A 129,334-nucleotide genomic window follows, 5' to 3' on the forward strand; every position below is an offset into this window, starting at 1 on the left:
ATTTGGGAACTAATTTGGGAAATGATTTGGGGAGAAGATTGGGAGTTTGGGAATAAATTTGGAAATTAATTTGGGAAATAATTTGGGGAGAAATTTGGAAATTAATTTGGGAAGAAAATTGGGAATTGTGAATTAATTTGGGAAGAAAATTGGGAAATAATTTGGGAAGCAATTTGGGAAATTAATTAAAACACACACAGAGTTTTAATTCCTGCTCAGGGAAGGGGCACCAGGCTGCTGGTGCATCTCTGTAGCCCCGAATCCCAAATTGGGGTGCTTTCATGTTTTTTTTTGCCCAGAAAAGCCCCCAAATCCCAAATATTTTTTTAGGAACTCCCCGGCGCTGTGCGGGTACCGGGATCACCCCGGGTGCACCAAATGAGGCACGAAGGGGAATCTTTGGGTGCTGGGGGGTCGAATTTTGGGGTGCTGGGCGGGTTCCCTCCTGCGTTTCCCCCCCAAAGTTCCCCAAATGCTCGCCTTGGGGTTCTGCACCCCCCGCCCTCTTTCCTTGCCCAAATTTCTCCTAATTAGCCCCAAAACAGCTCAGACAAGCAGCAGGAGGGGGCACAGGACCCCATTGCTTGGGGGGCGCCGCCAGCCCCAAAAGAATTTGGGGAGGCGAAGGCGATCCTGACAACCCCGGACCCTCATCCCCCAGGTCCCTGCCATCATGGCCCCATAACACCCGCACCCCTCGTTTGTGGGGTCTCTCCCATTTCCCTTCCCGGGATCGCGTCCCCGTGGCCGGGGGGAGCACAATGGGGCCGTGTTTTGGGGCCGAGAGCGGGGCTTGCCGTTCGGGCACGGGGGGAGGCCATAATTCTGGGGAAAGGGGTTGGGACCCACATGGGGGAAGCCAAACCGGCCCCACTAGGACAAGCAAAGGTTATGGGACTGGGACACAGACAGGTATGGGGCTGGAGCGGGGTGTAGGATTGGGGCCAGAGCAGGTTATGGGGCCAGGACACTAACGGGTATGAGGCAGGCACGGTGCATGGGACAGATTATGGGGTCAGAGCAGTGTGTGGGATCAGGACAGGCAGAGGTATGGGACCTGGGCAGGTTACAGGGCCGGTGTAGTGTTTGGGACTGGGATGGGTTATGGGGTCGGAGCAGTGTATGGGACCAGGACAGGTTACAGAGCTGGTGCAGTGTATGGGACCAGGTTATGGGCTCACAGCAGTGTCGGGACTGGGTTATGGGATCAGAGTAGTATATGGGACTGGGGCACGTTATGGGATCACAGCAGTGTATGGGACTGGGACAGGTTACAGGGCTGGTGCAGTGTATGGGACTGGGGCACATTATGGGGTCAGATAGTGTATGGGGCCAGGGCAGGTTACAGGGCTGGTGCAGTGTATGGGACCAGGTTATGGGGTCGCAGCAGTGTATGGGACTGGGTTATGGGATCAGAGCAGTGTATGGGACCAGGACAGGTTATGGAGCTGGTGCAGTGCATGGGACCGGGTTATGGGGTCACAGCAGTGTACGGGACTGGATTATAGGATCAGAGCAGTGTATGGGACCAGGGCACGTTATGGGGTCGGAGCCGTGTATGGGACTGGGACATATTATGGGGTCAGAGCACTGTACGGGACTGGGACACGTTATGGGACCAGGACCTGCACAGGTACAGGAGCGGGGCAGGTTTTGGGGCCGGTGCCCGTGTCCCCACACCGCCCCGTGCCTCTCGCCCTGCCCAAGGCCCCGGGCGCGGCCCCGCGTCCATTTTCCCCGTGCCCCGCTCAGCAAATGGCTGCACCGGGGGGGGGGGGGGGGGCACCGGGCCCGGGGCCTCGCCGTGACAACGGCCCCAAGATGGCGGCGGCGGGCGGGCCGCGGGGCACGCTGGGAGTTGTAGTCCCCGCTCGAGCCGCCCTCACTCTGCTGCGCGGCCTGGGGGTATGGGGGCGGCGCGGGGGCTGCTGGGAGTTGTAGTCCGGAGGGGGGGGGGTGGGCACGAGGCACGGGGAGGGGAGAGCGGAGCCCGCTGGGCCTCGACGGGGAGGCCTCGAGGGGGAGGCCCCGAGGCCTTTTCTCCCCGCTCGGCCTCACCACGCGGCCTCCAGGCGGCCCCCGGCCTCCCCGCGCAGCCGCCATGTCAGCTCCTTCCCCCCCTCCCATCCCCACCTCCCGCCCTTACTCGCGGACTCCATCTCCCATGATGCCCCGCGGCGGGGCCCGCTGGGAAGCGGGCGGTGGGCGGCGCGCGGGGCCTGCTGGGAGTTGTAGTTCGGCGGCCGGGCAACGGCGGCGGCAGAGGCGGAGGGGAAGAAGGAGGAGGAGGGGGGGGGGGGATCGAGCGCGGCCGGCGGCCATTATCTGCGAGCGCTGAGGCCGCGGAGGCTGCTGCGGGGCCGGGGGGGGGTCTCCATGGGGGCTTAACCTCGCCCCCCCCTTCCCTCGTTCGTCCCCGGTAGGCCGCGGCCTAGGCGGGCGGGGCGGATCCCCGGCCTCGCGTAGCGCCTGGCCGGGGGGGGGCCATGTCCCTGGTGGCCTACGCCAGCAGCGAGGAGGACAGCGACGCGGAGGGGGCCGCGGGGGAGGAGGAGGAGGAGGAGGAGGAAGGGGATGAAGATGATGATGATGAGGGGGGGGGGGAGGAGGCCGCCGCCCTGCCTCGGCCTCGGGGCCTTTTCGCCGCTTTGCCCCCCCCCAAAACCTCCCGGCCCCCTCCTGGCGGCTTCCCCCCCCCCTCCTCCTCCTCCCCTTCCCCTCCTCCTCCTCCTCCGCCGCCTCCTCCTCTCCTCACGGCCCCCCCGGGGCCCCTCAAGGCCTTTGGGACCCCCTCGGCCTCTTCATCTGGGGGGCCCGAGGAGCAGCGACCCAGGCCCGGGGGGCGGCTGCTGCTGCTGCCCCCCCCCAGGAACACCCCCCACGGGGTTGGGGGGGATCTGAGCCTCCCCAGGGCCAAGAAGAGGACGGAGCCGGTGAGGATCGTGGTGCCCGAGCTGCAGGAGGGAGATGTGAGTATGGAGCCGGCCCCCCCCCCATTGTGGTGGTGGGGGTGGCAGGGAGCCCTGGGCCAGCTGCCGGCCCTGATCCTAAAGCTCTTTGGGGAGTTAAACTGGAGCAAAAACCTTATTTACTGCAGCAAAAACCTTATTTACTGGAGCAAAAACCTTATTTACAACCACAATGCCCCCAAACCCTGATCATTTGCACCCCGCTTTATCCCCCACGCTTTGCAGCCGCGGGGCCGGGCTTGGGGTGTCCCCAAAATCCGCTCCAGGTGTCCTCCAGACCTCGAGGGAATCGTTTCTCTCTCCCCTTTTCCTTCTTTTTTTTAGGGTTGCCCCGTGTTTTATGGGGTTCCGCAGCACCCACACCCAGTGGAGCCCCCATTTCCCTTTTCCCCTTTTATTTTTCTGTCTGTGTCCCCGCTGAGCGCCACAACCACGCTGGGACCTGGCAGCGACGCGGCTCTTCCCATCCCACGGCCCACGTGGGACTTTGTCCGTCTGCCCTGCTGGGGTTGTGGATTTAGGGTCGGCGTTTTGGGGACACGGGGGAGCTGCCCCCATCGCTCGGGGTGGCACCTCTGGCTTTACAGGGGCAAGAAGGGGTGAGAGGGACTCCCTCCCCCTCTTTTCCCCACCCCTTAGCTCTGACAGAAGCGCTGCAGGTCCTCGTGGTGGCGAAGAGAAACACCTTCAAAACCCCAAATTCCCCAAATCCCGCTGCCTTCCTCGCCCCATCCTCCTCCTCCTGCTTTTTAGGTTGCCCCTTCGGGGCGGTTCCTGGGCTGGCTCCTGTCTCCGAATGGCAGCCACGAGGTTTGCCTGCGGCTCCCGACTCTTTTCTTTACGCGTGGCCTCCTTCCTGGGCCTGTTCTATAATTCAGGCAGCGAGCTGGCAGAGCTCCTCGGTTCCTGTAATCCCTGCAAAGTGCTCTGCCGAGCCAGAAAATGATCGAGGCTGCTCAGCACTAAAAAAAAACACCTTGAAAATTCAGGAATTTGGTTTACAAATCCCCTTTTTGCTCCCCAATTTGGATAACCGAGCTCAGGCTGGAGCTCAGCCTTTAATTCTTGCTCCGAGGAGGCTGCACGAGGTGATGCTGCAAATCTTTTTTCTTTTTTTGCTAAAAAAAAAAAAAAAAAGAAAAGCTTTGCAAAGCTTTTTTCTTTTTTTTCCCCCCCCTTGTTTTATTTTTTGCCCCTGCCCTGACCACAGCAGACGCAGCTGCCTCTAAATAACACCAGGTCTCGTGGCTGTGTGTGCTGTGGGCAGCACATTTACCTTTTTTCTCTCTTTTTCTGCCTCCGATGCCTCAGCAGGAGCGTGGTGGCGCCTGACCACAGCCCCGCTGTTGCTTTTTAGCCACGTTCCTCACAGCTCCTGAGCCCAGAGCCGTGCTGCTGCGACTCTCTGCTCTTCAAAGCAAAAACTGACAAGCTGTTAATGGCTGAAAGTTGTTTTTTTTGACATCTCAGGTTGTGCTAAGCTCTGTTTCTCTTTCTCAGTCAGATTCGGAGGAAGATGAACCAGCAAGGAAGAAAAATACCCCCCAGGTGAGTGCCGGGGACGCTGGGTTCAGTGAATTTCTCAGGAAATAAGCACTCGGCTGAGCATCTCGGGCTTCCTCCTTTATAAATTAGTCACTCTGATTAGTGCAGAGCAGTCTGGGGATAAAATTCCTGGGGTGGCAAGGCCGTTTTGGGGGAAATTTCCTAAATGCAGGTGTCAGATGAAGGATGCCTTCACCTGGGGAGCGGGCAGATAGCGGCAAGCCCTGCTTTTCCTTTCAAGCCCTGCTGCTGGAAGTTGTGCTGAGCCGTTAACGTCGTTAGGAGCGGGGGGATAATTAGCAGGGAGTCGTTTGAGTGGAACGGTGTCGCTCACCTCTGATTTCTGTCATCCCTTCGCCCCGTGTGGGGCTCAGCAGGGGCGCGGCGAGGGCTCCGGCTTGTCCGCTCTGCTTCCTCAGCCCAAGAACTTGACGGTGAAAGAGCCCAACCGGTTACTTGTGCCCCACGCCGTCTCGAGGAAAGCACCCGACAGCGCCAGCGAGGCAAAACCCGCCAAGACCCCCTCCTCCTCCTCCTCCTCCTCCTCCAAACCCAAACCTCCGTCCAAGCCGGCGGTGCCCACCACTCCCTCCCCCTCTGCCATCAAAGCCGCCGCCAAGAGCGCTGCCCTGCAGGTAACCAAGCAGATCACGCAGGAGGAGGACGACAGCGACGACGAGCTCGAGCCAGAGAACTACTTCTCCTTGTCTGACAGGAGCCAGCCCGGCCTCGTGGCCTCCGAGCCCTACTCGTACCCCGGCGCGGCGCTGGCGGAGGAGCCGCCGCCCGGGACGGAGCCCGAGCCTCAATTCCAGGACGCTGCTGCCAACGCCCCGCTGGAATTCAAGACGGGCGCGGGTTCCAGCGGTGCTCAGCACGGCTGGCTGCCCAAAGCTGGGGAGGAGTACAGCAGCCAGCCCTACGGCCACTTCCCTGCTTATGGGGACGCTGGCGTGCCGGGGGCTTATTACCAGGTGGGTTAATTGCCCCTCGGGGGGAGCTGGATGGGGCTTTTGTGGGGTTTTTGGGGTTTTTGGGGTTCTCCCCCAGCTGAGCTCGCAGGGATGAGGAGCGGGGATCCGCAGCACTTAGAGCAGGGCTCCTCTGGCAGCGCAGCCACGGATGCTCTTTGCTGGATAAATGTTTAATGGGCGTGCTGGCGTTAAAATGCCCCCGGCAGAGCTGCCCCTGCTGCTGGCTGGGTGCAGAACCCGGGCCGATGGCTGCAGCCAGCTGGTTTCGAGCAATTCAGCAGGGCCTTTGCTCTGACAAAATAAAAAAAAAAACAGGAATGAGAAGCAACGACCGCCTCTGCCACGGGAGGAGGCACACGTGTAACGTGCTGCCCTCCCCAGAGCATGCACAAAATCCTCGCTGAGAAGCCAGCAGCTCATCGGGGAGGGGGAACGAGGCTTGGGGCTGCCTCTCAGAGCCCCCCGTGGGTGCTGTGCTCCGGGATCAGTCTCGTTTTTGCTGTGGTGACCGACTGCTTTCCCTCTGCCGACAGGATTATTACAGCAGCGGCTACTACCAGGAGGCAGAAGCAGCCCAGGGCGCGCCGCAGGAGATGAGCACCGACTCCTCCTTCCTCGACGACGAAGCGGTTGGCATTTTGCTCTCTATCCCCCCGAGGAGTTTGTGTTTAAGCTCTGTTAGGATTGTAGGACCTGAAGGATCCCGGTCCTGAGCTGTGCTCCGTGCCTGGCCGGACCCCATCACTGCTCCGTGGGGTTTAGGGGTGTGTTGTGGGCACTCTGAGCCCCTCCAGCACTGCGTGGGGCTGCTGCAGGTGGATTTCCTTGCTTTCTAAGCTGGTGACTTTGTTATTTCCACCTAGCCCAGTGCTCTTCTCACTGGGGATGTGTAGGGCAGCCGAGGTGTGAGGAGCTGCGTTCAGGTACCTTCGTGGTTCCTCTAGCGCAGCCGTGGACTCCCCACAGCCTTCAAACCCTCAAGAACTCGAGCTCAGAAACCCATTTAAGAGAAAAAAAAACACAAACAGCACGCCACCTCTCATTGTTGATCTAATCTAGAAGCTGCCAGCCCCGGTAGCAGAAGCAGTGAGTGCTGCAGAAGACAGCCCGTCTGCTGCTCGCTTCCTCTGAGGGGCCTCTGCGCTTTTGAGGTGGATTTGAGCGAGGCAGGGTCTGTCTGGCAGCAGCCTGAGGTGCTCCTCTTGCACTAAAACAAGGGGCTTGAGAGGCTGAGGGGCTTCTCCTGAGCACGAGTCAAAGCCAGGGTCAACGTTTTCCATTCTGCATGGAAAAATGGGGTTATAACCTTGAGGTTGAATAGTTCAGGAGAGTTCTGCTTTGTTACAGATCAGAACATCTTAGAGAAAAAATCCCTCCTTGGGAAAATGCGTGGTGATGGGACCTGCCCCATGCTCAGGGAGCAGAGGGTTGGGCTCCAGCTACCTCCGCTTGCTTTGGGTTGTTTTTGGTGGCGGTGACGTGTGTTTAACTTCAATTTTTTCTGTTCTTCTTTCAGTTCAAACGCCTGCAAGGGAAGCGAAATCGGGGGAGAGAAGAGATCAACTTTGTGGATATCAAGGGTGACGACCAGCTGAGTGGAGCCCAGCAGTGGTTGACCAAATCCTTAACAGAGGAGAAAACCATGAAATCATTCAGCAAGGTGCGGGAAGAGAGGCAGAAGTGCTGCCTGGGCTTTTGGGGATCTTTTTTGGTTCCTGTTTTGGCCACAGCCGGAGCTGTATTGGGCTCTGTGCGGTCAGCAGAGTGGGGAGGGATGGGGGAGCCTCGTCTTGTGAGCTGTGTAAATAATTCAGGGAACTGCAGGGCTTCCCAAAGCCCTGAATGTGAAACCAAAACCTGAAGTGCCTCCGTGCAGGCTCTCGTCTCGTGTCGGTGCCTCCCCAGGCTCAGGTTCTTTGCTCTTGCTTTCTAGAAAAAAGGAGACCAGCCCACGGGGCAGCAGAGGAGGAAACACCAGATCACCTACCTGATCCACCAGGTGAGCGGCCTGGGAACCGACGGGGACAGAATTAGGGGGCTGGGGACGTGCTGCGGGTCCGAGCTGAGCGCCTGCCTGCTTTTTTTTTTGCTTTGCTTCACCTTCCCCCTTCCCCTCCCTGCCTGGGCGCATGCGCGGCCGCGTTCGGTTACGAGACTCCTTCCTTCCTGCCTTCACTCCGCACGGCAGCCCAGAGCCTCCCTCAAAAGCAGCTGCATTTCAGCACGGCCGGGCTGGATTCGTGCTGCTCAGGATGATTTTTGCTGGCTCCTGGAAGCAGCAGGGGCAGCGCCGCTGAGTCAGCGCGCGGCGCCTCGCTGCTAACCCGCTGCTAACCCTGCTCCCTTTCTGCAGGCCAAGGAGAGAGAACTGGAACTGAAAAACACGTGGTCCGAAAACAAGCTCAGCCGACGGCAGACTCAAGCCAAGTACGGATTTTAACGCCTCCAGCCCCACTTTTTGGCTGCTGGCCCGGGTGACCCACGGTGCCAGACCTTCGCAGACCGCCCAGGCCGTGCAGGACGCTGTCCGCTGGGGGCAGGAGGAAGAAGGTTGAAGGCAAACCATTCCCAAAACTCCACCTGGAACCTTTCCCCTCGTCCTCACAAGCAGCACCGTGGAAGGTTGGCCCCGGCTCTGTTGGGTGCAGCTGGCGGCAGCCCCGAGGCGGCTGCGGGGACCTGGTGCGAGGCTCGGAGCTCTGGTCCTGGAGGTGCAGGGGCTGCGCCTCCTCCGAAGCAGCCTCGCCGCTGGAACCCGAGGCAGAGTCTCAATAAACTTCCATTGCCCGCTCTGCTCCTTTTTTTTTGGGCTCGCTGTGCGTTGAGAGTGTAATTTTTCTTCCTGGAGGGCGCCGAGTTTCGAGAGCAAGCCTGGTTTTTGTGTTTTTTTTGTTTTGTTTTTATTTTTTGTCATTTGATTTGAACCATCCTCGTGGCTGTTTAATTTTGTCTGAGTAAATCCCATGCTCCTCTCGTGGGTGATTTATTCTCTGTGTGTGTCTGTGTGGCTGAGTTTGTGTTTTTTGGGCTTGGCTGCACCGACCTGGCTGTCCCACCGCGTGCTGGGAGGAAGCTCACGTTCCTGCTGCAGAGGAGAAGCAGAGACAGCTCGGAGCCCGGACCAGAAGTGAAAAGTGGAAGATGCAGCGAGCAGCGCGGATCTCCGCCAGCTCCAGACAGCTTTTGGCTGTCCGTGCTTGGTGTGTGTGTGTCATTTTGTCATTTCCTTTTTTTTTCTTTCCCCTTTTTTCTCCTCCCCCTGACCCAAGGCCTCCAGTGCTGTACCGAGCCGCTCTCCACGCTTCTTGAACCGACTGGCAGGGAGCTCTGAGCGAGGCAGCGTTTCCTGCAGCAGGCACAGCCGAAAGCTGCCTCCTGTACATTTATTTTTCAGCTCTTCAGCTCGTTTGTATCAATTCCCTTCCCCCTAAAGGCCTCGTATCTGATTAAGTGTTACCCCGACCCCGCTGGCTGGGAAGAGGAGAGCGTGGCCAGCCCGAACTTTTTAAAACAAAATCTTTAATTTAAGGTATTGGAGCTCGGTGGAATGACTGCAAATCGTGCAGCCGTGCCCAAATCTCTTTGGCCTCTGGTTTTGTTGTGCACCAGAGCGTGCGGGGCGGTTAAATATTTGTTATTCCACTTAGAAGAATTCCAGCAGCTTGTTTTTTTTTTTTCCCCTCCCACGTTACCTGTTAAAAACAAGCAAACAAAAACCGAACCCCGCTGAGCGAATTCTTTTCTTAGGCTGTTTGCAGATGACCCCGATTTCTAGTTTAGCTCCCTGGATGTTTTAGGACTTTGCAGAGCCCCTTTGGAGTATCTGAACGAGCGGAATAAAGTTCCTGTCCGGTAATTTATTCGTTTCTTCTCTGTACACCGAAAATCCTCTGCAAAGAGATTTGATAAAGGAATAAACTTTGAACTGAACCGACCCCCGCCTGTTTCCAGCACGGGGGGCTCGAGGCGGTGCTTCCCCAGGTGTTTTGGGGCAGAACTGGTCCAAAACCGCTCATTTTGGTGCCTTTGCCAAACGCGGTGGTCCTGAGCAGCAGCTCCGTGGCTTTTGCTCTCTGCTCTGTTATTTTTTTTGGTAAAAAATCCAGGTTTCGCCCACCTTGTCCTGGTGGCCTGGGGGCGAGGGCAGCTCGCAGAGACTCGAATTTTTCCCGTTTCCTCGTGTAATTGCCCATTTTTAACACCAGAGGGGAGCTGCGCGGAGGGCGATGGCAGCGGCCGCCTCTTGCTCTGCTTTCGGCCGGGCGACAGCAACCGAGGAAAGGCTCCGGGGGGGGGGAAAACAGCGGCGATTTTCCCAGAGGTAACCCCCGGCCTCCCTTCCCCTCATCACTTTGAGGCTCCAACACGTCCGAGCTCGGGTTTTTGCCTCCCTTGTGCCCGCACCAGGACCCCGCTGGAGCCCCGCAGCCGCTGGCACCGCGGCCAGGGCGAGGAGCTCGGGGTTCAGGGGGTGCAGGGAACACCACGGGGCAGCTCTGGGTTTTGTGGCTTTTTTTTTCTGTCTTTTCGTGGCTTTTTTCCTGGCTTTTTGTGGCTTTTTTTTGTGTCTTTTTGTGGCTGAGCCTGGAGACACCTGCGGGCAGTTTTGGCCTCGCGGCACCTCTCCGGCTCGCGGCCAGCTCGGTGTCAGGCTCCGGAGGCAGCAGCCCTGCTTGGAAGCCGCCTGTTTTTCCTAGAGCAGCCTCCTCCTCCTCCGCCCTGCTTCTATTCCGAGCCTCCTCCTTCTGCGAAGATGAATTCGGCGCCTCCTTCCTGCCCCCTCGGAGCCCTCTCGCTCCCGTGGGAAGGGCGCTCGGATCCCGTTGCGGAGCCCTCGGGTGCTGCCCATGGGTTTGGGGCTGCCGAGGGGCCGGTTTCTGCTTTGGGGGGGCTGCTCCTTCCGTGGGGCTGTGCCCCACAACCAGGGGCTCGTTGGGGTGCAGAGGAGGGGGATGTGTTTTGGGCAGGCGGTTGAGGTTTTTCCCGTGGACCTTTCAGGGTCGCTCCTCTCCGGAAAGCTGCTCGTAAATGTTCTCCTGCCCCTCCTGCCCCGGGGGGGCTGCAGTTCTCGTGGCGCTGCTCTTCCTCTGCCCGTAAATGGGGTCGTCAAACTCCATGGAGGGGTTCCTTGGGGTCTGGGGGTGGGACGGGGAGGGAAAACCCCCCTGAGATGGTGCCTTAGCCTTAGCCAGAGAGCCCGGCACCGCGCCACCGCACCTGGAGCTTGGCTCCCAGCACCTCGGTGGTGGGACGAGGGGGGGGACACGCACCTCCAGGGGTGGGCTGGGGGCTCCTCTCAGCCCCCCACCCACGCTGGGGGCCGCTGGGGGCTGCCTCCTCCTGGAAGCTTGGCTGGAGAAGCTGCGGAACAGGCGGCGGTGCGCAGGCTTGGTGGGCGCCCTTGCCTTGGGGGGGGGCAGCGTGGAGAGGGGACCCCGCGCCCCCCTGGGGAGCAGGGGGGGCAGCTCCCTCTGGGCTGGGGCCACCTCGGAGTAGACGTTCTCCTCGGGGGGGGGCTCGCAGCCCCGGCCCATGGCGTAGAAGGGGATGGGCTCCTCCGGCTCCGTGCGCTCGCGGGGCTCGGCGTAGGTGTGGAAGCGCACGAGCTGCTGGTACTTGGCCTCGGGGGGCTCGGGGGGGACGGCTTCACGCTGGCTGGAGGGACCCTCGGGGGCTGCCCCTCCGCTCCCAGCCCGGATTAGTAGCCCCTGGGGGGCTGACGAGGAGCCCACCTTGGCCGGGAGCGGCGGAGGGGTGCTGGGAGCCTGGGGGAGAGGGAAAAAAGGAGCGAAAAGGAAGGCTGGGGGCAGCCCGGGGGGGCTGTGCCGTCCCCACCCCAACACCATCCCCATGGATCGGAGCCGTCCTCGCCCCAACCACATCCCTGCACCCTGCAGCTGCTCTGGAAGCGCCCCCGTCCCCCCCCCAGCCTTGCCTTTACCTCCCCGGAGCCCCCATCGGTGCCGTCCGTGGCCACCTGCCTGGCTCCTGGTGGCCCCTTGGCCACGGTGCTGTATGCTGGGGTCGCTGGCGATGGGGAGGTGCTGCTGGGGGGCTGCACCCCCCCGGGGGGCTTCTCCTGCTGCGGTGAGAGGATTGGGGTGAGCACAGGGCAGGGCGCAGACCGGGGGGCACCAAGCCCAGGTTTGGTTTTACCTGGTTGCCCCGTGGCCTCGGCACCCCTCGAGAAGCAGGAACGCCTCCGCGGGCGGCGGGGGGCTAACGAAGGGGGTTAATTACAGCAATAAAAGGGAGGGGGGGGGGAGATCCTCAGATCCTCACCCGTGGGCACGGCACGGTCAGGAGCTCTCGGTAGGGCGCGATGGGGGCGGTGGCATGGTGCCGCAGCAGCGCGCCCAGCTCGGCGTGGGCGCTGCACTCCCCCAGGATCACGTAGCGCCCGTCGGGCAGCTGGTCCAGCACAAAGTGCCTGCAGCGCTCCCTGCCCCTGCGGGGACGGGGACGGGGGGGGGGGTTAACAGCGGCGAAACGAGGGGCCGAGCCCCCCCGGCTGGGGTCCCTCACCTGTAGGACAGGACGAAGCCCACGGTGCTCTCGCTGAAGCGCACCAAGAAGCAGCCCGGCGGCCGGTCCCGCAGCAGCAGCTCCGTGTCCCTGCGGGGTGGGGTGGGTGAAGGAAGCTCCCCCATCCCCCTGTGCCCCCCCCTTACGTTGCGGGGTCGCCCCCCTGCTCACCTGCGGCTGAGGAAGCCGTGGAACCAGGCTGGGAGCTCGCCCTCGGCTCCCAACCTCCCCGCCTGCGTCTGCTCGAACCACAGCCTGGTGCGCGCCCAAAGGGCCACCAGCTCCGGCTGCGCACCCCCCCCGGCCGGGGGCCACCCCGGCAGCGCCTGGGAGGAAGCAAAAAGGGGCTGGGGCTCGGGGGATGCGGGGCAGAGGGTGCCTGAGGATGCCCTGCTGCCCCCCCCGGGGTGGTGGGTGGCTGGTGCCAGCCCCCCAGTCCCAGTCCCCAGCCGTGGGGGGAGTGGGATGGGATTGGGGCCGGGTCGCTGCGCGGTGCTGGACGGTCCCTGCGGGGCTTTTGGGGTGGGGGCACGGTACCTGCGGGTGGCTGAGAGTGCTGGGGTGGGGAGCTGGGGGGCCGGACCCTTCACTGCCCCTCGTCCTACCCTGCCCTGAGCATCTGGGGGCTGCTCCGGGGGCTGCTCCGCTCTCGGGGCTGCGCCAGGCCCCGGCTGGGCGCTGGCTGCGTTGTCCTCGGGTCTGAAGGTGACGAAGAGGGGACGCTCGTGGTCCATGGGGCCGCCGGTCCCTGGCACGCGGAGAGGAAGAGGCTGAGGTGAAGCCTTCACGGGGGTCCCACGCTCCCCCCGTGCTGCCCCATAAGCTCCTCGCCTCCCTCCTCCCCAGGAACCCGCTCGGTGCTGGGGACCAGGAGAAAAACCCCAGGAGGGACCCCAAGAACCTCCAAAACTCGGTGAGGGGAGAGGGAGGGGATGGGGAAACGCAAAACTGTGCCCGGAGGGGACGGGGACCCCGGGCACGTGCGTGTGAGCTCGGGCTCTGCGTGCGCCCAGCGCCCGGGCTCGGCCGGGTGCCGCCAACGCTCGGCAAAACAAAATTAATCCCGACCAGATGCTGGAGGGGGTGGAAGCGGCCGGGGCCGTTTGGGTTACGGGAGGCATCTCTGAGTCACGGGGCTTATCCAGGAGCGGGGTCCCGGTGGGTCCCGGAGCCGTGGGACCGGGAGCTCGGCTCTGCCTCCGCGCAGCACCGAGGGGACCGGCGGCTGCGGCGCGCCCGGCCCTGAATTGCACCCGAAAACGCACGGAAGGGGGCAGGGAAGAAGCTGACAAAGCAAAAGGGCACGGCCCCAACCTGAGCAAACAGCAGCCGGGCTGGTGCTGGGCTCCAGGGCAGGGCTGGGGCTGCTCCAGGGCTGGGAAGGGCCCGAAGTGGCCTCGAGAAGAGCCAAAGCTCGGCCTCGCCACGTGCCCCTCTCCGTGCCGCGCGCGGGCGGCTCCGTGCAGGGCTGGGGGGGTGCCGTGGGGCGCGCAGGAGCTGCGCCGTGCTCCCTTCTCCCCTCACCTCCTTTATCCTCAGCCCCTCTCCCCCACAGCCCCTTCCCCCGGGGACAAACGGTGACCAGCTCCGTGTCACCGTGCTGCTGCACCTCCCCGTGCTCGGGGCGCGCTTCCCACCCTTTCTGCCCCAAACCCCGCCACGAACCTCCCCGGGAAGACCCCAGCCCCTCTCCCCCATCCCTCGCACCTACCTCCGCCGGCCGGGACCCCCAAACCCGGGGCGGGAGCCGGGGTCCGTGTGGGGTTTGGGGGTGCTGGCGGTGGGGCAATGCTGCCGCCTCGCCCGCGGTTGCGCCGCCGCCGAGGGCAGGAAGCGGCGAGCGAAGGCGCTGCACCGCGGGGCCAGGAGGGGCCGACGTCACGGAAAGGCGGCGTGGGGCTGCGGGTGGCACCGGCGCCGGCGGGGGCACTTGGGGGGGGGCGGCTCCTCGCCCCTCTCCCTCTCTGCCCCGAGCACCTTCGGGTGCCGGTTCCCTGCTGCGAAAGCCTTGAGGGGTCCCCAGGGGGGCGCGGGTTGCGCCCGGTGGTGGCCGTGCCGATGGGGGCAAGCTGCAGCCCCTTGGCCGCCCACCCCGCAGCACGTCTGCACCCCCAAAAAGCTCTTTATTTGTCCCAGCTCTGCCTTGTTTTCTCCCCGCAGGGCTCTGCCCTGCAGCTGGGCAGGACTTTGGGGCTGGAGCTGGCTTCCAGCCCTCGCACCGGGGCTTTGCGCAGAGCCCACGGCGCGACCCCAGCCCCACGGCCGCGGTGGGGGGGCGCGATGCCCCCCGGCGCTCTCCACCTTAAGAAAGCCGTCCCTCCTCTCTCTACCTTCACACCCTCAGCTCTGTTTCCCCTCCGGGCAGTTGGGTTACAATATTTTTATCGGCCGGGCAGGTTTCCTGTTTGCAATCCTCGCGCTCACGGGTGCGGACGGAGCGACCGCGGCGCTGGGTGCCCGGCACCGGCCCCGATCCTGCCGGCTCCCGGCCACCCCTCGAGGGGCCGAGGCGCGGAAACGCCGAGCGCTGTGACCCTACAAGGCCTCTCCCAGCTCCTCTCCGCAGCTGGCCGGGCGGGGACAGCGTGGGGGGGTTCCTCCAGGGACCGTGGGAGCAGAGGCGCGCGGAGCTTTGCGCTTCCTGCTGCTTTTCCTCAGCCTCTCCCCAGCGGCAGCCGGATTCCGGGAAAAAAAAGGGGATTTGGGGGAAAAAAAAATCCCCCGCACGGTTGGGTTGCAGGAGGAAGGCTGGAGCTGCGCAGGGAGGTGGTGAGGAGCACAGCGTGGTCTCGTCCCACGGGGGGACGTCGCCCCCGGAGCTGGGCAGAGGTAAGGGGTCCCGGTGAGGTGGGGTCCCGGTGAGGTTGGGGTCCCGGTGAGGTTGGGGTCTCGGTGAGTTTGGGTCCCTCTTGCGCATGGGTGGCTCCGTCCAGCCCCCGTGGTGCAAATCTCAGCTGTGCCCCGCAGAGTGCAGGGGGGTTTTGGGGTCCTGGGGGGCTCTCATTGTCCCTGGGGGGCTTTGGGAGTCCCTTGGGGGGGGCTTTGTGGCTGGAGTCCTTGCATCCTGACCTATATTTGGAGAGCTTTCTTGGGAACCCCCCCGGGCGGTGCCGCGCAGCCGCCCAGCTCCGCTCGTCTCCATCAGCTGCGTCTCCCTTTGGAGAGCTGCGCCACCCCGGGATGCACCCAGGGTGCACGCTCTGCCCCCGGGACCCCCCCTTGCCCCCTTCGCAGCCCCCCACCCGGGGCTGTTCTCACGGCTGGGCTCAGCCTGCGGTGCGCTCGCTGCGGCATCCTCCCGGGGGGCTGGAAGGAAACTGCCAAAGTGCCCCAAATCCTGGGGACATCTGGGCTGCTGTGACCATGGATGGCAGCCGGACCCCCCCTCGGCCCCCCCCCAGCACTGTCACATGCTGGGGACGGTCACCCGGCTCCAGCCGCTGCCAGCAGCCGCCCCCACGCGCGTCCCAGCACGTGGGTCAGGGACCGAGCGGCGCCTGGCCGGGTGCCCCCCCCCCCCGGGGAGGGTGGCACCACGGGGTTGTCACCGCAGGGTGCCACCGTCCCCCTGTCCCTGCAGCGAGGAAGAGCGCAGTGGGGTGAGGAGGAAGGCTCGGGGGGGTGTGGGTCCCCCCCCTTGACCCTGCGCCCTGCCTCGGTTTCCCCTCTTGGCTTGGGCGCAGTGAGGAGCGGTGCCAAAAGCCATCGGTGCGAGGAGCTGGGGGGGGCTCTGCCAGCTCCGCTGCCCCCCCCCCAGTGCCCCCCTTTCTCTTTTTGTCTTTTCAGTGATGGCTGAGGATGGGGGGGCCGGGGGGGCGGCCTCCAACAGCACCCAGGTGAGCGGCAGCCAGGAGGAACTGGGGTGGGGGCTCCTGGAGGTGATTTTTGTGCAAGGCAGGGTGGGGGCCAGGAGGGCGTGGGATGTGCACCGGAGAACCCCCTCCTGCATGCACCTGGGGGGGGGCGCACAGTGCCCTATGGGGGGGTCCTGGGCTGGGTGCAGCCCCCCGGAGGCATTCGGCTGAGCCGGGACCCCCTGCGCCCCCCCGGCAGGATGAAACCTCAGCAGCTCTCACCCTGCACCCGGGCAGCGTGGAGGAGCTCTACGAGCTGCTGGAGACGCTGGGCAGGTGAGGGGGGACCCGGTGGGGTGGGAGCAGCCCCCCCCCTTTTTTTTTTTTTATTTTTTTGCCAGCCTGGATTTTGGGGCTCTCTCCGCAGCGGGCATTTCGGCGTGGTTCGGCGGTGTCGGCGGCGCAGCACCGGCGTTTTCTACGCCGCCAAATTCGTGAAGACGCGGAGGGGCCGGGGCAGCCGGAGGGGTCTGGAGAGGGCGCAGGTGGAGAGGGAGGTGGGCATCCTGCGGGACCTGCAGCACCCCAACATCATGCGGCTCCACGACCTCTTCGCCAGCAAAAGCGAGATGGTGCTGGTGCTGGAGCTGTGAGTCGGGGACGGGGGGGGGGTCCTGGGTGGGGAGGGGGGTGGCTGAGCCCCTTCTGAGCCCCCCCAAATCGCCGTGCCCGTGCAGGATGCGCGGTGGGGAGCTCTTTGATTTCATCGCCGAGAAGGAGATGCTGTCGGAGGAGGAGGCCATCGGGTTCCTGGCGCAGATCCTGCGGGGGGTGCAGTACCTGCACGCCCGCCACATCGCCCACTTCGACCTCAAGGTGCCCCCCCCAACCCCCCCCCCCCCGCGTCCCCTCCTCCTCCTCCTCTTCATCGCGGTGCCACCCACACCACGGCACCTCCGTGGCCGCATCCTGCCCAGGGTGTGTGGGTTGGGGGGGGGTGGGGGTGGTTTTGGGGGTGCTGCCCGGCCCCGTTTGCCACCCCCTCATCCTGCCCCCCCCCGGCACAGCCCGAGAACATCATGCTGCAGGACAAGGACGTCCCCGAGCCCCAAATCAAGATCATCGATTTCGGGCTGGCCCAGAAGCTGGAGGACGGCGTCGCCTTCAAGAGCCTCTGCGGGACCCCCCAGTACATCGGTACCGAGCCCCCCCCCCGGCCGACTTTGGGTGGGGGGGGGGGCAGTGGGACCCCAAAAATCCTGTCTCTGTGGGAGCAGAGCAGGAGTGGGGGGCAGCAGGGGCAGGGCGCCCACCCTGGGGGTCCCAGCCCCTCTGATGTGCGCCCCCCCCCCCCCGGCTCTGCCTTCGCCCCCCAGCCCCCGAAGTGATCAACTACGAGCCGCTGAGCTCCGCGACCGACATGTGGTGAGGAGCAGGGGCTGGGGGGGGGGCTGGGGGGCTGCTGGGGGTGCAGCCCCCCCCTGGGTGCCATGGAGACCCCCGGAGGGCAGCACCTGACCCCCCCCGCCCCCTCCCACCCTCCCCTTCTGTCTTTCAGGAGCATCGGGGTCATCACCTACATCCTGTGAGTAGGGGCTGGGGGGGGGGAGATATTGAGGCAGGGGGGGCTGTGTGCCATAAGGGGGGGGTGGTGGCCGAGCCGGTGCCGTCCCGGTGCTCAGCGTCCCCGCCGTGTCCCCGCAGGCTCAGCGGCTTGTCCCCCTTCCAGGGCGAGACGGACGCCGAGACCCTCTCCAACGTCCTGGAGGGCGCCTACGAGTTCGAGGAGCATCACTTCAGCCAGACCTCCGAGATGGCCAAGGACTTCATCCGGCAGCTGCTGGTGAAGGAACCGAGGTGAGTCCTTGTCCTTGTCCCCGTCCCTGTCCCCGACCCCGTTTCTGTCCCCGTCCCCGTCCCCAGGGTGCCCCCCGTCCCCAGCGCCCCATCCCCTCGTGTTTCAGGGAGCGCATGACGGCGTCCGAGTGCCTCGTCCACCCCTGGATCAAGGTGAGAGGGAGCTGGGGCGGGAGCAGGGCTGGGGCTGGGGGGCTGGGGGGCCGGGGGGCTGGGTCCCCCCCCCATCCCCGGGCACCGTGTACCAGGGGAGGGGGCGTGGGGACGATGCCCGGCTTGGCCCCCGCAGCCCCTGAGCAGGAAGCAGGCGGCGAAGCGGAGCCGTTCCTCCATCAACATGAAAAACTTCCGCAAGTTCAACGCCCGGAGGAAGTGGAAGGTGAAAGGAAAAAGGGGGGGGGACACCCTGGTGCCGTGGGGGGGGGACACCGTGGTGCCGGGGGGGGGGGGCACCGTGGTGCCGTGGGGGGGACACACCGCGGTGCTTGGTGCCACCACCCTAGGGTGCTCAGGGCGCCGCGCTCCGCTCCTGGGTGGGCGCATTTGGGGAGGGGGCTGTGTTGGGGTCGGCACCGTAACGCTGCTGTCTGGGGGTGGGAGAGGAGGGGATGAGCCCCCCCCCGGACCCCCACCTTGCTGCCCCCCCCTCCCCAGCTCTCCTACAACATGGTGTCCGCCTGCAACCGGCTGTGCCGCATGCGGCTGCTCTGCGGCCCACGCACGGAGGACGAGGAGCTGGTGAGAGGCTGGGGAGGGGGGCAATGGGTATTTGGGGGGGGGTCGTGCAATGGGGTGCCCCCTGCTTGGGGTGCCCGGGGGTCCTCCCCGTGCCCTCCAGCCCCTCTGTGCCCCCCCAGCGCGGCTGCGAGAGCGAGCAGGAGGACGAGGGCAGCCACCCCGCCACGCTGCTGCGCCGGCGGAGAAGCAGCTGCTCCTGAGCCCCCCCCTTGGGGAGGGGACCCCAAAACGGGGCCACACCACAAGAGGGGCCTCGGGGGGGCCCCCCCATTCCGGTGGGACCCCCCCATTCCGGTGGCTTCGAGCACCTGGGAGCTGGGGCTGCTGCCCAGCCCCAGTGCTCCCAGTCCTGCGGTGCTGGAGGGGCGCTGGGGCAGTGCCCCCGGACCGGGCTCTGCTGCTGGACCCCCCCCCCCGGGGGGCTCTGCCCCCCATTTCCCCGGAGCTGTCTCACGAAATAAACGTCCCCCCCATCCTCGTGTCCTGCATCCACGCCGGCTTCCTCCTGCTCCTCCTCCTCCTCCTCCCTGCAGCCGGCACCTTGGGGACCCCCACGGGGCGCAGACCCCATGCCCAAAGGAGCCCCATGGGGAAACTGAGGCACGGCGCATTTTCCTGTGTCCCCCCCCCCCACCCAGTTTTCCCGGCCCCCTCCGGGCTGTCCGCGCTCGGGGGCCGCCCTGTTTTCTCCCCTCTTTATTTCCCAAACAAGCCCTGGCCCCGTCCCCGCGCAGTTGTCAGGTTAAATATTTGGTGTGCCGCAGCCGAAAACAAAAGTGAAGGGGCCGCGGGGGCCGGGCCGAGAGGGTTGGCGGGTGCAGGGGGGGCCACCCCTGTCCCCGTGTCCCTTGGGTGCTGCCCGGGAGTGCGGGTGCCGTGCGGTGCCCGCCTGCAGCAGCGCCCCAGGCCGGAGGGAACCGCGGCCCCCCCCCGGGGATGGGGGCGAAGGGGGCGAGGGCGCTGGGTGCCCTGCGCCTGGCGCTGGCCCTGCTGCTCCTCGGCCCCCTCCCGCTGCCCCCCGTGAGGGCCCCGTCCGAAAGTAAGTGGCTGGGAGGGGGGCGGTGGGGATGGGGTGCCCGGGGGGGGGTGCGGGTTTGGGTTTGGGTTTGGGGTGGTTTGGCTGCTCCCTAAGAGCTGAGGTCGTGCCTCGGTTTCCCCCCCCCCTTGCCTCGGTTTCCCCCTGTGGCACGGCCACGTCCTTTGGGGTTTGGGGTGGGGAGCTCTTTGGGGAGCTGGGGTGGGGGCATCCTGGGGGAAAAATTGGGGAGGGGGCCCCGTGGTGGGGTCGGGGGCCCTGTGGTGGGGTTGGGGGTGTTGCTTTCTTGTCCTCGTGGGGGTCGGGGGGGTGGAAGTGGCAGCTGAGCTCAGCGCCCTGGGTGCGTGACCCTAAGTGCTGGGGTCTGGCCAGGGGAAAAGCCCCAAAGGGCTCATATGGGGACCCCCCCCAGCTGCCATCCCAGTTTGGGATTGGTTTGGATGGGTTTGTCACTGGTGTAGCGGCGCGTCCTGCACCCCCCTCTGCCCCGTGCCTCAGTTTCCCCAGCGGGGTTGGGGACGGTGGAGGGGAAAAGCCAAAATCCGTGCCGAGAGACGCCCTGGGGATGCTCCTTGCCCCATCCTCACGAGGGCACGGGGGACCCCAGCCCCCTTTTTGCACCCGGGGGTCCGCAGTCCCCTTTCCCCTCCGGTTGGTGCCACTCAGCCGAGGGGTCCAGTCCCTTTGCCAAGGTCACGGCGGTGGCAGCTCGGGGCTGGATCCCCTTGGGGCCGGCACCCTCAGCCCCACGGCACGATGGAGACCCCCATGTCCCGGGGGGCACCCTAGGGTGCTGGGGGGGGCTCTGCTGAACCCTGCCATGCTGGGCAGCTGCTGGGCCATGGAGCTCGGTGTGGCAGCCGGTGGCACCGCGTTGGCCGTGCCGTGGTGCCCGGTGTTTAGGGGACGCGCTGCGCCGGCCGTGTTTGCCCGGGGTGTTTACTGTAAATCCCTCTCCGGGTGTCTCCGCGCGATAACTCGGCGTCAGGTTTCAGCTCTGGGGACGCTGCCAGAGGGGAGCTGGCAGCTTCGGGAGCGGGGAGCGGGTGATGCTCAGCACCGGGTTGCCCCCCACCCACGATGCTCCCGCTCCCTATGGGGTATCCTACTGGGAAACCCATCGCCCCATCCCCGTGGGGCCGGCACGGCACGGCGCCAAGGGGTCAACGTGGGGGTGAGCTGGCATTAGGATGCCGTGCGGTTACCCCGAGCTGCCCCCAGGGCTCGGAGCCTCCCGTGGGGTGGGCAGGGGGCTCGGGCGTGCTTTTGGGGTGGGCGAGGAGCTCCCGGGGAGCCAGACCTCGTTAGCATCACCGCGGCCGTGCCGTGCCCCGAGGAGCTGCGGCGCGCCGGCTGCTTGTCACAGCCACTCGCGTCTGCCCCAGCTGCCCACGGGGACCGCAGGCAGATGCGCCAAGCGGGGGGGCGAGGACGTCAGCTACCCCCTGGGTGACACAGCCCCGGGGAGGGGGGGTCCCTTGGGTGGCGAGGCCGTCTGCCCGGGCCCCCCCGCTGCCCCCGGGTCCCCCTCTCGCCACCCCAGTCTGCGGCAGCATGGACATCCGCAACGACGTGTCCCAGCTGCAGAAGCTGGAGAACTGCTCCATCATCGAGGGCAACCTGCAGATCCTGCTGATGTTCACCACGGGCGCCGAGGATTTTCGGGGCTTCAGCTTCCCCCGCCTGCTGATGATCACCGAGTACCTGCTCCTCTTCCGCGTCTACGGGCTGGAGAGCCTGCGGGACCTCTTCCCCAACCTCTCGGTCATCCGCGGCACCAACCTCTTCTTCAACTATGCCCTGGTCATTTTTGAGATGCCGCACCTGCGGGACATCGGGCTGCACAGCCTCGGCCACGTCCTGCGCGGCTCGGTGCGCATCGAGCGCAACCAGGAGCTCTGCCACCTCTCCACCATCGACTGGGGGCTGCTGCTGCCCGACGCCGTGGACACCAGTTACATCGTGGGCAACAAACTGGCCGAGGAGTGCGCCGACGTCTGCCCGGGCATCCTGGACGTGGAGAAGCCGTGCGCTCAGACCAGCGTCAACGGGCAGCTGGATTACCGCTGCTGGACCTCCAGCTACTGCCAGAAAGGTGGGTACCTTGCTGGGAGCAAACGGGGGGGTCACTGGGAGGCACTGGGGAGGGCTGGGGGAGCTGCTGGGGATGGCGGGGCCGGGCACGTGGTTGTCCCTGCCCCGTCCCTGCCCCGGCGCAGCAGCGGCAGCGTGGCGGGGTAATCGGATCCGCGCTGTATCATCCTCCGGAGGCGAGGCCAGCTCCCAGCTGCGGTGTTTTCTCAGCGGCGAGGTAAATACGGGCCCCTCCCGGGCTCGTTTGCAGTAAACAGGAGGCCTGGTAATGAAATATGCACTATAAACACAGATCCTTATCGGGGCCCTAACCCCGGCCACGGCCCCGGCTGCGCCACGCGGCCCCAGGCTCGGCACGGTTTGAGCCCCCCCCCATCCATCCACCTGTCCGTCTGTCCGTCCGGGCAGCCCTCCCTCTGTCCATCCACCCACAAATTTGGCCATCCCTCCCTCCATCTCTCCATCTCTCCCTCCCTCTGCCCACCCTTCCCACCTCTACCCACCCATCCCTCCACCCCTCTCTCCTCGTGCCCCCGTGCCAGGAGGACGCCGGCAGCCCCCACCCCTCCCTACCCACCGCTTTCCCCCCTTTCCCCGTGCCACCCCCAAACCCTCTCCCCCTCCACGTTACCCCGGCTAACGTCCTCTCCCCGTGTCCCCTGCCCGCGGCGCCTTTCTCCCGCAGTGTGCCCGTGCGGCGTGGGCTCGGCGTGCACGGCGGGGGGCGAATGCTGCCACGCCGAGTGCCTGGGGGGCTGCGGGCGGCCCCGCGACAGCCGCTCGTGCGTGGCCTGCCGCCACTTCCACTTCAACGGGCACTGCCTGCCCTCCTGCCCCCCCCGCACCTACGAGTACGAGGGCTGGCGCTGCGTCACCGCCGAGTACTGCGCCAGCCTCCGCAAGGTGTCCGACAACCCCCGCGACGCCTCCAAGTTCGTCATCCACCAGCAGCAGTGCCTCTCCGAGTGCCCCCCCGGCTACACCAGGAATGAGAGCAGGTGGGGTGGGACCCCCCGGGATGGGAGACTTTGGGGTGGGAACCCACGGGATGGGAACCCATGAGATGGGAATCCTTGGGATGGGACCCCCTGGGATGGGACCCTTCGGGATGGGACCCCTCAGGATGTGACCCCCCGGGATGGGAACCCATGGGATGGGATCCCTTGGGATGGGACCCATTGGGGTTGGGACCCCCTGGGATGGGACCCCCCGGGATGTGAGACTTTGGGATGGGACCCCCTGGGATGGAAACCCTTGGGATGGGAACCCACGGGATGGGACCCATTGGGATTGGAACCATTGGGATGGGGACCCCCTGGGATGGGAACCCATGAGATGGGACCCCCTGGGATGGGAACTCATGGGATGGGAACCCACGGGATGGGACCCATCGAGATTGGAACCACTGGGATGGGACCCCCCAGGATGGGACCCCCCCAGGATGGGAACCTTTGGGATGGGAACCCCTGGGCTCAGAACCCCTGCAATGGGACCCCTTGGGATGGGACCCATCAGGATTGGAACCATTGGGATGAAAACCCCTCAGGATGGGGACCCCCTTGGATGGGAACCCATGAGATGGGACCCCTTGGGATGGGACCCTTCAGGATGAGACCCCCTGGGATGGGAGCCCCTGGGATGGGAGCCCTTGGGATGTGACCCCCCGGGATGGGAACCCATGAGATGGGACCCCTTGGGATGGGACCCATCAAGATTGGAACCATTGGGATGGGACCCCCCAGGATGGGAACCCATGAGATGGGACCCATCGGGATCGGAACCACTGGGATGGGACCCCCTGCGATGGGACCCCCCAGGATGGGAACCCTTGGGATGGGAACCCCTGGGCTCGGAACCCCTGTGATGGGACCCCCCAGAATGGGAACCCATGAGATGGGACCCCTCAGGATGCAACCCCCTGGGATGGGAACCCCCAGGATGGGAACCCATGAGATGGGACCCCTTGGGATGGGACCCATTGGGGTTGGGACCCCCTGGGATTGGAACCACCGGGATGGGACCCCCCCTTCCCGCCCAACCTGGGGTTGGTGATGGAGGGAGGTGGCTCCGTCCCCAGCCCATGTCCCCGTCCCCATCCCCGCAGCATCTTCTGCCACAAGTGCGAGGGGCTGTGCCCCAAGGAGTGCAAGGTGGGCACCAAGACCATCGACTCGACGCGGGCGGCGCAGGAGCTGGCGGGATGCACCCTGGTGGAGGGCAACCTCATCGTCAACATCCGCCGGGGCTGTGAGTGCCGGGTTTGGCCCCGAGCAGTCGGCTCGCTGTGCGGGAGCGCCGCCCGGCTCACAGCCGTGGGTTATCCCCAGATAATTTGGCCTCGGAGCTGCAGAACAGCCTGGGCCTCATCGAGACCATCACGGGCTTCCTGAAGATCAAGCACTCCTTCGCCCTCGTCTCCTTGTCCTTCTTCAAGAACCTCAAGCTGATCCGCGGGGACTCCATGGTGGACGGGTGAGGACGGGGCGCGGTGGGGACGCTTTGGGGGCTTTGGGGGTGCCCGTGCCCATTGCCTCCGCCCACGTCTCCCCCCAGAAATTACACCCTGTACGTCCTGGACAACCAGAACCTGCAGCAGCTGTGGGATTGGAGCCACCACGTCCTCTCCATCCCGGTGGGCAAGATGTACTTCGCCTTCAACCCCAAGCTCTGCCTGGCTGAGATTTACCGCATGGAGGAGGTGACGGGCACCAAGGGGCGGCAGAACAAAGCCGAGATCAACCCGCGCACCAACGGGGACCGGGCGTCCTGTGAGTGCAGGACTGGGGCTGGGGGGGGCCCAGCGGCACCGTGAGCCCACCCCCGAGCCCTGTGCCCCACCACCACCCCGCAGGCAAGACCCAGACCCTGCGCTTCATCTCCAACGTCACCGAGGCCGACCGCATCTTCCTCAAGTGGGAGCGCTACCGGCCCCCCGAGTACCGCGACCTCCTCAGCTTCATCGTTTACTACAAGGAGTCGTAAGTGGCCCCCGGCCCTGGTGCTTGGGGTGGGGGCGAACCCCTTCCCCGCATCCCCCACCCCGCGGCACCCTCACGGCACGGGGCTGCCCCATCCCGGGGAGGGGCTTGGCGAGGCCAGGGGGGTGCTCCGGGGACCCCCGCGTTGATACCCAGGGTTGGGTGGGGGCCAGACCCTTCCAGAACGTCTCGGAGTACGTGGGGCAGGACGCCTGTGGGGCGCAGAGCTGGAACGTGCTGGACGTGGAGCTGCCTCTCAGCAGCGACCAGGAGCCCGGGGTGACCCTGCTCAACCTGCGCCCGTGGACGCAGTATGCCATCTTCGTCCGCGCCATCACCCTCACCACCGCCGAGGAAGGGCGCAACTACGGGGCGCAGAGCGAGGTGGTTTACATCCGCACCATGCCCGCGGGTAAGGGGCACCCGGGGAGGGCACGTCGTGGGGTGCCCAGGTGGGGTCTCCGAGGGAGATGCTGACACCCCGCTGCGTGCCCAGCCCCGACGGTGCCCCGGGACGTCATCTCCATGTCCAACTCCTCGTCCCACATCGTGGTGCGCTGGAAGCCGCCCACGCAGCGCAACGGCAACATCACCTACTACCTGGTGCTGTGGCAGCAGCTGGCCGAGGACATGGAGCTCTACGTCAACGACTACTGCCACAAAGGTGCGGGAGGGTGGCTGGGGACGGGGATGGCACCGTTTGGACGGGGTTGTCCCGGTGCTTCCAGCCCTGCCCGTCCCTGCCCGCAGGCTTGAAGCTGCCCACCAGCAGCGCCGACACGCGCTTCAGCGACGGGGACGACCCCGAGGTGGAGCAGGACGCCGAGGAGCGGTGCTGCCCCTGCCGCCCCGCCGACGGGCAGCTCCGCATGGAGGGCGAGGCTGAATCCTTCCAGAAGAAGTTCGAGAACTTCCTCCACAACTCCATCATCATCCCCAGGTGACGGGTCTGGGGGGAAAAGCTGGTGTCTGGGGGGAGATCCCGGTGTCCGGGGGGTCTCCTGGTGTCAGGGGGCTCTCCAAGCAACAAGCTGCCCCAGAGAGGGCGTCCCTTAAACAAGGGGCTGCTTCCTTAACCTATTTTCCGCTGCCTCAGGCCACCCTGGAAGGTGACGTCCATCAACAAGAGGTGAGCTGGGAAATGGCCTCAAAACCCCTGAGGGTCTCCCCTACCCCACCACCTTCGGGGAGGTGCCCCAGGTGCCCCAGCCCCAACCTGCCTCCCGTTCCCGTCCCCATCTCCCCGCTCCGCAGGACCCCGAAGCGCCGCAGGGACGTGGTGGCCGTCACCTCCCCAACCAACACCTCCTCGGCGGAGCCGCCGGCCCCGAGCCGTGCTGGGAGCGAGCCCAAACCTGATTTCCAGATCTTTGAGGACAAGGTGGTGCGGGACCGGGCGGTGCTGTCGCGGCTGCGGCACTTCACCGAGTACCGCATCGACATCCACGCCTGCAACCACGCCGCGCACACCGTGGGCTGCAGCGCCGCCACCTTCGTCTTCGCCAGGACCATGCCCGAACGTAGGTCCTGTAGGGCAGCCTGCGGGGTTGGGGCGAGGGCAGCCCCCCCTGCTCGGTGATATCAGGGCTTGGTGCGCGGTGCTGCGCTCCCGGCTATGGATTGGGATGGTTTTGGGTGCTGGTGGCACCGGGATGGGGGTCCCGAGCCCCTTGGTGCCCCTCTGCAGTGCAAGCTGACAACATTCCCGGCAACGTGACGTGGGAGCCGGCCAGCAAGAACAGCGTCCTGCTGCGCTGGCAGGAACCCCGCAACCCCAACGGGCTCATCCTCAAGTACGAGATCAAGTACAGCCGCGAGAGCGAGGTGAGGACCCGGCTCCGCCATCGGGTGGGGAGCTCAGTGTCCCCCTGCCCGGTGCCATGAGGGTTGGGGGATGTCCCCCCCGCTGCCACCATCCCCTCACCAACCTGCCCACCCCCAGGAGGTCACCACCGTCGTCTGCGTGTCCCGGCACCGCTACGCCAAGTACGGCGGCGTCCACCTGGCCCTGCTGCAGCCGGGGAATTATTCGGCCAAGGTCCGGGCCACCTCGCTGGCCGGCAACGGCTCCTGGACGGGGCTCGTCAAGTTTTACATCCTGGGGCCAGGTATCCTCAGGGTGGGGGCTGGGGGGGACTCAGGAGGGGCTGGGGGGACGCCAGCGGGACCCCCGGCTGTGGGGCAGGCAGCTGGGGGGCTACTGAGCTGGGGGCTGGGGGTGCTACTGGGCTGGGGAACTGGGGAGTGCTGGTGGGATGAGGGGATTCTGCACCCAGGGGATCAAAGGTTGGGGGTCTGGGGGCTTTGGGGGTGCGAGCACCGGGGATCAGGGGGTGCTGAGGCTCTGGGGAGGGATGAAACGCGTGGACCCTGCCCCATGGGCGCATGCCCCCCGGTAGCCGAGGAGGAGTCTGGAAGCTTCTACGTGCTGCTGACCGTCACGCCTGTGGTGCTGATGCTGCTCATCTCCTGCCTCGCCATCTTCGTCTTCTTCTACAACAAGAAGAGGTAGCGACCCCCCCCGAACCCCCCGGGGCTGGACCCGGCTGATCTGGGACTGGGGGGAGGCGACGTCGCTCACCCTGTCCCATGTCCCCCCCCTTTTTTCCCCTCCGCCCTCGCAGGAACAACGACGGCTACCCCAGCGGGACGCTCTACGCCTCGGTCAACCCCGAGTACTTCAGCGCCTCGGACAGTACGTAGGGACGGGGGCGTCCCCGTGGGCACCGCGTCCCCAACACCGTCCCCAACCGGTGACGGGTGTCCCCCCCCTGCTCAGTGTACGTCCCCGACGAGTGGGAGGTGTCGCGGGAGAAGATCACGGTGATTCGGGAGCTGGGGCAGGGCTCCTTCGGGATGGTGTACGAGGGGCTGGCGCTGGGGCTGGTGGCCGAGGGCGAGGAGACCAAGGTGGCCCTGAAGACGGTCAACGAGCTGGCCACCATGCGGGAGCGCATCGAGTTCCTCAACGAAGCCTCGGTGATGAAGGCCTTCAAGTGCCACCACGTGGTAGGTGGGCGGCGAGGGGACGGCGCGGGACACGGGGGAGGGATAAGGGATAAGGGGGGGCTGCTCACGGAGCTGTGCGCCCCCCGTCCCGTCCCCAGGTCCGTCTGCTTGGCGTCGTGTCCCAAGGCCAGCCAGCCTTGGTCATCATGGAGCTGATGACCCGCGGGGACCTGAAGAGCTACCTGCGCTCGCTGCGCCCCGACGCCGAGGTGAGGGGCTCGGGGGGTCCCACAAAGGAAGGGGCACGGCCCCCACCCCCAAACCCTGACAGCCTCCCCTTTTTGGGCAGAACAACCCCGGGCTGCCGCCGCCCTCACTGCGGGACATGATCCAGATGGCGGGCGAGATCGCCGACGGCATGGCTTACCTCAACGCCAAGAAATTCGTGCACCGCGACCTCGCCGCCCGCAACTGCATGGTGTCCGAGGACTTCACCGTCAAGATCGGAGGTGGGCAACCAGCGCCGCCAGGGCTCGGACCCCCCTGTCCGGGTGCTCCTGGCCTTCCTCCTCCTCTTCCTCCTCCTCCTCTTCTTCCTCCTCTTCCTCCTCGCCCAGATTTCGGCATGACGCGGGACATCTACGAGACGGATTACTACCGCAAAGGGGGCAAGGGGCTGCTCCCCGTCCGCTGGATGTCCCCCGAAGCCCTCAAGGACGGCATCTTCAACACCCAGTCCGACGTCTGGTAGGGGACGGAGCGGGTGGGGGGGGGCCGTGCTGAGTGCCCCCCCCCAGCCCCCTTGGCTGACCGTGGGGTGCCGCAGGTCCTTCGGGGTGGTGCTGTGGGAGATCGCCACGCTGGCCGAGCAGCCCTACCAGGGCATGTCCAACGAGCAGGTCCTGCGCTTCGTCATGGACAACGGCGTCCTGGAGAAACCGGAGAATTGCCCCGACCAACTGTGAGCTGGGGGGGGGCACGGGGGGCACGGGGACGGGGTTTGGGGGGGGGATAAAGGGGGCACCGAGCCCATCACCACCCCAATTTCTGGTCCCTACGGGGCACGGGCACGGTGACCCTGCTCCTACGGGGCATGGGCACGGTGACCCATCTCCCACGGGGATGTCCGGAGGAGGGGAAGGGGATGCCAAGGACCCCCCCCCCCGGACCCCCCCGGACCCACCGTGCCCCCTCTGTCCCGCAGCCACGAGCTGATGTGCCTGTGCTGGCAGCAGAACCCCCGGCAGCGCCCGTCCTTCGTGCAGCTCCTGGAGGGCATCAAGGAGCACATGGCCCCCTCCTTCCGCACCCTCTCCTTCTTCTACAGCCCTGAAAACCGCCGGCGCGGCTCGGGGGAACCCTCGGACCCCGAAACGGAGCAGCCCCCCGAGGAAGACGAGCCCCCCGCTCCCCCCTTGCCCACCCGCAGGGGCCGGGCTCGGCTCCCCAACGGGACGGGTTGCCTCTGAGCAAATGGGGGGGGGCCCGACCCGCTCTGGACTTTTCCCCCCCCCCCCCCCGGTCCCATCCATGGGGCCCTTTTTCGGGTTATTTATTGCTTTTAAGGGATTTTTTTTTTTTTTTTCTTGGGGGGGGGGGGGGCCTGGCTGGCTCGCGGATGCGTTCTGGGGGGGTTGGGGGGGGGGGGTTGGGGAATAAAAGGCTGCCCCGTGGGGTCGCGTTTCTGGGAATAAAGCGGGGTGCCCCCCCCCCCCCTTTTTCAGGTGGGGAAACTGAGGCACGGCGCTGCCTTCCTGCCCCCCCCCCAGCACCAGCATCGGGGGCATGAGGGCAAATAAAGGGGGATGGGGCTCTCTCCAGGGCTGCCTGCTGTGTGTGTGTGTGTGTGGGGGGGACACAGCTCGGGGATTTTTTTTCCGCTCCCCCCCCCCGCCCCCCCCATGTCCCATCTGCTTCCCGTGCGCCCCAGCTGTGGCTTTGCCCGACCCGGGGGCGTTTCTGGGGAAAAAAACGTCAAAACCGCGGAATTCGGGAGGAGGTGGCGCGGCGGGGTGCTGGGGGGGGGATAAACCCGGGAGGGGGGGGGAGATTTTGGAAGGGGGGGGGGTCCTGCAAGGGCTCTGCTCAGCCCCGGGGCGCCTCAGGTTGGGGGCTGAGCATGGAGGGGGGGGGCTAAAATTGGGCTGAGGACGTGCCAAACTCAGCGCATGTGTGAGCCCTGCTGCCGTGATGGGGGGGGGGCAGAATTGGGGTGGTGATGCCGGGGGGGTGCCCCCCCCCCCCCCCCACGAGGAGGGGACCCCGGGGGTGACATTTGGGGACGGGACCGTGCGCCCCCCCCCTGCCTGCGCCCCGGTGGGGTCTCGGTGCGCCGCGAGGTTTTGGGGGGCACCTGGGGGGGGGTGTTGGGGGGGGTCTTGGTGGCCTTGCGGGGAGGGGTTGGGGGGGTCTGGGGGCTGTGCTGCCCCCCCCCGGGGCACGGGAAGGGCCGGCCGGCCGGATGGACGGGGGGTGCTTTAGGGGCTGGGGGCTGCGGGTGCGCTTTGAAAGCGGGGAGGGGGCCAAGGGGGGGGGGGAATTTTGGAGATGAGGGGTCCGGGGGGGGGTACGGGACCCCCGGGGGGCAAGGGGGGGCAAGACCACGACCCCCCCACACCCACCCAGGGGCTGCGTGGGGAGCGTCGGGGGGTTCCCGGCCACCCCCTGCGCCACTTTGAGGGGGGGGGCTCGGCGATCCCCGTCCCCCCCCAAATTCCCCCGCGGGGTTGCGGGCAGGGTCGGGGCGGGGGGAGCCGCCGGCCCCTCCCCGGGAGGCCGGGCCACGCGGGGTGGCTTTAAAGCCGCCGGTCCCACGCCTCGCCGTGCCCGTGGGTTGCAAGGGGGGGGGGGTGGGGGGGCTCGGTTTGCCACCCCTTGGAGCTGCCCCCCCGGCCCCGGGTCGCGATGCTGCCCTCCTGGCTCTGCCTGGCCGCCCTCCTGCCCCTGCTGCCCCCCCCGACCCCCGCTGCCCCCCCCGACCCCCCCTTTTGCCCCCCGCCCTGCCCCTGCCCCACGTCCCGCAGCCTCCTCTGCAGGGAGCCCGGCACCGTCAGCAGCCTGGGGGGGGTCCTGCCTGGGGGGGGGGCGTCCCGCCTCCTCGTCGAGATGTGAGTGGGGCTGGGGGTAAGGGGATGGGGCTGGGGGAGAGGGGAGAGGGGCTGGGGACGGGGATAAGGGGCTGGGGGCGAGGGGCTGGGGACGGGGATAAGGGGCTGGGGGTAAGGGGATGGGGACAGGGATGGGGCTGGGGGCGAGGGGATGGGGCTGGGATGGGGCTGGGGGCGAGGGTATGGGGACGGGGATGGGGCTGGGGGTAAGGGGCTGGGGCTGGGATGCAGATGGGGACGGGGCTGGGGCTGCGGATAAGGGGATGGGGATGGGGACAAGAGGATGGGGCTGGAGGCAAGGGGATGGGGACAGGGATGGGGCTGGGGGTGAGGGGATGGGGACGGGGATGGGGCTGGGGGCGAGGGGCTGGGGCTGGGGCTGGGGATAAGGGGATGGGGACGGGGATAAGGGACTGGGAATGGGGCTGGGGCTGGGGACGGGGACGGGGACAGGGATAAGGGGCTGGAGGACGGGGATGGGGTTGGGGATGGGCTGGGGCTGGGGGTGAGGGGCTGGGGCTGGGGATAAGGGGATGGGGACGGGGATAAGGGACTGGGAATGGGGCTGGGGACGGGGACAGGGTGGTGCAGGGGATGGGGATGGGGATGGGGACAGGCATAAGGGGCTGGGGCTGGGGATGAGGCTTGGGGCGAGGGAATGGGGCTGGGATGCAGATGGGGACAGGGCTGGGGGTGAGGACAAGGGGCTGGGGACGGGGATAAGGGACTGGGGACAGGGATGGGGCTGGGATGCAGGAATGGGACCGGGGATGGGGCTGGGATGCGGTGGTGGGGATGGGGACGGGGACAGGGATAAGGGGCTGGGGCTGGGGCTGGGATGTGATGATGGGGACGGGGACAAGGTGGTGAGGAAGGGACTGGGATGCGATGATGGGGATGGGGACAAGGCGATGGGATGGGGTTATAGGGCTGGGAGACTATTGTGGGGACAGGGCTGGGGCTGGGGACCAGGGGCTGGGGCTGGGACACGATGACGGGGACGGGGACACGGCAGTGGGGTGGGGGGGGGACATTGGGGTACGATTATGGGGCTGGGGGGATGACATTGGGATAGGATTATAGGGCTGGGGTCGAGGCGAGGCTGCAGGGGCTGGGACACGACGATGGGGACAGGGACAGGACGGGGGGGGCCCTGCTGTGACCCCCCAGGGGCTGGGGGCAGCTCCTTGCCCCCTACCACGGGGGTGCCAGTGGAGAGGGGGGGCGCAAAGGGCTGGGGCGCAGCGGGGTCCGTGGCGAGCAGGGGGGGGGAACGGGGGGGGGCGTGGGTGGCACCGGGGTGCCCGGGCTGGGTCCTCGCCCTGCCGCATTGCCGCACGCCCCCCCCCACATTGCCTCAGTTTCCCCCCCCCCGGCTCTTTGTTCGCCTCTTCCCAGGGTGGGGTGGGTGGCGGGGGGGGGTGGTGGTCCCGGGTGCAGAGAGCGGTGCCCCCCCCCCAACCATAGCAGCTCCTGACAGCAAATTGGGGGAACGAGGGGGAGGCTCAGGGCTGCTCCCCCACCCCCGGGAGGTGCTGCCCCCGTGGGGGGGGGGGACACACCTGACCCCCCCCCCCCGTGGCCCCGTTGCCTTCCAGCACCATCCAGAACCAGCCGCTGCTCACCGCCCTGACCCGCGCTGACACCAGGATGCTGCGGGACCTCCGGAACCTGTGAGCACCCTGGGGTGCCGGGGGGGTGCAGGAGGGGGGGGGACAGAGGACAAGGTCCTGGGGGGGGGGTCTCGGACCCCGCTGTGCGTGCTGAGCCCTCTCCCCCCCCAGCACCATCACCGGCTCGGGGCTGCAGCACGTCTCCGACGATGCTTTCCAGGACACCCCCAGGCTGAGCCACGTGTGAGTGCCCCCCCCCATGGCTCCGGGGCTCCGATCCCTGTCCCTACAATTCCATGTCCCCCCCCCCCGGCATGGGGACACTCATCCCTGGTGCAGTGTGGCTCATCCCCATGCCCGGGGGGGGGATCGATGCCATCCCGCCGCAGCCAGGCTTTGGAGAGGTGGGGGGGGGACACACACGTGGGGCCGTGCTGCTGAGTGGGAAACCATCGATCGGGGCAGGAGCCCCCCCCGGGAGCGAGGGGGATGCGGGATGAGGGGGATGCGGGATGGGGGTGGTCCCGGGGTTATGGGGGGGGGCTGATGGGTGCTGTGCTGGCAGGAACCTCTCCTTCAACGCCCTGCGCAGCCTCTCCTGGAAACCCTTCCAGAATCTGCCCCTGCAGGAGCTGTGAGTGCCCGGGGAGGGGGCGCAGCGGGGGTGGCCCCCCCCCGGGGTGGTGGTGGTGGTGGGGGGGATGTGGGTACGGGTGGTGCGGGAGAAGGGGCTGGGGGGCTGGGGGCACGGAATGGGTGGTGCCCTGCGGTGAGATGGAGGGGATGGGAGTCATGGGGGGGGGACGGGGAGGGGATGGGGATGGTAATGGGGATGGGGAGGGGATGGGGATGGGGAGGGGATGGGGACGGTAATAGGGTCAGGGATGGGTTGGGGATGGGGATGGGGATAGGATGGGGATGGTAATAGGGACAGGGGTGGGTCAGGAATGGGGACAGTAGTAGGGTCAGGGATGGGGACGGGGAGGGGATGGTAATAGGGACAGGGATGCGTCAGGAATGGGGACGGGGATGGTAATAGGGTCAGGGATGAGTCAGAGACTCAGGGATGGGAATGGGGATGGGGATGGGGATGGGGACGGGGACGGGGATGGGCATGGAGAAGAGGACCGGGATGGAAATGGGGTTGGCAATGGGGTACAGCACACGTGGCACACCCCCGCGTGAAACCATCCCCCCGGGGCGCCCCGTCCAGAAGCAGCGCAGCTGGGGGGGGCCGCCCACTTGGCCCCCCCCGGGCACCCCGCTGCAGCACACGTCCTCTCGCCCCCTTTACCCCCAGCATCCTGGTGGGAAACCCCCTCAAATGCTCCTGCGGGGTCCGCTGGCTGCAGCTGTGGCAGGACGGGAGCCGCGCCGAACTGGGCAACCAGTCGCTGGGCTGCTGGGAGGGCGGTGTACTGGTGCCACTGGGCAGCCAGCCCCTGAGCGGCTGCGGTAGGTGGCAGGGACGCGGTGCCCCCGGTTTTGGGGGGTGCTGGCGTGTGTCCCCCCTCCTGGAGAAATTGGGGACAGCGCGGGGACCTCTCGCACCCCGTTGTCCCCGGCAGAGCCCCCCACGGTCCGCATCGAGCACCCCGAGGTGGCGCTGCGCCAAGGGGACAGCGTCAACATCACCTGTCACATCGCCGGAGAGCCACCGGCCACCGGGGACTGGCTGGTGCCCGACGTGGGCTCGGAGCCACCCGGGGTCACCAAGGCAAGCACAACGCCCCGGGGCTGGGGGCACGGCGGGGGGGGTGGGTTTGGGGATGCCAGGTTTTGGGGACGCAGGTTTGGAGACACCGGTTTTGGAGCCACTGGTTTGGGGACTCCAGGTTTTGGGGGCGCTGGTTTTGGGGCCACTGGTTTGGGGATGGAGGCTTTGGGCGTGCCGGTTTTGGGGCTGCCAGTTTGAGGACACCAGTTTTTGGGGATGCCAGTTTTTGGGGATGCCACCTGGGGTCACCAAGGCGAGCGCAACGCCCCGAGGCTGGGAGCACGGCGGGGAGGGGGGTTTTGGGGACACCAGGTTTTGGGGACGCAGGTTTGGAGACACCGTTTTTGGGGCGACTGGTTTGGGGATGGAGGCTTTGGGCGTGCCGGTTTTGGGGCTGCCGGTTTGAGGACACCAGTTTTTGGGGACGCCAGTTTTTGGGGATGCCACCCGGGGTCACCAAGGCGAGCGCAACGCCCCGGGGACTGGGGGCACGGTGGGGTGGCGAGGGGGGTGCGCAGTAGGGTGCGTTGGCTCACTGCGTCCCGCTGTGCCCCGCAGGTCTCGGAGGGGGAGCTCGTCCTGGAGATCACCAACGTCTCCTCCAGCCTCAACCACAAGGAGCTCACCTGCCGGGCAGAGAACGCGGCGGGGCCGGCGGAGGACAGCGTGGTGCTGAACGTCACCTGTGAGCCGCACGGGGAGGGGACGCGGGGACCGGAGAGGGACAAAGGGGCTATGGGGCTGCAGGTTTGGGGACGGAGGGTTTGGGGACGGAGGGTTTGGGGACACCAGGTTTGGGGATGCCAGTTTGGGGACACCAGGTTTGGGGATGCCAGTTTGGGGATGCTGGTTTGGGGCTGCAGGTTTTGGGGAGGCCAGGTTTTGGGGACGCTGGTTTGGGGATGGAGGTTTTGGGGGACCCCAAGTTTTGGGGGACGTCAGTTTTGGGGGATGCCAGTTTTGAGGATGCAGGTTTGGGGCCGCCGGTTTTGGGGCTGCTGGTTTTGGGGACACTGGTTTGGGGATGGAGGTTTTGGAGCCACCGGTTTGGGGACGCCAGGTTTTGGAGACGCCAGGTTTGGGAACGGAGGGTTTTGGGGAGGGAGGTTTTGGGGATGCCAGGTTTTGGAGACGCCAGGTTTGTGAACGGACGGTTTTGGGGACGGAGGTTTTGGGACACAGGTTTGGGGCCACAGGTTTTGGGGCCGCTGGTTTGGGGATGGAGGTTTTGGGGATGCTGGTTTGGGGCTGCTGGTTTGAGGACACAGGTTTTGGGGCTGCCGGGTTTGGGACTGCCGGTTTGGGGGCTTCAGGTTTGGGGACGCAGGCGGCTGTGCCTCCCCAGTCCCTCCGGTGATCCTGCTCCTGCACGAGGCCATCCCGCAGCACTTCTGGTGCATCCCCTTCTCGGTGGACGGCAACCCGGCGCCCAGCATCCGCTGGCTCTTCAACGGCACGGCGCTGGCCGAGGGGCCCTACATCCACACCCGCATCGTGGAGTACGAGCACAACTCCACCGTGCTGCACGGCTGCCTCCAGCTCAACCGCCCCACGCACGTCAACAACGGCAACTACACCCTCCTGGTGCGCAACCCCCTGGGCGCCGCTGCCCGCAGCGTGCGGGGGCGCTTCATGGACAACCCCTTCAGCTTCAGCCCCGAGGAACCCATCCCTGGTACGTCTTGGAGGGGCTGGGGGCTTCCTGGGGGGCTCCCCCCCCAGATGGTGGAGGTGCCCCGCAACCTCTCCGTGCGCCGACACCGCGGTCTCCGTCTCCGTCTCGCTGCCTCGTGGCTCCGTGCCTCAGTTTCCCCAATTTTTTTGGGGGTGTTCTCTTTTTGGGGGAATAACGCGTGGTTTTTTTTCCTTTCTCCATGCTGTGCCAGTGTCTCTGTCTCCGCTGGGTGAGTGCTGGGCACGCTGCTCCCCCTGCCCCAAATCCCCCCCGAGCCGTGCTGACCCGGGGTCCCCCCCCCAGTGCGGGTGCAGCGCTCATGGAGGAGCGTGGCTGTCCTTGTCCCCGCTGCATCCCCAAACCCCACGCTCACCCTGCGCCCCTCTCCCCGCCCCAGGCACCAGGAACAGCTCGCTGGAGGGGCCCGTGGAGACGATGGACGAGCGCACCTTTGGGGTGAGGGCTCGGCCGGCACGGGGGGCCCTGTGATTTGGGGTGGGGGGACCAGGGCACCCAGGGGAACGCAGGATAAATCCGTAAAGCACAGCCAAACCCGAAGCCAAACGGGTTGGGAAGGTGATGGGGATGACGGCAGCCCCCTGCCCTCCCCCTGCCTCAGTTTCCCCAACGGGCTCGCGGCCACCTCCACCCCAAGGGCTGGGAGAAGGGACCCGGCTCCGCAGCCGGACCCCGAGCCCCCTCCCCGCTGTCCCCAGGTGTCCGTGGCCGTGGCCCTGGCCGTGTTCGCCTGCCTCTTCCTCTCCGTCATGCTCCTCGTGCTCAACAAGTGCGGGCACCGCTCCAAATTCGGCATCAACCGTGAGTCCCCCCCTCGCCCCGCTCCCCGTGCCCGGCCGCAGGGTGACTGTCCCCACGGGACCCCATCGCCCTGAACCCCCTGGGGGGGGGGACACACCGGGTGGCGATGGGGGGCCCCCGCTGGGGCCAGGCAGCGCGGGCAGCAGCTGCTAATTCACTCCTGGAATGGATTCAGCCTCTAAATGGGTTTGATCGGGCTGGCTCCCCCCGGGGCCGGCCGGGGCGGGGGGATGCTCGGCAGCGCCTGGCATCGCTGTGCAAACCCCCCCCCTTTGCTCCCGTCCTCCTCCCCGTGATGTCCCCGTCCCTGTCCCCCTGCAGGCTCGGCCGTGCTGGCCCAGGAGGACGACCTGGCCATGTCCCTGCACTTCATGAACCTGGGCAGCAGCCCCGTGTCCTCCACCGAGAGCAAGCTGGAGGGGCTGAAGAGCAACTTCATCGAGAACCCGCAGTACTTCTGCAATGCCTGTAAGGCTGGGGGGGACCCCCGAGCACCCCCTGTAGCCCCCTTGCACCTAACTGGGGTGGGGGGAACCGGGGGCTGACGCCTGGGTGCCCCCCCAAGGCGTGCACCACGTGCAGCGCCGGGACATCGTGCTCAAGTGGGAGCTGGGCGAAGGCGCCTTCGGGAAGGTTTTCCTGGCCGAGTGCTCCAACCTCCTCCCGGAGCAGGAGAAGATGCTGGTGGCCGTCAAGGTGAGGAGGGGGGAACGGTGATGGGGGTCCGGGGTGGGGGGTCCCGGGTCCCGGGCTGAGCCCGTGTGCCATCGGCAGGCGCTGAAGGAGGTGACGGAGAGCGCGCGGCTGGACTTCCAGCGGGAAGCCGAGCTGCTGACGGTGCTGCAGCACGAGCACATCGTCAAATTCTACGGCGTCTGCACCGAGGGCGAGCCCCTCATCATGGTCTTCGAGTACATGAAGCACGGCGACCTCAACCGCTTCCTCAGGTGGGCCCGGGGGGCGCGCGGCCCCCTCCCCGCGCGCGCGCGTGTGCGCTCCATCAGCGGGGCTCAGCCAGCCCGCCCCGCGCTCCCTGCTAATGCAGCCCTCCTTGCAATATTGATTAGATTAGCTGTCTGAGAGGCTTAAATAGAGAGAGATTGGCCATCAGCTGGAATAAGCAGAGACTTTTCGATTGGCCCCCCAGGTATTGCTGCTAGACGGGGGGGGGGGGTTGGTGCGGAGAGGCGGGGGGGGGGGGAGGCTGCCAGAGGCATCGCTTTAGTGGCCAGGCGATGAGCTCTGAGACGTGGCTTTTATGATTATTGTTATGGGACTTGGCAGTAATGGTTCTGCCGAGCAGAGCCCCCCGCTCGCGGCCGCGGCCTCCCCGGCCGGGCTGTCAGCAGCGCTCGCCATCAAAGGCAGCGTGCCCCTGCCTCGCCTGCTGCCCCCCCCCACCCCCCGGCCGGCTCCGTGCCCTCCCCGTGCCCACCCAGCTGCGTGTGCACGTGCACGAGTGTGCACAGCCCTCCTCGGCACGCAGCCGGGCTTCCCTGGCGTGGGTGTGCGCACACGGGCGTGCACCACGCCTCCAGGCACGTGTGTGTGTGTGTGTGTGTGCGTGGTTTTCTTGCACATGTGTGCAGCTTCCCTGGTGTGCATGCACACGTGTGTGTGCCCGCCTGCCCTCTGTGCGTGTGGGGTGTGGATGCTGCTTCGGCTGTGTGTGCATGTGTGTGGCTCTCCCTGGTGTGGCTGCACGTGTGTGTGCACGCTCCCCGGCACGTGCGCATGCATGTGCACGGCCCTCTCTGGCTTGAGTGCACACACACGTGCATGCCTTCCTGCGTGCATGCACACACACAAACGTGCACTCCTTCCTGTGTGCATGCACAAACACACGTGCACCCCTTTCTGCATGCATGCACACACACGTGCATGCCTTCTTGCTTGCATGCACACACACACCTTCCTGTGTGCATGCACATGCACACACACGTGCACATCTTCCTGCGTGCAAGCACAAACACATATGCACCCCTTTCTTCATGCACACACACATGTGCACCACTTGCTGTGCGCATGCACAATCACACGCGCACCCCTTCCTGTGTGCATGCACACATAGGTGCACGCCTTCTTGCTTGCACACACGTGCACACCTTCCTGTGTGCATGCACAATCACACGTGCACCCCTTTCTGCATACATGCACACAGACGTGCACGCCTTTTTACTTGCATGCACACGCACCCGTTCCTGTGTGCAAGCATACAAGTGCACCCCTTCCTGTGTGCATACACAAACACATGTGCACCCCTTTCTGTGTGCATGCACAATCACACGTGCATGCCTTCTTGCTTGCATGTACACATACACCTTCCTGTGTGCATGCACAAACACAAGTGCACCCCTTTCTGCATGCATGCACACAAATGTGCATGCCTTCTTGCTTGCATGCACACACCCTTTCCTGTGTGCAAGCACACACACATTCACACCTTTTTGTGTGCATTCACACACACGCACATGTGCACTGCTTCCTGTGTGCAAGCACACACCCATGCACACCTTCCTGTGTGCATGCACAAACACACGTGCACCCCTTTCTGTGTGCATGCACACACATGCACACGTGCACCCCTTTTTGTGTGCATGTACAAACACACGTGCACACCTTCCTGTGTGCATTCACACACACGCACAGTGCACTGCTTCCTGTGTGCATGCACAAACACACGTGCACCCCTTCCTGCGTGCATTCACACCCACGTGCACACCCCCCCAACCCAACCTGCACCCCCACCCCCACCCCTACGTGTCCCCCCCCGGCTCCGAGCACCCCCTCTGCCCCTCCAGGTCCCACGGGCCGGACGCCAAAATCCTGGAGCAGGGCCAGGGGCAGCCCCGCGGGCAGCTGAGGCTGAGCCACATGCTGCAGATCGCCACGCAGATCGCCTCGGGCATGGTGTACCTCGCCTCCCTCCACTTCGTGCACCGCGACCTGGCCACCCGCAACTGCCTGGTGGGCCACGAGCTGGTGGTGAAGATCGGCGATTTCGGCATGTCCCGCGACATCTACAGCACCGACTACTACCGGGTGAGCAGCCGTGCCCCCCCCGTCCCCGTCCCCGTCCCCCCCCCAAGCCTCGATTTTTCCATTTTAGCTGCTGCCCCCTACCCCGAGCCCATTTAATATTTAATGGTGCCGCAGAGCACTTAGCGGAAAGGGGTTGGGGGTCCGGCGGCAGCATGGTGGGGAAGGGCTATGGGGGGGGGTCCCTAGCTGATGGCCCCCCCCTTTTTGGGCAGGTGGGAGGCCGGACCATGCTGCCCATCCGCTGGATGCCCCCCGAGAGCATCCTTTACCGCAAGTTCACCACCGAGAGCGATATCTGGAGCTTCGGCGTGGTGCTCTGGGAGATCTTCACCTACGGGAAGCAGCCCTGGTACCAGCTCTCCAACACCGAGGTGAGCTTGTGGGGGGGGGGCAACACCTGCTGAGAGCCCCCCCACCATTAATTTTGGGGTCGGCCTCAAGCAAGGAGCTGAACCCCTGCGTCCCCCTCCGCTCTCCGGATGGGGCGTGGAGAGGACCCCAAAGTCCTGGGGGTACCTGGTGGTGGTGGGGGGGGGGGCGAGCTCTTTCCCCCCCCCAAATTTTGACCTCCCGCAGGCCATCGAGTGCATCACGCAGGGCCGGGAGCTGGAGAGACCCCGCACGTGCCCCTCGGAGGTGTACGACATCATGCAGAGCTGCTGGCAGCGCGAGCCCCAGCAGCGCCAGCGCATCAAGGACATCCACAGCCGCCTCCAGGCTCTGGTCAAGAGCCCCCCCATCTACCTGGACATCCTGGGCTGAGCGGGGACCCCCCCAAACCCAGCCCCAAAAAACCCCCCTACAACCTGGAGGGGTTGGCTGTCACCCCCCAGGCTGGTTGGAGGGGTTTGGACCCTCTCTCCGTGTGTCCCCCCCCGACGTACCCAAAAGGGTGCCTCGAGGGCTCAAACCCCATGGGAAGTGTCCTGGGGGGGGGCTGTGGGGCTGGTTGGGGGTCCCATTTGGGCTGTGCCACATGGGGTTGGGGTCGCAGCATCCACCCGATGTGGGTTTGCTCCTGGGGGGCAGAACCGGGGGTCCCCCAGCCCCACGTTGGTGGCTCAGCTGCTCCGGGGGGGGGTGCGGGGGGTCTGGGCGAGGGTCCCCCGTGGCTTGGTTGCTCCTTTCCCCCCCCCCCCGGCCCGGCAGCGAGCCCGGCCCATAATAAAACATCCACTTCTCTGCCATGCTGGGACCTGGCTGCCTCGGGGGGGCTTTTTGGGGAGAAAGGGGCTTTTTGGGGGGTAAGAGGGGCTTTTTGGGGGAGGAAGGGGGGCTTTGGGGGGAAATAAGGACTTTTTAGGGGGTAAGAGGGGCTTTTGGGGGCTAAGAGGGGCTGTAGGGGGTGAAAGAAGGGCTTTTGGGGGGGGTAAAAGGGGCTTTTTGGGGAGAAAGAGGCTTTTGAGGGGAAAGAAGGGCTTTTTGGGGAGAAAGAGGGGCTGTAGGAAGAGAAAGAGGGGCTTTTGGAGAGGGAAAGAGGGGCTTTTTTGAGAGAAATGGGCTTTTGGGGGAGAAAGGGGCTTTTGAGGGGAAACAAGGGCTTTTTGGGAAGAAAGAGGGACTTTTTGGGAGGAAAGAGGGGCTTTTTGGAGAGAAAGAGGGGCTTTTTGGTGGGGGAAAGAGGGTCTTTTGGGGGAGAAAGAGGGACTTTGGGGAGAAAGAGGAGCTTTTTGGGGAAAGAAGGGCATTTTGGAGCAGGGCACGAGGATCTGGTGGGGTCGCGGTGGCACGGCGCCGTCTCGGTGCCCGGCACGGGGCGAGGTTTGGGCGGCATCACCAAGGGGCGAAGACCCCAAAACTCAGAACAAAGGGAGGCGCCCCCCGTCCATCCGTCCCCCCCAAGACCCCCCCCTCCCCGCGCACCGTCACCGGAGCCATGGGGTTATCGGATGCCCTGGAGCGGCCACTTCATCATCATCCTTCCCAGGGCTCTCCGGCCGCCTTGGTAATGTTGGAGCCCTGGATCTGGCTGTAATGGAGCCGAATTGATTTCATCTGGCTAATTAGGGCTGCGCCCTGCCAGCTCCTTGCTTACCCACCGCGACCCGAGATAAGGGGAAGGGGAGCTGGGGGGGGAAACTGAGGCACGGTGCGAGGCCTCGGGGTGAATTTGGGGTGAATTTGGCACAGCAGCAAACCAGAGCTGCCCCCACGGTGCGCCCCAAATGCGATCTGTCCCCAGTTGTCACCCCAAAGCGGGGTCACCGTGTCCGGGTCACCAACCTGGGGCTGGGTGGGGAAACTGAGGCAGGGGGTTGGGAGCCGAACCCCTGCATCCAGCCGGTGGCTCCTGGCCCCTTGTCCCACCCCAAAGTTTTTCTGGGGGGATTTGGGGAGGGGTTTGGAGAGGTGCCCCCCCCTTATCCATGGCACCGGTGAGCCCCCCGCTTCCTTGGGGTTTCTCTAATCGCTGCCTGCGCTGATTGATGGCCTTTTCCCTCTGATTTAATTTGAGGAAGGAACAAGATTACAACTTTGAGCTTTTCCAGCGCTGCAGATTGCCTCCCCCCTCCTCCCCCCCCCCCGGTCAATACCGCGGCGGCCGCGCGCCACCTGGGCGCTGAAAAAGGAGCAAAACGCCCCAAAAAGTGGGACCGCACATGGCACAGGGCACCGGGTTCGGTGGAAAAACCTCCCCATGGCTGTGCCTCAGTTTCCCCCCGTGGGGCAGCTGGGGAAGGGTTAAGCCCCCCCCCCCAACCCCCCCCTCCCCATGGCAGCCCCGCTCCCAGAAGTGTTCAGCCCTGATTGATTTTCTCCCCCCCCCCCCCCAGCAGTTTCTCCATTTCAGCTGCTCCGGGGGGAGCGGTAATGGACTCTGGCAATGAGGTAATTAACGGCTCTGCTCCTTGGAAGAGGGTCCCCCCTCCCCAAAACCCCCCCCCAGAAGCACTGGGGACGGGGCTAAGGAGGGTTAAAGAGGGCTCGGGGTCCTGGGCCCCATCCCACATCCCACAGGAGGAGATTTTTTATGCTGGGGGGGCGCATCCTGCAGGGTGGGGAGCTCCTGGTGCTGCTGGCCCCGCTCCATGGGATGCGCCGTGGGGCACCCCATAGCGCTATGGGGCGGGGGGAGCCCCCCGGGTGCTGCTCGGTTGTGGGTTGGGTGCGTGGAGGTCCCCCCTTTTTGGGGCTGGATGTTTTTTTGGGGCTTGTGGTGGGTGCAGGGATGCAGCTGCGTCCTGGCACCGTGGGTCTCGGGGGGGGGGTGAGTGGTGGCCAGACCCCACACAGCCCCTAAGTGCACTTGTGGGGCCTCGATCCCCCGGCCCCAGAGGTCTCGGGGGGGGGGCTGCGGAGGCATCTCGGCGCTAACGAGGCGCAGCTGAAGTGCTGCTGAAGTGTCCCCGAGCAACATTTCCCCGTGACCCCGGGGATGCCTTATTGAAGAGCAATGTGTGCGTTGTGGGGGGGGCACTTCCAGGGGGTCCCAGCCCAGATGTCCCCACCCCGCAGCCCCCCCAGCCCCTACAGCCTCGGTGCCCACCCCTGCTCCGTTTTGGGGTGGCCGTGGCAAACCCCGGGGCCACGGGTGGGCTTGATCCTAATGGAGCCCATCGGTGGGCTGGGGGGGCTGGGGGGGGGGGGCAGCGGTTGAGCCACACTGGGACGTGAAAATCGTTAGGAGTGATTAGAGCTATTACTGTAACGAGGAGAGGCAATTAACGGCGCCTTGACATCAGTTGAGGCCGGCTAATGCACGCGCTTGGGGAGGGGGCGGCTGGGCGTGGGGAGGGGGCGACGCGTGGTGCTGAGCCCCCTGGCCGGGGCGAGCCCCCCAGGGGGGAATTTTTTTTTTTTTTTGGGGGGGGAGCCTGGGGTGTAGGGGGGTGCGTGCTGGTGCTGCTGGCCCTGCTCCTTGGGATGCGCCGTGGGGCACCCCACAGCACTGTGGGGCTGGGGGAGCCCCCGGGGTGCTGTTCGGTTGTGGGTTTGGTGCGTGGGGGTCACCCCATTTTGGGGCTGGATGGTTTTTTGGGGCTGCTACGGCCCCCTGGGGCTGGGGTCCTGCACGTGGGGACGCTGCGTGCTCGGGGTGCGGGGCTGCAGGGACAAAATGCTCACGGGGTGCAGGGGGGGGTCCCGGAGTTATCAGGGTTGGGGACGCTCTCTGGGGTCACCTGGTGCAACCACCCCCTGCCACCAGTGTCACCGAGGAGCCGTGTCCCCAACACCACCTCTGAGCTCTTCTTGAGCACCCCCAGGGACGGGGACCCCACCACCTCCCTGGGTGACCCCACCCCTGCGCCCCCTCTTCCCCAGCCCAAACCCCCCCAGGTCCCTCAGCCGCCCCTCTCAGGACTCGTGTCCCAGCCCCCCCCCAGCTTCGTCGCCCTTCTCCGGACTCCCTCGAGCACCTCCCTGTCCTTCTGGTCCCAAAAATGAACCCAGCACCAGAGCTGAGCGCAGCGGGACGCTCACCTCCCTGGTGGCCACACTGCCCCTGACACAAGCCAGGACCCCGCTGGCCTTCTTGGCCACCTGGGCACACTGGGGGCTCGTGCACCTGGGCACTGTGCCCCCAGCCTGTGCGCTGTGTGGGGTTGGGGTGGGAAAAGGGGTGGGAAAAGGATCCAGCGCTTGGCTGTGGTGGGAGGTGTGTGGGGTGTGGGGTGGCGAGGACAAAATGTGAGGGGATGTGGGGCTGGTGTGTGCAGGGGGTGCATGGATAAAATGTGTGTGGGATGCAGGGATGGTGTATATGGGATGCAGGGATGGTGTATATGGGATACCAGGCTGCAAGGACAAATTGTGCCCAGGATGCAGGGATGATGTGTTTGGGATGCGGGGATGATGTGTGGGATTATAGGGCTGATATGTGCACGGGATGCAGGGCTGCAAGGACAAAATACGCACGGGATGCAGGGTGGCAAGGACGAATTGTGCCTGGGGTGCAGGGACGATGCGTGTGGGATGCAAGGTGTTGTATGGGGATGTGGAGATGATGCATGCATGGGATGTAGGGCTGCAAGGACAAATTGTGCCCGGGGGTGCCGCCGCCTCCCGTATGTACCCCCCGTCCCCCAAAAAATGGGGTGATTTGGGGTTTTCGGGGGGATTCGGGGCTGCGCTCGTGTCCCCAGAGCCATCGGGGGCCGGGACCCTCCTGGGGGTGTCCCACGAAGGTGCTGCGGGGCCGCCCCCCCCCGCCCCGAGCCCCGGCGCTGTTGTTGTTCCAAACCTGCTGGTTTCTGGCCAGAAAAGGCGAGGAAAAAAAAAAAACACCACCCAACTCTAGGATTTTTTTTTTTCCCTTTTCCGTAGTTGTCTCCGCGTCCAAACTTCCTGAGAGCGGCTCCGGGCCCTCCCTCTGCTTCCGACGGCCGCGCTGCGCCTCCCGGCCCGCTGGGGGTCCGGGTCCCGACCCGCTGGGGGTCCCGGTCCCAGCCCGGAGGGGGTCCCGGTCCCGTCCCGGTGAGTGTCCCACGCTGCGTCCCCCCAGGGATGGCCCCGAGGGGACGGTCCCCAACTTTGCGCCCACGGTTCTGGGGTCCCCCATTGGCGGGGGAGGGTGTGGGATGGGGCTGCGACCCCCCGTGGTGACCCCAGCGCTGACCCTGACCCTAAGAGGGACCCATCCCCATCTCCACCCCCTCCCCACCCCGTCCCCATTCCCAGTCCCGTCCCCATTCCCATTCCCAGTCCCAACCCCATTCCCAGCCCCGGCCCCATCTCCATGCCTATCCCCGTCCCCATTCTCACCCCAATCCCGATCCCTATCCCGATCCCCGTCCCCATCCCCGTCCCCATCCCTTTCCCCATCCCAATACCCGCGCCCTGTCCCCGTCCCCGCGGTGTCCCCGCGATGCTCGCAGCCCCCGGAGGAAACGCGTCAGCCCGCGGCAGAGGAAGCACCGGGGCACAGATAACAGCTCCGGGGGCCCCGGCGCCTTCCCGGGCTCCGTGTCCCTAATGGGGACGGGGCAGAATCCCCCATCCCCTGCCCTCACCCCGGCTGCAGACCCCCCCTCCACCCCCCCCACCCCCAGCTTCCCACGCTGCACAATTTGGCTTCGCTCCCCAGCACCCGCGGGCGATGCTCCCCGACCCCGCGTCACCCCTGGGAGGGAGCGGGGGGGGAGCTTCATGGGGTGTGGGGGGGGATGAAATCCACCCCCCACCCCTTTGGGATGTCCCCTTTCCTCCGGTGTCGTTTGCAAAAGGAGCAGGCAGGTGGCTCCCTGGGGGAGCGGCCACCCAGGGGTGAAGGTGCCGGAGCTCTGGGTGCTGGTGACCCCCCCCCACCAGTGCCCGAGCACCCCATTCCTGTCCCCAAATAGGATCGGGGCCCCCCCCACAACAGGGGCGCATTGCTCCCTGCTCCGGAGGTGGTTTGGGGAGGTCTGTAGGGCCGGGTAATGCTGGCATTTGGGGGTCCCTATTGCCGTGCGCCCCCCGACACAACCCTGGGGGGCTCAGCCGGCCGCCCCCGCTCCCCAATTAGGACCAGCTGGGCCCCGATTTTTGATGACTCCTCGCTTTTCCTGCCAGCATCTCCGAGCGGTTCCTGTTGTTCGCAGCGGCGCTGGGGCCCCCCAGCCCCTGGCGCGGGGTTTTGCTGGAGCGGGGCCGGGGCCGGGGCGCTTTGGGGCCGTGGGGAGGGCTCGGGGGGGGGGTCCCGTCCCAGGGAGGAGAGGCTCAGGGCGGGGGGCTCGGAAGCGGGCGAGCAATTACTCACCCTGGAAACGGCCGCCGGGAGCCGAAGGGAAACGGGGAGAAACTTTCTGACTAAACGCTTTTTCCACTAGAAAAACGTCGCCGCTTTGGGACCGGGAGGGCTCAGCCCCGGGGAAATTATGGGGGGGGCTGCGGGGCCACCCCAAACCCCCCTCTCCCGCTGCCTGGGTTCGCACCGAGCCAGCGGGGAGGAGGAGGATGGTGCCGGATGGGGGGTGGTGGTGGTGGTGGCACCTCTGGGGTGTCCCCAAGCGGGCTGGTGGCTGGTGGCTGGCCCCAGGCTGGCTGGAGCAGCGAGGAAGCGGCCGTAAATCCAGCTGCGTGCTCAGGAAACCTCTGTTTCCTCTCGTGGCACACGTGCGCTCACCGGAGCGCCGCACAACGGCCCCGTAAACACCGCGCCGCGTGCTCGGGGCCACCCGGGGCTGGCTCGGGGTCACCGGGATGGGGTCCCGGCATCCCCAACGGGGTCCGGACCCTCGCCCTTCCCTCCTGCTCGGTGTTGCCAAAGCCCCCATGGGGGGGATTCTTTGCGCCCCCTGAATTCGGCCCCGTCCGCCGACCCCGCTCCGAGCTGGCCGCGCTCCCAGCGCCGCCCCGGCGAGCCCGGTCCCTCGCTCGGTTGAGCAAGAGCGCGGCGGATCCAGGAAACACAACTGCAAATAAATGGGAAAAGCGTTGAAACGGGGCCACGAGGGGCGGCTGCCAGGGGGGGGTTAACTCCTTCCCGTCCCCACACCCCGCAGACGGGTCCCCGGCACCCTGGGGACACCCGGGTGTCCCTGGCAGGGCCCCGCGCTGCTCTGGGACAAGGGGGAGAGGCTGGAGCTGAGGGTCTGAGGGTGAGGAAATGCCAGGATGGGGCTTGGGGCATCCCAGGGGATGTCCTCGGTGCCGTGGTGGCGGTTGACAAAACCCAACCCCGGGCTGGGACATTTGGGGCCCCCCCCTGGCATTTGGGGCCGGGACGTTTCTGGCTGCTTGTGGGGTCGGCGCGGTGCTGGGGCCACCCGTGCGGCCGTGCCTCAGTTTCCCCTTAACGCCTGGCTGGGGCCGGGGCCAGGAGCGTTCCTCCGCAGGCAGGAATGCGAACAAAGCCCCCCCCGGGAACCCAAAATGAGGCGGGGGCGGTGGGTGGGGAGCGGGAACGCGGCTGTGCGAGCCCGGTTCCCAGCTCAGCGCCGCGTCCCCGTGCAGGATGGCGCTGCGGGCCGCGGCGCTGGCGGTGCACGCCTGCCTCCTGGCCGCCCTCCAGCCCGGAGACCCCAACGTCTGCAGCTACTGGGAGAGGTAGGAGCTGTACTGGGGGGGAACTGGGCGGCGGGGGCCCCGCGGGACGTGCTGCCACCCCCCCCTCCTCTCCGGCAGCTTCACGGCGGCGGTGAAGGAGTCGTACGCCAAGCCCCACGTCGTGGCCTCTGCTGAGCCCTGCGCCAGGGTGCTGGGCTCGTCCCAGCCCTGCCTGCAGCAAAGGTGAGAGCAGCCCCCCCCCCAAAAAAAAAACAAACAAAAAAACCCCCTCACCCAGCCCCCTTGGAGAGGGGGCCTCACCAGACCCCCCCTTGGTGCTTGGAGAGGGTCTGGGGGGTCCCCGCTCTCCCCTCCCACCGCGGCGCATCCTCAGCGCTGCCCCCCTGGGTGCTGCCCGGTGGCCAACGGGGTTGGAAGGGGGGGGTCGGGCAGGGTGTCCCCCCCCCCGAGACCCCCATCCTCAGGGCGCTGTTTTGGGCGCAGGATCGCGTACCGCACCGAGTACCGGCAGGCGGTGCGCACCGACTACCGCCGGCGCTACCAGTGCTGCCAGGGCTACTACGAGAGCAGGGACGTCTGCGTCCGTGAGTGGGGCGAGGGGGTGAGGGGGGGGGCTTCAGGATGTGCCCCCCACCCTCTCCTTAACCCCCCGGCCGTGTCCCTGCAGCGCGTTGTACCCAGGAGTGCGTCCACGGCCGGTGCGTGGCTCCCGAGCGCTGCCAGTGCGAGCCGGGCTGGCGCGGCACCGACTGCTCCAGCGGTGAGGGGGGGGCACGGGGAGGGGGGCACGGGGACGGGGACCCCCGGGGGTGGGGGGTGGGAGGGGGGTTGTGGGGTTGGGGGGGGGATGGGGGGTGTGTGGAGGATGTTGGAGGGTAGTGGGGGTGGGGATGGGGAGGGGAAATGGGTGGGAGGGGGTGGGAATAGGGGATAGGGGATGGGGTTGGGATTGGGATGGGGATGGGAGGGGAGGGGAGGGGAGGGGATAGGGGATGGGGTGGGGATGGGGAGGGATTGGGGATGGGAATGGGATTAGGATGAGGATGGAGATGGGGATGAGGTGGGCATGGCAATGGGGATTGGGATGGGATGGGGATGGGAGGGGAGGGGAGGGGATAGGGGATGGGGTGGGGTTGGGGTTGGGATGGGGTTGGGATTAGGATGGGGATGGGATGGGGATGGAGATGGGATTAGGATGGGGATGGGGAGGGATTGGGGATGGGGATTGGGATGGGGATGAGGTGGGCATGGCAATGGGGATGGGATGGGATGGGGACTGGGAAGGGGATGGGAAAGGGGGTGGAGATGAGGTAGGGACAGAGATGTGGAAGGAGAAGGGAAAAGAGATGGGATGGGGATTGGAATAGGGTCTGGGAGGGAGATGGGGACGGGGAAGGGAAAAGGAACGAGTGGGGATGGGAATGGGATGGGGATGGGGATGAGACGGGGTTGGGAATGGGGACTGGGAGCGAGATGGGGATGAACTGGGAATAGGGACGGGGATGGGGACAAAATGGGGCTGGGACTGGGGCCGGGTGTGGGGTGGCAGCGGTGGTGTCCCCGGGGTGGCAGCGCTGGTGTCCCGTCCCCGTGCAGAGTGTGATGAGCGCTCGTGGGGCCGGGACTGCGGGCACCGCTGCGCCTGCCACCACGGGGCCCCCTGCGACCCCCTGAGTGGGGTCTGCTCCTGCCCCCCCGGCTTCGCCGACCCCCAGTGCCACCAGCCCTGTCCCCCTGGCACCTACGGCCAGGGCTGTCACCTCCGCTGCCCCTGCCACCACGGAGCCCCCTGCAACGCCTCCACCGGCGCCTGCCTCTGCCCCCCGGGGCTCGCCGGCCCCCTGTGAGTGCGGGGGTCCCACGGGGGGGGGGTGTTGTCCCTTTGGGGAGGGGGTCCCCCAGCCGCCCGCTCACCCCTCGCCTTCCCACCGCAGCTGTGATGTCCCCTGCCCCGAGGGGACGCCGTGTGACAACCACTGCCCCTGCCAAAACGGGGGCATCTGCCACCCCTCCGGCTCCACCACCTGCGTGTGCCCCCACGGATGGATGGTAGGTGGGCTGCGGACCCCCCCCCTCGAGGCACGAGGCACGGGGGTGTCCCCGTTTGCTCCTCCAGCCCCGCTGACCCCGCTGTGTCCCCTCCCCGGGCAGGGGGACATCTGCTCCACGCCGTGCCCCCCCGGGCGCTTCGGCCCCGGCTGCCAGGGCGAGTGCCGCTGCCACAACGGGGGGCACTGCGACCCCCTGGGGGGGCAGTGCCAGTGCGCCCCCGGCTTCACCGGAGAGCAGTGAGTGGGGACAGGGACGGGGGCATCGGGATGGGGGGCAGGGGGATGGGGGCACACAGGGGGGGCGCAAGGAGGGGGTCACCAAACCCGGGCGCTGCCGGAGCCAAACCTCCAAGAACCGCGGCGCGCAGCGGGCTCAGCTTGGAGCATGGAGTTGGGGGGTCCCGGGGAACCCCAATTTGGGGGCCGTGCCCCCCTCCCCGTCCCTGTACAGGTGCCAGGAGCGGTGCCCGGTGGGGCGCTACGGGCAGGACTGCCGGGAGAGCTGCGACTGCGCCCACGGGGGCCGCTGCTTCCACGTGGACGGCGCCTGCCTGTGCGAGGCCGGCTACCAGGGCAGCCGCTGCGAGGAGCCGCGCTGCCTGCCCGGCCTCTACGGCCTCCAGTGCCAGAGCCGCTGCCTCTGCCACCCCCAGCACAGCCTCAGGTAAAGCCCAGCCTCGCTGCTCGGGATGGAGAGGTTTTATTTTGGGGAGGTCGTTTTGGGTAAGGGATGGCTCTCCCCGCCACTGCTCCCCTCTTGGCGCACTGCGGTGCGCCCAAACTGGGAGCACTGGGGAGCCGAGCGGGTGCGCACCCCGGTGCCCCCAAACTGGGAGTACTGGGGTGCTGAGCGGGTGCCCCCCAGCTGCCACCCGCTGCTTGGGGAGTGCTCCTGCCGCCCCGGCTGGGCCGGGCTTTACTGCAACGAGAGCTGCCCCCCCGGCTCCTTCGGGGCCGGCTGCCTGCAGTCCTGCCTCTGCCTCAACGGGGGCACCTGCGACGGGACCACCGGCCGCTGCCACTGCCCCCCCGGCTACACGGTGCGTCCCTGAGCCGCCACTGCCATGGGGTGGGTATGGGAGGGTGTGGGGACCACCGGGGATGGGGGGGGCAAGGACATGGGGGGAGGTCTGGGTGGCCCTTTTTGGGGGGACACCGGGCAGCCTTGGGGTGGGCTTGGGGGTCTGGTTGTGTTTGGGGGCTGTTTGGGGTCGAGGGAGGTCGAGGCAACCTTGGGGGGTCCGTTGGGATTTTGGGGGCTGTTTGGGGTCGAGGGAGGTCGAGGTAACCTTGGGGGGTCCTTTGGGAGGTCAGGATTTTGGGGGTCACCCGCTCTGCTTCCAGCACCGGTGCGCCAAGAGGGGGGAGCAGGGTGGTCCCTGGGTTCCCATCTCCTCTGGGGGGGGTCTCCCCTTCTCATGCCCCCTCCCCCTGTCCCTGCCACCCCCAGGACGAGCACTGCTCCTCCCTGTGCCCCCCTGACACTTTTGGGGTGAACTGCTCGGGGCGCTGCTCCTGCCAGCACGCCGTCGCCTGCTCCCCCATCGACGGCTCCTGCTCCTGCAAGGAAGGTGGGTGCGAGATGGGGGCCTCAGCGGGGACATGGGGGGGGGGTCACATCCCCATCCCAACACCTCCCCCCGCTTCCTCACACCCCACAGGCTGGCACGGCCCCAACTGCTCAGCGCCGTGCCCCCCCGGCACTTGGGGTCCCGGCTGCAACCGGAGCTGTGACTGCGCCCACGGAGCCACCTGCAGCGCCCAGAGCGGGACCTGCAGCTGCTCCCCAGGCTGGCACGGCCCCCGCTGCCACCAGCCCTGCCCGGTGAGTGCCCCGTCCCCAACGGCACCAGGAGGGGGTCTCGGTGCCACCGTCCCACGTTCTGACCCCGTCCCCGTGCCCCCAGAACGGGACTTTCGGTGCCGGCTGCGGGCAGCGCTGCGACTGCGCCCACGCGGACGGCTGCGACGCCGTCACCGGGGAGTGCCACTGCCTGCCCGGCTGGACAGGTGAGGAGGGGGTCTTTTGGGGAGGGGGACACCCCGCTGTGCACCCCGTCCTTGTCCTTTATGGCGTCTCCCCCAACCCTTTTTAGGGCCGCAGTGCAAGCGGGGCTGCCTGCAAGGATTTTGGGGTCGGGGCTGCGGCCAGCCCTGCTCCTGCCGCAACGGCGCGTCCTGCTCGCCCGAGGACGGCTCCTGCACGTGCGCCCCGGGCTACCGCGGCCCCAACTGCCAGCGCTGTGAGTGTCCCCAAAGAGGAGCGGGGTTATTTTATCCCAGCACCCCCCCAGTGAGCCCCCCCTTGGCTCACCGCACCCCTGCCGCCCGCAGCTTGCCCCCCCGGCCGCTATGGCAAGAGGTGCTCGCTGAGCTGCTCCTGCTCCAACCTCTCCTCCTGCCACCCCGCCACCGGCGCCTGCCTCTGCGCCGCGGGCTGGACGGGGACGCGCTGCGAAGAAGGTGGGGACCCCCCCCCCAACAGCCCTGTGCCCCCCCCCCCACCCCTCAGGGTTCAGCCTTAGGGGGTCCTGGGGGGGGTCCCGGGTGGTAGGGAGCCACCGGCTGGCTCCATCCTGGGCACCCCCCGTACCCTGCAGAGTGCCCCCCCGGGACTTTCGGGCTGCAGTGCGAGCAGCTGTGCCGCTGTCCCCAAAATGCCACTTGTCACCCCGTCACCGGCGTGTGCCCGTGCGCCCCCGGCAGGAGCGGACCCCACTGTGAGGCCGGTGAGTGGGCATGGAGAGGGGATGGGGGATCCAGGGGGGGTCCGTGCCCATCCTAAGCACTTATCCCTGTGTGTCCCTCCCCTTCCCCCGAATTGCAGCGACCCCCGACCAGCCCTACACCATCGTGCCCACCCCTCCGCTGGCTTACAGCACCCTGGGGGTGGTGGTCAGCTTGGTGGCCCTGGTGGCTTTGCTGGTGGCCGCGGTGGCCGCGGGGCTGTGCTACCGCCAGCGGCAGAAGGGGAAGGAGAACCGGCACCTGGCCGTGGCGTACACGGCGGGACGGACGGACACCTCCGAGTACGTGGTGCCAGGTGAGCGGCGCGCGGGACCGCGGCTCCAGGACCCCAGGCGGGGGTCCCGTGGCACCCCCCTGGGGCTGACGCTTGTCCCCCAGACGTGCCACCGGGTCCCGCGCACTACTACTCCAACCCCAGCTACCACACGCTGTCCCAGTGCACGCTGCCTGCCCCCGGCACCCAGGATAGAGCCAGTTCCCTAAAGGTACGGCACGGCACCGGGCACGGCACCGGGCACGGCACCGGGCACGGCACCGGGAGCCCCGTGCCCGACCTGGCTCCGTTTTTTGGCCCCAGGTACCCGGCCCCCAGCTCTTCCCCAGCGCAGAGAGACCCTACGGCCCCGAAGGCAACGCCACGCTGCCCCCCGACTGGAAGCACCTCGGGGCGCCCCCGCTGGGACCCAGGGGTGAGAGGGGGTACAGGGAAGGTGCTGGGTGCCCCAGGGTTTGGGGGAGTAGATTATGGGGTGCAGAGGGGGGTCCCAAAGGTGTTCCCATTCCCGGCCGCTGCTTTTTCATGGTCCTTGGTTTCCAGGTGGGGGGCACCTGGACCGGAGCTACAGCTACAGCTACAGCTGCAGCCTGGGGAAGTACTACGGCAAGGGTACCCCTGGGGAAGGGCTGGGGTGGGGAGGGGAAGGGAAGGGGAAGGGAAAGGAATGGGGATGGGGTGGGATGGGATGGGGATGGGGATAGGGATGGGTTGGAGAGGGGAAAGGGGAAGGGGAAGGGATGGGGAGGGGGAGGGAATGGGATGGGATGGAGAGAGGAAAGGGGAAGGGATGGGGATGGGATAGGGAAGGGGAAGGGGGAAAGGAAGAGGATGGGATGGGGATGGGATGGGATGGGGAAGGGGGAAGGGGATGGGAAAAGGGGAAGGGAATGGGATGGGGATGGGGATAGGGAGAAGGGATGGGGATGGAAATTGGGATGGGGATGGAAATGGGGAAGAGGATGGGGAAGAGAATGGGGATGGGGATGGAGAGGAGAAGGGCTGGGAGAAGGGATAAAAAGGTGATAACACCGAGGGTGCTGTGCAGTGAGGGGGGGGAACGGCTGGGACACGGCTGGTGCAGGGCTGCTCCCTGGCCCCTGTGATGGGACCCCCCCCCAACCTCCTCCCGCAGAGCACCCCCAGGAGGGGCTGGGGGCCAGCGCCAGCTCGCTGGCCAGCGAGAATCCCTACGCCACCATCAAGGACCTGCCCCCCCCCCTGGCCAAGACCCCCGAGGGCAGCTACATGGAGATGAAGGCCCCGGTGCAGCGGGAGATGTCCTACGCCGAGATCGGGCTCCTCGAGGAGCCTCCTGCCAGCCCCGACGAGGGTACGGACAAGGGGGGGACAAGCAGGGGGGGGGCAGACCCCAGCCCTGGTGCCAGCTGCCCCCAGCCGCCCCCTCTTCTCCCCCCAGAGAGCAGCCCGGGGGGGGCAGAGGGTGCGGAACCAGCCCCGAGCCCCCCCAGCCTCTACGACTCCCCCAAGAACAGCCACATCCCCAGCCACTACGACATGCCCCCCGTCCGCCACTACCCGCCGTCCCCCCCGCTGCGCAGGAAGGACCGCTGAGCCCCCCCCCACGCTGTCCCCCCCCCCCAAAAAAAAAGCCCCCCTTGCCTTGGGGACAAGGACGAGGGCCCCCGCCCTGGCTCCAGGACGCTCTGGGGACAAGGACAGGGGACACGGGGGGTCCGTCCCAGGGTCCCTGTGGGGGCTGAGCGCCCCCCCCGGAGCCCCCGTCCCTGTCCCCCAGCCCTGGGGGGCGCAGCCTGTAAATAAAGCCGGGTTGTTGGAAGCGGGGCTCCAGGCTGTCTGCGGCCGCATCCTTGTGTCAGGGGTGGGGGGAGCACAGAGGGGACCCGGGGGGGCGCAGCCCCGGGATGGGGCCGGGAAGGGGCCCCCAGAGCCCCCCCCCCGTGTGCCCAGGGGGCTGCAGCAGGGCGCGGGGATGGCGCAGCAAAGCGCCCAGGCCGGATCCAGAACGCGCCCCGTGATTGGTCACGTCGGACCGGACTCTGCTCGCTGATTGGTCCAGCCAATGCCCAACGCCAGCCAAGGGCCGGTGATTGGCCCAGGGGCGATCCGCGGGGACTGCGGCGAAGTCCGAGCGTGGCCCGGAGCTGGGCCAAGGGACGGGGGGGCTGGGGGGGGCCGGAGGGCTGCAGGAAAGGCCCCATCTTCGGCCCCGCAATGCTTCCTCAGGGCACCAACAAAATGCCGGTGATTGGCCCAGTACGACCCGCAGGCCAGCACCAGTAAATCCCAGTCCGTGTCCCAGTGCTGGGAGAGGCCCCGCAGGGCAGGCTCGGGGACAGCTCGAGCCCAGCAACGCTCCCGGAGCGGATCCAAAGCGCGCCCTGTGATTGGTCCCCGAGTGTCCAGCACCGGCCCCGTGATTGGCCCAGCTCCGATCCAGCGACACAGCCCAGCCAGGCCCAGAAGTGCCCAGAGGGCTCCAGGAAGGGCCGCCCTTCGGCCCAGCTCCGGTCCTAGTGATGGTCCAGTACCTGCTCCAGGAAAGGCTCAGTAATCAGCACGGTAATAATCCAAATACGGCTGCAGGTTATGCCTAGGAATTGTCCCTGTAATGGTTGAATGAGGGCTGCAGAAGAAGCCCAGTGCCTGGCCTGGGGTGCAAGGGCAGCTCTAGGAAGGGCCCAGTGCTGGGCCCAGTTGTGGTACAGTGACAAACCCGAACCAGGCCAAGTGACTGGCCCAGAGACCGTCCAGTGAGGGCTCCAGTAAAGGCCAATTTTTGGCCCTGAAATCCAAATGCAGCAGCAGAATATGCCCAGAGATTGCCCCTATGATGGTCTGGTGAGGGCTGCAGGAAAGGCCCAGCAATGCTGGGCCTTTCCTGCAAAAATGCCGGTGATTGGCCCAGCGGAACTCAGAGAAAAACACCAGGAAAGGCCCCAAAACTGTCCCGGTGCTGCCCAAGAGGACCCCGCAGGGCGCCCGCTGCCGGCTCAGGGCAGCTCCAGCCCCTGGAACTGGCCCAGCAACGCTCCCGGAGAGGATCCAAAGCGCGCCCCGTGATTGGCCCAAATATCATCCAATCAGCGCTGCAGCACGGCCCCACCCTTACCCTTCCACCTTCCCCATCGGCCCCGCCCCTCCCGCCCTGACCCCGCCCCCTCCCACCATGACCCCGCCCCCCTTCCCGCTGGCCCCGCCCCCTCGTTGCCATGGGGACGCCCCGAGGCCTCCGAGCGAGGTGGGGCCCGGCCTGGGCCCCCCCCGGCCCCATGGGGACCCCCGAGGACCTCCCCAGGACCCCCCCCGGCACCGGGACCCCCCTGCTCCATGGGGGGACCCCCACAGCTCCCCCCTCCTGCAGTGGAAGCCCCCAGGGACCCCCCCCCACCCCCTAAGCAAACTTCTATAGGGCCCCCCCGCTCTAGGACCCCCCCTTTCCCCTTTTGGGGACCCCCCCAGTGCCCCCCCTTGACACCCGGGACCCTCCTTGGACCCCTATAGAGCCCTCCAGGGGCACCCCCCAGCCTTGGGAACCCCCCCACCCCTTCTGGAGCCCTCCATGGGAACCCCCATGCAGCCCCCCCCATCCCTGCACCCCCCCTTGCTCCCTGTGGCAACCCCCATTGCCCCCCACCCCCCCCATTAACCCCCCTACATCCCCTATGGAGACCCCCATAGCCCCCCCTGCACCTCTGGGACCCCCCCCTGAGTCCCCCACCACCCCTGCGACCCCCCACCCCCACTGGGTCCCACCCACCTCTGGGACCCCCCCCCCCGGTCCCCCACCACCCCTGGGATCCCCCCTGCGTCCCCCACCACCCCTGGGACCCCCCCGGGGCCCCCCACCCCTGGGATCCCCCCTGAGTCCCCCCCCACCACTGGGACCCCCCGGGTCCCCCCCTACCCCCGGCACCCCCACCAGATCCCCTTTCGAGGGGCCTCCCCCTACCCCAGGGATCCTTTGGGTGCCAGCCCCAGGTCCGGAGAGGGGGGGGGGATGCTGGGGATGGGGTGGGGGGGCTCTGAGCCCCCCCCCACCCCCGGGACCCTCCCCAGCTCCCAGCCATGAGACGGCGCCGGGAGCGAACCCCCCGGGAGAAGGCGGCGGCGGCGGCTGCCCCCGAGGAGGAGGTGAAGAAGGGCGAGCAGGGGGCAGGTGAGGCCGGGTTGTGTTTTTTTTTTGGGGGGGGGGACACAGCAGAGCCCCCCCCCCAACACCTCAAACCCCCCCCAAAGAGGAGTACCAGTGCAGCGGGGTCCTGGAGCAGGACCTGGCCGAGCTGTGCGCCCCGCGCCGGCATCGCCGCCGTCCCCACGGTCACCCCCCGGGGGTCCCCCGCTGGCCCCACAGATGGTGAGTGGGGTGGGGGGGACCCGGGGGGGTTATTTTGGGGGTTGGGGGTCCTGAGGCCCCCACCCCTGTGCAGCGGAGGGGCTGGGGACCCCCGGTGAGCAGCGGCACGGCCAGCGCTGCGTCCAGGTGGAGACGGAGCACGAAGACCCCCGGAGCGTGCGCGAGGTCTTCGTGCGAGGTCAGCCCCAAAAATCCCCCAAAATGTCCCTAAGGGGGACGGGGGCGAGCAGCTCCCCCCCCTCCCAGGAGGCTCGAGGCCACTTTTGGGGCCTTTTCCCCCTTCCCACCCCATTTTTTCACCCTCGTCCCCCCCCCAGACTGGAGCATCGAGGAGGAGATGCTGGGGGTCCTCGCCAAGTGCCTGCCCGCCCTCCCCCACCTGCGGGCCCTGCAGTGAGTGTGGGGCTGGGGAGGGGGCTTGGGGGTGACCCCCCCAGGTGCTGCCACGTCCCCCCCCCGGTGACGTGCCGCCTGATGCCCCCTGTCCCCCCCCCACAGCTTTTGGAGGGCCGGGCTCACCGACCGCCTGCTCCCCGCGCTGACCGCGCTGCTGGCGCGCTGCCCCGGCCTCGGGTACGCATAGAGGGAGGGGAGTATTTTTTTTTGGGGGGGGGGGCAGCTTGATTAGCGTCTCGTTATCTTTAATTAAGACAATTTTGGAGACTTTTTGCCCCCCCAGCACGCTCAGCCTGGAGGCGAACCCCTTGCCGGAGCCCTCCTTCCACCTGCTGCTGGGACCCGGCAGCACGTGAGTCCGGAGGGGGGCACACAACGGGGGGGGCAAAATCCCACTTGGGACCCCCGGGACCCCCCCAAACTGTGTGTCCCCCCCCCCCCCCGTGTCCCCGCAGGCTGTCCCACCTCTCGCTGCGCAATAATGGCCTCGGTGACGAGGCGGCGCGGCTGCTGGGGCTGAGCCTCTCCACCCTCGGCTCCTCCAACCGCAGCCTGGTCTCGCTGGTGCTCAGCTTCAACCACATCTCGGATTTGGGAGCGGGGCACATCGCCCAGGTGGGGGCTATGGGGTGGGCGAGGGGGGGCCCCGCTGTCTGTGTGCCCCCCCCCCTTCCCCTCTCAGCTTTTTCTGTGCGCCCCCCATCCCCAAGGGTTTGCGCTGGAACCGCTCGCTGCTGTCGCTGTCCCTGGCGCACAATGACATTGGGGATGAGGGGGCTCTGCGGCTGGCTCAGGTGGGTTTGGGCCCCCCGGGTCCGTGTAGGGGAGCGGGATGGGGTCGGAGCGGGATGGGATCAGAGCGGGATGGGGCTGGGAGTGTGATGGGGTCGGAGCAAGTTGGGGCCGGAGCAGGTTGGGCTCGGAGCGGGATGGGGTCGGAGCAGGACAGGGTTGGAGAGGGATGAGGCTGGAGTGGGATGGGGTCGGAGATGGATGGGGCCAGAGCGGGATGGAGCTGGAGTGGGATGGGGTTGGAGTAGGATGGGGTTGGAGTAGGATGAGATCAGAGCAGGATGGGGTCAGAGTGGGACAGGGTTGGAGAGGGATAGGGTTGGAGTGGAATGGGGTCAGAGCAGGATGGGGCTGGGAGCGGGATGGGGCCGGAGCAGGATGGGGATGGAGCAGGATCAGATCAGGGGAGAACGGGATCAGAGCAGGATGGGGATGGAGAGGGATGGGGTTGGAGTGGATTGGGGTCAGAGCAGGATGCGGTTGGAGCAGGACAGGGCCAGAGCGGTATGGGGTTGGAGCGGGATGGGATCAGAGCAGGATGGGGTCGGAGCATGACAGGGCTGGAGATGGATGGGGTCGGAGTGGGATGGGATCAGAGCAGGATGGGGCTGGGAAGGGGATGGGGTCAGAGCAGAATGGGGTCGGAGCAGGATGGGGTTGGAGCGGGTTGCACTCGGAGTGGGATGGGGTCAGAATGGGATGGGGTTGGAGAGGGATGGAGCCAGAGCGGGTTGGGGGCAGAGCAGGACAGGGCTGGAGTGGGATGGGGCTGGAGGAGAGCAGGACGGGATCGGAGCAGGACGGGGCCGGCCCCATAACCACATCCCCGACCCCGCTGGTGCCAGGTGCTGGCTCCTTTCGCTCTGACGCACGCCGAGGTGGTGGAACGGCGGCGGCTGCTGCTGGCGGAGGCCATGGAGAAGCCCCAGGCGGTGAGCGTTGTGTGTGCAGGGGATTTTTTTTTTGGGGGGGGGGAAGGCTCGTGGGGACCCCCCCTTGCAGCTCTGTGCGGCTCCCCCCAAGCAGCCCGAGGGCAGGAGCGAGCGCGCCCCGAGCCTGCAGAGCGGCGCGGCCACCGAGAGGCTGCTCCCGGCCAAGCACAGCAAGAGCACGGCCAAAAAGAAGGTGAGGAGGTGGGGGGGGGGGGGGATTTTGGGGTGCCAGATGGAAAAAAAAAAAAAAACTATTGGTTTTATATGGGGACGGGGGGGGGGGGCTGTGGCCGTGCCTCAGTTTCCCCAAACACGAGGCGGGGGTCCCCAAAGTGCTGCCCACGGGGTGCTGTCCCTCGCAGGAGCTGCCGCGGAAGGACGAGCTGAAACAGCCCAAAAAATGTGAGTGAGGGGCTGGGGGGGGGGCACGGGGGGGGGCCGTGCCTGGCTCAGCTCCCCCCTCCTCTGCGCCCCCCCCCCAGCTGTGACAGCCCCTGCAGACCCCCGGCCCCCCCGAAGCCGCAGTGCCAAAGCCACCAGCAAGGAGAAGCGCAGCTCGGAGGCGAGTGGGGTGAGGAGGGGGGGGGCTGGGGGACACGGCCCTATTTTTTGGGCCCCCCCTCACCCTCAGCACCCCCCCATCGCCCCCTCCCCAGGCGCAGGATGCGGCCGAGCCCTCGCACCCGCTGCTGGAGCCGGCGTGGCACCGCCAGGGCCAGGTCGTGGTGCCGGGGAACCGAGCGCTGCTCAACCTCAACCTGTGCCGTGAGTGTTGGGGGGGGGGGGTCCGGGGGGGTCCCATTCCCACCGTTATGCCCAATTTGTGCCCCCCCCCCTTGCAGATAACCGCATCACGGAGCGGGGGCTGGCTGCTTTCCTGGCTGTGCTGCAGGAGGAGCAGCCGGGGGGGGGGCACGGGGAGGCCGGGGCTGCTGCGCCTCTCGCTGCAGGTGAGCTGGGGGGGGGACACATGGGGGGGGACACAAGGGGGGGGACACGGCCACATCCCCGCTGTCCCCGCAGAGGAACCGCTTCAATCCCACCTGCGAGGCTTTCGCCCAGCTCCAGGAGCTGCTGCAGCGGCGCGACCCCGTCCCCAAACCGCGGGAGGAGCAGGCGCCGGGTCCTTAAAGCAGGATTCGGGGCTCTTTTTTGGGGTGAAAAACCCCAAAAAAAGGCAAAACCGAAAAATCTTGACTGTGGGGAGGAAGGAAATAAAGCACCGTGCACAGGATTGAACAGCAACCGGTCGGGCTTGGCTCTATTATATATAATATATATACCACACCCAGCGCCGCGCGGGGGGGGGGCACAGGCGCCCCCCCCCCCGACCCTCGCCAGGGCCCCCCCCCCCGGGGGCTGGCTGCCTCCGATTGTCGCCGGCTGTCCCCCCCCCCCCCTCGGCGGGTGGTGACAAGGGGCCCCCCCCTGCCTGGCTGTGGGGTGCTGGGGGGGGGGGGACACAGACGGGGGGGCCGCGGGGTTATTTACACGGCGGGGGGGGGCACGTACGTACATATTTATAGGCAGCTGGGGGCTGGGGGGGGCGCGGGGGGGGCCGCAGCACGGAGAGGAACGAAACAAAGTGCATTTATACAGACTAGATCCAGCTCTCGCGGCCGGGGGGGGGCGCAGGGGGGGGGGCTGCCATGCGGGGGGGGGGGGGGGCGGGGGTCCCGCGCTCCGTCCTTCCAGTGGGAGCCCCCCCCCGGCAGCCTGGGGCTCGAGGGTCCTCGCGCTCGCTGCCGACCCCCAGGGGGTGTGTGTGGGGGGGGGGGCTGGCAGGCAGCTTCACACCCCCCCCCCACGGTTTTTGAGTGATTTTTGGGGGGAGATTCCCCCCCCCCCCCACACCCCGCAGAGGGGCTAAAGGTCGGCGGTGTGAGCGGGGTCCTCGGCCAGGGGGGCTCGGCAGCCTAAAAGAGGGGGGGGGAAAAAGGGGGGTGAGAGGGAGGGGGGGCGACGAGGGAGGGGGGGCGACGAGGGAGGGGGGTTAAGGGGCGGGGGGGGGCAGTGGGAAGAGGGTGGGGGGCGAGGGGAGGGGGAGAAGGGGATGAGAAGTGGGGGGGGCACGGGAAAGGGGTGAGAAGGGGGTGGGGGGGGTGGAGAGAAGGGTAAAAAAAGGGTAAAAAGGGGGATAACGGGGGGGGGGGGGGAAAAAGGGGCTGGGGGGGGTTGGGGGGGGGTCCAGGCACCGCGACTCACCCGGTGTGTTGGCTCTGGGGCCCTGCAGGCTCCGTAGGGTCAGGGGGCTGCCGCCCTCGGGGCTGGGGGGCCGCTGGAGCCACCCCCCCACCCCCGGGACCCCCCCGGGGGGGGCGTCGGGCGAGGGGCCGTGGCCCAGGGAGCGCAGCAGCTCCCGGTGGGCTCGTTCCAGGCCCTGGGGGGGGGCACAAAGAGAAAAGGCACGGAGTTAGGGGGGGGGCAGGGGTTTGGGGGTGGCCCCCCCGTCCCCAAAAAGCCCCCCCCACCGCGATGGGGGGGCTCACCTTCAGCCTGTTGAGCTTCAGGGTGAGCTGCTCGATGGTGCGGAAGATGAGGTCGACGTCGCGGGGGGGGCCGAGGGGCTCCGGGGGGGGCTCGGAGGTGCTGAGGCAGGAGGGGGGGTCCTGGAAGGGGGAGCCCCGGGGGGGGCTGGGGGGCGGCGCAGGCTTGGGGGGTCCCAGGGGCATGCTGACATAGAAGTAGTTGCCTGGAGAGGGGGGGGGGGAAGCAGTGTTGGGGTGATGGGGGGGGGGGGGAGCATTGGGGGGGGGCCCAGTGGCCCCATGGAGTTGGGGGGGGGGATTTATGGCAGGATCCAGCTATGGGATTGGGGGGGCGGCGGGGATGTGGGGGGGCTCGGTGGCATCCACTGGGGGGGTGCGGTGCTTAGGGACACGGCCCCCCCTCCCTGGGGATGTGCCCCCCCCCCCAAGCAGGGATGTGCCCCCCCCCCTCTGTATCCCCTGTGGGGGGCTCCCAGGGACTCGGGGGTGTCCCCCCCATCACGGGGCCACGCGTCCCTGCTGGGGACACGGGGACAGCTCCTGGGACATGGGGACCCCCCCCCCGGGGCTGGGAATTTTTTTTTGGGGGGGGGGCACGGGGGGGGTCCCTTTACCATCTACACGAGCTCCGCCTCCTTCCTGCAGCTCGGGGTCTGCCTGGCTGCTGCCTGCAGAGGGTGGGGCCTCCGGGACCCCCTCCTGAGCCCGGGCTGCGCACCCCGAAAAGAGAGGGGGGGGTGGGAGGGGGGGGGTGAGCGGGACCCACCACCGGCACCCACCACCAGCACCCAGCACCCACCACCAGTACACCCAGCAGCACCCCAGCACCCCCAAAAGTGGCACCCATCAGCACCCCACCACCAGCACCAGCACCCACCAGTAGCACCCAGCAGCACCCCAGCACCCCAATCCTGGCACCCATCAGCGTCCCACCACCAGCACCCCACCAGCACCAGCACCCCAATACTGGCACCCAGCAGCTCCCCAGCACCAGCACCCACCACCAGCACCCATCAGCTCCCCAGCATCCCACCACCAGCACCCCAGCACCGGCACCCCAGCACCAGCACCCAGAAGCTCCCCACCAGTAGCACCCCCAAAAGTGGCACCCATCAGCACCCCACCACCAGCACCCCATCATCAGCACCCCAGCACCAGCACCCAGCAGCTCCCCACCAGTAGCACCCAGCAGCACCCCAGCACCAGCACCCATCTGTGTCCCACCACCAGCACCCAGCACCAGCACCCCAATCCTGGCACCCATCAGCGTCCCACCAGCAGCACCCCATCATCAGCACCCCACCAGCAGCACCCATCAGCACCCCAGCACCCCAATACTGGCACCCATCAGCGTCCCACCACCAGCATCAGCACCCACCAGCAGCACCCACCAGCACCCCAGCACCAGCACCCATCGGTGTCCCAGCACCAGCACCCAGCACCAGCAGCTCCCCAGCACCAGCACCCCAATCCTGGCACCCACCAGCACCCCACCACCAGCATCAGCAGGCACCAGCACCCACCAGTAGCACCCAGCAGCACCCCAGCACCCCAATTCTGGCACCCATCAGCGTCCCACCACCAGCATCAGCACCCACCAGCACCCACCAGCAGCACCCCAATCCTGGCACCTGGCAGCTCCCCATCACCAGCACCCATCAGCTCCCCAGCACCCACCACCAGCACCCCAATCCTGGCACCCATCAGCATCCCACCACCAGCACCCCAGCACCAGCACCCACCAGCACCCAGTAGCACCCCAATCCTGGCACCCATCAGCATCCCACCACCAGCACCCACCAGCACCCAGTAGCACCCCAATCCTGGCACCCATCAGCGTCCCACCACCAGCATCAGCACCCACCAGCAGCACCCACCAGCACCAGCACCCCAATACTGGCACCCATCAGCATCCCACCACCAGCACCCACCACCAGCACCCAGTAGCACCCCAGCACCCCCAAAAGTGGCACCCATCAGCATCCCAGCAACCACCACCAGCACCCCAAACCTGGCACCACCAGCACCCACCACCAGCACCACCAGCACCCACCAGACCTCACGCAAGCAGGGAGCGAGCACCCAAATCGCATCCAGGGGCAGGTACAGGAGAAAGGGGGGGGGGTCCCCAGGTGCCTGCACCCCTACCCGGTGCTGGGGGGGGGGTGAGGGGGGGGGCAGGCGGCAGCCCCCTACCTTTCCGGACCACCTTGTAGCCGCCGGGTTCCTCCGGTGCCGGACCCGTCTCGCTCGTGTCCCCCCCCCAGCTGGCTCGGGATTTGGGCTCCTGGGGGGGCGCGGGGGGCTCGGCCAGCAGCTCCTGGGAAGCCGAATCCTGGCTGGAGAGCACCGAGTCCCAGCCGTGGCCCCCCCCGCTGACGGACGGCGTTGGGGTCAGGTCGTCCTCGGGTTCGGCGTCGCGGCCGGGCAGGAGCCTCCGCAGGAGCAGGAGCCGCAGGTTCTCCACTGGGATAAGGATTTTGGGGGAAAAAAGGCGGTTTTTGGGTGCCGGGTCCAGCACCTGCTCCCTTAGGGACCCCCCCAGCTCCTCCCCATGGGTGCTCACCGTCCTCCAGGGCCGCCTCTGCCAGCCCCTCGGCTGAGAGCGGGGTGGGCTGCGGGAGGGCTCCGGCCCCCCCCTCGGGCTCTTCCTCCCCTTCCTCCTCCTCCTCCTCCTCCTCTACCTCGCTGCTGTGCGGCTCCTGGGGGAGCACCGGGGGCTTCTCCTGGCCCAGCAGCTCGGCGGGATTGTCGTCTGCTGCGGGGACACGGGGACATGGGGGGGGCTCGGAGCTGCGCCCCCCACCCTGGGGATGGGGCAGTTGGGGGGGGGTGTGGGGGGGCTCACCTGAGGAGCTCTCCTCCGCCTCCGCCGCGGAGCTGGAGCCTCGGGACAGGATGGGGGAGACGTCGGAATCCGGCAACACCAGGCTACGAGGGTGGAAACAGGGGGTTAGGCGGGGGGGGCAGCAGTGATAAGGGGCTGGGGGCCATGGTGGCCACCCCCAGGTCCCCAGCGAGCCGCTTTTGGAGCAGGGGGGTGCCACATCCCCAGCCCCCAGGGTCTGAGGGACCCCGCAGCCTCGCTCCCCCAGTGCCAACCAGCACAGACTGGGCTCCCAGTAAGCCCCCCCCGTGTGCTCACCTGGAGGGGGTCGCGCGGGTGGGCTCGGGGGTCCGGCGCTTGGGGGGGAAGGTGGCGTTCCTGGTGGAGCTCTGCACCGCATCCTCCAGCACCTCCATCCACCTGGGTGCCCCAGAGCAGCACCCTCAGCTCCTGGGGCTGGGGTGTGGGGGGGAAGCACCCAGAGGAGCCCCCCCACCACGTCCCCAGCGCCCGTCCCCGCTCCTCCTTACGTGTTTTTTTCGGAGGACGTCAGCGCCACCAGCTCGTAGATCTGGGGGCCCAGCTCCGACGTGCAGATGATGAAGAGGGCTCGCTTGTCTGCGCCGGGCGAAAAGAGGAGGAGGAGGAAGAGGAGGAGGAGGAGGAGGAAGAAGTGGGGGGTGCTCGAGGACACGGCGGTCCCCCCGCCACCCGCCTCGGGTCCCCAAAGCCCTACCTGTGGCCACGGAGCGGATGAGCACCGAGTTGAGCTTGAGGACGGGGCTGAAGCTCTGCTTGTTGTCCGAGGAGCCCAGCGCCGTTTTGCTGTGGCACTTGAGCACCAGCTTCTCGTCCTGCTTCTGCAGCAGCACCAGCAGGTCCTCCAGGAGCAGCACATGCAGGTCTGCGGACCAGGAGGGATGGTGACCCCGTGGGCATGCCCACCAGCCTCACAGGGTCCCCAAAATGCCACCAGGGGGGTGAAAGGTTTGGGGTTCCCTGTCCCTCTCCAAAAAGCTCCGTACCCACGGTCTTGTCCTTGCTGATGCGCCAAGTGAGCGGCCCCTCGTGGATCATGCGCCGGGAGGTGAGGTCCAGGCTCTGAGAGGGGGGGGAGCAGAGGGTGGTGGTGAGCGTGGCCGGCACCGGGTGACCCCCCCCCGGGTCCCCCCAGGAGCTGGGGGCTACCTTGAACTCGGCAGCCAGGGGGTTGCTGGTCCTCTCCAGCGAGGTGGCGTCCAGGCGTTTTTGGTAACCCTCCAGGCGGTGCCGGTTCTCCGCTTGCTTCACGGCCTCGTTCACGTACTTGAGGATGTCCCGGCACTGGTCCCGGGCTCGGCACAGCTTGTCGTGCTCCGAGGTGCCCGCTGCGACGGCGGAGAGCAGGTCAGGAGGAGATGGATTCCCCCCAGTTCCCCCAGTTTCCCCCCAGTTTCCCTCCAGTGCCCTCCCAGCCTGGCCGAAAAGCAGCTCGCCCTCCCCACAGCCCCCAGTTTTGGCTCCGGGTGACAAGGGACAGGCATGAGCCCCACGGCCCAAAGCTGCCTGAGGTGTGCACAGCCCCCGGTGCCCCCCCAGTGCCCCCCCCGGTGCCCCCAGCCCCTACCCTCGGTGTGCTTGAGGATATTCTCCAGCAGCAGCGGGTACTTGGTCAGGCGCTGCATTTCGGAGATGATCAAGTCCTTGAGCTGCAGGCGCCGGCACTGCGGGTTGCTTTCTGCTTCCTAGGGCGGGAGGAAGAGGATGAAGGCTCCGAGGTGCCATGGGGGCGAGCCGGGAGAGCCCCGGGGCGAGGAGAGACCCAGGAGAGGAGCCAACCTGCATGAAGATCTGGAAGCGGGTCTCCTTGCGCTGCTTGGTTTTGATCAGCTCCAGGGCGATGGACTGGTACGAGCAGAAGTCCGCGGTCACCTGCTGGATTTCCTCCTTGGCCAGGCCATCAAACTGGGGGGGGGGAGCACAGGGGGGGGGGCTCAGTCACCACCAGGCTTGGCCCTCCCCTCCCTGACCCCATCTGTGCTCTCCCAGAGCTCGTCCACCCCCAGTGCCCTGGCTCCACGGAGCCCCCTCTACCCCTCCCTGTCCATCCCCAGCAGCCGTCCCTCCTTACCCGAGACAGCATGAGATCCCCGATTTCCTTGATGATTGGTCCTTCTTCCCGGAGCTTCTTCATGGATTCGGAGAGAGAATCTGGGTGAGGATGTGAAAAAACGAGAAATGAGCTTGGATGCTCGAAGGAAACCTGCCAAGGAGCGCGGCACTGACGCCCACCCTTCAACCACGCCACGCAAAGGTTGGCGACGCTCGGGCATCCCGGAGGTGGGCACCGGCAGATCCCCGAATTTAACGGGCTCTGGAGAGCCACCAGGAGAGGGAAACGAGAGGGCAGGGACGGGATGGTGCTGCCAGGTTTACAGGGGAGAGAGAGGAGGAGGAGGCTCACTGTGGATTTCGATCACGTCGGGGAGGTTGGGGAAGAGCAGCGCCAGCTCCTCGCGGGACAGCAGGCTCTCCTTCCTCATCCGCTGGTAGAAGAGGAGGTCGAGGACCCTCAGGATGCGGAGGTGAGACCCTTCCGTGGCAAAGAGCTCTGCGCGAGAGGCAGGCGGGCTTGGGGACGTCCCCCGGGGGTCCCCCCGAGGTGGCGATGGGGGCGGGAGACCCCCGGCTCCTTACCGTTGATCACCTCCTGCCGGTCGATCTCCTTCTGCGGCAGGCTGGCCAGCACCTCCCGGCCCACCGTGTGCTGCCAGTTCTGCGAGTCCAGCTCGGGCTCCAGGTCCGAGAGCTGGCCCTGCTCGTCCTCCAGGAGGTGAGGAAGGAAGGGGTCGACGCCGAAGCCCAGGCTGGGCGACTCGATGCTCCTGGGAGGGTGAAAGGCGGCGGTGGGAGTACGCCACGGCCGCGGCAGCCAGCGAGCCCGCCCGCCTGCAGCACTCCCGGCACAGCCAATATCTACCTGGGCCCTATTTCGGCTTGAACCCGGGACCTTCAGCACAAGAAGCACAAGCCTCTGACTCTCGAGCTAACAGACTAGGTCCCCCAGCAGCCATCTACATAGGTCCATTAAGCTCCTGCGTGAGACACAAGGGAACAGAGGTGCCCCCTACCCCCCGAGGACGGGGAGCTGACCTTTACGCAGCGGCACTGCGCCAAGCCGGAGGCATCTCCGGGGACTCCCTCCCGGGGGCAGCCCTGGGCGTCGCTTCCCCTTGTGCTCTGGCCAAGGCCCCGGGGGTGTGGGAAGGGAGAAGAAGCTAGGCAGAGCCCCTCTGACCCCCCCCCAGGTCCCCCCTACAGTGACCCCTCCTGCTCTGTAGGGAACCGGCGCGGTAGAGGCGATGGCAGCGTTGGCCGGGCCACTCACCTGCGTCCCATCTTGGGCGTGTAGGGGGGCGTGGGGTTTTCCAGCGACCTGAGAAAGGGACAGGAGCATCACCCGCGAGCCCCCTCTGCCCACCCTGCAGCGTTTCCATGAGATTAAACCCAATTTCCCCCCCCGTTTCCCATGACAAACGTCAGCCCCGGAGCTCTGCGGGCAGCCGGGTGCTGCAGCCACCATCCCATTCGCTTGGCCTCGACCCACGGAGCCTGCCCAGGAGGCTTTTTCTCAGCCCAAGGGGAAGTTTCAAGCCCCTGAGCATCCCAAATCCCTCCTGAAGGCCATGGGGAACCCAGGTCCCCCCCCAGCTTGTGCTCCAGCAGCGGCTCCCACCTGGTGGACAGGCTGGAGGCAGAGGACGACGCCGACTGGTGAAGCCTGGTGGCCTCGGCTGCGGCGTCCATGTCCACGTCGCTGCGGGAGCGGGGCACGTTTTCTGCTTTCCGAGATTTCTTCATCTCCTCGCGGCCTTTCAAGCTCTCCGAGCGGCCCAGCTTCACCTCGGCGCGGGAGCTGCAGCGGGGAGACAAAGCCGGGGGCGGTCAGGCCGAGCCCGGAGAGGCACCAGGGGCACAAACGTGCAAGAAAACTCAGGGTCCTGGCCAAAAAGAGCCCCCGGGACCACCGAGGGCACCCGGCAGCCTCCACCCTACCCGTCAGCCTCCAGCAGGTCCTCGGGGAAGCTGCCGGTGGAGAGGCGCTGCGTGCCGGGCTCCTGGCTCTCGTAATGCTGGTTGTTCTCAAAGTGCTGGATAATGTTCCTCACATTGCCGGGTTTGACTGCTGGGGCGAAGGCGAGGAAGGGACCTTGGTGAGGAGGGGCAGGAGGAGCCGCAGGAGCTCAGCACGGGGGTGTCCCCAAGGCCAGCGGGGAGCACCGGGGAGACGTCCCGAGCGCGCGCGTGCGCCCCCCTCCCGCCCCAACGCTGGGTGCCTCGGGGGGGGGGATAAACCAAAACCAAGCGCATGAGGTGAATGGCAAATAAAAGAAGAGGCCTTTTACCTTCGACAGGGGACAAAGGGACATGAAATGCTGAAAGGAAAAACAAAAATGAGATGTCAAATCAATCCTGCGTTTCAGCGGCGAAGGAGGCAGGGAGGGAGCGAGTGAGCTGACGGCATGAGAACTGAAAGCAGAAGGGGAGGAAGGGGAACACACACGGCTGGGGGCACACGTGCGGAGGCTCTCCACCACCCCAGCAGCTCCTGGGCCGGGGCAGCCCGCAGGATGGGGTTATTTCGGATGAATTTTGGGGAGAGCTCAGCTCAGATCCCTTCCTGCTCCCCTCAAAGCCAGGTGGGAGCACGGACGGTCCAGATAACGGGATCCCAGCGGGCGGCTGGAGGAGGAGAGCGCAGGGGAGCTGCTGAGAGGTGCCTGCTGCTGGCTAAGGGGGAGCCAAGGGCAGGCGGGTGGCTGCAGGTCTCCTCCGGCAGCAGGGCGGTGGTGAAACGGAGTCCCAGAAGGTGCCGGTACTCACTGCTCTGGGAGGAGATTTTGGGCTTCCCGATGTACTTGAGGATGGGGTTGCGCTTCTTGTCTTCCATGGCATCCTTCTCCTTCTTCGCGCTGCTGCTCTGTTGGGACACCCGAGAGGAATGTTGGTGTCACCCTGACCTCAGGAGGGGGCAGCACCAGCCCCGAGGGCTGCCAGCCAGCCAGCCAGCCCCCCCCCCACCTTTTTGGCTTTGGGGAAGAAGGGCAGCCACTTGTCCTTGTCCGGGAGGGCTTGCGCCTTCTCGCTGGCGCTGGCCACGCGCGGCTCCCGGCTGCGGATGCCCGTGTGGTTCATGTACGTGCTGAGGGCAAAGGCCATGGGGGAGCTGGAAGAGAGCAGAGCGTGAGCTGGGGGGGAGGCACCGGGACGCAGCGGTGCGGGGTGGAAGGGGTGAACGAGGCCAGGACGGGTGTGGGGTGCCCGGAGGTGACGGCTGAGAAGGGAGGAGAAGGGCAGGAAACCTTCGAGAGGGTGAGCTGGGGAACCCCGAGGTGAGCGCTCACCCTGCTCCTTCCCCAGGGTCACCCCGAGAGCCCCCGGGGGCGCACGGCACTGGGAGAGGGTGCCCTGGGCCAGCACGGGGAGGGGGTGCCCCTACACCTCCTGTCTGAGCCCCCCCCTTTTGCCTCCTGAGCTACCGCCCGCAGCGCAGCCGCATCTGGGCGCACGCCTGCCACGTGCTCACTCACCTCCTGTCCTCTTCATATTTGGACCTGGAAAAACAGACAGGGAGGGATGAAAGAGCTTCTTGGGAAGGGGTCCCTCTGCTCAGCCCCCAGTGGGGTGCTCCCAGCTCCGAGCCCTTCCTCCCCCCCGTGTCCCCCCGATGCCAGCGCGCCCAGCTCCCGCTCCAAAATCCCTTTCCCAGTCTCCCCCAGTAAGGCCGGGGAGGTGGCAGGGCACTCACAGGATGTCACCCAGCTGGGCCAGCTGCTTCTCGGCCACTTGCCGCTCCTTCTGGGGGTCCCCGTCCAGGTCGAGGAGGTCGTTCTCCCCGTACAGGCTCCCCAAGCCCATGGTGCGCTTCGTCCTGCGGACACACGCGGGGCTCAGCGCCACGAGCCCGGGGCACCGGGTGCTGGAACGGGGAGGGGGGAGCACGAGGAGCTCCGTGCCGCTGGGCCACCTGTAATCCTGGATCTGCTCCTGGATCTCGGGCATCACCATCTCCTGAGCCTCAAAGAGGGCGGCTCGGACATCGTCCCCGTTCCGCAGGCGAGTCTCTGGGGGACAAGAGGGCAGTCGGTGGCACCGCAGCACAAAGGGAAGGGCTCAGAGGATCCCCCGGCTGCCCCCCGGGGCAGGCTGTGAGAGCTTCGCCCTCCTCACTCACCGATCTCAGCCAGGAGCTGCTCCGACACTTTCACTCGGAGAGGCTGGGGAGGGAAGGTGACAGGAGAGCAGCTCAGCACCGCTTCTGCCACGCAGCGAGCGGGGCAGGAAGGGGCTGGGGGTGCTGAAACCACGCTCACACCAGCACCGAGCTGCTGGGGAAGGTGCCCGTGCTCCTGCAGCACCACCCGGCGCTGCTGCAGCCACGAGCTGAGAGCCTCAAAGCTCCCAAACACACAAACACCCGGCACTCAGCACCCAAAATACAAAATCCTCCGGAGCAGCGGGAGTGAAACCTGCTCCCTCCAAGCAGCAGGTGCCCCAGGAGGGCGAACGGCAGAGCCCCGAGCCCCATCCTCGCTGCCAGGAGGATGCTCCTGCTGCTTCTCCTGCCCCTCCTGCCCCGAGCTGTCGGGTGCTGAGGCTGCTCCCGTTGTGCAACGCTGGGGCACGCTCCTTACGCAACCAGAGGAACCAGCAAAGCGACGGCAGCGGCGAAAACGCCGTTACAAAAAGGGCCCTTGTGCAAGGGACGTGACACCGACGTGCGAGGCTGGCTCTGCAGCCGAATCCCCTCCCCACGCAGGCTCGCAGCCCCGCTTCCTCACCGCGTTCCTCTCCAAGAAGATGTTCCAGATTTCCTTTCCCAAGCCCCGGGAATCCTTCGCGGCCGCCTGCTGGCACACGTCTGCGCATAAGTAGAAGAGCTGCGAGGAGGGGAGAGCGGAGGTGGTCAGCGGGGAGGGAGGGGAGGGAGGGTTCGAGGCAGGAAGGTGAAAACGCTACAGCCGTAAAACAGGAAACGATGGCGGGGGTCCGGGGAGGGCAGCACCCTCCCCGTGCCACGCCTGGGAGGAAGGGGAGGCCGTGTAACCCTACACTGGGCTTTCCCCTCGCCGCAGGCACAGCTGGGGACGCGGCAGGAGCCGGCTGCCGGAGCTCTGCGCCGAGCCTGCGCCTCGCCAGGGCGCTCTGCAAAACATCAGCGCCCTGCGGGACCCCGAACGCGCTGCCCCATGGATGTTTCCCCCCCCAATTTTGTGTCTGTAAGGTCTTACCAGGGGGCTGGGGTCAGCCTGGGAGAAGATGTAGCGCAGGAAGACCCCCAAGTGCGCCGGCCGCGACTTCAGCTTGGCCAGGTCCTGGAAGAGGGAGTCGCACTGCAGGACCCGGGGGGAGAAAGCAGCGGTTAGGCAGGGAAGGAACCGAATTCTCCAAATTATCCCCACCCCGCAGCTCAGCGCTGCCTTCAACCCCATCTCCCACCCCGATGGGACCACCGGCCGACCCTGGAGCAGCACCGCCGGCTCCACTGGGGACATCCCCATCCCCAAAGTGGGAGAGGTGACAGCAGGGGCTGGGTGATGGGGGCAGCACGGCTGAAACCCCCCTTGGGTGGATTTCTAAATGCCACCGCTTCCCGGGCACTGGTGACACAGGGAAGGCTGTGGGAGGGGTGCCAGCCCCGTCCCCTGAACCCATCCCGCCACCCCAATGAAATGGGGTGAAGCCAAGAGGAATTTGGCCGCTGCTACCTCGTTGTTGAAGTACCCCGGGTCGTAATCCTCCTCCGGCCCGATGATGAGGGGGCGTCCTGTGCGCTCCGATCCCTGCAGGGGACGGGGGACGGTGCTGGGAGCCAGGCACCGGATTTGGGGAGCGCAGGGACGCCCGCAGGGTCCTTCCCAGCACCCAGCACCCAGCCCACCCCCAGGGCAGGATCGTCCCCGTTCTACCTGCTCGGCGGTGGGGGCGAAGGGGGTGTCGGAGCCCTGGCGGCGGTGGTGCTGGTAGAGCCGGGAGGTGATGACCGGGGAGGTGCGCGGGCTGTCCAGGCCGTGGTCGGAGAGGACGGAGTTGCGGTTCAGGGACATCTGCTGGGGATGACGGCGAGGTGACGGAGGGGACGGGGCTGGGGGCGGCTCTCGCCCACCCGGCTGAGATTTTTGGGGCTGTCTCGGGGGCAGTTTCCAGCTCAGAGACCCCCAGACCCTGATCACAATGGGTCCGGGGTAACTTGGACACCACATCCATGCTCCGGGGCGACTGGGAGGGATTTAAGATTGGGACCACAAGCCCGGGTACGCCGCATTTCATTTGGGCCTTGCATAGCCCAAAAATTCAGAGCTGAGACTGCGTTTCGAGGAATTCAGCTGGCTCAGAAGGTGAAGAAGCAATCACAACCACAAAGCCAGGTCCTCGGTGCGCAGCGCCCTCCATCCGAGCCTCGCCGCTGTCCTCAGCCCCCCCGGGTGAGGGGCAGTGGGTTTCCAACCCCATTTATCCCCCCCCCGGCAGCAGTTGGGGCTCGCTCTCACCTCGCTGACGGAGGGGAACCGCTCGGTGCCCGACTCCAAGCCGCTGTCACCGTCCTGAGAATCCAGCGAGAGGCGGCCTGGGAACGGAGACGAGGCTGAGCCCCGCGTTTGGGACTGCCCCACGCAGCGGGACGGGGAAGGGCCGAGCTGCCGGCACCGCTCACCTTCTGCTGCTCTGAAAGCGGCCAAGCCGGGGTCCCCGCAGAGCCGCCCCGAATCCTGCAAGGAGAGGAGGTGCTGGGATGCCACCAAGCGCGGGGGGACACCCGGGGATGGAGCGAGGGGACGCCCAGCTGCAGCAGCTCCCACCCACAGCAGAAAATTTGGGGAAGCGCAAACATCTCCGCCACCATGCCCGGCCACCTGCAGCCCCAGGACACCCGAATCTTAACCAGGATGTCCCAATTCTGTTAATTCCCCCCAAAACTCCTGTGTATCTTCCCTTACCACGGAGCCGCCGGTCTCCTGGAGGATTTTGAGCTGCAGCTGGCTGACCCGCCGGCGCGCCCCCTCGATCTGCTCCTCCACCACGGTGGCGGGGTTGCGGCTGTACGCCTCGTAAAAGCGCTGAGAGGAGAGAAGAGGATGCTCAGCAGGGCCCCGAGCCCCTCAGCTCATCCCAAAACCCGAGAGAAAAGGAAAAAGGAGCAGCTGAAGGGGTCAGCGGGCTGAGAGGGCACCTGCGTGCTGTGGGTCAGCACCCAAATATCCTCCCTCTCCCCAAACGCCAGTGCAGCCTGCGGACTTTGGGATGCTGCGAGCTGGGATGAGGGGCTGAGAGAGGCGAGGTGCCCCCCAGGGGAGGAAAAACCCACCCCGGGAGGAGGATTTCCTTGGAGGAAAAGCGCCGTACCTGCAGCTCTGCCTCCTCCTGCCGCAGCATGTTGCGGAGAATCTGCGTGGCGTGCTTCTGGACCTCGGGGTCCTGCAAGGGAGGGAGGGGGGGCACGAGAGAGAGGGGCTGAGCTCTGCACATCTCGCCCCCCCTGGCCACGCAGGGGGGGAGGCAGGCAGGGAGGGAGGCAGCAATGGGGAGGGTGCCCGACCTGCAGGGGTTTGGGGCCGGTGATGCGCTGCGGCGGTGGGAGCGGAGGGGGTGGAGGTGGCGGGGGGCAAGCGGGGGCGAGGCGGGGAGCCCCCGGCGTGCTGACGTCTTGCTGCGAGTTGGAGAGCCCCACCGACGGCGGGGGGGAGCCCAGGAGGGTCAGAGCCACGTAGGCACCAGCTGGAAGGAGCCGGGAGCAGGAGGGGAAAGGAAGGGAGAGAAAAAGAAGTGTTATTCACTCCCTGGACCCCCAAAATTTGGCAAGCGTCACGGCACCGCGGTGGTGGCGTCCCCGTCCCCGTGAGCCTGTGCAGGAAGGACCAGGACGGGTTTTCTCCTCTTTTCCCCAAGAACCCCATCTTTATGCCCCACAGCTGGGGATTTACGATGAGCCTCGACCCCCCAGGAGCAAAAAGGGATGGAAAACTCTGGGCTCGAGGCACCCCGGTGCCCTCCACCCAGGGGGAAAACCACAGCAGCACGGGCAGGACGGAGAAGCTGCTGGTTCTGCCTGGCTTCTCTTTTTTTTTAGGGCCCCGTTTTCCCTGCCGTGGGGCAGACCGTGCCCATCAGGGGCTGAGCCGCCCCCGTTGTGCCCATGCGCCCCCCCACCTCCTCCTCCTCCAGGGCCCCCAGCCATACTCACACTTGATCAGCTTGACCACCTCGAGGTGGGAGCTGTTGGTCACCATCATGCCGTTCACCTGGCGGGGAGAGGAGAAAAGAGGAGAGGAGGAAAGGAACGGCGTCAGGCTGGGGCGTGGGGGGCGGCAGCGGCCAAGGGGGGGTCGGGGGTGCTCACCTTGACGATGCGGTCGCCCTCCTGCACCCCGGCTCTCATGGCTGCTCCTCCTGCCGCACAGTGGGGACACGGGGACGTCACCCAGGGCAGTGGCACGAAGCCCTGCACAGCCCCCCAGCCCCAGATTTTTCCAGCCCTGGCTGAAGCTGGGACCCCCCCACCCCCAAATCTGGGCTACCCCCATCCCCAGGGCCCCCTGCCTGTCCCCAGAGCCGCCTCCATCCAAAGGCAGGAGCGGGATCCAGGAGGAGCAGCGCTGCTCTGCCTCCTCTCCCCCCCCCCCCCAGGATCTGTAACAAAGCCGTGGAGGTTAAAAGACGCGAAAAATGCTCTTTTCTCCCCAGCCAAAACCGAGAGGAAATGTTTCCATCAGCTCCCGACTCCGGGCCAAGGACCCGAGACACGGCAGCGAGCTCGGGGAGTGGAAACTCCATGGGATTGCCGGGATTCCTCCGGCTTCAGCGCTCGCCTTGCTGGCAGCTGGAGGAGCCTGGGGGGTCTGGGAGTCCCCCCCATCCTCACCGGGGCACCCACGCACCCCTGGCCATGCACCGAGGGTCCCCATCCCCATCCCCATGGGGACGAGGGGGGGTCTCTCCACTCAGCTCCCGGTGCAGGAGAGAGGAGCCGCGGCGCTCCCCAGCTCTCCAAACTCGCAGCGTTTTCCCTTCCCTATATTCTCATTTTTCCTGGCTTTCGGGCTAGAAAGCGAAGGGGGGGGTTAAGGGGGGGAGGAGGTGGGAACATCCGCTGTAAAATAAGCAGCTCATTGTCTGTCTAAATTGCTGCTCCCAGCCCCGCCACCCCGCAAAGTCATTATACAGCAGAAGCGGCAACGTCGCCAAAAGCCGCGGGGCTGCTGGGGCTGTGTTTACCCAGGGCTCGCCGAAGGGAATTCCCCAGCCACCCACCCGCCGGCTGCACTGGGGGGGATTCGGGGGGGGCCTGACCTTAATTTGGCGCTGTCCCTGGGTAGTCTTACCCCAAAATCTCCTCCCTTCTCTGGGGGAACCTCACCTGGCCGCACGGACTGCACCAGGACGATGCGGTCGCCGCTGACGGTGAAGCCGAAGCCATGCTGGTCCTTCTGGATGATGACGCAGCGCTGGACCAGGCCTGGGGAGGGACGGGAGGGGAATAAAAAGTGAGGCTCCGAGCTTCGGACCCCCTGGTGCACCCGGTTTCGGGGGCCACAGCCCCTCCTGGGCCCCCTGGCAGCAGCAGCAGCAGGAGCAGCAGGAGCCACCCCCTCTCCTGCAGCCCCCCAGAGGTCTTTTGGCACCCCGTTTCCCTCCCCAGCCATGCCCCAGAGGTGGATGAGAGGCACAACCAGTGCTGGGTGCAGGCAGGGCGCTCAGCACCCCCCTGGAGAAGCCGCCGAGGGGCAGCGCAGCCCACCTGTGGTTTCGGAGGAGTCAGAGGGCTGGCGGCGGTGCCCAGGAGACCTCCGCTCCGAAGACGAATCGCCCAGGGAAGACAGGCTGCTCAACCTGCGGAGGAGGAGAGCGGGGTCGGGTGGATGGAGCAACCCCATGGCACCGCCAGGACCCCAGGACCTGTTCCCTTCTCGGCAATAACCAATGCCCGGCGCTGGAAAGCATCAGCAGCTGGCACCCATCCATCCCCCTGGCCTCAGGAAAATGTTTCTCCCAGCCCAGCCCCACCACCAGGCTCGGGGATGCTCAAGGTGTCTGGTGGAAAGAGGAGACGAACGGATCAAGAGGAGGGACACGCGACGCAGCCGCTCACGGGACCCCAAAACCACCTCCCAAAACCACCTCCCCGCGTCCTGCGCTCCCTCCGGGGCTTCTCCTCCTGCCTGGCACAGCCTCGGAGACTCGGACGCCGCCTGCACGAGTCCTCCCGGCCTTGGGAAGGAGCAGGGACGGGGGGCAGGAGGCTGAGGGGCTGCGGGAAGCCTGGGGAGGGAGCGAGCAGCCCTTGGGAACGCACGGCACCCCCGGTGCTCCATCTCCTGTAGCTCCAGCTCGTGCCAAGCTGCCCCGTTCTGGCACCAAAACCCAGGCTGCGGGAGGTGGGGGGCACCCAGCAGGGTCCCCGCGCAGCCCCAAACCTCCCCCAGGGGAAGGAAAGTTGGAGTCCACGACAGCGCCAGCCCCGGAGCCTCGCTGCCGCTTTCCAAGACGCAACGGCTCCCGAAACCACAATTACAGGCGCGCTGGGGTAATTGCGCCCCTTTCCGTGGGATCAGCACTCTCCTGCGCGGCCCCTCCCTGCCTGGCACCCCCCGGCCGAGCCGGAGAGCCAGCGGGGTGCAGCCTCTGATCTCCTCGGTCCCGTTTTCAGCAGGTCCCCCGGCCTCGCTTGCTGAAAAGGGGACGAAATCAGGCCTGGGGACGCACCCGTGGCCTGGGAGATTTGGCGAGGGTTTAGAGGAGATGGGAAAAAACGGGACAGGGCCCTGCTTCGAAGGCTTTGGGAGCAGACCTGCAAGCAAACCCTAAGCCCCCCAGCCTCGAGATGAGCCCTGAGGCAGCTTTCCCTCCTGGCACACGGGGGGCACGGTGATCCCGCTGAGATTACCCGCGGGATTACCCGGCCGGTCAGGCGGCGCCGTTTATCCAGGCCAAGGAAGGATCGGGCTCCTCTTTTGGCATCGCCCCGGATGCGAGGACTTAAGAGGGGAGGTGCTGACGAACAAGGCTGGGGCCCGAGCAGCCTTTTAGGGCTGGCTTTAGGGCGAGCTCCCCAGTGCCCAAAGGTGCCCAAAGGTGCCCAAAGGTGCCCAAAGGTGTCCGCGTGCGCTCAGAGCCCCCAGCCCTGCCCCAGCACGATGTGGGGTGACACCAACGCCACGCTTCCAGCGGGATCCCCTTCCCACACGACCCGTGGCAGCCAGGCCAGCGCCAGCTTATTTCTGTCTCCGAGAGTCGTTTAATTCGGCTTTGCGTAAGCTTCTTCCTAATTGACTTATGGGGAGCCAAAACGGGGCCGTTTTTAACCAAAGGCTGCGCGGGCGCTCGTGCCGGCCCGACTCGGGTCCCAAACCAGCACCCGCAGGGGGATCGGCGCTCAGGTTTTGCTACAAACTTTAGCTCCACGGCCCTTCAGGCTCCTCTGGGGCCCAAAATTCCTCGGGAATTGCCGGCTGACTCACGCCAGCGCCCCTGACTCATCGGGTCCCGGCACAGCAGGAGCAGGGCCAGGCTCCGGCCGCTCGCCCTTGGAGCGTCCCCGTCCCCCCCCAACCTCTCGGGTGTCCCACGCTCCGCTGGGCCCAGGGCACGTCACACTACTAGGCTGAGGTTATTTGCTCCGATTCTGGCTATTTTTAGCTCAATTATCATCTCTGGTCGGGATCTCCCCCCTGGCAGCACGCTGGGGGTGCTGAGGTCCCCACGGCGAGGCACGAGGACAGCCCAGCACCTGGCAGGGTCGTGGTGGGCACCGCCAGCTCTGCCCAGCTCCTTTCCCTCTTTGTCTCCTTGGGGACAGGGCGCTCTGGCCAATTCAACTCAAAAAAGGGGGAAAAAAAATAATAAAAAGGGAGAAAAATCAGCACCCACGCTCCGGAGCAAGCACCTAGGGCCCGGCCCGCGCTGCCACCTGAGGAGCCCACGCAGAGCGAACGGCACAATTAAAAAATTAAGAGGGGAACGGAATCAAACCCGCAAAGTGGGTCAGCCTCCAGCTCTTTTTTTCCTTCCAGGGCTCCAAATGGCTGCTGCCTGCAGTCCCCCCCCCCGGGGACACGACGCTCGGACACGGGCGCGCCGGCACGGGCCTCGCCGGTGGGGCGAAAGCTGCGGGAAAAAGCGACAAATCGGGGCAAACAACGGCAAAACCACAACTTGGGGAGGGAAATGCGTGTCCCGGGGGGGTGCCCAACTCGCTGCCCGGCGGGCACGGCGTCGGGATGCGGCGGTGGAGGCAGCGCCGCGCCGATGCGCCGCTCCCCGCTGCAAGCCCGCAGCCCTGCCCAGCCGCAGCCCTTCCCGTGCCGGCCGCCTCCCGATATTTGGGGACAGGAAGGAAGGAAGGAAGGAATTTCAGCTAAAAATGATTCAACTTCCTCCCCTTCCCCCCCCCTCCATCCCCAGGGCGCTGCAGAAGGAGACGGCGTTTGCCCGGCCGCATCCAGCCCCGGCGCACGTGCAGCGCCCGGCGGCTTCCTCGTCCCTGCCCACGCGGGTGCAGGCTTCAGTCCCAAAAATGCCCCCCTGCTCCCGCGGCGGGGCCCGGCCGCTCGGCTGCTGAGCGATGACGCACGGGGGAAGCTCGTAATGATGGGTCTGCTCCCAAGTTTGTGCGCAGAGCCACATCGCAGCCTCGCCAGGGTGCTGCCGGCGGAGCGAAGCGCAGGGCGCGCGGCCCCGTCCGCACCGGGGTCCCCCCCAAGACTGCCAAAAAAAAAAACCCGCAGTGCCAGGAGGCTGCGGTCCAACCTTGCTCATTTGGGGGCTTTTCTGCAGCAAATCTCCCCCTGTTTATTTATTTTTTAGTTTTTATTTTCGAAGGAGAGCGGCGGAGCGAAGCCTCGGCCCGTGGGTACCGATTTCCATTTTGCAAATCAGATGCAAAGCCCCCCCCCCCCCCCCCAGCCCCGTCCACGCTGCAGCTAACCAAATTCAAATCCCTGGGTTCCTGCAGCAGCAACCTCGCTGCAGCAGGCAGGGGATTCTGCGAGAGCTTTGTTTAAATTAAGGATTTTAATTAAAAGGAGGAAAAAGGGAAAAAAAAAATAAAAAATACAAAATTAAGCCGGCGAGCGCAGCAGCCCTGCTCGTTTATTGGCAGAGCAGGCGCCGTTCCCCGCGTCTCTAATTGTCTGCGTGCTGCAAATTTTGGTAATGCCAGGTCCCTACGGGGAGGCTGCACCTTGGGTTTTGTAAAATGTGCCCACGGAGGGGACACGAGGGTCCGGCCACGGCCCTCGCTTGGGTCCCCGGTCCCATTCGCTTGGGTCCCCGGACCCGCAGCGCGCCACGGGGCCCCTCGGAGCGCCCCGGTTGTGCCAAGCAGGGCAAGGGCCCGGAGTTGTGCCCCGGGAGCGTGTCCAGAAGGCTCCCGTTGCTCAAGAGCCACGAGCCGTGCCCGTGGGGACCGGCGGCAGCAGCACGAGGGGCCACGAAAAGCGAGGAGGGGGCAGCGCCCCGCTTGGAGCCCCGTTGCCGAATGCCACCGGTTGGTACTGGGACCGGCGGGGGTCACCGAGCACCAGCAGCAGCCCCGCGTGCCGGGAGCCCTCTCCTCACACCCGATTTGGTCTGAAAAAGCGCCCGTGTCATCCTTCCCCTCCCTGCCCGCGAGGGAAGCGCGCCGTGGGAGCGAGGAGGGAGCCAGACGGGGCCGGGATCCCGAGCCCCCGCGAAGGAAACGCGGTTCCCACGCGGCGCAGGGCCTGGATCCACCACGAACGGGGCCGGAGGCTGCGGGGAAAGGCAGCGAGCGGCTTGGGATGGAGCACGAGCACCAAACCCTACCCAAAAACTCCCCGCCTGCGCCGCCGGGGCCGATCAGCCCCGGATAAACCCGGCCCGGCTGAGCTGGATGCGCCAGCGGCCGCCGAGAGCGCTTTGGGGTGCGAGACGTGGGTACGGTGGCGAGATAGGGAACACCCGGCCCCACAGCGGGGCGAGGTGTGGGTATGGGGTGAGATAGGGAATAACCCGCCCCGTGGGGTGGCGAGGTGTGGGTATAGGGTGAGATAAGGAATAACCTGCCCCGAGGGGACGTCTTCTCCCCAAAACGCCCTGGTGGAGCCGAGCCGTGCGCCCCGCGGCGGGGCAGCTCGCGGCTCCGAACAACGAGGACTCGGGGAACGCCTCCTGTGGGGTCGTCCCCGGGCCAAAAACTCCCCCAGGAGGGAGGCCGAGCCCAAGTGGGAACCCCCCCGGGCCCCGGCTGCCCCCCTGCTCTCCATAAAAGCACCCCGAGGAGCCCCATGGGGGGGTAGCAGGGGGAGAAATCCCTCGCCTCGCCCCCTTTCCACGGCGCCTGCGGCTTCGAGAAGCGGCTCCGGGGCCCTTGGGGCACCTGACCCTAAGGAGCGGCACCCCCCAGGGCTTTTATTTCCCCTGCTCCCCCAACCAACAGACCCCAAAAGCGAACCCCCTGGTTTTGGGGTGGTTTGGAAGGCCCCACTCCACCCCGAGTTTATCCCACGGGCATGGCCAGCCCAGCACCCAACGGGGGCACCGTGCCCCCAGCGGGGCTCCCCGCGCCCCCCCAGGGTGCTCGGGGCGAGCACCGTCCCCCCCCTAAACCCCAAACCCTGCCCCACGCTTGGGGCCGTCACACGAGTGGGGTCGCAGCCCCATCCTACAGCGCCGTGTCCCCACAGGGGGATGCCTGACGGGGGTCCCAAAATTGAGCCTTGGCCATTTGGGGACCCCCGGCGCAGCCCCCCTGCCCCTCGCCCTCCTGCCTCCGGCCCTGCATCCCCCACAGCAGCCATGGGGTTTTTTTTTGGGGTACGACGCGCAAATTCGTGGCCCTCTTCCTCACCCTGCCTGCCCAGGAACAAAAATACCCGTTTCCAACCCAAAAACCCCCCCGGTGTGGGCAGTGCCCGGTGCCACGCTGCCCACACCGGGACGGGACGCAAGCGGCGAGTACGGGGTCGGTGCCACTCACCCCGGCCATATAACAACCCCGTCCCCATCCCAGGGCCAGGAGTGCCCGTTTCTTGCAGATTTCACCCCAAAAACAGCCCCAGCCCCCCATTCTGCCCTTTCTTTGCCCACTGTGGGGCTGAGAGCCACAGGAGGGGTGGGGGGGCAGAGGGGCACCGGCCCCGACCCCATAACCTGGCAGTCACCCGGTCACCCCTACCCTGGGACATTTGGGGAGCTGCACGCACCTCGTTTGTGCTAATTACAATTAACCCCCCCATGGGGCTGGTGGGCTCTCAGTGTCCCCCCCGGCGGTCTGCGTTGTGCTGGGGGGGGCAGGAGCCACGGCGGGACCCCGATATCCCCAAATCCCCGGCGGTTTTACCCTGACCCCGCTCCCTGATGTTGGACCCCAACCCCATTTTATAGGGCCCCCACTGAAGCCCCCCTCCGGCCCCCCAAGCACAACAAGAGCCAAATTCACTACGGGGACACTGGGGGGTCCTCACCGGGACCCCCCCCCCTTTGGTAGGAACCTCCCCTTTTATAGGACCCCCCCTTTTCATAGGGATCCCCCCCTTTCGGAGCAACCCCACCGAAGCCCCCCCCCAAACAACACCAGGATCCAAACCCACTACGGGGACACGGGGGGGTGTGTGGGGGGGCGTCCTCACTGGGGACCCCCCTTTGGTAGAAACCCCAATTTAATAGGGCCCCCCCTTTTAATAGCCCCCCCCTTTCATAACAACCCCACTGAACCCCCCCCAAGCACACCAGGAGCCAAACCCAGGACACACACACGGGGGGGGGCGTCCTCACCAGGGACCCCCCCCCACTTTCATAGCGACCCCCCCCTTTTGTGGCAACCCCCCCTTTTCACAGCAACCCCACCGCCCCCCCCCACCCCCTATAGGACCCCCCCCCCACCCCACGGGGGGCATCCTTACAGCACCCCCCCATTTCCCTACCCCCCCCCACCCCCTACACCCCCCAGTTTTTCCCTACACCCCCCCTTCCCCCAAAAAAAACCCCAATCCCCCCCAAACCCCCCTACAACCCCCCGCCACCCCCACTGCTCGGAGACGCCCCCCCCCCCCGCACCCCTCCCCCTCGCTCCCCTAAACCCCCCCCCCCCCCTCCCCCACACCCCCCCACCCTCCCCACCCCCAAAACCCCGTCTCTACCCCCAAACCCCTTCCCCCAACCCCCAAACCCCCCCAACCCCCCAACACCCCCCCATAAAAACCCCACAAACCCCCCCAACCCCCCCCTCACCCCTTACCCCCTCCCTCCCCCTCCGGCCCCCCCCCCACCCCCTAACCCCTCCCCCCCCCCTGAAATCCTTTCTCAAAACCCCCCCAAAATCCCGTCCCCCGCCCCCCCCCCCCCCACATTTTACCTGTCCCAGGGCTGCTTGGAGGCGGCCCCAGGCTCACGGCGCCCCCCCCCCGCGCCCCCCCCCTACCCCACCCCGGCGCCTTTGGGGGGCTCCGCTCTCAGGGCTCCGGGAGCCGCTGCCGCCTCCTCCCCGTTTCCATCCTCGGGGTGGTGGGGTGTCCCCGTGGCCCCCCCACCCCCCAAAAAAAAAAAAAGAAACAAACCCCCGGCCGCTGCCCCCCCCCCTCGCGCCGCGGGGGCCGGGCCGAGGGAGAGGCCGCGGGGCCGCTCCCAATCCCCGCGCGCGGCCGCGGCGGCTGCGGGGCGGGGGGAGGGGAAAGGGAAAAGGGGGGGGGGTTAAAGGGAGGGGGGGGGTTAAAGGAGGGGGTTTGGGGGGTTATGGGGGGGTTAAAGGGGGGTTTGGGGGGGTATAGGGGAAATAGGGGGGGGGTTGGGGGCATCAGGGGTGGGGGGGGGTTGGGAGATGAGGGGGCCGGGGGCGGGGGGGTTTTATAGGGAAAAAGGGGGGGGGTTAAGGGAGGGGGGGGGGTTAAAGGAGGGGGTTTTGGGGGGTTATGGGGGGGTTAAAGGGGGTTTTGGGGGGATATAGGGGAAACGGGGGGGGTTGGTGGATTAGGGGGCGGGGGGGGGGGTTGGGAGATCTAGGGGGCCGGGGGGGCGGGGGGGGTTTTATAGGGGAAAGGGGGGGGGTTTGGGGGGTTAAGGGGGCGGTTAGAGGGGGTTAGGGGGGGGTTTGGGGGGTTGTAGTGGGGGAAATAGGGGGGGGTTCGGGGGGGTATAGGGGAAAGTGGGGGGGGTTTGGGGGCGTTTAGGGGGCGGGGGGGGGTTGGGACGAGGGGGCCGGGGGCGGTTGGATTTATAGGGGAAAAGGGGGGGGGTCAAGGGAGGGGGGGGGGTTAAGGACAGGGTTTTGGGGGTTATGGGGGGGGTTAAGGGGGGTTTTGGGGGGGATATAGGGGGGAAACGGGGGGGTTGGGATCAGGGGCGGGGGGGGTTGGAGACTGAGGGGGCCGGGGGCGGTTGGGGTTTTGACACAGGGAAAAAAGGGGGGGGTTGGGGTTAAGGGGGGGGTTCAGGGGGTTATGGGGGGGGTTAGGGGGTTATAGGGGAAAATAGGGGGGGTTTGGGGGGGGTTATAGGGAAAGGGGGCGGGGGTGGGGGCGTTTAGGGGGCGGGGGGGGGTTGGGGGACTAGGGGGCCGGGGGCGGTTGGGTTTATAGGGGAAAAGGGGGGGTTTGGGGGGGTTATAGGGGAAAGGGGGGGGTTGGGGGGTGTTTAGGGGGCGGGGGGGTTGGGGAGATGAAGGGGGCCGGGGGGCTGGTTGGGTCTATAGGGGAAAAAGGGGGGGTTTGGGGGGTTATAGGGGAAAGGGGGGGGATTGGGGGACACTTGGGGGGCGGGGGAGTTGGGGGGTTATAGGGGGTTGGGGACATTTGGGGGGCGGGGGGGTTGGGGACGCTTAGGGGCGGGGGGGGTTAGGGGGTGAGGGGGTGGTTGGGGTTTTATAGGGGAAAGGGGGGGGGCGTTGGGGACACTTGGGGAGGGGGGGTTGGGGTTTTATAGGGGAAAAGGGGGGTTGGGGGCGTTTAGGGGGCAGGGGGGGGTTGGGAGATGAGGGGGCCGGGGAGGGTGGTTGGGTCTTATAGGGGAAAAGGGGGGGTTTAGGGGGTTATAGGGGAAAAGGGGGGGATTGGGGGACACTTGGGGGGCGGGGGGGGTTGGGGGACAAGGGGAGTGGGGGGTGGTTGGGGTCTTGTAGGGGAAAGAGGGGGGGTTGGGGTATTAAAGGGGAAAGAGGGGGGGATTTGGGGACACTTGGGGGGCAGGGGGGTTGGGGTTTTATAGGGGAAAGAGGGGAGTTTGGGGTCCTGTAGGGGCAGCAGGAGGCTGGGGTCCTATAGGGGCAGTGGGGTTTTGGGGTGCTTTGGGGGTGGTGGGGTTTGGGGTCCTATAGGGGCAGCAAGGATTTGGGGACCCTCAGGGCCACATGGGGGTGGGGGGGTCAGAGGCACCGATTTGGGGAGCCTCGGGGGACAGCGGGGATTTAGGGTCCTTTGGGGGACAGCAGGGATTTGGGGGGCCTTTATGGACAGCATAGGGGGGGCAGAGGCACAGCGCTGATTTGGGGATCTAGAGGGCCAGCAGGGATTTGGGGAACCCACAGGGACATCAGGGATTTGGGGGACCATTGGGGTCAGCAGTGATTTGGGGGAACCTTTAGGGCCAGCAGGGATTTGGGGGACCCACAGGAACAGCAGTGATTTGGGGAACCTATGGGGTCAGCAGGGATTTGGGGGACCTGTAGGGACAGCAGTGATTTGGGGGACCCACAGGGACATCAGGGATTTGGGGGACCATTGGGGTGAGCAGGGGGAACCTATGGGGTCAGCTGGGATTTGGGGGACCCACAGGGCCAGCAGTGATTTGGGGACTCTAGTGGGAAGCACAGATTTAGGCACCCACACAGATACCAAGAGGGGGGGACACAGAGGATATGGGGGATATTTGGGGGACCCTCGGGGACACCCAGATGTGGGGACAGCACCGATTTGGGGGGCTCCAGGGGGACACCGGGGGTTTTGGGTCCACAGCGGGATCCCAATGGCTGGGGGGGGGGGGCAACCAGAAGGACATCGGGGATTTGGGGCCCCACAGGGACATCACGGATTTGGGGCCCACAGACGCATCCTGGGCATGGGGGGCACCGTGGTGGGGGGGGGTGGGGGTCACCCCAATTTCCCCTATTTCCCCCCCCCCCCCCGCAGAATTCCCAGCAGGAAACCCAAGGCAAAGTGAAAATGAAAACGAGCGGGGGCCCTGTCTCGGGACCCCTGGGAGCGAGCGGTGGCCGCCGGGATCGCGCCCCCCCCCCAAACCCCACAGGCCTCCCAGCACCCCCCCCAGCACCCCCCCCCCACCCCCAAAAAATCCCTTTTTGGCAGCCGGGGTCCCTGGTTTGGGGTGCGGAGGTTTTTGGGGGCTTCTAGGGAGACGCCGAGCCCCTCGCTGCACAACGCTTTATTTGGGAGCCATGCGGGGGGCAAAGTTTGGGGTTTTTTGTATTTTTTTTTTTTGGGGGGGGGGTCATGGGGGAGGCGCGGGGCCTCGCTGCTTGCTCTGCCCCCCGGCTGCTCACCCTAGGGGGCTGCAGAGCCCAGCTGGGGGGCTGGGGGGCACGGCTGGGTGCTGCGAGGGAGTTCTGTCCCTCCCTCCTGCTGGGGACCCCCCTTTTTGCCCTGTGGGCAGCTGCGGGCTGTGGCGCCCGTGCGGCCTTCTTCTTCATCCTCCTCCTCCTCTTCCTCCTCCTCTTCATCCTCCTCATCCTCATCCTCCTTCTCCACGTGGGGGTTCCGGTCACGGCGGAGCCCCCGAGGAGCCCGGGAAGGTTTGGGGGGCAGTGAGGACCCAACGGAAGGGTTCGGTTTGGGGAGCCCCCCGGGGTTGGGGGCTCCCAGCTGGGGTGGGGGCAGCAGCGGCAGGGGGCGGGGGGGGTGCAGGACGTGGCTGGGAAGGGGGCCCAGTCTCGTAGGGGTCAGCAGAGGGTGGGAAAGCGGCCAGGGGAACTCCTCGGGGTGGCAGCAGGAGCCCCCCAGGCACGGGGGGATGTGAGCGCAGCCCTGCCAGCAGCCAGAGGGACGGGGGCACCCTGAGAGCCTGGGTGCCGGCAACCCCAGGTGCTCCCCCCCCACCTCCCCCCCACCCCACCAACCCCCCCCCCCCCGTCCCCTTCTTTCCTTGCGCCTCGCCTGGGCCCCTGCACCCTGCGCCCCCCCCCCCGTGTCCCCGCCCCACGCTGGTAGTGCTGCTGTGGGACCGGCAACGGCACCGCCGGCACCCGGCCCTGCTGAGAGCACCCGGGGGGCAGAACCACTGCACCCAACACACAGCACCCAGAGACACAGCACCCACTGCACCCAGCACCCAGCGACCCTGGACACAGCGACCCGGCACCCACCGCCCCTGGCACCCACCACACCCGGCACCACCTCCACTGGCACCCACCGACCCAACACCCACTAACCCAGCACCCACTGACCCAGCACCCACCGACCCCAGCACCCACTAACATCACACCCACCAACCCCAGCACCCACCAACCCCTGGACCCACTGACCCAGCACCCATCTGCCCTGGCACCTACCAGCCGCCGGCACCCACCTCCGCCAGCACTCACAGACTCCAGCACCCACCAGCCCCGGCACCCATCAACCCAGCACCAACCTCCCCTGGCACCCACCGACCCCAGCACCCACTGCCCCTGGCACCCACCACCCCCGGCACCCACCAACCCAGCATCCACCTCCACCACCACCCACCAGCACCCATCTACCCCAGCACCCACCAACCCCAGCACCCAGCAACCCCATCACCCATGAACCCAGCACCAACCTTCCCTGGCACCCACCAAACCAGCACCCACTCCACTGGCACCCACTGACCCCAGCACCCACCAACCCAGCACCCACCTCCCCCAGCACCCACCAACCCCAGCACCCACCAACTCAGTACCCACCTTCACCAGCACCCAGCGACCCAGCACCCAGCGACCTGGCACCCACAGACTCCAGCACCCACCAACCCGGCACCCACTGACCCCGGCACCCATCTCCACCGGCACCCACCCACCCTAGCACCCATATACCCTGGCACCCACCTCCCCCAGCACCCACCGGCACCCATCTACCCTGGCACCTACTGACCCTAACACCTACTTACCCTATCACCCACCTCCCCCAGCACCCACCGCCCCCCACCCCAGGTACCTCCTTGGGTCCCTCCCCCGGCTGGGTGGAGCAGCAGCGTGCGCAACGTTGGCACGGGCTGGGTGCACGAGGTGGGCCCACCCCAGCCGTGCCCACCCTGAGCTGTGCCCACCTTGAGCCATGCCCCCCCCGGCTGGTGCCCCCCCATGCCCCCCCCAAAAAAACTTACGGCTCTTCTCCAGCACCTCAGGGTGCAGTGGGTGCCGGTGGACCCCGTGCCCACACCAACGGCTCCACCAGCGCGCGCTGGCTCAGCACCACGTTCTGCACGAACTGCGGGGACCAACGGGGCCGTGACAGCTCCGGGGACAGGGACCGTGCCCCCCCCTGGGGTCTGAGCTCCCACACCTGGTGGGCAGGGTGGGGGGCGCCAGTAGGGGGGGGCAGCGTGCGTCCCACAGCGGGCAGTTGACGAAGATGAGCTTGCTGAAGTTGAACCTGTAGGTGAAGCGCTTGCCCTTGGTCTTGTGCAGGATGCGCTTGTTGTAGTAGTACCTGGGGGGAATTGGGGGGGGGGCGACGCACTCCGGGGGGTCGGTGGGCACGTAGATGGATGGGTGGGGGGGTTTAATGGGTCTCTGGGGATGTGGAGAGCTGTAGGGACCCCCTGTTGTGTTCCTGCTGTCCCCATCCAGGGGCTGTGCGCATGGGGCCGGGACTTTGCGCTCCTGTGGCCACCGCGTCCCCGAGGGCTCTCGGTGTCCCCAATGGCTCACGGAGTCCCCAGGGCTCTTGGTGTCCCCAGGGGATCTTGGTGTCCCCCAGGGCACTCAGTGCCCACCCCCCCAGGGTTTTCAGTGTTCCCCAGAGCTCTCAGTGTCCCCAAGGGCTCTTGGTGTCCCTGAGGGCACTCGGTGTCCCCGAGGGCTCTTGGTATCCCTGAGGGCACTCGGTGTCCCCAAGAACTCTCTTGGTGTCCCCAAGGGCTCTCAGTGTCCCCAAGGTCTCTTGGTGTCCCCAGGGGTCTCAGTGTCCCCCAGGGCTCTCGGTGTCCCCCAGGGCTCTCGGTGTCCCCAAGAACTCTCTAGGGATCCCCAGGGCACTCAGTGTCCCTGAGGGCACTTGGTGCCCCCAAGAACTCTCTTGGTGACCCCGAGGGCTCTCAGTGTCCCCCAGGGCTCTGGGTATCCCCAAGGCCTCTCGGTGTCCCCAAGAAATCCCTCGGTTGTCCCCAAGGTCTCTCAGTGTCCCCAAGGGCTCTTGGTGTCCCCGAGGTCTCTTGGTGTCCTTGAGGGCTCTTGGTGTCCCCAAGGGCTCTTGGTGTCCCGAAGGTCCTCAGTGTTCCGAAGAGCTCTCAGTATCCCCGAGGGCTCTGGGTGTCCCCAGGGTCACTCAGTGTCCCCAGGGGCTCTTGGTGTTCCCAGAAATCTCTTGGTGTCCCCCAGGACTCTTGGTGTCCCCAGGGAACTCAGTGTCCCCCAGGGCTCTCGGTGTCCCTGAGGGCAACTCGGTGTCCCCAAGAACTCTCTTGGTGTCCCCCAGGACTCTCGGTGTCCCCAAGGGCTCCTCGCCCCCCCCCCCCCCCCCCATTCCCTGCGGCACCTGAGGGCCCGGCTCAGCTTGTCGTAGTTCATCTGGGGCTTTGCATTTCCGCCGGCCCCACAGCCGCGCCACCTCGTCGGGGTCCTTGATGACGAACTCCCCGTACTCGCCCTGCTGCCAGGCGATGACATGGCGGAACTCCTCCTTCTGCAGCAGCTCCAGGATGAAGTGCCAGAGCTGGATCTGCCGCGAGCCGGGGCTCGACTCGGCCTTGTACGCCCAGTCGGGGAAAGCCAGCCCTGGGGGGGCGAGCGGCGCGCGCTTAGAGCCCCCACCGGTGATGCCCCCGCTGCCCCCAACCCCGTGGGGTGGAGCGCTGGGGGCACTGGGTCCCGCTGGGCGCTCCCCAGTTTCTCCCAGTTTGGCCGCGCTGGGCGCTCACCTGGTACCCAGTAGGAGCCGGGCAGGGTGGGCAGCGGGGGGGGCACGCAGCCGCACTGCATCCCGCAGCCTGCGGGCAGAAAGCAGAGGGGCAGGGGGGTCCCCAACCTGTCCATGCCGTGTCCCCTCGTGGGGACGGTCACCTCCTCGCCCACAGGGCTGAACTGGGGGGCACTGGGGAGGGAGGGGGGGGGGCTGCAGTGTCGTGGTTGGGGGTCTTGGGGGGTCCCGGGGCCACCAGCCCTTAGGATGGAGGATGCAGGAATTGGGACGGGGAAAACCCAGGATTTGGTCACCCCTGGCGCAGCAGCAGGGCAGATGGAGGGGTGCAGGTGGCACCCAGCACCCCAACAGGTTAAAACCCTCCAAATTCCCTGTTTTTCCTCTTTTCTGGAGCAGCTGGGGGGGGCATTTTGGGCCTCCCCATGTCCCAAAGCACCGCCGGTCCCCGGGGCACGGCCGCATCCTGCCCCACTCACCTGCGGCACCGCTGGGGACCCCGTCCTGGGCAGGGCGAGAGAAAGCATCTGAGGGTCTTAGGGAGAATCACTCCATATATACGGGGAGGGGTGGGTTACGTGTAAATCTTCTTACCCCCCCCCGGCAGGAGCAGAGAAATTGCTGGAAAGGTGCAGGGGGAGCGGGGCTGGGCACTCAGGGGGCTCCCACGGTTGGATCCTGCCCCACAGCCCCCCCCCGGTCCCTGCTCCCCCCCCCCCCCGTGCTGGAGGAAATTTCCTCCCGTGGAGGAGGGAATTAGCTCAGATAGAGGAGGAAATTTGGGGCATGGAAGGGAAAAGGATGGAGAGACCGAGCCCCGCCGGGGCGCATCCCCTCGTGTTTGTTGGTGCACGGGAGGACGAGGGCTCGATGCGCCGTGATTTATCCGAGCGTGATTTGAGATTCAAGGGAAAACGGGGAAAAAAAAAAGGGAAAAAAAAAATGGAAAAAAAAGGGAAAAAAAAAAGGGAAAAAAAAAGGGATGGGGGCGATGGGAGGTGGCGGAGGGGAGCTCGCCCCGTGCCGTGCCCCTCGGGCGGGCTCGCTGCGGGCTCAGCCATGGGCCCGGCGCCGTCCCAGACGGGTAAATACAAGCGGGGCAATGCCGGGGTGTTTGGATTCGAGCAGAAATGCAAACAGGCCCCTGAGAACAGCAGATACAAAGGGCAGGAGGCGAAAAACCGCCCCGAGGGCTTGCTCGGCACCAAGCGGTTATGAAAATGACTTCTTGCCTTTTCTTCTTGCCTTTTCTTTCCTCCTTGTTTGCTCTCCTCATTTGCTTTTCTCTCCCCGCTTCTTTATTCTCCCTCATTAGCCGGGGCCTCGCCGCCTCTTTCAAGTCTCGCCGTGCCCAGGGCTGTGGGGTTAGGGCGCTCCCCCCCAAAAAAAAGCCCTTTGGGGACCCCAGGGTGCGGGGCTGTCACCCTGGGGTGCCCCATGCAGGGGCAGAGGGAGGGGAGCGGAGACGTGAGGGAGGAGGTGGCGGGCTCCGAATTGGGGCTGGGGTCCCGCTGCCCTGCTCAAGGAGCCCGGACACCTGGGTGTCCCCCCCCCCAGAAACACGTCTGTCTGTCCGGGGTGAGATCTGGCCGGGTTCCTGCCCCTTTATCTCTCCCAAATCCCGCTCCAATCTCCTTAGCCAGCCCGCCCAGAACCTCGCGGGCATCGCGCGCGGAGCAGGCAGAGGTGAAGGGCCTGTTTGTTTAAAAGCATTATTGCTATTAAAACAAGCGGCTTAGGGGCCATCGGAACAGCAAGGGGCAGGGGGAGTCCAGCAGGGTGGGCTGGGGGGCCCTGGGGCCACCCCCTGCGCCCATCCCAGGTTATGGGGCAGGGAGAGGGGCTGCCGGCCGTCCCGTTCGCAGAGTGATGGGGATGGAGCGGCACCAAAGCCACCCTCGGTGAGAAGTCCCCCCCCCATTTCCCCAGGGCTGGGAGCCCCCCCATGCCTCAGGGTCGGACCCCAGCCCCAAATCTGTCCCGGGCTCCGGTGCTCGCAGCGGTTTCCCTCCTTCCCTCCCTCTCCTTCCCTTCCTTCGGTCTCCAGGGGCTGTGGGATTTAAAAGGCTTTTGTAACGTGCTCAACCAGAAACCCTAACCCGGGAGGGACGCCGGAGACAGGGGGTGAAGGTCACTTCGGAAAGTCAAAGCCCCGTGAGCGTCCTGGAAAGGGGTCGGGGCCGGGGGGCTCTGCGCACCCCCAGCAAGCGGGAGCGACGCCGTCCCCGGCCCCCCGCTCCGTCCCCGCCGCGGGTGATGCCGCGGGAATTAAACGCGGGTCCCTAATGAGCAAAACCAAAACCTGGGATGGGAGCGGTGCCGAGCCGGGGCAGCGTGTCGGGGGCTGGATACGGCCACCGTGGGGCTGCAGGGTGCTGGGGACGGGGGACACGGGGACACCGGCTGCTCCGGGACAGACACGGGGCTGAGAGCAGCCGCGCATCCCCGCTCCCCAACTCGCTCCTGCGACGGCTCCTGCGGAGGAGCAGGGCTGGGATTTGGGATGGGATATCAGCCACTGCATCCCCTGAGCCTGCTCCTAATCCCCAAAGCTCTTTGGGGTTTTCCCTCACTGCCTAAATCCACTTCGGTGCTGGCGCAGCGGCACCGACCTGGCTGGACGCGAGCACCGTGGGGATGCTCAGCTGGGGGGAACAATCCCCCAAACCCTCCTCCATCCCCTCCATCCCCTCAAATTTCCCCTTTTTCCCCCTTTTTCCCTTCTCTCCTGCAGGTCATCCAGCAGAGAGCCGCAGCCGAGTCCACCTGGAAGTTGTCTGCGGGGCGAGACCTCGGGGAAACCGGTGACGAACGCGCCGAGGCACCGAGCAGCCTCGGCGGCACGAGGCTGCCACCGCCGTGGTGACCCCGAGCATCCGCCACCACCCCCAAAGGACACCCAAAAGCACCGGGGGAAAGAGCGGGGTGTCCGGGGACATCCCATGCCCTGCGCTGAACGGGCACGGGACCTGCTCCGGGCACTGCTGGGGCTGGGATCCCCCCGGGACCCCCGTGCGCACGGCCGGGGCGCCTCGCGGCGGGACCCCTGGCACATCTCCTACCTCCGGCTGCCGCTCGGCGTCCGCCTCCCCGACGCGCTCCTCGCCTCTGTCGCGCCCGACCCCGATGCATTTCATCGCACGCCGCGTTAGGGTTACTTAAAATGAAAACCCAGTCCTCGGCGCTCCCGGGAGGCGGCCGTGGCTGCGGAGACAATCGCGTTAACCCCTCACCGGCCGCGGGCTGCCGACCGCTGCAGCCGCCCGATTGTGGCAGCCGTGGGCTCTTCCCCATCCTCCTCCTCCTCCTCCTCTTCCTCGCGGGCAATGGGGATGCCCCCGGGACCCTTTGTGCCCGATGCTGGGGTGGCACCCAAGGGACGGGGCTGGCAGTGGGATTGGGGGAAGCGGGTGGGACGCGCTGCCCGGGACGGGGTTCACCGGCCCCGGCAACCTTGGAGCCACGCAACCGAGCACGAAGCCCAGAGGTGGCCAAATCACCAACAGCCCGACCCCGCTGGATGGCTCCGAGTTCATTCCCGCCTCGTTTTCCCCATCCAGACCTTTTTTTACAGGGACACAGAGGCACAGGGGCTGCTTTGCCCCAAGCCCGACACATCCCCAGCGGGATGCTCCATGGCCAGCCACCAGAGTAGGGGTTTGGGGTGGCCGCCAGGGCTGGGCACTGCCACCGGCTCCATCCTGGGATGCCACCAGGCACATGGGGTCTGCCACGGGCACAAAACCCCCGGAGGGCAGCGGGTTTCACCCACCCTACAAAGCCCCGGCTGCGGGAACGGCCCCGTTCCCCATCCCTTGGTTACTCGAGGGGCTCAGCTCCAGAGGAGGCAGCAGGGAGCAGCCCGGCCTCCTGATCGAGATGGGAGGAAGCATTGCCGGGGAATTAAATTCTGGGGTTGTTTTCTGGTTAAATCAACCGAGGCTAACGTGATGGAAAGCGATACCGGGGTGGGGTGGTGGTGGTGATGGGGGGGGGGGATGAGTGACAGGCGGGCGCGTGGCGGCACGGCCGGGGAGCGGGCGACGCACGAGGGCGCGGGGCAGGGCGGGAGGCAGCGGACGCCGCTCGACGCCGCGGCACCTCCCGGGTTTTTGGGGCCGGGCTCGCCCCGATCCCAGGCGGAGCAGCGCCGCTGCCCGCGGCCCGAGCCAGCCGGAGCCAGACGGACGCGCCCGGGCAGCGCGGCGGCCGGGTGGAGCCGCCGCTCGTTTCTTGCCGATCCAGGAGCTCGCTGCGAGTCCTGCAGGGCGTAGCCGGAGCGCGGCTGCCCACCCATTGCGACACCCTGAGCCACGGCGGCACGGTGCCAGGGCCCCGGGCGCCGCGAGCTTTTTGCCTACCAAAGCGCCGCGCGGGCTCCGGCTCCTTTTGCTTTCCCTCCCCTTAATTTTGGGAGGAATCGCCCGGGCGGCTCGCTATCTGTTCAGACTTGAACGGCTCCCCAGAGCGGCACGGGGAGGGAGCGGGGCCGCCAGCCCCACCACGCCAAGGGGACGGGGACCAGATCCCGGTCCCACGCCGCCGGCTCCGGGAGGTGCTGGGCGATGCTCCCGGGGCAGCCCCGAAGGCCCCAGGAGGGCAGCGGGGGGCACGCGCCTCCGCCTCCCCGTGCCCCCCCGTGATGGCCCTGGGGTCAACGTGTCATTTCTCACGGGTTAATTCCCTCCTTGCCCTCTCAAATTAAAATAATAGGAGGAGGTGGGCAGGGAGGCAGAAAAAGGAGAGGGCACGGAGAGCCCCGCTCCGCGGGGTGGGAGCGGAGCGATGGTGACCCCAAAAAGGGGCTCCAAGCGGTTGGGGTGTCTGTGTGGCCGTGAGAGGGAAATGGCCAAAAGCAAGGGAGGCGATGGCAGAAAGAAAAGGCAGAACTGGGACAAAAAGGGAGCGGGGAGGGAGGGAGCCATTGGGAAAAGGGAGCAGGAGCGAGAGGAGAGGAGCAGAGGGGATGGAAAATAGGCGAAGAGTGGGAAAAAAGGGGGCTGCAAGAGGAGGACAGGAGAAAAGTGAGCTGGAGAGAGAGGGGAGAAGGAGAAACGGCAGAAAAGGACGGGAACGCGAACGGGGGAGAGGAGAAAGGAGGCAGCAGCGGCAGCGGGGGTGCTGGGGGACTGCGCCAGAGCAGGATGCGGCCGGCACGCGGGGAGCGCACGCGCCTCTCCGGTCACCGAAGCCTCTTCACGTCCCATTAGCAGCAATGGAAGGTGACAGCTGCAGATCGATAACAATCGCGGCAACAGACTCGGCGTAATAAACCCATCTCGCTCACATTTCTGAGCGCCCCGGCCCCATCCAGCGCGACGTCGTGCTCGGCCCACGTGCCGGCCGGGATCGGGCCCCGGGGCTGCGCCGAGCCGGCGGAGGCGGCGGCGCCACTCGTCCCTCCTCCCCGCGGCTCCGCTGCCAAGGGAGGATTACGGCACCCGAGGCAGGACCGGGGCTGGAGGTGCTTTTAATTGCCCCGGCGTGCGACTGTGCCAGGAGGAGGCAGGGACGGGAGGAAAGAGCTGGGGGGGGTTCGGCGCAACCTGCGAATTTGGGGTCTCGGCAGGGTCCCCCCGCCGCCACCGCGGGAGCATCCTGGCAAAGTCACCCTGGGGATGGGATTTTGGGGAGCCCCCCGTCCTCCCTCCAGGCAGCACCGACCCCTGCGGCTGGTGGGCTTCACGCAAAGACCCGGGCGAGGTTTGAAAGCGAAGCCAGGCAGAGCTGCCCTCGGCCCGCGGCGCGTGGGGAGAAGGGTGCGGGGAATCCCCAGCGGGGCGCGGAGCCCTCCCACGCACCCAGCTGCGTGCGAGCCTCCCCCCAAAGCCGGGCACCCTTCACACATCGGCTTTGGGAAGCCCCCGAGCCGTTCCCCCACCCCTCAGCATTGGCCCCATAGGGATGCCCGGCCCCAAATTAGGGGTTTCGGTCCTGTGCACGCTGTGAGCGCCGCAGCTGGCCGGGGAGAAAGAGATTTGGGGACCCAAGATGCTCGGGGTGGGGGGGAGGAGGTGTTTTTTTTTTGTTGTCCCCCCCCAGCGTGTGCCTCTCGGTGCCGGGGAGCGGGGCTGGGAGCAGATAAAGCAGCGGCCAAATGAGAACTGAGATAAAGCAATTACCTGATCAATACGGGTGAAATTGAGTAATCTGGCAGATCAATAGCACCGGCCCCTCCCGCCCCGTGCCCTCCGCTGCGGAGCTGAGCACCCCCGAGGCTGCCGCGTGGGGCACGTCGCCCCCCCGGCCCCCCCCCTCCCCACGGCAAGGACACGGGGACCCACAAAAAACCTTGGGGGGGGGTCAAGGAGATGGCAAGGAGACGCGGGGCGAGAAGCTGCCGATTCCCTGCTCCATCAGTGCCCCCCCTTTCCTCCCCTCTGGGGATTTGAGAGCCCCAAATCTCTGCGAACCCCCCCCAAAATATAAAAACCTCGCTGCTGCAGCTCTGGGAGAGGAAAGCGAGGGAAAGGGGAAGGGGGAGCTGGGCTGGGGGCTTTCCCGCAGCCCCCCCCGGCTCACGTCGCTGCCCTGAGCCCCGCGCGGGGGCTTTGAACTCGGCTTTTGGCTGCGCCGGTGTTTGGAAAGGAGGGGGAGCACCTGGCCGGGAGCGCGCAGGCAGGCGAGGAGCCTCTAATCAGCTTTGCCATCAGCTCCAGGCTCCCAGAAAGAGCTGCTGGGGCCGCTTTGGAAAATTACTGCTTTGATTTTACTGGAAGTTTCTAAATACTCAGCTTTGGTTTTCCAGCTCGGGCCCAAACCTCCCTTTATTTTCCCTGGAAAGCAGACAGCGCTCGGCTTCGGAGAGGTTGGCGGGGGGGCTGGGAGAGGGCTCCCTTTTAATCACAAAATTGGAAAAGCAGCGGCGAAGCTGCCTTTTCCCTTCTCGTCGAGGAGCTGGAAGGGCGGCTGCAAAATTTGGGCTTTTCCCCTCGTTCCCCTGCCTGTTCCCTCTCCGGGGTGGGACCGAGCATCCCAAGCGAGCGCTCGGGGTGCGCGGATTTGGGAGGCGCACGGGGGATGTCTCCTGCAGCCCCCAAAGCTCCAGATCAGGGGAGAAAAAGCAGCTCCGCAGCCCGGGTTTGGACGGGGAGCATCGTCAGCACGTGGGCATTTTGGGAGACTCCAACCAGGCCCAGCTCGTGCTGAGGATGCCTCAAAACCTCGGGACGTTGGCCTCTGGTTCAGGGCACCCCACAAAAGCCCCGCACGGTGCCGACCCCGCAAGATGCGGCGAGAGCGAATTTGGGCACCCGCAGGCACAGAGCCCCCTGTGCCAGGGGTCTTCCATTCGCCACCTGAGGTCTGCTGGCACGGGAAGGGCTGGTAAGGGAAAATTCGCCCTCAGGACCCCAGCACAAGCATCCTGGGAATTACCAGGGGCTTAATTAAACGTGCACTGCTCGTTAGATTCGTTGTGGGTTGAGGAAAGGGAGAAGAAAACTCGAGCCAGGGCTGCCCCGGTCGCGGGAGCACAAGAAAAAGGCCTGGAAAGGGGACGGCGGCGACGCTGAGCTGCGTGGTGCAAGCACAGGGCCGGGAGCCAGCAGCTCCAGCCCCTAATCCCCTCCTGACACAGATCCCTCTCTGTGCTCAAGGAAAAAAAAATATAAAATAATAAAATCAAATCAAGCAGCCCCGTCCCGCCTCCCCAGACAGAGCGGGGCTGCTCCACGCCTCCCCTCGGCCCCTCTTCCCAAGCCCCTTTCCACTGCAGAAACGCACTTTAAAAAAAAAAAAAAAAACACAAATTGGCAAAAAGCCCGGTCAACAACGCGCTGATTTCAGGGCGTGGATTTCAGCCAGTTTTAGTTAAATTTAGTTTCAAACGGCCTCAAGAGCGGCGCAGCTGCCGAGCCAAGAGGCTCTGGCGCGAGGGATGTGCGGCAAAAACCCGATCCACGTCCCGTGGAACACGAAGCCCGGCTGCCAACGTGGGCTGGGGGGAAGAGGCTCTGCCCCGTCGTGATAGGAATGGGATTGCGATAGGAATGGGATCGCGATGGGAATGGGATCGCGATGGGAATGGGATGGGATCGGGACCAGACCCAGGACCCGCAGCGGCGCTCACCTGGGGCAGCGTCTCCTCCCTCGGGACCAAGGAGCCGGTGGCGGGTTGAGGAAACTCAGGGTGGGAGCCCCAAGAAGCGAGCTAGGAGCAGAAATGCTTATTTAAAAGGTTTATTTAACTTTTAATTTGAGGTAAAATACTTTTTTTTTTTTTTCTTTCAACTTCCATAACAAAATACAGAGCTATCAGATACCCCTGGAAAAAATATGTATATTATACATATATTTCTATAACATTACATCATATATATATAATATATATATGCAAACTTTTTGTTTTTTTTTGAAGACTTTATAGAAAGTGGAACGTCTAAAGGCACTGCACAATGGAGTATTTAAGGACTACTTTACATTGTTATGTACATATACACACACACTGCTCATCCTGCTCGCCGTGGACAGCTCAAGCCAACCAAGTCCCCGCCCGTATGTGTATGCATCCCTACTAATCCCTGCTGAATCGAGTCTAGGAAAGTCAAAGAACATGCCTCAGGAAAAGTGTTTTTTTTTTTTTAAAAAAAAGAAAATTTTCTATCGGTAAATACGCTCTCCTTAAAAACACTCTAAAATCGAACTTTGTCTCGAAAAACAAATCTGATTACGATTATTTCAAACCAAAAGAAACTCATTTTTTTTTTTTTTTTAAAACCCACCAGGATCCATAAGACAAAAAAAAAGAAAAAAAAAGTTATTTTACAAACAAAAAAACATAATTATGGAATAAATAAAAACAAGGGACAACCGAGCGCGGGCTGGAAAGGTCCCGCGGGGACCCAGGGGGCCGCCGCCGTGGTTAATGCTTCTGGGGGGGGGCTCCTCCGCCGTGCGCCCCCGTGGCCGTGCCGAGACCCCCGTGGGGATCACGGGGTGGGGGGGGTCCAGGTCGGGGGCTGCAGCGCTTGGAGTCTCGGGGCCCGGCGGGTCCGCGGGACGTGCTCACCGCTCCGGGCAGACGCGTGGCTAATCCTCCCTGCCCTGTCTTGATCGGGTTATTTTTTCCCCCAAAACTCTCGGCTTGGCGGCTGGTTGTCCGATTAAAGTCTCTTTTCCTACAGATTCTCTACGACTAAACAAAGCAAAAAAAAAAAAAAACAAAAAACAATGGTTTAAACATTAACATGCTCTTGATTAATTAATACAGGTGGACGTTGAGATCTCAACCATTTAAACTTTACAAGTTTAAATATTTTGGCACATCGGAATATATATAATTTTTTTTTTTTTCCTTTTCTTATTTAAAACGTTATTTATAAGCGTGCTCCCCCCCCCCCTCGGGGCGACGCCGCCTGGCCGGGAGGAGCCCCAGCCTTGCACCGCGGTGACCCCTGAGCCAGCGGGGACATGGGTGGCACTGCCGGGGATTTATTTTGTTTTTTTTTTTTGGGGGAGGGGGGGGTTCCTGGTCCCCCCCCCCCGTACCCCGAGGCGCAGCCCACCGCCCGCAGCCGGTCCCTGGTCCGTTGTCCTGAGAACCTGAGTCCTTTATCCCTGAACGCGGAGCTCCCGGTTTGCAGTGCAATGGCTATGAAGAAACAACCCCCCCCCCCCAAAAAAAAAAAAACAAAAATACCCCAGCCCCCAAACCGAAGGGTTTTAAAGCCAAAACGACGGTCCAACTCCATTCGTTTCTTGGGTTTTTTTTTTCTTTTTTTTCCACCTTAAAGAAGTGCGACCAAGGCGGTGCCCCCCCCGAATGGGAGCAGCACCCGCGGGCTCCGGCACTTGGGTCACGAGGGGGGGGGGGGCGCCGAGACGCTTATAGGGTGGGGGGGGCAAAGGCCTCGTGTTTCTAATTCCTGAGTTCACGCTGACGGCGGGGCTGCGGGGAAGGGACAGGAGGGCGAGGGTCCCAGGGGCTCCCTCCCCGCTCCTCCGGGCCTCGGAGGTAAATCAGGGGGACGAGGCAGCCCGGGCTTGGGGTTTGGGGGGGGGACACAAGCCGTAGCCCCCTCCCCGGCTCCCCCTGAGCCCCTTCCTCGTGCGGTGCCGGCGTTTCCCTGCCTACCAGCGCACGCCAACACCCTGGTGCTCGCGCTCCCTGCCCTTTTTTCACCAGTTCCTGAGCCCTCGACTGCAGAAATCCGCCCGCACGAGGCGCTGGCCGGGAACCGCGTGGAATTCGTCGCGCCGTGGATTCGGCTCTACCCATTTTTGTTTTTGTTTTTTTTAAAAATGTTCCTTTCAAGGAATCGTTCGCGATCCGTCCTGATGGCAGCGGGAGGGAGCCGCGTTTCCTCGGCGTAAATCCGGAGCCTGAGTTAAATCAGCCTAACGAGAGACGCGGCCACGGAGGGAAAAGAGAAAAATTTCGAGCAAAACCGCAGCGAGATCGACGCTGACAACGCCTCGAGAGCAGCTCCCGGCTGCCCCGGGGGGGGGCTCCTGCAGCCACCAGGCTCAGCCCCCCCTCACCAAGGAGCCCGAGCTCGGCCACGCGCCCCTGGCACCCGCACGGGCTCCTCCTGTCAGCAGCCCCTGCTCTCCTAAAGTGTACACAGACTTAGTTAAGGCATGAGTCAAAGTGATAGGGGAACCAAACAAAGGAAATAGGATTGAACAAAGCTCCTGTCATTCCTTCTCTATGAACTCACCACAATCGTTTCAGTGTTAATCTTCCAATCACTCCCAGCTCCACCCATACAATTACGAAAAGAAAAAAAAAAAAAAAAAACAAAAAAAAAAAACAACCTAGGGTACATTTTAATGCATGTATTAAAGGCATCGGGTTAATTTTTTTTTTTTTTTTCCCACCCCACTCCCTTCCCTGAAAGATTCTGCGATCTGCTCATGGCTTCTGCACTATTTCTGAAAGGCCAAAAAAAAAGGACGCCAGCCCTAGCCCGGAGCGCTCCCGGGACCCGCTCGCCGCCGTCCCACCTCCCCGCTGCCTGGGGGGGGGCTCGGAGATGTCCCCCCCCCTGTGCCCGGCTGCGGCGCGAGGACCGTGTGGGATCGGAGATTTCCTCTCCCCTGCCCCTCCCGGCGCATCTCGGAGCGTCAGGAAATCCTCTCCCGCCATCGCGCCGGACTCCGTCAAAAAAAAAAAAATCAAAACCAAAAGAATAACAACAACAACACCAAAAAAAAAAAAAAAAGGGAACTAGATGAATTCCGAGATTGCCGCTTCTATAAATACTAGAGCACACGGAAAAGAGGCTGCGCCTGGAGTCCCTCCGCCTCGGGGGGGTTGGGGGGGGGGAGGCCTCCTCGACCCCCTCCGGAGTCCGCAGCTCAACGCCTGCCCTCGCCTCTCCTACTCGGAACGAGACAACCGCGTCTCACCTGCAAGTCAACAAGGAAAACAAAGAACACAACCCCCTAGTCTCTACGATTACCAAACCAGTCTAGCCCCCAGCACCCCCCCCCCCCACAACCCTCCCCGGCCCACCCGTGTTTTGTTTTTTTCTGTATTTTTTTTTTTTTTTAACCCCCCCTCCCCAACGCTCTGCAACCTTGCTACATAAATACACGGCCGGCTCAGCCCCGGCCCGTTTTAGGCGTCGGAGGCGGCGGCGGCCGCCACGGCCTTGGGTCCGGCCGCCAGGTGGGGGCTGCCCAGCGCCCCGTGCCAGTGGAGGCGGCCGTTGGGGCGCTCCTCGGGGGGGTCCGCCTGCCGGTCCCCGTTCCAGCGGCGCTTCAGACGCAGCTTGGGGGGCATCAGGGCGTCCTCCCTCTTCTCCTGAGCCCCCGGCTCTCCGGCGGGCTCTCTGGGCGCCTTCTCGCCGCTGCTCTCCCCTTGCTCCTGCGGCTCTTCGGCCGGGAAGGCGGCCTGGCTGGAGGTTGGGGGGGTTGGGTGCCAGGATGGGGCGGCCGGTCTGGCAAACACGGGGCCTTTCTCCTCTTCCAGGCCGACGCCGGGCGCTGCTGCCATGCCGGAGCCTTCCTCCTTCTCGTTTTTGTCTTTCCCTTTGGCGGGCGGCTCTTCGCGCTCGGCTTCCTTGTCCACCGAGGGCTCGACCTTCACCCTGGGGGGAGGACTGGCGAGCTGGGGGGTGGCCGACTCCTCGGCGCTTTCCAGTCTCTCCCTGTTTTTGCGCCCGACGGGGGGAGGCTGCAGCTTGATGGGGAACTGGGGCTGCTCCTCCAGGGGCATTTGGCACTGTAGTGGCGGGACCACGAGCCCCGGATAGCGGGGGAAAGTCCGCGGGCTCAGGTGGTAGTTGAAGACCGAGCAAGCTTGCGAATGCAGGTAGTGTTTCATCTCCTCGGGGTTAAAAGAGAAGCAGCTGCTGCCCGTGAAGGGGCTGAGGCCTGGAGAGGGGCTGTAGGAGAAGAGGGTGGGCGTCAGGGACAAGGCGGGCGAGATGGGGACGTTGAGGACCCCGCCGCGGCCCGGCAGAGGGGACACAGCAAAGGGGCTGTGAGGATCCGGGTAAATCCCGGGCCTGGTGAAGAGGGGCAGCATGATTTCGGGCTTGCGCTTCTGGTGGTTGATGCCCCCGGCGCCCACGGCGTTGCGCGAGGCCATGAGATCCACGCCGCGGCGCCAATCCGAGGAGCCGTCCTCCAGCTCCGGCAGCTCGGGCTTCCTCTCGCCGCCGTCTCCCAAAGCTTCTGGGTTGGAAGGGACCAGGGAGGGGCCGGAGAAGCGGCCGGGCTGGGCATCCTCGGTGGGAGAGTGGCTGTCCAGCGGTGGGAAATGGAACCGGGACGAGGCCGTGGGGACAGGAGGAGCGCTCTGCGGCACCACACCTGGGGCAAGGGGAAAGAGGGGAGAAAAAAAAGGGGGGAAGAGAGTTAAAAGGGCGCCGAGGGAGTTAAATCCCAGGTGAAGAGCTGCTTTTCGGGCTGCGCCCGCAGGCGTTTGGAAGAGCAACACAAAAATACCACGCGCCATCAACAGCGCAGCAGACGAGGGGATGGGAGGCGCCTTCCCCATCTGCTCCCTTCTCCCGTCTCCTCTGCCCACCTCAAAACCTCGCCGCTGCTGGGGAGGAATCTTCTCCTCCCCGCCCCGGCGGAGGTTTCTCGAACCTCCGGCACCACCAAAGGAGCTTCTACTTTCGGGCGCTCTCCCCTGAGCTCTGCTTTAACCAGAAAACAGCCTCGGTGACAGGCTGAGGCAACCCCACACCAACGCCACCCGCAGAGGCACTGCTGGGGAGCCTCAAGCTCTCGGGGTGGAACAAAAATCCCCAATTTGGGCTTTCCTGCGAGGACATTGCCCCCCAACAGTTCCGCCAGCAGCGCTGCCGGCTCCTGCTGGCTCCAACTCCCCAGGCTCCTGAGCAGGCTCCCGGTGCGGTGCCTGCAGAGCCAGCGCGAAGCCAGTTCCTCCAGGCGCCTTCTCACCTCCGTCACTCGCCGTCCCCTTCCCCTCTCCCTTCAAAGCTGCGGGAGCGAGAGTCAAGAAACCTGATTCCAGTGCCCCAAAACAGGTTTGATATCCCAACCCCCATCCCAGCCAGAAGGAAAGAAAACAGGTTGTAATTAGACAAGTGCATTCCAGTTCTCCAAACTTCTTTTTTTAAATGCATGCCCCAGAGATAGGAGGGAGTGGCTGCAAACAGGGAAAAGGAACAGCAGTGAGCAATATTGAGCTGGAACTGCCCAGACTTGTTGCTGCAAGTAATTATAGATTTGCAGCGCAGCTTCGTACTACATCTTACACCCCCATGCTTTGGCTGAGGGCTCCTGGAGAATACATTTCCCTCTCCCCGCTGCCGTAAAGGCAACGTGTGCCACACAGGTGAGGCCTTTCGGGGCATTTCTGCTCTTTCTGGGCTCCTGCTGGCTCGGAGGACAACGCCTCGCTGTCACACTCGTGCTCTCCTGCCTGCCTGGGGCTCCCCGGGGCGGAGAGGGATGCGGGGTGCTCCGACTGCCAAGAGCAGCGAGCAGTCATCGCCGTACGTAGGCACAGAGCACAGCAGCGCCGATGAGAAATCGCTTTGCCCACACGTAACCTGTTTTTCTCAGCCGCTGGGGTTTCAGAGGCAACATTCAATCCCCACTTTCCCCTGCTCTCTCCCTTCTCCCTCCCTTTCTCTCTCTCTCTCTGCGAGACAGATCTTCAAGGCTTCCCCTGAGGCACTCTTCTGGAGGTGAGAACTGAGCGCGCGGCGCTGTGAGAAAGGCTGGCTCAGGCGCCTCTGCAGTCACGCTTTCTTTGCTGCGGAGAGTTTGCAGTCTAGGGCCTCGCTGTAATGACTTCCAGAAGGGTTTTTTTTTTTTTTGATGGCCACGATCGCCATCAATTTCCCCGGCTGCGTGGTGGCGGTGCAGCTCTGCAGGCAATCACCCCGGCTGCAGAAATCTAGCTACGGGGGGATTTAACTCCCCCAGAAAGGATCCTGCGAACAAAGGACCCTCTTCCAGAGAAACCACAGCAGTAATGCTGACTCTAGGACAAACCCAGCGTGAACTTCTGCTACTGCTCCTGGCAAGAGACTCAAAGGCCTTTTAGGACAAGCAGGGAACAATTACGCTCCGTTCCCAAACTCTTTCTCGTTATCCTGAATGTCAGCACGCCGCGGTGCCGCAGGGAGGATCGAGAAATACCTGTGATTTTAGTCAAACTCAGACGAGTTCCTGCGCTTCTCTGGAAGCTAGAGAAATGCTCGGAGCTCACTCCTGGGTTTCTTTGCACCCTAGGTATGTCGATTAAAAAAAAAAAAACACCTCCTTTTGATGCGGAAGGCGCGGAGCTGCAACCAAACGGGGGGGTTTTGCAGGAGAGGGGAGGAGAGCAGAGCGCTGCTGAGTCGCAGGCTTTGGGATCGTGCTGCCACAAACACCCCTAAGCTCCTGGTCAAGGAGGCTCGCGTTTATAGGGCACCATAAACTCCGGTTCCAAACATGTGAGGCAAGAGAAATAAAACCCTCTTATCCCAAGGACACCCGGCCCCTAGGAGCGAAAGCAAAGCAAACCCGCGGCTTGGTGCCGGGCAGCCCAGAAGAGGAAACCAAACCTCCTGGAGGCTCCCCTGGGGACGGCCACAGCCACCCCGAGGGAAGGAGCAGCGCAGATAAAGCTTTATCAGCGCCCAGGCATCCCCACCGCACCGCAGCGGCCCTGATTGCCCCAGCAGAGCCTTCCAAAAGCAGATGAGCGATACGGGGGGGGACCTGCGGAGGTTTCTGCGCCTGCCCCGGCCCCCAGGCTCACCGTTGGGACGGATGTTGATGAAGGGGTAGTTGGGCATCACCAGCTTGTTGAAGTTGAACTTGTAGGTGAACCTTTTGCCTTTAGTCTTGTGGAGGATCCTCTTGTTGTAGTAGTATCTGGTAAAAAGAAAAAAGGCAGGGAGAGCCATCAGGGCACGTGGCAACCCGGCCAAAGGTCTTGTTTTCGCAGCGCGACCGACGGCCACCTTTGACACGGCCGCCGAGAGGCAGAACTGACAGCAGGAAGGCACGAAAACACGGGCTCGGGAAGGTTCCACACGGTCCTCACCCCTCCTATCCCATGATTTTTAGGGGTGGCTTTCAAACCGTGACATTCCCTAAAACACGGGGGGAAAGGGGCGACCCTGAGGTCCAAACTGTCCAAACTGGGACCGGTGCCGTGGGCTGGGGGGGCTCGCGAAAGCACCCCCAGACGCAGGAGGCAGCCTGAAAAAGGGGAATTTGCACCCGAGGCATCAGCAGAACGAAGCTCGGGGTGGTCCCACAGCCAAGAAGGGACCCAGCTCCCCAGCCCCCCCTGGGTTTTGTTTTTCCCCCCACCCTGGAGGCCCTGCACGGTGTCACCAGCAGCACAGGGGGCACCAGGCTGGAAATTAGGAGGGCCAGTCCCTGCTGCTGGACTCACGAGCGAGGAATTTATTTCCCTCCTGTTTACCCAGAGCACCACAGGGTTAAAAACATTCCCTCATTCGCCCAGGCAGTGCTGATCGGGGCTGAGGAGAGGCACCCAGAGCCAGCACCAAGCCCTGCCCGGTCTCCTTCCCCTCCTGCCCCTTTTTTTTTGGGCTCTCCACAGCCCCAAACGACGTCGGAGCGAGGAGGAACTCGGCCACGGGGAAAGGAGGCATAATCTGCAGCGCTGCCTCCTCCCTGCTTACACCACTCCTGTTTGTCCTCAGCCTCGTGGTGTACAAACAGAAGCTGTTGCAGGCGGCTCAGGGCCACGGTCGCACCAAAAGGGGCAGGGAGGGCTCCTGGCAGCAGGGGGGGCGAGGAGCCCAAGCTCCCCAGGGGGAGCCCTGGTCCCTGCCGCTGTCACACTTGGCACCGAGACGCCGAGGCATGATCAGTGTTGGCAGGTGGTGGCTATTTTCCACTCCCATGCCTCAATTACGGCCTCGGTGCCATTCAATTTATCGTTTCCTTCCTGTTCCAGCATGGGACTGGGCTGTTTGCTGCCTTGTTTGCCTTCGCCAGCTCCACCCAGGAGGTATCAGAGGGCGTAAGGCAGCGAAGTCCACGTTCCCGAGCGGGCTGATAACGCCAGGACCTGTCAGGGACCTGGCTGCTCCTGACAGGCTTCGACTCAGTGAATTCTGCGAGATTTTTTGCTGCCTCGCTTCAAAAAAAATCAAAAAAACAAACTGTGAGAGCCAAAATGAAAGGGAGCAAAGTTTTAGCGGTGGTTTTAGAGTTATGAAGTGCAGGACGAGGGACACTCAGCCCTCGTCTCCAGCACAAGGTGCCCTTCAGCCCCACGGGGGCTCAGGGAACGTGTCCCCGCGGCGTGAGCAGCACCCAGGGGTGCTCCCAGGCGGCTCCGGCCCCCCCTGCGGCACCGGGAGCAGGTTTGGCAGCCAAGAGGCGAGCCCGAGAAATGTTAGAAAGGGGAGTTGCTTTCTCTGAAACGGTCCCATCGATGGTGTGATAATGGAGTAACACCTCTGGTTTCCTCCCACACCTTCTTGCTCAAGCCGGCAGCGGCGATGGGAGAGGAGAAAAGAGGCAGAAAAGCTCCCCGGAAGGAAGGCGGCCCCGCTAATAACCACCTGAGCCATCGGTGCGGGTTCGTGCCACCGTGGAACACGTCACGGGCAGCCAGGAATTCCCTTCCCTGCCTCTCCGATCGCACCCAGAGGTCTGATTTGATGGAAACTTCCCCGAAACGCACCCGGATCGGGGCAGGGCACTGAGGTCAGCCCACCCGAAATGGGTCGGGGGGCGTCCCGCTCACCTGAGGGCCCGGCTCAGCTTGTCGTAGTTCATCTGGGGCTTGCATTTCCGCCGGCCCCACAGCCGCGCCACCTCGTCGGGGTCCTTGATGACGAACTCCCCGTACTCGCCCTGCTGCCAGGCGATGACATGGCGGAACTCCTCCTTCTGCAGCAGCTCCAGGATGAAGTGCCAGAGCTGGATCTGCCGCGAGCCGGGGCTCGACTCGGTCTTGTACGCCCACTCGGGGAAGTGATAACCTTGGGGGGTGCCAGGGAGAGGCGCTCAGGGGGCCGCCCGCGGCTCCAGGGCTCGCCAGCACCGGTTCTGGCACCGAGCGCCTGCGCTGCGGGTGTGTGGGGTTCACCCCAAAGCAGGGCCATGAGCTGGGAGCCCCCCCACAGCCCCCGTGCAGAGGCAGAAAAAAGCCCAGCACGCACACCCCGTGCAGAGGCAGAAAAAAGCCCGGCTCCCTCGCTCGAAGCCGCTCGCTTCTCTTACTCATTTCGCCCCACTCTCCTTGGAGGAGCTCCAAAAGGGAAAAAAAAAAAAAAAAAAAAGGCAAAACTTAAAGGGACATAAAAAAAAACAACACAGAAAGAAAAGAAATAGTGGGAAGAAACCCAACAGCTTCAAATAGCGCTACGATTTGGGCTCCAGGTGCTTCACACGACCCAAAAAGGGCCGGATTTGGGTGTTTGGTGCTCAAAATGGGGAGGGAGGCGAGCGGAGGGTGGCTGCCGGGGACACCGGGCGAGCACGGCACCCGGCACGGAGCCGGCCGCGCCGCCAGATGTTTCTGAGCGGCTGCCAACCCAGCCGAGCTTTTGTCAGAGCACTTTTCCCAGCACAGCTGCCGGAGACGCGGTTTTCCAAATCGTCGCCGCCGCAATTTTCGGCTGGGGGCAGCGCGCGCGGAGCCTGGCCGTGCCCAGACGGCCCCGTCAAAGAAAAAAACAACCACGGGGGGGGGGGCCGGGAGGGGGGAGGGAAACCCGGCGGGGAGATCCTCGTGCCTAAATTTATTCATCCTAACAAATAAAACGTCCCCGGGTGGATTCAGGCGTTAAATCTGGAAGTTTTTAGGGTGTTAAAAGGAGTTGGGGGCGCACGGGGGGGGCTTCCCACACACGGTTTCACCGAGGTTTTTTTTTTTTGAGGGGGGGGGGGGATTGATCCGAGCTCCATGGGGCTGGGAAGGGGCTTGGGGGCGGGCTGGGGGCTGCGTGGCGCTGCCTTACCTCCTCCTCCTTCTGCCTTATCCACGATGCTGCAGCCCGCTTTCATTTTCTCCCTCCTGCTGGCTGGGGAACAGAAGGAGATCAGCCCCGGCCAGCCCCGGGCTGCCCCCCCCACCCCGTTACCGTTCCCCTCCCGTCACACCGGGCCCCGGGGGGGGGAGCTAAACCTGACAAATACCCTTCAGGGAACCGGGCAGCGGTGCCAAAACCAAACCAAACCAAACGCGGGGAGGGGGGGGGCGCCCCCGGTTACCGGGAGGGAGCTCGCAGCTGGCTCCGATCCCGGGACGGGGCTCGGGGCTCGGTACCGGGGGGGGGGAAAAGGGGCACAAAACGCGGTCCCGGTGCCCGGGGGGGGGGGGGTGTCTGCCAGCCCTGCCCGCCCCCGCTCCGTCCCCGCCGGGGTTTCCTGCTCGGCGCCGCCGCTCCGCCATGGGAACGGCCTCGGGGCCGCCCCCGGGGCTCCCGTTACAGCGCCGCCACCCGGGCCGGGGCTCCCCGCTCGGGCTGGCCCCGTTCCCACCCCCCCGTTCTCCCCGTTCCAACCCCCAATTCCCGTCCCCGTCCCCCCCCTCACCCCCGGTACCCCCGGTACCCCCCAACCCCCCCCCTCACCCCCGGGCCCTCCCTTAGCAACGCGGCCTCCCCCCCACCCCCCCTTTTTAACCCCCCCCCGGGCCGGGCCCGGTTCCCGGTTCCCAGCTCCCGGTTCCCGTTTCCCGGTGCCGCTCCCCGGGACCCACCTGCGGGGGCGGAGCGGGGGGGCGGAGGGCGGCGGAGCGCGGCCGGGCCGCGGTGCCGATGTGGGTCTCGCCTCGCTGCTGCCGCCGCCGCCGCCGCCGCCGCCGCTGCCTCCCCCGCACGGCCGCCGCCGGAACCGGAAGCGCCGCCGCCGCCCACACACTTCCGGGCGCGCTCCCGTCCCCTCCCCTCCTCCTCGTAGCAACCCCGCCCTCCGCCCGCTTCCGCTTCCGGCTTTGCGTCCGCGGCGGGAGCGCGCACGCACGGCCCCGCCCCCCTTCTCCCCGCCCCCCTTCCCCTTCCCGCCGCCCGCCGACGGGTGGCGCTGAGGGACAAAAGAGGGCGGAAAGCGAAGCGGCCCCTTTTTTCCTGTCCCCCCACCCCAAATTTCCAAAATTTCCCAAATTTTAGGGTTTAGCCCCCCCCCCCAGAGCCTCCCCGCCCCCCCCACGCACACAGACGCCGCCTCCTCTGTTTCCAACCGCCTTTATTGGGGTCCTGCCGACCCCCTGCTTTTGGGGAGGGGAGGGGAGAGGAAATGGGGGGAAATAAAGCAAAAATGGGTAAAAAGGGCCGCGTGTCCGCCTGTCTGTCCGGCCGTCTGTCCGTCTGTCCGTGGTCCTGCTGCTCAGGCCTGCGGCTGGGCCAGGCTACGCGTGCCGGCCCCCACCTCGCTGTAGATGGTTCTGAGGGGGGCACTGGGCTGGGGGGGCTGCGGGGACAGGAACGGGGTCGGGATGGGACCCCCAGTGGGGACAGCCCCGTGGTCACCCCATGGGGCAGCCCCAGGACCCCCCCTATAGGGGACAGACCCCAGACAGCCCCGTGGGGACAGCCCTAGGACCCCCTACAGGGTACAGCCCCGGGGTCCCTCCATGGAGACAGCCCCAGGACTCCCCTGTGGGGACAGTCCCAGGGTCACCCCCTAGGGACAGCCCCGGGACCCCCCTGTGAGGACAGACCGAGGACCCCTCATGGGAACAGTCCCAGGGTCACCCCGTAGGGACAGTCCCGAGACCCCCCATGGGGGCAGCCCTGGGACCCCCTATAGGGGACAGCCCCAGGGTCACCCCCTAGGGACAGCCCCAGGACCCCCTGTAGGGACAGTATTGGGGTCCCCCCATAGGGACAGCCCTGAGACCCCCCCCCCATGGGGACAGCACACCAGGACCTCCCCGTGGGGACAGCACCGGGACCCCCCCCGTGGGGACAGGGCCAGGACCCCCTATAGAGACAACCCCAGGACCCCCGTGTGGGGACACCACCAGGATCCCCTCATGGGGACAGCCCCGGGACCCCCCCATAGGGACAGCATTGGGGTCCTCCCATAGGGACAGCCCCGAGACCCCCCCATGGGGACAGCATCAGGGTCCCCTCATAGGGAGAACCCCAGGACCCCCCCCCCCATGGGGACGGCCCCGAGATTCTCCCTGTGAGGACATCCCCAGGACCCCTACAGGGGACAGCAGCAGGATCCCCTCATGGGGACATCCCCGGGCCCCCCCCCATGGGGACAGCCCCGTCCCCAACCCCTGCCTTATGGGGCCGTGGGGGCCCCCCCAGCCTCACCGCCTCGTCCTCCTTGGCGGGGCCTCTCCTGGGGACCTGCGCGTACTGCGGCTCCTCCGCCACGCCGGGGGCTGCAGGGGAGAGACGAGCTGGGACCACAGGGACCCCCCCCCAGCCCTGGGGACACCGCACCCCTTTTTAGGGTCCCCGTTGAGGTCCCCACCTCCTTCATCCGCCTTCCTCCTCCTCCTCCTCAGGCAGCACAGGATGCTCAGCGGGCCCGCGATGGCAGCCAGCACCCCCAGGCAGATGGCCCACCTCTGCCTGCCTCCCTCTGCGGGGACAAATTTTGGGGTGGTGGGTGGCTGGAAGACCCCCCAAAACCCTAAAATAACAGTGGAGGGGGATGTGGGGGGGCTTTACCAATCTGGCACAGGGCGCTGAGGCTGACGGAGCTGCTCTGCTCCTCGGCAGGGCTTCGAGCCACGCAGGTGTAGGTGGCATTGAGGGCGTCGGGGGGGATGGCCAGAAATAGGGTCTGGTCGTCCCCGCTGTGTTCCCACAGTGTCCCCGAGATGTTGTAGAGGTGCCAGGAGGTTCGAGCGATGGCGGTGGGGGGCAGCGAGCAGCGCAGGGTGACGTTACAGCCCTGGGGGCTACGGGACAGGAGCTGGGTTTGGATCCGCGGTGTTGGTACCGGGTCTGGTGGTGGCACGGAAAAAAAAAAAAAAAACCCTACTGGGACCCAACCCCTGCACCCCCGGCACCCCGAGAGGGCCGGGCAGCCAAAGGGCAGGAGATGGAGCCGCAGGTGGAGCACGGAGCCGTCATCGCTCCAGGAAAATCCCCTTTCCCCTGGCAGATGCCGGGCGGTTTCTCTTCCCCTTCCCCTCCCGGCACAAAAGGGCTTTGTCGCCTCTCCCCGCCGGCTGCAAACCCCAGGAGCGCTTCCCAGTACCCCCCCAGTGCTGGTTCCAGTTGCTCACCGTAGACGGAGAGGTTGAAGGCTTGTTCCTCCACCAGCGCCGGGTGCAGTTTGATCCTCGCCTTGTAGACCCCGCTGTCGCCCAGCTCCAGCCCCCCGATCCTCAGCGCCGTGGCGTTGAGCATCTCCAGCCGCTGCTTGAAGCGGTCGTGGGGGTCGGGGCGCTCGAACCCCCCCGGGCCAAACTCCGCCACTTGAATCGTGGCCCCGGCGCCGGCCGAAAAGCTCCACTCGATCTCCTTCACCCTGCTGCTGTTGGGCAGTGCCAGGGAGAGCAGCACCGAGCGCCCCAGAATCCCGCTCACCGGCTGCGGCTGGGCGCCCGCGGAGCCTGCACGGGGACAACGGGGGTCAGGGAAGAAGCAGAGCCCCGAGCACCCCTCATCCTCCACCCCTCACCTCCAGCACCCCCGGGTTTACCCCCCCGTTAGAGCCACGAGCCGAATTTTGGGGTGCAGGCAGCTCTGCAAGCAGCACCCTATTTCCAGCGGGGTCGCGGAGCCGCCGTGACGCCAGGAGGGGCGGGATGCGGCTCCGAGATGCAAAAAGCTTCGTCCCCCGTCCCCCGTCCCCCCCCCCACATCACAAACCCCCGTCCTGCGCCGGCCGCTCGCTTCCTGTGCCCCGCTCGGGGCCGGCCACGCGTTTCCCACCCGCTGCCGGTGCAGCCGCGCTCCGGCCGAGGCCGCTTTGGTTTTTGGGGGGGAGGAAGGCGCCGCTGTGGGGCTGGCAGGCGGCAAAAAAAGTGTGGGGCTGTGCGTGGGGGGGGGCTCCCACGGTGCCCTGCCAGCTCTCCCCAATGTTTTGGGGACGCTGATGCAGAACGAGCCCGCGTCACCGCCGCTCGCCCCCGGTGGCAGCGAGCTGCCCGCTGGTGTTTTGCCCCAAACAAAGGGCCGTGGCCCTGGCTTTACCCCAAAACACAACCTCGGCGTTTCCCAGCTGGAACCTGCCCTGGGAAGCTCCTGAGTGATGTCTGCTTGTCCCCGTCCCCATCCCCAAAACCCTCACCCCACAGAGCTGGAGCCTTTTGGGCGGTGGTGGCTGTGTCCCCCCCTGGTTCTCCAGGTGCCCCCAATTTTGGGGGCTGCTGGAGAGCCCGGCTGTGGTCCTGGCCTGACCCCAACACCCTGTGTGGGGCTCAGCTCTGCCTCCGAGCTGGGAGCTGCGCAAAGGGACCCCCGCGGGCCCTGCGGGGATGGGCGGGCAGGGTTTGGCACAAAACCCCGACAATTTACAAGCCGAGGGCCAGCAGGACGAGGAGCAAACCTTCTCACGGTCGGGTCCCAGCCTGGTTGGTGCCAGCGGGGCTCTTGGCCGCTGATTTACGGTGCCAATAAACGGCGATGCCCTGCAGGGCTCCGGGCCCTTCCCACGCTGCTCCCCATCTGCACCGAGCCTGCCCCAACCCGGCTCCCCCCGGCACCAGCGCTGGGGACCCCCTTTTGGGATCCAGCCCCGCTTTCTCCCTGCTATTTCCCATATTTCCAAACCCTCCAGGGCTAGGACTCGTTTTGCAGCCCAGCCCCGAAGCTGGGTTTCGCTGGTTTTCTGCAGCAGCAAGCAGCCGCCACTGAGCTCGCCTCCCACTCTCAGCTCTCCCAGCACCACCACCAGCACCACCAGCACCACCAGCACCTCCGGGCTCATCACCGGGGGCCACCAGCAAGCGGAACGCGGTGGCCACCTCCACCCCGTGCCTACCTGCGGCGATGAGGAGCAGGGCCAGCAGCCGGGGATGAAGGGGACGTCGCCGGCCGCACGGCTCCCCCATGTCTCCATCACCAGCTCGAGGCGACCTCAGCTGCGCAGGCGGCGGTGAGGACGCATGCAAATCTACCCACAGGCAGAAGCTCACCTTCCCCGGGGGGGGTGGCAACCTGGGGACACCCTGGGGACACCTTGGGGACCGCCGCCGAGCCCCCGCCGGGCTCCAGCTCAGCTCCTCCGGGACCTCTCCATCGCCCGGAGCCCTCGGGTGCTGCCGCCCAGCCCTCGTCCTCCTCCTCCGGGTGCAATAAAGCAGGGTTGGAGCCCGGATGCTGCTGTTGGGTAAATAATGCCAGCTGGCTTGGTGGCGGGAGGGAACGGGCACCTGGCACAGCTTGGGGACGAGCGCCCGGCCCCTGGCACGGGGAGATTTGGGTGTAGGGCTCGGGGATGAGGCTCCTCGGGGTGCTGGCTGCGAGGCACCGGGAGCTCGGGGAGCTGCTGGTGTCCAAAAGCTGGTGGCTGGCTGGGAACTGGGACAAAAAGGTCGGTTTGGGGATGCTGTGAGTGGGTGCTGGGTGCTCCCACCCCGCTGAGCTGCTCCCCCCCCCGGGACTCATCTCGAAAAACCTTCACCCGGAGCAAAACCCAAAATGAAGGGAAGGGAGAGCGCAGCGGGGCCGGGCTCGTCCCCGTGCAGAGGAGCAGAGCAGGGGCTGAGCAGGAACCGCGCTCCCCGCTGCCGTTTTTTGCTGTTCCAAAAAGGGAAGCGAGAAGCGGCCGCGCCCCCCCCCCGCATCCCCCATCCACCCCGCACCGTGCTCTTCTTTTTTTGGGGGGCTCAGCCCCAAAGCGGGGAGGTTTCGAGGTTTTGCAGCACGGCCCCCGGGGTGATTTCAGGGCTCTCACCAAGATTTTATTAGTTGCTGCTTTTACCAGGCTGGGAGGTGGGGGCTGAGCACGGAGCCCCCGTGACAGAAGGTGCTGGACATACACGAGTGAGACCCCCCCACCCCCCCTTTTTTTTTTTTTTTGTTGTTTTTTGTTGTTTTTTTGTTTTTTTTTTTCACGGCAGTGCACAGGCAACACAGAAACGGCGACGGGGGGGAGGAAGAGTGGGCGCAGACCCACGCCGGCACCGGTGCCCCCATGGCCCCCCCCCCCGGGATGCCACCGGGGGCTGCTCGGCCCCGGGAGGGGGGAACCAGGGCAGGGGCTGAGCTGGGGGCAGCGGGGGGGGGACAATTTGCACCGGGTGGTCTCATCCTGGATCCGCAGTGGCTGGCACTGGGGTGCCCCCAGCCCCCTGCCTGCCCCCAAAAAAAGGGTTTGGTCCCCCCCCCCTTTTTGCTGCTGTCTCAGCTTGAAGAAATAGGGTTGGGGACCCCCCCCCCCAAAGTCCTGAGGCATCAGAGCTGCCCGGGTGCCGGAGGGGGGCCCCCAGCCTCGCTGCCGCTCGTCTCCTTGTTCCCCAAGGGGTCGGGAGGGCTTCGGGCAGAAATTTGGGTAAACCAGAGGTGGGTGGGAAGGCGTCCGGCCGGCTGGCACCCAGAGGTGGTGCCTCCCGTCCCCGGAACCGAAATGGGGTGGAGGGGGGGGGCTGGAGAGGGGTCGGGTTTGGCACACAACGCACGTCACAGCCCTTGGGTTACGTCCCGACGCTCCAGCGCTGCCGGCGCCTGCGGGGAGAGGGAGAAAATCCTTCAGGAGGACGGACGGAGGGCGTCGGGGCTGCCCTGTCCGTCTGTCCGTGCTGCTGTCCGTCCGTCCGTCCGTCTGTCCGTGCTGCTGTCCGTCCGTCCGTCCGTGCATCTCCCTGCGCCCCTCCTCTCCCCCTTTCCACGCAGCGGGACGGGACCTGGCGCAGCACGCAGCGACGGGGCTGGGGGCAGTGCCAGGGGGGTGGGAGCAGTGCCAGGAGGGTGTGTGGGGGTGTTGGGGGGTGTGGGGAGGTGTGGGGGGGTCCCCACCCGGCCCCGGACCCCCTCCCGGGGGGCAGACACGGCCACGGGCCACCCGCACCTGAGGGCCTATGTCACCTCCTCGGCCGCGTCCTCCGGCGCCCGGCGGATCTGCTCGCAGACGGTGCTGACCGGCTCTTTCTCCGGCGGGCTGGGGTCCGGGTTATTTTCGGGGGGACGGAGGCCCTGCGGAAGAAGTGGGGGCTGCTGAGGGTCCTCCCTCACCCCTCCCCACCCCACTGTGCCCTCCCCGCTCGCCCCCCGGGATGGGGAGGGTGCAGAGCCCACGGTGGCCCCGTGCCGCGGAGACCCCCCTGCACCGTGCGTCCTGCGTGGATGGGGACCCCATGAGATGGGGACCCCGATGTGAGCTGGGACCCGCTCCGATGGGGACCCCGAGGTGATGGGGACCCCCCCGGCATGGCCCCCACCCCATCTGGCAGCCCCCAGCCCCAGTGCCTGACCCTGCGGGGGGCTCCTCACCTGGTCATTACCTTCCGGGGGGCTCCGGCGCACGATCTCGGCGTACTGGGGGTCGGGGGGGCCCTCCTCAGCCGGCACCGTGGGGGTGGCAGCTGCAGAGGGGAAAGCGGGGAGGGGGTGTCAGGGACACGGGGGACCCCAAAACCAGCCCCAGAGCGCGGCTCGACCCCGAGCTGCCCCCGAGGGGGGCTCCACCACCGACCTGGGTCCGCCGACTTCTCGCTGTTGAGCCGCCAGCACCAGAAGGCGCCCCCCAGGCTCACGGCCAGCAGGATGAGGGTGAGGACGATGTACCCCGACTTGGAGAAGGCCGCCTGTCCCCCTACGAGGGCAGAAAGAGAGAGGCTGAGCCAGGGGGGGACATCCAAAGACCCCCCTTTACCCCCTCTCACCGCCCCCAGGCTGAGCCGGTTGGCACCCAAGGGTGCTCGGCACCCCCTGGGGGAGCAGCGCCCGCACCCGCAGCCTCACCCCCGCTCCGGCAGATGCTCTGCAGGTCGAAGAGGACGACCTTGTGGTCGGCGGGGTTGCTGACGGTGCAGGCGTAGGTGGCGTTGGCGGTGCCGGGCTGTAGGGCCAGGCGCAGCGTGGTGCCGTCGGGGGAGAGCTGCGTGCGGTCGGTGCCAAGCTCCCGGCGCCCGTTGTCCCTCCTCCAGGTGACGTTGACGGCTCCTTTCCCCGCTCCTTGGCACTGCAGGGTCAGGTTGCACCACTCCACCGTGCTGGCCAGCAGCTGGCTGCGGGTCCGGGGGCTCGGCACCGACTCTGCGCCCAAGGAGGGGACGCGACGGGGTCAGCCACGTCCCCCTGCCACCCCACAGATGGGTGACGGGGCTGGAACGGGGCACGGCAACCCCACAAGGACCCCACAGCAGAGAGCATGGAGGTTTGGGGTCTCTCCCAAACCGCCCTGTTGCTCTGTGCCGCGTTTTCCCCATCTTTCTAGCCCGCGCTGGGAGGTTTGTGTCCTTCCCCCAAAACCCGGCCCCGTTTCGCACCACTCACCGTAGACGGAGAGGTTGAAGGCTTGTTCCTCCACCAGCGCCGGGTGCAGTTTGATCCTCGCCCCGTAGACCCCGCTGTCACCCAGCTCCAGCCCCCCGATCCTCAGCGCCGTGGCGTTGAGCATCTCCAGCCGCTGCTTGAAGCGGTCGTGGGGGTCGGGGCGCTCGAACCCCCCCGGGCCAAACTCCGCCACTTGAATCGTGGCCCCGGCGCCGGCCGAAAAGCTCCACTCGATCTCCTTCACCCTGCTGCCGGGGGGCAGCGCCGGGGAGAGCAGCACCGAGCCCCCCAGGATGCCGATCACCTGCTGGGGCTGCGCCCGGACACGGCCGAAGAGGAGCTCTGGGGACAAAGCAAAATGTCACCGGGTGTGCGGGGACAACGCGGGGACGGGCAGCAGGACCCCCCCCGGTGCCGCCGTCCATCCAAGGCTGGAGGAAGAGGAAGAAGAGGAAGAGGAAGGAAGCATCGTCTCCTCTGCGCCCGCTGCGGGTGTCCCTGTTGGGGTTGGGGACACGGGAGGGTGGCCCGAGAGGGTGCCGAGGCTGCTGCTAGCGGCGGGGAGGGGAGGGCGCCGGGGGTCGGCGTCCCCAAAAAAAAAGCGTCTACGTGGTTCGGATGCCGGTGCCGCATCTGAACGGGCGCGCTCTGGGGCGCTCACCAGAACACCGCTCCAACAGACTCTGCGAGGAGTTCCCCGCCAGCATCTGCAAAACCTCATTTTCCGCCTTAAAACGCGCCTCCGCCGCGATGCCTACGAAAAACCAACACGGGTTAGGGCGAGGTGGGGGGGGGACCGCGAGGGATTGGGGAGTTGGGGGGGGGGGTTTGGAGCCACCTGGGCGATGCGGGGCCGTCGCTCTGAGCCCACACCCGCGGTTTTTTGGCAGCTCCCCCAGCTCTCCGCGCGCGAGCACGCTCGGCACCGGCTCCCTCCCTGCCGGCAGCGCCCGCCTACCCGCAAGCTGTCTCCTCCACCGCCCCCGGCCCTGCCAGGGGGAGGAAGGGGCCGAGGAAAAAGGGGGGGGGGGGCGCTGGCATCTTCTCCAAGCCCCCCTCTGCCACCTGTCCCCGTCCCACGCAGGGATGGGGATGCTCAGCGCGGGGGTTTTGGGGCGAGCGGCTTCGCCCTGTCCGGGATGGGACCAGGGGCGCAATGTCCCTGGTGTCCCCTCCTCTCCTTTTTTCTCCTCTCCTCTCCCCCCACCCCGCCGGCAGAAGCTGTGCCAGAATTATCCGAGCGGATTAGAGGCAGCCATCCCAGCCTTTGCTTTTCATCGAGCCTCCCTGCTTTGCTGGGAAGAAACGCTCCCCACCGTCCCCATCCCGTTTATCGAGGGCTTTTTTTGGGTTCCTCCACCCGAGCCTGGCAGCGGGCTGAGCCCCGCTCCCTCCCGCGCTGCTCCCCCGGGGGCATTTCCAAGTTCTTGGGGTCCCGGTTGTGGGAAGGGGCTGGTGCCCAGCTGCTGGGCAGATGCTGAGCCCCGGGGGTGACGGGGACGAGCCGCAGCCCTCGGCGAGCGCAAGGAGGGGGGAGCAAAGAGGGATGGAGGAAAATCGGGTGGGAGAAGCGGGTGGGTGCCGAGCGCAAGCACCCCACATCCCGGGCTGCTCCCTCCTACCCTATTAATGGCCCCAAAAAGGGAAGAGCTGGGCACCCTGAGGTGCCCGAGGCTCCCTGGTGCGGGGCGTCCGGCTCCGTGCAGCTCCCATCTCCGATCCCAAAGATCTCCGAAGGTGATTTCCACCTGGGCTTTATCCCGTTCCGGCTCCTCGCCCCCGAAGCAAAGGATTCGGCTCGAGGCGGGGGGCTGGCAAGCCCCGAGGCTCCCCGCCGGCCTCCTTTCCAGCCCGCTGGCTGCAGTTTTGCCCGCAGCACGCGCCGAGTGCCGGCGCCAGCAGCCCCCGTCTGCCGGCCGCGCGCTCCCGAAGCCAATTAAGCTTTAGGAAGATAAAACCTCGCCGCTAATCCGCCCGGACTATTAGATGCTTTCTGTCGGAATCGGGGGTTTTATGGGAATTATTCAACGTCTGGCTTAGCACGCCGGGATTTAAGGGGATTCCTCGCTCCTCTTTTACGTAAGAGCCTCGCCGCGCTCTCGGGCGCAACCCCGGGGGGCTCCGTGGGGCGAGCTGCCCCCGCCGGGGGCTTCACCGTGGGGCTGCCCGGAGCCCCCCCACCTTACGAAACCTCTCCTTCGAGCATCACGCGCGCCTGCGTGGCCGTGTGGAGCCGTGAGGCCGAAGGCTCGGCGGCGGAGAGCCGGGGGGCACCGGCGGTGGCGCTGCCCACCCCGGGAGGCCCCGGCCATGCGGGGACGAGGGCTCGGTGCCCGGGCACTCACCTGGCACGAGGCCGAGCAGCGCCAGCAGCAGGGCGGGCAGCCGGGCTCCGCTGGTGGCCAAGTCCCCCTCCATTCCTGCTCTGTGCCGCTCGGGTGGGCAGAGTCAGCGGCGCTGGAGACGGGGAGGAGCAAAGCCGCCTCTCCCCGCCGCTACCCGCAGGATGGCGAGCATCGCATCGCAGCGGGGGCACCGCGTGCCGCTTAATTAGCTCGCCACTAACGAGGAGGGATGCGCGACACGCACGGCCTAAGGTTGGGGGGCACGGCCGGGACCCCCCCAAGCTCTCGGTGTCCTCGCTCAGCCCCGCTCGAGGAGCGGTGCCCGGATTAAGGAGGGTGGTGGCATCCGGAGCATCCCTGCCCACGGTCCCCAAATTGTTTTCCTCGGGGAGGCAGCACGGCAGCAAGGGGGGAGGCACATCCCAAACCCCGCTGGGCTGAGCGAAGAAATCAGCACGGGGGGGGGATGCAAAAGGGAGAGACCCCCCCGAGCCCTCCCAGCCCCGTGTCGGGTGCCCGCAGGGAAGGCAGCGGATCCCGTTGGCACCACGGCCAGATTATTTTGAATTTCAGCCCCCCCAGAAAGCCAAGGTGGAAAAGATAAAAAGGGAAAGAGCCTCAGCGCCACGTGCAGTAGGCTTAAAAAAAAAAAAAAAAAAAGGTAAATCAGCCCCCGGGGAGCAGGGGGGGCAATGCCTGAACTCTGCAAGGACCAGTAGTGGGGGTCAGGACCCCCGGGAAGGTGCCAGACCCCAAGCTGAGGGGCCACAAAACCCAAATTTGTGGCAGCTGCTGCCAGGGGCTGCTCCCTGGGCTGGCACGGGCTGATCGCCGTAGGATGCACGGGGGGGTGACCACGGCACCAAGGAGCACCCCAAAGAAAAAGCGGGGTCCGGCCCCTCGCTGCGTCCCTGCTCGGATTTGGCTCCGGGTGCTGGGGTATGGGGCGGAGGGGATGGGCTCAGAGCCACTGCATGGGGTCCTAAATCTCTCCTCAATCGCCCTCAGCACGTCCCCGTGCTGCCTGGCAGCAGTGCCAGGACCGGGACACCGATGTCCCAAAGAGTGGGGACACGGGACCAGGAGCATGGGAACGATGCGACCCCACGAGCATCAGGAGCAGCCCCTAAACCCTGAACCCCTAAACCCTGAACCCCTAAACCCTGAATCCCCAAACCCTCAACCCCTAAAACCTGAACCCCTAAACCCTGAGCCCGTAAACCCTGAATCCCTAAACCCCTAAACCCTCAACCCCTAAAACCTGAACCCCTAAACCCTGAACCCCTAAAACCTGAACCCCTAAACCCTTAATCCCTAAACCCCTGAACCCCTAAACCCTTAACCCTTAAACCCTCAACCCCTAAACCCTGAACCCCTAAACCCTAAATTCCTAAACCCTAAACCCCTAAAACCTGAACCCCTAAACCCTGAATTCCTAAACCCTAAACCCCTAAACTCTGAACCCTTAAATCCTCAACCCCTAAAACCTGAACCCCTAAACCCCTAAACCCTCAACCTCTAAACCTTGAACCCCTGAACCCCGAACTCCTAAACCCTCAACCCCTAAACCCTAAACCCTCAACCCCTAAACCCTGAATCCCTAAACCCCTAAAACCTCAACCCCTTAAACCTGAATCCCTAAACCCCTAAAATCTGAACCCCTAAACCCTCAACCCCTAAAACCTGAACCCCTAAAACCGAAACCCCTAAACCCTGAACCCCTAAACCCTGAATCCCTAAACCCTAATCCCCTAAACCCCTAAAACCTGAACCCCTAAACCCTCCAGCACCACGGGGCCACATCCCGAGCTCCTGAACCCTCCAGCCTTGAATCCTCGTGCACGGGCGAGGAGGAGCAGCGGAGCCCAGGGCTGCCTGGGGCGAGGAGCGTGCCGGGAAAGTCACAAAACTCCCCCAGACCCCGGCTCAACGTCACCCCACGGAGCCGCTGGGTGTCACGGGGAGCTGGGGGGGGGTCCCCCAGTTCCCCCCAGTTCCCCCCAGTTCCCCCAGTGCCCGGGCAGCCGCAAGCCTTTGGCTCACGCAGGAAACCTGCGGCGGAGCCTGGGGGAAGCCACTTCCCCCCCCCCTCATCCCTGCTGCGGCCGCAGGGGTGGGGACACCGCCTGCATGAAACAGGGGGGGCTCGGTGCAGCTCCAGGCCCCCAGGATCGTGTCCCTGGGGGACCCCAGCCCCAAGCTGGGTGTCCCCAAAATCCCCCCCGGTCCCTGTCCCCCCACCGGGGGGGATTCTGGGGACACCCATGGCACTGGGTGCGTCGCAGCCCGGCCCCAACCCGCTGTGGGGACAAGAGCGAGGCCACCACCGCCTGTCCCATCCCCGGGACAAGGGGGACGACGCCTGCGAGGGCCAAAAATTTTGGGTTTTCCACCCTGATGGGTCCCAAAATTGCGGGGTCGTTGCCCTTTGGTGCCGCCGGAGCCCCTCTGGGTTTGGGGTTTTCTCCCGAGTCACGGATCCAGCAGAAATTGGGGCATTTCGGGGGGTGTTTGATGATTTATTACTCCCACCTCCCGCAGTTAATTCCCAGAGGCAGCGCTGAGGCAGCCCCGGGACGCCAGAGGGAGCCCGGGGCCCGGCTGCGCCCCCCCAGCCGCCGTCCTCCCGCAGCTCTCGGCCCCCTCAGAGCCCCCCCAGCCTCGGCTCTCGCACCCCAGGGCCCCACACGGGGCCCTCGGCACCTCCCGGAGACTCCGGAGCCCGAGGGGCCCGGCCCGGCCCGGTCCCAGGCGCCGCCGCCATTTTCCTCCCCTCGACCCTTCCCCGACGGCCGCCAAGCGCCGACTGATGACGTCAGCAGCGGGGCGGGCGAAGACACCCCCTCCCCGCGTTCTCGCGCAGGCTGAAATCTCGCGGGATTTCCGCCGGTATAAAAGGAGCCGCGGGGAGGGGCGGGGCTTAGTGCCCGCCTGGCCGGCGGGCGGTGAGGTGGTGGGGTGCTGCTGCTCCGTGAGGGCGAGGGGCCTTTTTGGAGCCTTTTTGGGGCCTTTTTGGGGCCTTTGGGGGCCTTTTGGGGCCTTTTGGGCCCCTTAGGGACCTCCTCCCTCATATTCTGTTGCTGGTGGCCCTGCCCCTGCTTTTGGTGCAAAAATAGAGAGATTTGGCTCAAAAACCAACCTGGATAACACCACAATAACAGGACACACCGTGGGGGGGGTTTCAGGGAGGGGGGGGGGGGCGAAAAATATTCCCGGTGCTTTGCAGCTTTCTGAGGATAAATGGGGATGGGGCTGCCCCATAGCACCCTGCCCAGCCCCAAACCCCCTCCCTCAGCTCAGCCCCGGCCCCCCCAGCCCCCCTGCCGCCTCCTCTCCACGAGCCCCTGATTTATTAGGAACGAAATCAAATTCTGTTTTTATCACCAACCTGGGCAGCGGAGGGCTGAGATTAAATTCCAGCACGACAGCCGGCGAGGGAACAGCCGGGGATGGTGTCTCTGCTTCCAGCGTGTTATTAGCGGGTCTGGGGCTCCGGGAGACAAATTAGGATTTTCTTGAGGGACCCTTATTGCATTATTTTTTTTTTTTAAATTTTAACCTGCCGTGGCTGTCAGATGGCTGGGAGCGAGGCTGGGGCTGTGCCCGCCCTGGTCAGGAGCTCCTGGTGATGGGGGCTGCTTCCCTGGTGCTCAAAGCCAGGTTTGGGGGAAACCCCAAAATCCCAGGACCCAAAGCCAGGTTTGGGGGAAACCCCAGGACCCAAAGGCAGCTGCCTGTTGGCTCCTGGGTGCTCCCCAGTGCCCCGTCCCTCCGTTGTCCCCACCTTTGAGGGGTCAGGGACATCCTGGTGAAACCGAAGGTGATTTCTCTCGTCCCAGACCCGCGGTGCTTCATCTGCGCCCCCCAATTTTTGGGGTGTTCCCTCGTTTCGGTGCAACGCATCCATGAGGGCTGGCGTGCAGGAACCCATAAAAAAATGAAAAATAAAAATAAAAATAAAAAACCAGCCCTGCAACGCCCTCCCCTGCTCTTCTGGAGGCTGCAGCCTCGTGGCTGCGGGGAGGCGAGGGAGGAAGGAGCAGGCGAGGGATTTCGGAGCCCAGAGGAGGCGGCGAGCGAGCTCCATCCCGGGGCATAAATTAAAATCCAGCTCGGAATAAATGAGCCGGGTGGCGAGGAGGGAAGGGTTGGTGCTTCCCGGGGTAGACAGCGCCTGCCTCTTTTTAGCAAAGTGGAAGCAGCTCCGGGGCTGGGATTTCGGAGCTGATTTAATCTCCAGGTGTGAATTTGTGGCTCGCTCCTGGGCTAGGGCCAGCGAGAAAAAGTCGCTCGTGGCAAGAGAAAAAAGGGCAAAAAAAAAAAAAAAAAAAAAAAAAAGAGAAAAAAGGGGCAGAGCGGGGGTTTTAACGCCTCTCCCCTCGCATCCATCTCGCCACGCATCCACCCCATGCTTCCATCCATCCGCACGCTCCACGCTCCAGCAAAAGCCATTAGGGATGACAAAGCACCTTTTTGTTTTAAAGATGGGTCCCGGGAGCAGCGGGCAAATTGCCTGCTTCATGCATAATAAACCAGGCGTGGAAGCGCACCAAGGAACAGGGCTGCGTTCGGATGGGAAACAAAAATCACGGAGCGAGCCCCCTTCGCGCAGCCTGGGCTGGGAGAAATAAAAACTGGGCTGGGTGAGGGGGGGCTGCCAGAGCCCCCCACACCCCCCCTCTTGGCAGTGTCTCCTGATGAAAATCTTGGGAAAAAAAATTAAAAAAATAGGTCAATGGAGGCAGCGCGGGGGGTGCTGTGGCTGGGGACCCCCCCTTCCATCATCCCCCCCCGGTCCCATGTCCCCCCCAGCCCCGCTGGCAAAGCCCCCCCACCCCCCAAGATGCTACAAAGGCGAACCGCAGCCCTTTCTTTTTTTTTTTTTAACATTTATATTTATAATATATATATAAAAAAATTAAATATATATAATATATCGTGTTTAAGACTAAAAATATAGTACATAATATTTAAAAAAAAGGAAAAGGACAAATAAAAAAACGGTGGCTTGGGGGGGGGGCGGGGGTCACAGATACGTGTCTCTAGGGGAAAGGAAAATTGGGGGGGGGTCTAAAACAGCCTGTGCTAGGAGGGGACCCGCTCGCCCCCGCGCCCTGGGGTGCTGCCGCCTGGCCCTGGGCTCCTTTTGGGGCCGGGGGGGGCCCCGATCCCGCTCCCCCTGCCCCAGGGAGTTGAGTTTAAAGCTTCGGCTTGTTTTTGGGGCCGGCGGGACGCTATTGCTATAACGGTGGGGGTGCAGCATCTGGGGGGGCCACAGCCGGGGTTAAATCAGGCACCATCGCATGAAACGGCCGGGGGTCGTGGGGGGGGGGCTCAGCACCGTCCTGACAGTACCTTTGGGGTCGAGGTTTAACCCGATGGGGACGGGGAAGGGGGGGTTGGGATATTGGGGACCCCCCCCCCCTCCCCGTGCCGTGCCCCTTCCTTCCCGAACCGTCCTGCGGCCGAATCGTACCTGCCTGCCGCGGGGCCGGCTCCGCAGCGAGGAGGAAGAGGAGGCAGAGGAGGGGGAGGCTCTGCAGGATGGGGGGCACCGAGCTCACCCCGATCCCCAGGGCAGAGCTGGGCAGGCAGGGGGAGGGTGCTCGTACCTAATCCCAGGGGTCCATGGGGACCCCCCCCAAATCTGTAGGGTGCCGGTACCGAGAGCTGGGCTGGGGAGGATGCAGCTGGGAAGCCAAAACCTCCCCTAAAACTCCCCAGCATCGAGCTCACAAAGTGCCCCCGAAATCCCTCGTGCCCCAGCCAGAGCCCGGCTCCCTGCTCCCGAGGGAATTGGGGTCCTGCTTGTTTTGGGGGTCCCCATTATTCTGGGGTCCTGGTGCCCATTTGGGGACCGAAATCCTTCACCCAGCAGCTGCCCCGATCCCATATCCCTGTAATACATTCACTGAGGGCCCCCTGTCCCCTTGATTTGGGGGCGTTTTTGGGGTCTCGCCGTACCGGGACCCCCAGGGTGAGCAGGGTGCCCCCTGCTCACCGGCTCGGGGCAGGGTGGGAGCGGGGGCTTTGTGGGACGGACGGATGGAAGGACGGGAGGGAGCCGGCCCCGAGCGTGGGCCAACCCCAAAAATCAAGGCACAGGGAACGGGAACAGGCTGGGCCGGGGCATTTTGGGGAGAAAAGAAGCCAAACGCGGCGCCTACATCCGCACGGGTGCCACGGGATGGGCGGCGCTGGCCGGGGCGTGCGGGGCTGAGCCCCCATCGGGGAAGGCTCCGGGCTCCCCCCCCTTCCCAGCAGAGCCGGGAAGGGGGAAAAGGGGCCGGGATGGGGGGGGCACGGGGCCGGGGGGGGGCCACCCCGCACCCCCTTTTGGGAAGGTACCGCGAAGACAACCGCTATCCCAGCGGGGGGAGTGGAAGCTCGAAGAGAAGGAACCCGGCGCACGGAGAAGCGGGGCGAGGGGTGGGTGAGAGGGGGGGGGGTCAGGATGAACCCCTGAATATCAGGGGCCAGTCGCCGGCTTCCCCGCCGCCCCCCCCCCCCAAAAAACCCCTAGACGTGCGTCTGCATCCGCTGCTGGAAGCGCTGCCCGTAGTCCGAGTGCTGGGAGGTGTAGGAGAAGCGGGTGGCGCTGGCGTACTTGCCCATGGGGTCGTAGGCGTCGTAGGGCCCCCGCTCCAAACTGGGGGGCTGCCCGTAGCCCAACCGGTAGCCCCCGTAGCCACCTCCGGCCGGGAAGGCGCCGTGACCCCCGTAGTTCTCGTAGGACAGCTGGCTGGCCGTCTCGCCCCCCGCCGTCGTCCCCGGGGAGGCCCCGGTCCCCGCGGCCCCCTCGGTGCTGTATTCGGACGCGGGGCCCCCCCGGCTGTAGGTGTTGAGCTGAGCGTAGCCGCTGGAGTGGGACAGGCGGGAGGGGGGCCGAGCCTCGTAACGCCCCGGCCCCGGGGTGCGGTAGTCGGCGTAGAGCACGGTGCGGGAGGCCGGGCGGTCCTCGTGGGCACGGACGTTGTAGTAGCCGTTGGTGGGGTCCTGGGGGGGTGTGGGGGGGTGGTAAGAGGGTGGGTGGGGTGGGGTGGGCGAGGATCTGGTGCCTTCTCGCCTCCGAGCTGCTCTTTTCTCATGCCCCATTCTTGTTTTCTTGTCCCCTTTCTTGTGCTTGTTCCTGTCCCCATCTCCAGGCCATCCTCATCCTCGTCTGCATCCCCATCCCGTGCCAGCCATCCCCTCCCAACCTTCTGCCATCCCATCCCATCCCATCCCATCCCATCCCATCCCATCCCAACTCCATTCCATTCCATCCCATCCAATCCAATCCCCATTGCCATCCCCACCTCATCCCCATCCCTATCCCCACCCCAATCCCATCCCCAGTCTTTCCCCATCCCCTGTACCCACCCTATTATCACCCCACCCCACCCCACCCCATCCCACCCCATCCCATCCCATCCCATCCCATCCCATCCCATCCCATCCCATCCCATCCCATCCCATCCCATCCCCATTGCCATCTCCACCTCATCCCCATCCCTATCCCTGCCCCAATCCCATCCCCAATCTTTCCCCATCCCCCATACCCACCCCACCCCACCCCACCCCACCCCACCCCATCCCATCCCATCCCATCCCATCCCATCCCATCCCATCCCATCCCATCCCCATTGCCATCTCCACCTCATCCCCATCCCTATCCCTACCCCAATCCCATCCCCAATCTTTCCCCATCCCCCATACCCACCCCATCCTCACCCCACCCCACCCCATCCCATCCCATCCCATCCCATCCCCATCCCATCCAATCTCCATCCCCTTCCCCATCCTTATTCACATCCTAATCCCATCCCCAATCCTTCCCCATCCCCAATCTTTGCCCCTCCCCTATCCCCACCCCATTCTCACCCCATCCCATCCCATCCCATCCCATCCCATCCCATCCCATCCCATCCCATCCCAATCCCATCCCCAATCTTTCCCCATCCCCCGTATCCACCCCATTATCACCCCACCCCACCCCACCCCACCCCCAGTTCCAGACCTTCAGCTCGTACTCCTCGCGGGTGTCGATGGTGTCACAGCGCAGGTCCTGCTTCAAGTCCACGTCATCCTTGAAGGACTGCAGGAGAAGCGGGGACAGCCGGCCTCATTCCCTCCCCGCTCCCACCCCACAGGGTCCGGCAGCCCTGCCCACGGTGTGACCCCACCGGGGGCCGTCCCCTACCGAGTAGATGGCCTTCATGACGCGGGTGGCGGTGGAGACGCTGGCCGTGTCCTCCTCCCGGTCTGCGTGCAGCGTCAGCGGCTCCCTGTTCACCGTCTCCACCTTGATGTCCAGCTTGCGCAGGGTGACGTCCTTGCGACCTGGGGACGCGCGGGGACGGAGGTGGCACGGAGGGGGCACAGCCTGGCTGGTCCCCCTACCCTGTCCCCATCCATGGTGTCTCCGTCCCCATTGTGGTGTCCCCATCCCCATCCATGGCACCCTAACCCCATCCTGGTTTCCCCATCCCCATCCACAGTGTCCCAATCCCCATCTGTGGTGTCCTCGTCCCCATCCGTGGTGTCCCCATCCCCATCCATTGTGTCCCTGTCCCCATCCATGGCGTTCCCATCCCCATCCCAGTTTCCCCATCCCCATCTGTGGTGTCCCTGTCCCCATCCGTGGTGTCCTCGTCCCCATCTGTGGTGTCCCCATCCCCATCCGTGGTGTCCCCGTTCCCATCCATGGCATCCCTGTCCCCATCCACAGCGTCCCCATCCCCATCCCAATTTCCCTGTCCCCATCCTGGTTTCCCCGTCCCCATCCATGTTGTCCCCATCCCCATCTGTTGTGTCCCCATCCCCATCCGTGGTGTCCCTGTCCCCATCCATGCCATCCCCGTCCCCATCCCAGTTTCCCTGTCCCCATCCATGTTGTCCCCATCCCCATCCATGGTGTCCCCGTCCCCCACTCACTCCCTTTCCGACGCCGGTACAGGAAGCAGGCGAGCGCCACGAGGAAGCTGATGACGAGGATGCTGGCCCCGATGGTGGCCCCGGCGATGATGCCCACGGGCAGGACCTCTGCAGGGGGACGAGAGGACGCGGGGGGCCGTGAGCCGGGACTGGGTGGCGCGGCGGTGGCGGTGGTGGCCATGTCACCGTGTCCCCGGTACCTTTCTCCTCCAGCTGGATGATGGCGGTGCCCGGCCCGAAGCTGTTCCAGGCGGTGCAGTTGTAGTGGGTCTGGAAATCGGCCTCCATCACGTTGTTGATGGTGAGGGTGGACAAGACCCCGCTGCCCGTGTTGGTCCTCTCCACCGTGTAGCGCTCCAGCGTCCCTGCCTCCAAAACGTTCTCCTTCCAAGCCCAGGCCTGGCAAAGGGGGGCTGCGTCAGCGCCTCTCCGTGCCCCCCATGAGGATGGGGACGGGGACGGGGATGGGGACGGGGATGGGGACGGGGATGGGGACGGAGCCCCCTGGATCACTCACGATGCGGTCGGGTGGCGGCGTGCTGCCGATGAAGCACTCCACCTTGCCGCGGTCTCCGCGCGCCGCGTACTGCACCACCTCGCTGGAGATGATGGGGGGCCCTGCGGGAAGGACGCCAAGCGGGGAGGGGTCACCAAAACCCGTTGGCACCTTGGTGGGGGTCCCATCGCCCCCACCTCTCCGCTCACCGTTGACGTAGAGCGTGACCTCGCGCTCGCCCACGCCGATGCGGGGCACGATGGCTTTGCAGATGTACTGCCCCGCGTCCGCCTGCGTCACCGACTTCAGGTACAGCTGGTTGCTGTTGCTCAGCACCTTGGGTGGGGGGCAAAGGGGGGGGGGCTCAGGAGGGTTGGCGGGGGTGGGCACGGCCCCTCTTTGAGCCCCCCCGGCTCAGTACCATGTTGGATTCCTTCTTGGTCCAGGTGAGGGTCAGCGGGGGGTTGCCGGACCACATGCAGGTCAGCGTCACGTCGGAGCCGATGTCGGTGACGGTGGGCTTGGGGGCCACCATGATGCGAGGGGCGACTGGAGGGGAGAGGGGAGGGGTTGGGGGCAGCCCTGGGGTGTGTGTGGGGGGGAGGTCTCGGGGGTGTTGTTGGGGGGCTGGGGGGGCGGGGGGCTGCCCCACTCACAGTGCACGTCCACCAGCGTGCTGACGTTGGTGCTGCCGATGTCGTTGTGCACCTCGCAGGACACGGGCTCCGTGAAGAAGGTGTAGTCCACCTGCGTGTCGTACTTGTTCTCCTTGGCCTCCTCGATGATCACCCCCCCTTTGGCCCACCTGGGGGGAGCGCAGACCCCGGGTTCAGCACCCCCCCAGCCCCCGGCCCCGAGGTCCGAGCCTGGAGGTCTTGGGGAGCCCCCCCCAAAAAGGGTCCCCGGGTCCTCCTCACCTGTAGCCTTTGATCTCGGGGTTGGCGGTGGCCATGCAGGTGAAGACGACCCGCTCGCCCTCCTGCACCGTCTGGGGCTGGATGGACAGGGTGACAGTCGGGGGATCTGCGGGAAGGCGGACGGAGCCGTCGCGGCCGCTGGGGCGGGCTCAGCGTGGCAGAGAGAGAGAGAAGGGGGGCGAGGGGAGAAGCCCCCGGCCCGGCGCAGCAAACCCGGCCCCGTGTGCTGGGCACGGCACGGGGAGAGAGCCCCGAAATTGCGATGGTCTTTTGGGGTGCCCAGCATCCCTGATCGATCTGGGTGCATGGCATCCTTTCCAGAAGTGGGTGCCCACCATCCCTGACCACTTTGGGTGCCCCCCCATCCCTTCAAGCTATGGGTGCCCACCATCCTTGACTGCTTTGGGTGCCCCTCATCCCTTCCAGAATCAGGCACCCACCATCCCTGATGGATTTGGGTGCCCCACATCTCTTCCAGAAGCAGGCACCCAGCATCCCTGATGGATTTGGGTGCCCCCCATCCCTTCCAGAATCAGGCACCCACCATCCCTGATGGATTTGGGTGCCCCCCATCCCTTCCAGAATCAAGCACCCACCATCCCTGATGGATTTGGGTGCCCCACATCTCTTCTAGATATGGGTGTCCAGC

The 129,334-nt window shown here is 65.8% G+C and overlaps 12 protein-coding genes across 31 annotated transcripts in view; 6 read left to right on the forward strand and 6 right to left on the reverse strand.

The window, feature by feature from the left end:
- The first annotated feature begins 2,228 nt into the window (after positions 1-2,228).
- On the forward strand, positions 2,229-8,280 carry PRCC (proline rich mitotic checkpoint control factor). 2 transcript variants are annotated; one of them, XM_072028169.1, is made up of 7 exons: positions 2,229-2,969; positions 4,470-4,517; positions 4,889-5,488; positions 6,022-6,117; positions 7,005-7,148; positions 7,422-7,487; positions 7,842-8,280. In XM_072028169.1, exons 1-7 carry the CDS (start codon positions 2,487-2,489, stop codon positions 7,926-7,928), a joined length of 1,524 nt encoding a protein of 507 aa, XP_071884270.1. In that variant the 5' UTR covers positions 2,229-2,486; the 3' UTR covers positions 7,929-8,280. The 2 variants fall into 2 exon arrangements, with proteins under 2 accessions (XP_071884270.1, XP_038028452.2); XM_038172524.2 differs by having other exon boundaries at positions 4,892-5,488.
- An 870-nt stretch (positions 8,281-9,150) lies between these two features.
- On the reverse strand, positions 9,151-14,557 carry SH2D2A (SH2 domain containing 2A). The gene is made up of 8 exons (XM_072028171.1): positions 13,725-14,557; positions 12,619-12,761; positions 12,185-12,339; positions 12,014-12,103; positions 11,771-11,936; positions 11,430-11,570; positions 10,759-11,253; positions 9,151-10,623 (listed from the first exon to the last, which is right to left on the reverse strand). Exons 2-8 carry the CDS (start codon positions 12,745-12,747, stop codon positions 10,483-10,485), a joined length of 1,317 nt encoding a protein of 438 aa, XP_071884272.1. The 5' UTR covers positions 12,748-12,761; positions 13,725-14,557; the 3' UTR covers positions 9,151-10,482.
- LOC119715275 (death-associated protein kinase 2-like) lies at positions 9,676-18,752 on the forward strand. Its single transcript, XM_072028170.1, has 14 exons — positions 9,676-9,809; positions 14,754-14,842; positions 15,800-15,849; positions 16,067-16,143; positions 16,235-16,456; positions 16,545-16,683; positions 16,875-17,004; positions 17,184-17,232; positions 17,366-17,392; positions 17,512-17,664; positions 17,772-17,817; positions 17,954-18,043; positions 18,319-18,402; positions 18,522-18,752. The coding sequence occupies exons 1-14, from the start codon at positions 9,715-9,717 to the stop codon at positions 18,600-18,602; spliced, it is 1,332 nt and encodes a 443-aa protein (XP_071884271.1). The 5' UTR covers positions 9,676-9,714; the 3' UTR covers positions 18,603-18,752.
- Positions 18,753-19,192: 440 nt separating this feature from the next.
- On the forward strand, positions 19,193-29,022 carry INSRR (insulin receptor related receptor). Its single transcript, XM_038172519.2, has 22 exons — positions 19,193-19,441; positions 20,982-21,533; positions 22,218-22,530; positions 23,637-23,779; positions 23,860-24,004; positions 24,086-24,300; positions 24,384-24,510; positions 24,684-24,922; positions 25,007-25,174; positions 25,261-25,450; positions 25,607-25,639; positions 25,765-26,030; positions 26,198-26,334; positions 26,453-26,618; positions 26,910-27,018; positions 27,135-27,205; positions 27,290-27,519; positions 27,618-27,728; positions 27,809-27,968; positions 28,077-28,206; positions 28,286-28,420; positions 28,664-29,022. The coding sequence occupies exons 1-22, from the start codon at positions 19,339-19,341 to the stop codon at positions 28,926-28,928; spliced, it is 4,008 nt and encodes a 1,335-aa protein (XP_038028447.2). The 5' UTR covers positions 19,193-19,338; the 3' UTR covers positions 28,929-29,022.
- A 1,053-nt stretch (positions 29,023-30,075) lies between these two features.
- Positions 30,076-40,317, forward strand: NTRK1 (neurotrophic receptor tyrosine kinase 1). Of its 2 annotated transcripts, XM_072027956.1 has the most exons (17): positions 30,076-30,566; positions 32,165-32,239; positions 32,351-32,422; positions 32,745-32,813; positions 33,480-33,634; positions 33,748-33,896; positions 34,455-34,581; positions 35,242-35,571; positions 35,783-35,800; positions 35,969-36,027; positions 36,288-36,390; positions 36,712-36,858; positions 36,956-37,086; positions 37,165-37,337; positions 39,192-39,432; positions 39,645-39,803; positions 40,009-40,317. In XM_072027956.1, exons 1-17 carry the CDS (start codon positions 30,364-30,366, stop codon positions 40,192-40,194), a joined length of 2,397 nt encoding a protein of 798 aa, XP_071884057.1. In that variant the 5' UTR covers positions 30,076-30,363; the 3' UTR covers positions 40,195-40,317. The 2 variants fall into 2 exon arrangements, with proteins under 2 accessions (XP_071884057.1, XP_071884058.1); XM_072027957.1 differs by lacking the exon at positions 35,783-35,800.
- Positions 40,318-44,688: 4,371 nt separating this feature from the next.
- Positions 44,689-54,235, forward strand: PEAR1 (platelet endothelial aggregation receptor 1). The gene is made up of 22 exons (XM_072027883.1): positions 44,689-44,847; positions 47,308-47,400; positions 47,479-47,583; positions 47,845-47,945; positions 48,029-48,121; positions 48,958-49,204; positions 49,296-49,410; positions 49,513-49,649; positions 49,864-50,076; positions 50,278-50,452; positions 50,863-50,983; positions 51,074-51,237; positions 51,320-51,422; positions 51,509-51,655; positions 51,747-51,875; positions 52,013-52,141; positions 52,240-52,455; positions 52,539-52,645; positions 52,738-52,849; positions 52,978-53,046; positions 53,570-53,767; positions 53,855-54,235. Exons 2-22 carry the CDS (start codon positions 47,309-47,311, stop codon positions 54,007-54,009), a joined length of 2,928 nt encoding a protein of 975 aa, XP_071883984.1. The 5' UTR covers positions 44,689-44,847; position 47,308; the 3' UTR covers positions 54,010-54,235.
- A 1,361-nt stretch (positions 54,236-55,596) lies between these two features.
- On the forward strand, positions 55,597-60,138 carry LRRC71 (leucine rich repeat containing 71). The gene is given in 18 exon segments (XM_072027893.1): positions 55,597-55,657; positions 56,476-56,575; positions 56,656-56,708; positions 56,710-56,773; positions 56,847-56,951; positions 57,091-57,166; positions 57,272-57,346; positions 57,453-57,521; positions 57,625-57,784; positions 57,880-57,963; positions 58,807-58,893; positions 58,964-59,086; positions 59,256-59,295; positions 59,376-59,455; positions 59,550-59,658; positions 59,736-59,806; positions 59,808-59,843; positions 59,917-60,138. Coding segments are annotated over 17 exon segments (1,431 nt in total). The 5' UTR covers positions 55,597-55,657; positions 56,476-56,484; the 3' UTR covers positions 60,025-60,138.
- A 510-nt stretch (positions 60,139-60,648) lies between these two features.
- ARHGEF11 (Rho guanine nucleotide exchange factor 11) lies at positions 60,649-76,257 on the reverse strand. Of its 9 annotated transcripts, none has more exons than XM_072027888.1 (40): positions 75,986-76,257; positions 75,605-75,703; positions 74,588-74,637; positions 74,432-74,489; positions 73,787-73,965; positions 73,594-73,665; positions 73,188-73,307; positions 72,905-72,959; positions 72,741-72,817; positions 72,159-72,296; positions 71,958-72,032; positions 71,481-71,582; positions 71,031-71,129; positions 70,424-70,466; positions 70,217-70,313; positions 69,998-70,120; positions 69,780-69,803; positions 69,271-69,415; positions 69,073-69,169; positions 68,595-68,624; positions 68,245-68,371; positions 67,925-68,104; positions 67,577-67,624; positions 66,886-67,073; positions 66,653-66,799; positions 66,320-66,399; positions 66,028-66,153; positions 65,816-65,933; positions 65,398-65,576; positions 65,235-65,310; positions 64,946-65,113; positions 64,740-64,827; positions 64,528-64,629; positions 64,231-64,313; positions 63,949-64,140; positions 63,579-63,848; positions 61,997-62,092; positions 61,383-61,585; positions 61,099-61,273; positions 60,649-60,809 (listed from the first exon to the last, which is right to left on the reverse strand). In XM_072027888.1, exons 1-40 carry the CDS (start codon positions 76,119-76,121, stop codon positions 60,760-60,762), a joined length of 4,515 nt encoding a protein of 1,504 aa, XP_071883989.1. In that variant the 5' UTR covers positions 76,122-76,257; the 3' UTR covers positions 60,649-60,759. The 9 variants fall into 9 exon arrangements, with proteins under 9 accessions (XP_071883989.1, XP_071883986.1, XP_071883987.1 ...); XM_072027885.1 differs by having other exon boundaries at positions 68,245-68,374; XM_072027886.1 differs by having other exon boundaries at positions 72,159-72,299.
- Positions 76,258-97,411: 21,154 nt separating this feature from the next.
- Positions 97,412-108,531, reverse strand: ETV3 (ETS variant transcription factor 3). 3 transcript variants are annotated; one of them, XM_038167896.2, is made up of 5 exons: positions 108,361-108,531; positions 107,618-107,676; positions 106,399-106,636; positions 104,425-104,540; positions 97,412-102,008 (listed from the first exon to the last, which is right to left on the reverse strand). In XM_038167896.2, exons 2-5 carry the CDS (start codon positions 107,661-107,663, stop codon positions 100,810-100,812), a joined length of 1,599 nt encoding a protein of 532 aa, XP_038023824.1. In that variant the 5' UTR covers positions 107,664-107,676; positions 108,361-108,531; the 3' UTR covers positions 97,412-100,809. The 3 variants fall into 3 exon arrangements, with proteins under 3 accessions (XP_038023824.1, XP_038023823.1, XP_038023825.1); XM_038167895.2 differs by having other exon boundaries at positions 107,618-107,680; XM_038167897.2 differs by having other exon boundaries at positions 107,618-107,673; positions 108,361-108,494.
- A 297-nt stretch (positions 108,532-108,828) lies between these two features.
- On the reverse strand, positions 108,829-112,868 carry LOC119713850 (SLAM family member 5-like). Its single transcript, XM_038168046.2, has 6 exons — positions 112,557-112,868; positions 110,854-111,183; positions 110,291-110,569; positions 110,091-110,201; positions 109,928-109,998; positions 108,829-109,070 (listed from the first exon to the last, which is right to left on the reverse strand). Exons 1-6 carry the CDS (start codon positions 112,624-112,626, stop codon positions 108,987-108,989), a joined length of 945 nt encoding a protein of 314 aa, XP_038023974.2. The 5' UTR covers positions 112,627-112,868; the 3' UTR covers positions 108,829-108,986.
- A 585-nt stretch (positions 112,869-113,453) lies between these two features.
- LOC119713851 (SLAM family member 8) lies at positions 113,454-119,539 on the reverse strand. Of its 8 annotated transcripts, none has more exons than XR_011805009.1 (8): positions 118,357-119,539; positions 116,673-116,765; positions 116,012-116,353; positions 115,466-115,771; positions 115,209-115,328; positions 115,018-115,098; positions 114,602-114,709; positions 113,454-114,241 (listed from the first exon to the last, which is right to left on the reverse strand). XR_011805009.1 is itself a non-coding variant. In XM_072028093.1 (8 exons), exons 1-8 carry the CDS (start codon positions 118,427-118,429, stop codon positions 114,197-114,199), a joined length of 1,179 nt encoding a protein of 392 aa, XP_071884194.1. In that variant the 5' UTR covers positions 118,430-119,539; the 3' UTR covers positions 113,454-114,196. The 8 variants fall into 8 exon arrangements, 6 of the variants coding, with proteins under 6 accessions (XP_071884194.1, XP_071884195.1, XP_038023977.2 ...); XR_011805008.1 differs by having other exon boundaries at positions 114,585-114,709; XM_072028093.1 differs by having other exon boundaries at positions 115,007-115,098.
- A 3,707-nt stretch (positions 119,540-123,246) lies between these two features.
- Positions 123,247-129,334, reverse strand: part of KIRREL1 (kirre like nephrin family adhesion molecule 1) — a 22,647-nt gene continuing 16,559 nt past the window's right edge. The window contains exons 6-15 of the mRNA XM_038167901.2: positions 128,686-128,791; positions 128,425-128,573; positions 128,190-128,317; positions 127,978-128,104; positions 127,790-127,890; positions 127,473-127,671; positions 127,273-127,380; positions 126,539-126,678; positions 126,356-126,433; positions 123,247-125,352 (exon numbers count right to left, since the gene is read on the reverse strand). Of these exons, the coding sequence (XP_038023829.2) occupies positions 124,876-125,352; positions 126,356-126,433; positions 126,539-126,678; positions 127,273-127,380; positions 127,473-127,671; positions 127,790-127,890; positions 127,978-128,104; positions 128,190-128,317; positions 128,425-128,573; positions 128,686-128,791 (1,613 nt within the window). The 3' untranslated portion in view covers positions 123,247-124,875. The remainder of the gene's footprint in view (positions 125,353-126,355; positions 126,434-126,538; positions 126,679-127,272; positions 127,381-127,472; positions 127,672-127,789; positions 127,891-127,977; positions 128,105-128,189; positions 128,318-128,424; positions 128,574-128,685; positions 128,792-129,334) is intronic.

The sequence above is a fragment of the Anas platyrhynchos genome, chromosome 26 (assembly GCF_047663525.1).
Source record: "Anas platyrhynchos isolate ZD024472 breed Pekin duck chromosome 26, IASCAAS_PekinDuck_T2T, whole genome shotgun sequence".
NCBI lineage: Eukaryota > Metazoa > Chordata > Aves > Anseriformes > Anatidae > Anas > Anas platyrhynchos.

What these genes read in the sequence shown, in the direction of transcription:
- INSRR (XM_038172519.2), top strand. Translation starts at nt 19,339, where the DNA reads ATGGGGGCGAAGGGGGCGAGGGCGCTGGGTGCCCTGCGCCTGGCGCTG. An exon ending in TACACCAGGAATGAGAGCAG is followed by an intron (nt 22,531 to 23,636) that starts GTGGGGTGGGAC and finishes CCATCCCCGCAG; the next exon opens with CATCTTCTGCCACAAGTGCG. An exon ending in CTTCACCGTCAAGATCGGAG is followed by an intron (nt 27,969 to 28,076) that starts GTGGGCAACCAG and finishes CTCCTCGCCCAG; the next exon opens with ATTTCGGCATGACGCGGGAC.
- PRCC (XM_072028169.1), top strand. Translation starts at nt 2,487, where the DNA reads ATGTCCCTGGTGGCCTACGCCAGCAGCGAGGAGGACAGCGACGCGGAG. An exon ending in GGAAGAAAAATACCCCCCAG is followed by an intron (nt 4,518 to 4,888) that starts GTGAGTGCCGGG and finishes TGTGGGGCTCAG; the next exon opens with CAGGGGCGCGGCGAGGGCTC. An exon ending in TCACCTACCTGATCCACCAG is followed by an intron (nt 7,488 to 7,841) that starts GTGAGCGGCCTG and finishes CCCTTTCTGCAG; the next exon opens with GCCAAGGAGAGAGAACTGGA.
- LOC119713851 (XM_072028093.1), bottom strand. Translation starts at nt 118,429, where the DNA reads ATGGAGGGGGACTTGGCCACCAGCGGAGCCCGGCTGCCCGCCCTGCTG. An exon ending in GAGCGGGGGTGAGGCTGCGG is followed by an intron (nt 115,329 to 115,465) that starts GTGCGGGCGCTG and finishes CTGCCCTCGTAG; the next exon opens with GGGGACAGGCGGCCTTCTCC. An exon ending in CGAGAAGTCGGCGGACCCAG is followed by an intron (nt 115,099 to 115,208) that starts GTCGGTGGTGGA and finishes TCCCCTCTGCAG; the next exon opens with CTGCCACCCCCACGGTGCCG.
- ARHGEF11 (XM_072027884.1), bottom strand. Translation starts at nt 76,121, where the DNA reads ATGGGGTTGCTCCATCCACCCGACCCCGCTCTCCTCCTCCGCAGGTTG. An exon ending in AAATATGAAGAGGACAGGAG is followed by an intron (nt 69,416 to 69,779) that starts GTGAGTGAGCAC and finishes GCTCTCTTCCAG; the next exon opens with CTCCCCCATGGCCTTTGCCC. An exon ending in TCTTCCCCAAAGCCAAAAAG is followed by an intron (nt 69,170 to 69,270) that starts GTGGGGGGGGGG and finishes GTGTCCCAACAG; the next exon opens with AGCAGCAGCGCGAAGAAGGA.
- ETV3 (XM_038167896.2), bottom strand. Translation starts at nt 107,663, where the DNA reads ATGAAAGCGGGCTGCAGCATCGTGGATAAGGCAGAAGGAGGAGGAG. An exon ending in TAAGGCAGAAGGAGGAGGAG is followed by an intron (nt 106,637 to 107,617) that starts GTAAGGCAGCGC and finishes GCACCCCCCAAG; the next exon opens with GTTATCACTTCCCCGAGTGG. An exon ending in CATCAACATCCGTCCCAACG is followed by an intron (nt 102,009 to 104,424) that starts GTGAGCCTGGGG and finishes CCCTTGCCCCAG; the next exon opens with GTGTGGTGCCGCAGAGCGCT.
- LOC119713850 (XM_038168046.2), bottom strand. Translation starts at nt 112,626, where the DNA reads ATGGGGGAGCCGTGCGGCCGGCGACGTCCCCTTCATCCCCGGCTGCTG. An exon ending in CTTCAACCTCTCCGTCTACG is followed by an intron (nt 110,570 to 110,853) that starts GTGAGCAACTGG and finishes TGCCACCACCAG; the next exon opens with ACCCGGTACCAACACCGCGG. An exon ending in CAGCGCCCTGTGCCAGATTG is followed by an intron (nt 110,202 to 110,290) that starts GTAAAGCCCCCC and finishes TTGTCCCCGCAG; the next exon opens with AGGGAGGCAGGCAGAGGTGG.
- PEAR1 (XM_072027883.1), top strand. Translation starts at nt 47,309, where the DNA reads ATGGCGCTGCGGGCCGCGGCGCTGGCGGTGCACGCCTGCCTCCTGGCC. An exon ending in CGGCCCCAACTGCCAGCGCT is followed by an intron (nt 51,656 to 51,746) that starts GTGAGTGTCCCC and finishes TGCCGCCCGCAG; the next exon opens with CTTGCCCCCCCGGCCGCTAT. An exon ending in CTCCGAGTACGTGGTGCCAG is followed by an intron (nt 52,456 to 52,538) that starts GTGAGCGGCGCG and finishes CTTGTCCCCCAG; the next exon opens with ACGTGCCACCGGGTCCCGCG.
- LOC119715275 (XM_072028170.1), top strand. Translation starts at nt 9,715, where the DNA reads ATGGCAGCGGCCGCCTCTTGCTCTGCTTTCGGCCGGGCGACAGCAACC. An exon ending in CAGCGGCGATTTTCCCAGAG is followed by an intron (nt 9,810 to 14,753) that starts GTAACCCCCGGC and finishes GTTGGGTTGCAG; the next exon opens with GAGGAAGGCTGGAGCTGCGC. An exon ending in ATGGTGCTGGTGCTGGAGCT is followed by an intron (nt 16,457 to 16,544) that starts GTGAGTCGGGGA and finishes GTGCCCGTGCAG; the next exon opens with GATGCGCGGTGGGGAGCTCT.
- NTRK1 (XM_072027956.1), top strand. Translation starts at nt 30,364, where the DNA reads ATGCTGCCCTCCTGGCTCTGCCTGGCCGCCCTCCTGCCCCTGCTGCCC. An exon ending in GACCTCAACCGCTTCCTCAG is followed by an intron (nt 37,338 to 39,191) that starts GTGGGCCCGGGG and finishes CTGCCCCTCCAG; the next exon opens with GTCCCACGGGCCGGACGCCA. An exon ending in ACAGCACCGACTACTACCGG is followed by an intron (nt 39,433 to 39,644) that starts GTGAGCAGCCGT and finishes CTTTTTGGGCAG; the next exon opens with GTGGGAGGCCGGACCATGCT.
- SH2D2A (XM_072028171.1), bottom strand. Translation starts at nt 12,747, where the DNA reads ATGGACCACGAGCGTCCCCTCTTCGTCACCTTCAGACCCGAGGACAAC. An exon ending in CACGGCTTCCTCAGCCGCAG is followed by an intron (nt 12,104 to 12,184) that starts GTGAGCAGGGGG and finishes CCCACCCCGCAG; the next exon opens with GGACACGGAGCTGCTGCTGC. An exon ending in CCGATGGGGGCTCCGGGGAG is followed by an intron (nt 11,254 to 11,429) that starts GTAAAGGCAAGG and finishes CCTCTCCCCCAG; the next exon opens with GCTCCCAGCACCCCTCCGCC.